Source organism: Peromyscus californicus, unplaced genomic scaffold (genome assembly GCF_007827085.1).
Source record: "Peromyscus californicus insignis strain IS unplaced genomic scaffold, ASM782708v3 Scaffold_22__1_contigs__length_63687245, whole genome shotgun sequence".
NCBI lineage: Eukaryota > Metazoa > Chordata > Mammalia > Rodentia > Cricetidae > Peromyscus > Peromyscus californicus.
Window position 1 is genome coordinate 9,303,586 of NW_026294525.1, and position 117,936 is coordinate 9,421,521.

General features: G+C 43.7%; 2 protein-coding genes and 1 long non-coding RNA gene across 8 annotated transcripts; 2 read left to right on the plus strand and 1 right to left on the minus strand.

Moving 5' to 3' along the window:
• The first annotated feature begins 10,146 nt into the window (after positions 1-10,146).
• Positions 10,147-22,439, plus strand: Tagap (T cell activation RhoGTPase activating protein). Of its 2 annotated transcripts, XM_052750870.1 has the most exons (10): positions 10,147-13,553; positions 14,266-14,343; positions 14,433-14,486; positions 14,759-14,825; positions 16,093-16,259; positions 16,750-16,911; positions 17,468-17,577; positions 18,916-19,111; positions 19,683-19,797; positions 20,499-22,439. In XM_052750870.1, exons 2-10 carry the CDS (start codon positions 14,320-14,322, stop codon positions 21,716-21,718), a joined length of 2,115 nt encoding a protein of 704 aa, XP_052606830.1. In that variant the 5' UTR covers positions 10,147-13,553; positions 14,266-14,319; the 3' UTR covers positions 21,719-22,439. The 2 variants fall into 2 exon arrangements, with proteins under 2 accessions (XP_052606830.1, XP_052606829.1); XM_052750869.1 differs by having other exon boundaries at positions 10,147-14,343.
• On the minus strand, positions 19,809-27,733 carry LOC128118334 (uncharacterized). Of its 2 annotated transcripts, XR_008221156.1 has the most exons (4): positions 25,351-27,733; positions 24,813-24,997; positions 24,246-24,464; positions 19,809-19,923 (listed from the first exon to the last, which is right to left on the minus strand). It is a non-coding gene; the product is annotated as an uncharacterized LOC128118334 (long non-coding RNA). The 2 variants fall into 2 exon arrangements; XR_008221155.1 differs by having other exon boundaries at positions 24,813-27,733.
• A 53-nt stretch (positions 27,734-27,786) lies between these two features.
• On the plus strand, positions 27,787-89,771 carry Rsph3 (radial spoke head 3). Of its 4 annotated transcripts, XR_008221153.1 has the most exons (10): positions 27,787-36,243; positions 49,346-49,433; positions 55,168-55,309; positions 57,418-57,563; positions 58,501-58,704; positions 60,375-60,537; positions 63,587-63,673; positions 64,026-64,144; positions 87,707-87,815; positions 88,976-89,072. XR_008221153.1 is itself a non-coding variant. In XM_052750871.1 (9 exons), the coding sequence occupies exons 1-9, from the start codon at positions 35,714-35,716 to the stop codon at positions 89,083-89,085; spliced, it is 1,803 nt and encodes a 600-aa protein (XP_052606831.1). In that variant the 5' UTR covers positions 27,787-35,713; the 3' UTR covers positions 89,086-89,771. The 4 variants fall into 4 exon arrangements, 3 of the variants coding, with proteins under 3 accessions (XP_052606831.1, XP_052606833.1, XP_052606832.1); XM_052750871.1 differs by lacking the exon at positions 87,707-87,815 and having other exon boundaries at positions 64,026-64,358; positions 88,976-89,771; XM_052750873.1 differs by lacking the exon at positions 87,707-87,815 and having other exon boundaries at positions 88,976-89,771.
• Positions 89,772-117,936: the final 28,165 nt, after the last annotated feature.

A 117,936-nucleotide genomic window follows, 5' to 3' on the forward strand; every position in this document is an offset into this window, starting at 1 on the left:
CACTGCAGAGGCACCAGCAAGGTCTAGGGGTTTTCCTTGTTGGTTCTTTTCCAACCTCTCCACAGCCAACCAAAGCCAAAGAAGGTGAGCTAACAGGAAGTTAAACCTGAGGGAGGAAGGTCTCCCACGGGGCACTCTTAAGGGGACTCGAGCAATATTTAATATTTAACTCACCTCCTGTGCTGGCTTCTACCGCGGCAGCGGTGGAGGGTTAGGAATGGGGCAGGGGGGTGGGGCTCAAGGTTGACAGGATTTGCTTTTCCGCCTGGTGGTTTCTTTTGACAGGTTCCACCTCAGGACTGTGATGTTAGCACTGTTTCTTCCTGGGCGGATTTTTCACTTTTTTTTTTTTTAACCCACTTTTTTCCCCCCTCCGAAGGGCATTGTCTTTTACTCCAGGAGCCCCAGCCCCTTTCTTGGGGAAGCTGTGGGAAGTCCCCCTCTGCCTGGCCTCTGATGCCTCTTCCACTGTGGAAGCTGAGCAGAGCCAGTGTTGGCAACAGCTGTCTCCGACTCCAGTCCGGAATCGACTGCGCCGCTCTTGGTTGAGTCTGTAAACAAACACGTCTTATTGGACTTGGGCAAATGTCCTGAACTTCTGCTCTTAAATATCCAAGTTATCTGCAGAATCCCCCTTCAGTTTAGGAAGTGGGTTGTTTTGGTTTGGTCTGACTGATCGCTTGGCTGTTTATTTGAAACGCTTCCAATGAGAGAAAAGAGGAACCAAGGAACTTTCATTTCAGGAAGGAGAAGTCCTGTCGGCCTATCACGTTGGGGAGAAATTTTTAAAAGGAGAAGAAAAGAGCCGCCAAAAAAATGTAATTTCCCTTTTGACAAGCGTTTCCGAATATGGACCTGAGCAGTTATTCTCAAGAACGTGGGGATTCCATCCCAGCTATTTCCTCAGAAAAGCTGAACTCAGTGCCCCTCCTGAGGGTCCCAGACTGGCCCACCACTTGGCTTAAACACCTTCAGTTTACCCCCCCCCCATGCCCTGTGCACCCCCCCACCCCAGTTCCCAGCAGCTTTCCCGGCCTCTGCCTTCAAGGACTAGGTTCAAACGCTGTTGCCTCTTCATCTTCCTCTGTTAAAACAGAGGATAGCAGAGCGCAGACACGGGATATGCTCTGGGTCAGCTAAAGACACACATTTGTACACTTAGGGGCTGAACGGTGCTCTCCTCAAGAAGTCCAATCCTTCAGCTCCTCAGAAAGCGGCAATGGGAGGCAGAACCTTTAGGAAGGTTAGTTAAGCTAATACTCTTATCAAAGGACATTTGGAAAAAAAGACACACTGGGAATATGGGCACACAGAGAGGTCACATCTCCAAGTCAAGGACAGAGGTCTTTAAAAAAATCAAATTCGCGAACATCTTGATCATGTCTATTGTCTAGAATTACAGGGTCAAATTTCTGTTGTTTTAACCATTTGTTTCCATTGATTTTTTTTTGTGACTGTTATGATGAGTCCTAGCAAATTCTACCCCTGACACTCACTGTGTGTGTGTGTGTGTGTGTGTGTGTGTGTGTGTGTGTGTGTGTGTGTGTGTGAGAGAGAGAGAGAGAGAGAGAGAGAGAGAGAGAGAGAGAGAGAGAGAGAGAGAGAGAGAGAGAGAGAGTGTGTGTTAAATTGGAGTAAGTGGTCACAAGGCAAAGCCTTCCCTCCAAATCTATCCTAGCACTGTTCAATGGGTGGCTCTGGAGCCCAGTGCAAGCCCCTCGTCTATAATGTGAGGAGTCTCGCCCTTCTCTCTTCCACCCTCAGGGGTGTGGTGATAACGCCGCGAGGCTCTTCTTCACTCCATAGAGCCCATGGGAACGCAGGCCATTCTCCCTACGGTGAAGAAAGTCGAACATTTCAGAAGGTGAACTGAAGTCACCTGGTTAAGATGGAGAGGTGCCTGTCAACAGCAGCCAGCAACTTGAAAAACTAGACGGGACACGGCCCCCATTCCTGGTGCGGGAGCCATGGTCTCCGGTTTCCTCAGGCACGTCGCACACGGTGGAGACGATAGAAGTCTTTACTGATCCACTACGAGCAATATGAACAGTAATTTCCAGGTATCCCAGATCAGCCCTTGGAGCCACCACAGAAAGTCATTCTTTCCTGGAGTTTGCGAAGTCCTGCTCAGAACTCTGTGACTCCGCTGGGACTCTGTACCCCCGAAAACTCTCTTCTGTGTTGCTTGTACCCATCAACTCCTTTCCCATCCATCAACGGTTGAGTTTTATTTAACATCTCTACCATCTACTTTAAAGTTTGCTACCCTCCCCTTAATGCACAGGAGTTGGGGGGGGGGGGGCAGTAGTAGCTCAGGCTGGCCTCAAATTTACAACCCAACTGCCTCAGCTTTGAAAGTGCTGAGCTACAGTCTCGCGCCAGCATGCCCAGAGTTCATCGTCTCGGAAAACCCTGAAGAATGCATAAGGGCGGGAGGCTGGAAAGATGACTGGGTAGGGAAAGGTGTCTGCTACCAACCCTGACAACCTGAGCTGGATCCTGGGAAGCCGTACGGCAGAAGGAGGGGATCAATTCCTGCAAGTTGTCCCCTGACGTCTACATGGGTTCTTAGCACGAGCGCGCACGAGTTAATAATAAATAAATCGCCATGTACACACGCTGAGAAAGACCACCCGTGACTCAATAAGCAGTTTCAAAATAAAGCTGTACGGCCGAGGCCGGGGAGAAAGCGGTGTTTGCGACTTGTTTGCGGTGTTTTTCCGTGCTAGGTTGTCGGCCCGTGTGCAAGCGGGACAATGGTTTAGGGCCCGTTTTCGTTCCAGGCCTCTGCCTAACAGCCACCTGGAGACCCGGTCTGTGAAGACGCCGCCGCCAAGTGTCTGTTTTGTCTGGACTCCGGAGTCTTCCTCACAGCCGGGGCTCTGTGGGGTTCATGTGGCCTTTACTCAGATGGGTCTTTGAGAGGAGGAAGCTCCAGGATGGCCTGACAAGCATCTAAGAGCTGCCGTAGGTTCATGCAGGGGTCCCTGACTTCTCACCCCTCAGAAGGGGGGACTGGGGTCCTCACGTGTTGTCTCAGGGCTGCCTCGAAGATAACAAAGTAGAAGCTGTGGGTTCCCCTGGAAGCCCGGGCTGCGGGGGCCTGCACGACATTGGTTCTGCTACATTCTACGGAGTCACGAGACCAAGTGGCCTCAAGGGTTAGGGAAGTAGACCCTGTCTTTGAGAGAAGCAGCTGTAAAGAGGAATGGCCACAGTCAGCCACAGGATTGCAGCAGTCGGCGGCTCTATGGTCTCATTTTATGAGCCAAAAAAAAAAAAAAAAAGGTGGGGGGGGAGTGAGCTGGGGAAGTGGTGCCTCCTTGGTGGAGAGAAACTGAGACCTTAATCTCTTCCAGTAAGAAATGACCTCCTCTTCATCATTACGTTGCCCAGGGCCCATGGTTGCAGCTAGAAAGAATCCAGGCACAAAACTGCCAAGTCAGTTTACCCAGAAATCCCAAAGAATCCAGGCACAAAACTGCCAAGTCAGTTTACCCAGAAATCCCCAAGCCACTGACTGTCAAGCCTGGCTGCCTAGCAGAGTTCTTTGTAGAGTTCGGGCTGCGGCGGCGGCGGAGCCCAGTGGCAGATCAATTAATTGCCTAACCTAAATAAGACCGTGTTCCATCCCTGACACCACAAGAAGTCCTGATGTCTGGAGCCATCTTTATAAAATCTGACCTTGTTCCTGTAAGATGTAGCAAGGACACTGGGTTTTGTTTTGTTTTCCCAAAGCCTCTAAAACCCAGTAAGGAAGCCTGAGAATGAAGGATGTCTAAATGGCCTTTGCTCGTTCGGCAAGAGAGAGTCGACTAACGACCACCGATGTCTTATCTGCCACGCCATCGGTCATTTGTCTGTACTCAATACCTGTGGTGAAAACCTAATGTGACATGCACAGTGTCCTTGTGGGTGATATTAAGGAAGCTTGCCTTCCGGTGTCCAGAGAACGCTGAGTGGCACTTGTGTAGAGCTGAGTGCTGAATGAGGGGTAGGTAACCACCTTGAACATAGGTGACTCAGGCTCAGAACACACGGGCACAACTTGAAGTTCACTTGGTTTCCTTAACCCAGGGCAACTGGGAGTGAGTCACCAGTAGGGGAATACCGTATTTATTTAAGGAAGAAAAGGTGAAGTGAACAAAATCTGTTTAGGTAGATCTTAGACTCTAAGTGAGCCAAGCAGAGGATATCTCTGTTCGGTTACCTAGCAAATGTCCTGGTGATTGCTCCTAACAGAGAAGCTTGAAGGGTCCCTGTGGAACAAGCCCCATGTGTTTACCTGGGAAAACAGAGTTGAGCGTGACCCTGAGGAGCAAAAATAAGTCCAAATGAATAATAAAAGCAGAAGTCTGTCTTCTGCCGGGGAACCTGTCTCTTCGCTCATTCTCAAAACCGAGCATTTGTGAGCCATGGCCAGGACCCCTGAGACTCGAGTCCCAGGGTCAGAACGAGTTCCTCCATCTTGAGGGCCTGTGGTCTAATTTGGGAAACAAGACGTAAGTGTGAAACCAGCCACGAAAGGGGGAATAACCAAGCAAACGGACTACTTAACTCCCCCAAACACTAGCAAAACACACCAGAGTCGTCCTTCAAGGCTGGCTCTGAAGAGCTAGCTGCAGCAGCCTCCCCAGACATGCACATCCCCAGGCCCACCCCAAGTCTGCCGAAACAGAAGCTATGGAGTAAGGCCTCTGCCGGTGTTTCGTGGACCTCCTCACCCAGGAGGTTGCCATACACACACACACCACCACCCCCATCCCCCCCCCACCCCTCACTCACCCCCACCCCCACCCCCGTGAACAGCACTGCACAACAGATTTAAAAAATGGCTGCTGTCTGAGATTTCCTGAAGCCCTCACACAGGACACAGCTTAGAGAAATGGTATCTCCAGGGCTGGAGAGATGGCTCAGTCGGTAAAGACTGAGGACTTGAATTTGGACCCCTAGCATTCACATAAAAAGCTATGCAAACGGCGGGGGGGGGGGGGGGGGAGGAAAAAGAAAAAAGAAAACCAAAGGGAAAAAAAGAAAAAAAATTTTCTTAACCTTAAAAAAAATTCTTGACCATAAATAAATAAGTAAATAAATAACGAATGAATGGATGAATAAATAAATAAATCAAAAGCTAAGCCGAGTAGCATGCACATATACTCCAGCACTGAGGACCCCAGGGGCTTGTTGACCAGTCCTTCTAGACAAATTGATACACACCAGATTCAGAGAGACAGAGAGAGAGAGAGAGAGAAAGAGAGAGAGAGAGAGAGAGAGAGAGAGAGAGAGAGAGAGAGAGAGAGAGAGAGAGAGCATGTCTCAAAAATTAAGGTGGGGAACAAGTGAAGACAGACAATGTCAATCTCTGGCCTCCATGGGCCTGCAGGAGCGCGCACGTGCACACACACACACACACACACACACACACACACACACACACATACACACACACAAGCAAGCAAACACGCACAATTTTTAAAAAAGAAAAGGCATCTGCTTGTTGTAGGGTATTTGTACACTGTATGAAGATGTATTGCTGTGATTGGTGTAACAGAAAGCTGAACAGCCAATAGCTAGGCAGGAGAGAACAGGTGGGACTTCCAAGCAGAGAGAGAGAAACTGGATGGAGGACTAGTCCTCATGGATTTTTGCTAGCAAGTCGGATGTGCTGTACTAAAAGAGGTAACTGAGCCATTGTGATAGAACATAGATTAAAGAAAATCTGAGTTAATTAAGTTATAAGAGTTAGTTGGGAAAAAGCCTAAGCTAAGGCCACACTTCCGTAATTGACAATAAGTCTCCAGGTCATTATCTGTGGGCTGGTGATCCAACAAGAAAGCTTGTGACATTGCAGAATATTTGTGTACACTGAAGATGTGTCTTTGCCAAGGCACCTTCTGATTGGCTTAATAAGGAGCTGAATGGCCAATAGTTAGGCAGGAGGAAGTTAGGCGGGACTTCTGGGGACAGAGAGGACTCTGGGAAGAAGAAAGGCAGGGCTGCCAATCATACACAGAGAAAGCAGGACTGGCAGTATGAGGATGCCAGGGAGAGCCTGAAGAGGTAGGGCACACAGTACAGAGTAGAGGTGACGGAGCCACAGGACAGAACATAGATTGATAAAAACAGGTTAATTTAAATTATAAGAGCTAGGTGGGGAAAGCCTAAGCTAAGGCCAAGCTTTCATAATTAATAAGTCTCTGGGGCTGGCAGCAGAAAAGGAAGTCCGGCTACATTTGCTCACGGTTTTCCAGTCACCATCTGAAAACCAAGGAGAGATATATAAGTTTACATAGCTATGCCTAGCAATTTCAAGAGCTTCCTGTGCAATTTTATGGCCCAAAGGCAGGAGGAGTCATCCTCGGATTCTTGTTTCTGTGGGAAGAGCCCAGGAGTAGCGGGCCCCTGTCTGCCATTCCAGGAGGACCCTGGCAGGAGAGAGCTGAGCACTTAAGTGTGTGGGTGACTCCCACAGACAGTCTCCATGTGCCCTCGCTCTGGGATTATCCATCTGCTTCCCTCAGGGGCCATCGCATCAGGCTTCTTGCCAGGCTTTCTGCTTGTGGGAGACACTCACCAGCCCCGACTCCCTGCACAGTAACCAACTTAGTTACACCTATGCCACCCAAACCCAGAGTCCATTGTTCTGGGCTTTCTAAGGAAGGCTCAGATCTTAAGAAAGGAAGCATACATTCAAAATAAAACACTTTTTAAAATATTAAGTAGGGGGCAGGGCATGGTGATGGCCCTCTTTAATCCCAGCACTCCGAAGGCAGAAGCGGTTGGAGCTCGGTGAATTCCTGGTCAGCCTGAACTACATAATGAGTTGCAGGACAGCTAGGACTATGTATTGAGACTCTGTCTCTAAATAAATAAATAATAAGTAAATAAGTAAATAAGCAAACCTTTAAACAGTGAGATAAAACCTCTAGGTGAGCCCTTCCCTACCCCATCCCCGGTCTGCCCTCCCTCCCCACCCCTGCCCCAGGACAAAAGAATTAAGTACTAAGAATAAAAAAACAAAACCCTGCAAACTAGACTACAGTAAGCATCTTCAAAAGATAGGGACTAACCAAACTTGTTTCCACATTTTTTCATTCAGATCTTTACAAATGCCACCTGTGAAGTTTGTAAGCAACTAACAAAAAAGGTCACTTGTCAATTTCGCTGGCGTTTCTTGTTTTGTTTTTCTTCAAAAAGTTACCCGATGACACTGTAAGGATGGGTATTCAGGGTTGCTGTCGTAACCTTTCTGCCACTGTGGTTTCTTTGCTCAATTTTTCAGGTCAAATGGGCTCAGAATTTTTTTTTTTTTAAAGGGGGGATTCTTTGGCTCTTCAAGGGACACGCTGTGAACTGAAGCTCTGGCAGGGGCAGGGTGGAAGTTGAGGCATCAACCACTCAGATCCTAATCACCCCCTTGCAGGGTGTTTTATTTCTAATTCTTCATTTGGATCCCAATAACCAAGAAAGGCAATTTGAAAGGATCATTTTGTCCTGGCCCTTCTTGGATTTCAAGCCAGCTTTCTGAATACAAAGAGTTCTTCAAATATTATTTTATAGTGAGGCCATTTTATATTCTGACAGGAAGATAAATTAATTATCGCACAATCTGAGGTGGAAGTTTAAACCATGGGCACCGGCACTGCAGAAGCGCGGGCGTCTGTGGGCGTGGGGACGATTCCGCAAGGCGCAGCGATGATGTGCTGTGCGCTGTTGAAGGAACTCTGGGGTCCTGCAAACCTCGGAAAAGCTTAAGTAACCCTTGTTTGGTAACAGGGGTTAAAATCTGGCTGGAGGACAGCCTTTTTCCTACCAAGGATGAAAGAGAGAGAGGAGAGAGAGAGGTGAACTTCATTTATTATGGCCCAGATCGGACTATTGAAAACCTTCATGTTGTACGCTGCCTGCTCATCAATTGTCCTAGAAGATTCTTAGGAGACATGCAGATAAGAATTCACCATATAAGGAAACTCTGAGAGGCTAGATAGTACAGCCTCCTGAATCTCAAGGTCTCACTTAAAGCTGAGAACCAAGACCGAGCCTGGCTACAGGACCCGTAAGAATGACCAGGCTGTGTTGCTTCCGAACCACCTGAGACCTTATTCTCAGTCTTGATTCCTAGGGCCTCCTCTGTCTCATCTAATGAGGACACCTCTGGGACAGTGGAGAGTCTGAACTTGGTACTAAGGAGTCCAGATAAGCCCCATAAGAGTTTTTCTCCCTGTGACAGAATATTACGGAGACCAACATCTATAATTCCTGCCACTGACTCTGGTGTCTAAAACTCACATGTGACAAGCCCCCCTTGCTCACTACTTAAAAGTCAAGGATCAGATCTATAACATGGCTATTCACAGATGTTAACTGTTAATGGTAAGGACAAGGGGCAAAGGCTGGCCTTCATCTTGACCAGATACCACTCCATCAGCCTTTGCTACAACATGCAAATAGCTTTCACCATGAAACAAAAGCAGTGAGGGAAGGCTACATCGGAATTGTCTTTGTGTGTGTGTGTGCATGTGTGTGTGTGTATATGTGTTCATGTTCATTGGTGTGGACATAACGGCACATGCAATGTGGAGGCCAGGGGTCAACCTGGAGGTCATTCCTCAACTTATACCCCACCTTGCTTTTGAGACAAGTTCTGTCACTGACTTGGAACGTGATGATTCGGCTAAGCCAGCTGATGGTGGGCCCCAAGAATTGGCCCGTCTCCACCTTCCTGGCTCTGGGATTATAAGTACACGCCATCTCACCTGATTTTTCATATGGGTTTTGGGGTGTTCATGCTTACACCATAAGCACTTTACCAACTGAGCCATCATTTCCCCCAGGAATTTGTAATCTTGGGAAATTCACAGCGAGCTCACAATGCTCTCATTTTTTCAAAGTCTTAGTAGGAAAACAGTGAAGCGCACTGTGACTCCTGGGTGCGAAACACTATTCTGGACGAGTATAAGGATAAGGTGGCCACCGTTCCCTGCTTTCCAGAGACTGTCCAAGGGGGAAGAGCTGGGAAGAGTCCCTTTGCAGAGGGGATGGAACTTCAGGTTCTGGGCCAAGGTGGGGGTTTCCGCCAGGCAGATGCTGGGGTGAACCTCATATATCAGTGTATCGGATGCAGGGGACTGGAAGATGAGTTTGGTAAACAATAGTAGGCAGCAAGAGGAGGCGGGAGAGTTTATAGGGAGGCCGGCTTCCCCTGTAAAATCATCCATAACTTGAACTTTCTAGAAGATGAACCTACCAGTCAGTTTGTAGGGAGCCAGGCAGGGGGGTGGTGCTGAAGTCTTGAAGGAGACTGTGAACTCTTTGGGAAAGCAGGGATGTGTGCAGAGAGCTGTTGATGAGATTATGGAAAAGGAGTGCAGGGCCCTGAGCCCCTAGGTAAGTGGATCTCAACCTTCCTAATGCTGAGACCCTAGTGTTTTGGTGATCCCCCAACCATAAAATTCTTTTCATTGCCACTTCATAATTTTGCTACTATTATGAACCGTAATATAAATATCTGATATTCAGGATATTTCATATGAAACCCCTGTGAAAGGGTCGTTCTAGTCCCACCCACCCCCCACCCCAAAGGGGTCACACAACCCACAGGTTGAGAAGCACAACCCGAGGTGGTCCTAAGAGGAGAAAAGGGTCTCTGCTCAGAGCAAGAAGACTAGGCAGTAAGCTGGTGCTTCCCAGGAAGGAGGGCAAACGGTTCGTGATAAATGATTCACAAAGTCTGGGCAGAAGTGGTCACTGAGACTGGAAGTTGGAAAAGGAACGAAAGTACTTCCCCACAAAACACACACACACACACACACACACACACACACACACACACACACACACACACCGCAGTGTGTGAGGCACGGGCCCCACAGCAGAGCCTCCAGTCCTCGCAGACTGGCCACAGTGAGGACAGAGACGCTTGGAACCCGGAAGCAAGTGAGGAGAGTTCTGGAATCAGAAGCATGATTACAAGTGTGGTTCTCATTGAGGTTTTCTTCTCCCACCTGACCCTGCAGAAGCCATCTGGGTTCCTTCCCATCAACTGAAGACAAAATTCTGTCATACAGGAGGGCGCAGGTGTGTTCTTCAAAGAAATGGCTGGAGAAAGGAGAGGTATTAAATAACAATAATAATTAAAAAAAAACAGATCATTAAATCTTTGAAAAATGTGATAGGAGCTGGAGAGATGGCTCAGTGGTTAAGAGCCTTGGCTGCTCTTGTAGAGGATCTGGGTTCAATTTCCCCACATCTACATGGAGGGTTACAATAATCTGTGACTCAAGTTCAAGGGACCCTGACACCCTGTCTGTGGGCACCAAGCACACACATACATGGTGCACATGCATACACGAAAGCAAAACACCCACACACATAAAATAAAAACAAACCTTTTTATCTTAAAAAAAAAATAAAGACAAGGGTACTTCCAAATTTCACACTCTCTTTACAAATATTTCTACTGCTAAGAAAACTGCCATCAATGTTCTTGTGAGCTTTGCAGAATCAGGGGACAGGCCTGTCTTCCACAGACAGCCCTATTTCCAGCTCTGCTCCACTGCATGGCATTTGGATAGTGTCCCGTCAACGACAGAATGGTTCTTCAGTGCCACAGCAGGACCATCTGCCAATGGTGGTTCTCTCACAGTCACACGAATGTATCTATTAATTAGACGTTGACTGTTAGAGTTTCCAGGGACACCAGTGTTGATGAACGCCTTACCTCTGGGTTCCATTATCAACAACTGGGTCCTACAAAGCCAACATGTTTCTGCTTGAGAAATATGAGGTCCCAACTTAATCTTTCTATTGCCATGCTTACTGCTATATTTTGGTCCTAGTAACTCAACACCTCCCTTCATTACTAAAAGTTGGACACTGTTGGTCCATGGAAAGTTATAGATATATGCACAAATTTGCCAGTGTAGAGGTCTGGAAAACGGTTCAGTGGGTACTGGCCTACACAGGCGTGAATAACTAAGTTGAGATCCCCAACACCCATGAGAAAGCCAGAATGGCAGCATGCTCCTGTAACCCTAGTGATGGGCAGAGGATGCACAAGGGGTTCACTGGCTAACCAATCTAGATATATTGGCCAACACTCTAAGAGACTCTGACCCCAAAGTAAGATAAAATAGAGGAAGAAACCTGACTGTGGCCTCCATAATCCCACCTGAGCACACATACACATCACACACACAACATGTACATACCCACCCAAATTGATAGTTGTGGCTGTTTCTGCAGTTCAACAAACCCCTGATGGTGTGGATTGTATTTTATTTACTTACTATTAGTGAAAGTGACAAGTGGGGGTGCTGAAGTTTCAGAATGGTGTCCTAAATCTGACTCCCTGCTAGATGACTGTTCCTCATGAGGACCCCTGACTTGTCTGTAGGAATTGACAAGCTGGGTACAGACGACTTGCCTTCTTTGCTCACAAATGAACTGCTTGAAGAGTTACCCCGAGAGGAAGCATGGGCACACTTGGGACTCAGGATCAGAAGGCACATTTCAGCACAGTGTGCTGATAACTCTGCGCAATGAGGTACTTGAAAGTAGCCCACAGAGTATGTGGCACACACAAAGGTGTTAAGTATGACTTAGCAAAGTCACATTTTAACCTCAGAACTGTGCACAGAGTTCATGACAATGCCAAGAATGAGAGCTGGTGTCCCCAAGGACGGTGCTTACACAAACGTAACACGAATATAAAAGGTCTTATTAATAAAAACAAACCTGGAGCCACGTATTGGGGTGAACGCTGAAAGATCAGAGATACTGAACAAGGCCCATTCAACCTCACCTCACCAATTCCTCAGTTGATCTTGTTTCCTCAGACTGAAAGCCTCTGAATCCTCATCCTAATGGATCTCAGCTGAACTGCTGCTAAAAGCTAAAAGCTTAACAAGCCTCTAGTTCCTGGTCCTCACGCCTTATATACCTTTCTGCTTCCTGCCATCACTTCCTGGGATTAAAGGCATGTGTCTTTCCCAAACAAGACATAAGATCTCAAGTGCTGGGATTAAAGGTGTGTGTCACCTGGTCTGGCTGTTTCCAGTGTGGTTTTGAACTCACAGAGATCCGGATGGATCTCTGCCTCCCAAGTGATAGGATTAAAGGCGTGTGCTACCACTGCCTAAACGTATGTTTAATATAGTGGCTGTTCTGTTCTCTGACCCCCAGATAAGTTTATTGGGGTGCACAATATACCAACCACACACAAAGGCACTGAAGTCTTCCATCTCAAGAAGAGCTGAGCTGTGTCTCTTTGGGTGATAACGCAGATGATGGAATTAAGGTGAAAACCCTTGGAAAGTGGGTTCCATTTTCACATCACCAAGAGCCTTCTACCTGGTGAGGAGAGAAGGCTTTCTCCAGAGCAGCAGTGCCCTTGACACTAGGGAACCCCAAGAGTAATCCTGGCTAGGGGTGCAGCTTGGAAACAGAGTGTGTTCTGAGGGGCAGGTGTCAATCTCCAGCACCAAAACCTGACAACCAACTTAGACAATCGGGTGGAATGCTGCAGAGCCGCACATCAAATTATCGGTAAAACATTCAAAGCCAGAGTCCTGAGGTGTGATGCCAGTTGACGCCCACATGGGACGTGATTTAGTCTCAAAGAAAGAAGAGGAGGCAGGAGATGTAACAGAGGATGACAGAGTGCAGGGCACTTTTACGTGCAATATAATTTACAGCATTTGCATTTCAACCATTTCTTTCTGTTAAACTTCCCAAAGACGCCATGATACTGACAGACATGTAACCCTTTACTCCACTTTTCAAAGTCATTGATCCTAAAATGAACGCAGCTGTGTGAGTATGACTGCCTCTTACTGTACTTCCCAATAAACTTAGAGGAAGAAATCTAATTCTCGGTGGGCAGTTCCCCTGACTCCGAAGAAACTGATGTAGCTTTTGAGAGTGATCATTTTTTCAAAGAGGGGAAGCCATTCCTTGGCCTCTGCTCTGGTTTTATAGCAACATCCAGCACTTAGATGTACCATCCATATCTAGTCCTGGGGGACAGGGAGGTTGGTGGGTGAAAGGGATACAGCACCCTAACAGGATAGACAAACCAGAGAGGGGGCGAGATGACCGCTTTCCAAAATAAAATGATGTTTACACAGAGAATAACACACTTTCTCATTGGCACGCACCACCTTGACATTCATTAAAACCTTCTCCTTTGCTCACTATGTCACGTTTTCCACCCCTAGTAGTTTATAGAAATTTTTACTTTGAAATGGGGTGGGAACGGGGGGTGGGGGGGTGGAAAGAACCATCGCCGCCCTAAAAGGAATGAGGAAGTGAGAGCTGTGTAGTGTCTGGCTGGTTCTCTGTGTGACAGCCCATGATGTTCCTTCCGGCCCCGGTAATATTCTGAGTTTCCACCTGCCCGCCCCCGCCACTTATAACGCACAGCACATGAGTCTGAGGGCTCCAGTGTCGCGTCTGTGGGTGGATTCCCAGGGCCAGGGTATCTATCATGCTGGGTCTCCTGTTTTCCACAGCTCATTGGAGGTAAAAGAACTTTGGCTGAAGACCCTCCCGGGGTAAGTACTGTAGATGAACAGGACAGAACACAAACTGCCTTGAAGGTTGTGGGTCTTGGATCCCTGAGATTATATGTCACTGAAGGAAAGCTCTGCCGAGAAACATGTGTCTGTCTTAGAAGGACTCTGAACGCAGAATGCTCGCCTGCCATGTGACAGCTGCAATTTGGGGGCCCAGGAATTCTGTAAATGTTGGATTTGGTTTCTGTATGCCGTAACTAGTATCCTAGAAATAAATTTCTTTCTAACTTGGGTTTAGATGAGAGTGCAGAGCATTTAATATACGACGTATGAGCTCTCAAAAAAAAAAAGTGCTAGTTGCTATAATTGTACTCAGATTCTCCTGATGAGAATGTAATTACGGACAACAAAGTAAGTTTCTGAGTGGTAAAGGCATCTGGCTTAAGGAATTTAGGAATAACTTTCTCAGATGCTGTTCTTAATCATTTAGTAAGAAAGAGTGATTTCTATCTTATTTCATGGAAACCTAGGAATATTTATTTCATTTGGATAAAATAAATGCAAATGAAAAGTTGGATGAGATTCTCCTGCTGCTCTCAGTGGGAGGCTGGCTTTAAATTAAAACTTTTCTATCCAGTAGCTCTACGCTCAGGGCGCTGTTGTTGTTGTTGTTGTTTTGGCAATCTGACTCTGACATTTGACTGGCTATTCTATTTTATAACTCTTTTCCTTTATGATGTATTGTGGACAGAATCGAAGCCGCCTGCTAGTGAAACGCCCCCTTGGACTGTCAGCCCCAACCCCAATGAAGTTGACAAGCAGTCTGGAGGTATGTGAGTCCTTCACACTTACTTATTCATCTTGTCCACAGACGAGAGCCCAAGAGACCTTCACTGATGTTATTTTTCTCTCTTTTAGTCAAAAACACTTAATGCCAATAACATGGAGACATTGATTGAATGTCAGTCAGAGGTAAGAAAGTAATGTTTTTACCTTGATTTACACTGTAAGAAGATGGAAAATGTTCTTTTTGTTGAATGTTTGGGTTGTTTATCAGTGTAAAGTGAACATCAGATTATAAATTAGACACATTGATTAAGCTCTTCCACAATAATGTTGACCTGAGAAGAATGCAGAGTCAATGCAATTGCCTTAATTTTTAAGATGAATAAAGGCTATCAGTGCATTTTGTGGAGGGAGACTGCATGTCTTAGGTCACTATTTTAACTTAAATATGTTTCCAGGGTGATATCAAGGCCCTTCCGCTGTTGACATCATGTGAGAGTGAAGACAGCATCTGCCAGCTAATTGGTGAGTTTTGAAAACATACTGCTCTCTTCCGTGAGCCTAACGAGCGATCTCGGTTTGCAAAACCACAGGGCTTTTACTTTACTAGGAATTTGTTTTCTAAGTATTCTGAGAGACCGCAGAACATTAACCCTTGACTAGAACAGCAGGTTCTGTAGGAGGGAAGACGGTCTGCAGCCTATGCCCCCAGCTCCACAGGGGGTTTCCAACCAGGCCGGCAAGTTTCGGGCCTTGTGAACCCTGAGGATGGAAGCATGCACACACTGGAGAAACACACACTGTTCTTCCCACCACTTGCTTCCTTCTTTAGTGGAGACTGCAATCACTAAGAGTTCATGGGCAATTGTTGCTGATCTCAGTAAGATCAGGATCCACTCTTATTCTCTTTCATAACATGTTTTATTACAGTGTGCATCAGATCTGATCACCCCTCCCAAAGTATCAGGATGAGCCTCACTGTTCTTGTCTGTCTTCCACTTTTCGATACAAAATATGTAAAAACATAAACCAGTTATTTAGGAAAGCACAGCCTTTAAAATTAGAAGGGAAAAAAAGAAAAGGGGGAACTTTTGAGTTCTGATACCATTGCACACAAGTTTTATGGTTACCAGAAGGGTCGGATACTTGGCAAAGCGCCAAGCCCGGGTGGCCACCTTCCTGGAGAACCATGTATTAGCTTCTGAAACTCCCAGACTGGGTGGCTACAAGATTCCCTGGGTGATGTAGCCCCCTCTAGTGGTGGCTAAGTGCTAAAACGGAGGTGACCAGTCAGCCCTGCTCAGAACCTTTCAAAGATCTTGAGCAAGACACTTCCTCTCTTTGTAACTTTCACATTCAAAGAAATAAGTTAAAATAATATCCATTAAGCAGAAACATTCTCTGTAGTTATTAGGAACAATGCGTTAAAACATTACAATGAGTGGGTTTTGACCCACACAATTAAATTCTGCTAGTTTTCTGTAGCTAATAGCTGTGAGGGTAAAAACAGGAAAGGTGGAGCCTCTGAGGAACCCTGGTGTTGATGTTTAGGGACTGGCTGCCCTGGAAACAGTGTGGTTGTTTGGGGGTTGACTTTTCTAGACTAAGGGTTATGCCCTTGGCCTTCTCAAGTTTTCAACATTGTTTTGGGTTTTTTTTGTTTTTTTTTTTTTTTCAACATGGCATGCTATAGATAGGATGACGTGGCCAAGACCATCGATGTTCTAGTCTGGATCTTGCCTTATTACTAACGTTGTCTTTTCTCTTTATCTCCTTGTTTCCTTGGCTGTAGAAGTTAAGAAGAGAAAGAAAGTGCTGTCCTGGCCCTCTCTCATGAGAAAGCTCTCTCCTTCGTCTGACTTCCCTGGTTCATTGGAACCAGAGTTGAAGGTGTCACTGTTCGATCAACCCTTGTCAATCATCTGTGGGGAAAACGACACACTCCCCAGGCCCATCCAGGTAGGTGTGTGTTGACTCATAAACCTTCTTCCCTTTTCTATGGGACCTGAAAGCCTTTGGGAACTCTGAACACGATGGAGCTCATCGTTTGAAGCCTCGCCCTGACTTTCCAGTGCAGCGGGGAAGCCATCTGCCCGCTGCTATCCACCGACATGCTCAGAGTAACAGTCCCTCCCTCAGTCCTCTGACTTGTGGATCGAAGATGGTGGAATGTTTTTAACTTCTGAAGCTCTGCCAAGAGGGAGCAGAGGGTGTTTGTGGGAAATGTATGTTCCTATGAGAACATGGGGGCGGGGGGGGGGGGGGGGGCAAAATAATTTTCAAACGTGCAAAACTAGTGCTTTCACAATTTACCTCCTCTGAGAAAAAAAATGAGGGGCATCTTTGGTAGCACCGGCCTCAGTAGCTTGTGAAGGAAGGCTCTCCTGTAACAAGAACCTATAGATAGGTTTCCACGCATTAACCGCAGCAACGCTTTCTGCTCCCGCAGGACATCCTCACCATCCTCTGCCTTAAAGGCCCTTCAACCGAAGGAATATTCAGGAAAGCTGCCAGCGAGAAGGCCCGCAAGGAGCTGAAGGAAGAACTGAACTGTGGGTGCCCAGTGAACCTGAACCAGCTGCCGGTGCACCTGCTGGCTGTGGTCTTCAAGGTGAGTCTGCTGCATTTGTGCCAGACGGCCTGTTGGGGGCGCGCTGACAGACTCATCAGGAAACCAGCCCCCGGCACTGCTCCCTGCCGGGCAAAGCCTGCTGATCTGGGAGTTTAGTCTTTTCTTAGTTACATTTTTTAATTATTCGTATAAGCACCTCTGTTTCAGTGGCCCCGGGCTTCAACAGAAAGGGTGGCAGGAAATTCTTTCAAAATATTCGAGGCCAGCCTGGGCTACCAAGTGAGTTCCAGGAAAGGCGCAAAGCTACACAGAGAAACCCTGTCTCGAAAAACCAAAAAAAAAATATATATATATATTACTTGATCGCCCCCCTGGCCAAGTCCATTCATAAATCTGGTCTCCCCAGAGTCCACCTACCTATGGACAGTGCATCTTATTGTGCTGGTTACTGGGAGGTTCCAGAGCACAGTGTGGGTTTGGAGGAGGCTCCCTAAAGGAAGCAAACACGGGGGTGGGACTGGGTGAACCGGGGTGCAAGGAGGCGAAAGACTCACTGCCCCGCACCAACAGCAAACACACCCCTTTCTCCCTCCAGGACTTCCTCCGAGGAATCCCCCTGAAGCTCCTCTCCTGTGACCTCTTCCAGGAGTGGATGGACGCCCTGGAGAAGCCCAACGAGGAGGACAGAATCGAGGCCCTAAAACAGTAAGTCCTTAGTCACTGCAGGACGCGAGACCGCCATCCTTCCTCCTTCGCAAACCTGGGCACGGCCTTGGGGATCCCTGTCTCACGGAAACTGGGGGGTCCAGGGAGTCCGAGTGGAATTGCTCATCTGCTCCCATCACAGAAGCCAGAAGAAGCCCTGGGTATTTAAAAAAAGAAAGAAAAAAAAAATACTTCTACCCAAATGAGAGAAAGAACTTCTTAAAAAGCAGAAAGTAAACTTGAGTTCTCACAGATCCAAGATAGGAGAGAACCCAAACACGGTAGCTTTAAAAGGCACAGAATAAACTCAGACTGTGAACACTTTACCACAGGCTAGACAACAGGGTTGGAGCTACCTTAACTTCATCAACTGTCCTTGGTACCAGCCACTCTTCTCTCATAAACACTGCACAGCAGAGCAACTTGGAAGGGATTGCTTTGTTTCTAAAACTCCACAGTGAACTCTAAATTCTATGGTTAACACAAACAAATTCCAATAGTTAGCAGAAATGACATTAAAAAATGAAAGTGTGACCTCTGCGTAACCAGAGTGGCAAATGTCTTCCGTTAACATGTCAGAACCTTTGCCACATCCTCAGAAAGTCCACCGACATGCAATAGTTGTCCCCAGCAGCCAAATAGGTCCATGAAATATTTTCTGAAAGAAGGATAGCTCTGTCCACCCTCACGCCCAGAATTCTAAGATTATCACAATGAGTTTCTACTTGGGCATAAAACTCTTTTAGGAAAACAACACTAAGAAATTGAAAGGATCCATGTGTTGGATTCATTTCATTTTTTGAAATACCAAAATGTAAAGACACAATCTAATCTGTTACCACAAGGACAATGTTTGCATTTAAGTCCTGCCTGCCTCTAGTTATAAACATGCTTTTATAGACTGATGGATTCTATCTAAAGATTTCTCAGCATGATATGAAAATGGGTAGTCTTGCTCTAAAATTTACAGTTCAAAGAAGTGTGAGATAATCAGTCTCACAGGGCTCAAAACAGCATTCTGATGCAGTAATTTGATGGTGTGACAAAATTGTTTTCAACTGTGAAGTGGATTGTGGTGGTTACACAGGCGTTGCTTCACAGTCAGCGTCCGTGTGTATAATAAAGAGAGGCACTATTGGAGTCCCAGTTGCTACAACCTTGTGGTTTACTGGCCCCGACCCAGGTCAGCTGCTGCTGCAAGAGTCTGAATGAATGTTTCACAACATTTCTTTTGGAAATGCACCTTCCTCGTTTTAAAGGAAGTCCGGTTTGGGGAGAACCTCTTGAGAAGCCAGGCTAAGGGCTACATGAAAGCCCCCATCTGTCAATTTCTTCCAGGGTTGCGGATCGCCTCCCCAGGCCCAACCTTCTACTGCTCAGGCACTTGGTCTCCGTGCTGCACCTGATCAGCAAGAATGCTGAGGTCAACAAGATGGACTCCAGCAACCTAGCCATCTGCATCGGGCCCAACATGCTTGCTCTGAAGAATGACCAGAGCCTGTCCTTCCAGGCCCAGAAGGACCTGAACAATAAGGTACATCCTGCCTCTGTCTGAGAAACTTTCTGGTCATGAGCCCACCCTCTGTAAAAGCCAAGCATCTAAAATGCTTCTGATTTGAGTTTCTTAAAGTGACTCCGGGCCCACAGAGAAAATCTCAACTGCAGGATGTGTTTCTCATGGTCCCACTCTCTTACATACACATATTTGCTGCAGAGTGAAATATTTGCATCCTCTGTTGTCCTGGGAGATGGGCCAGGGTAGCAGACATTTACAGCACTAACTCCCTGGCTAGAAAAACCACTTTGTTCTTTTCCTTCTGTGTATCACATTCTGCCTGTAGAAATCTGGACAGCTACTTCCTTAAATGAAAATTTCAGTTACTTCAAAGTAATTTTTTTTAATCCTGAAAATTTGAAAAAAAATGCATGCCTCATAAAATAATAAAGTGTATTATTGCCACTAATCCCAATGTGCTTTTTAGGCACATAAAAGTATCTATTTCTGCCGCTTCCCCAGTAGTTGACCCCGATATGTTCTCATTCTTTTTTACTTTCTTTTTTATGAATGTACTTAAGCTGAAAAACTGCTTACATTTTCCTCACAGGTTAAGACATTGGTGGAATTCCTCATTGACAACTGCTTTGAAATATTTGGGGAGAACATGCCGACACATTCCCGCATCACTTCTGATGACTCCCTGGAACACACTGACAGTTCAGGTACGGAACGTTCTGTCATTTGCTTGTGGTTCTGGGGAGAAGCCCATGCCAGTCCCCGATGCTCCAGGAAGTGATGTAAGGCATCCCTGGTACTGGAAGCAGGATTCGCCTTCACAAGTCAGAAGTCTGTAAGGAAGTCGTTAACCATGAGGCCTTGTGATTAGATTTACCCGCAACACCTCCTCCCGCTACGTTCTTTCTCATCAATCTGGAATTTTCTCCTTCCTATTCTAAGCCACAATGACTCTTAATTCTACTTAGTAAACTTTAGTTATGGGGTTGGAATAAGGAAGTTCCAGCTCTGCAGTAGAATGTGAGTCCATTAAAATGGAAATTGGTCCAATACAAGAGCTACCCAAAGGATCAATCCTATGAATTCAGATCAATAAACCTTAAAGAATATTGCCATTGCCATCTTCCTTCCTCGTATGTCTCTCTTTCCCTTCCTCCTCCCTCCATTTCATTTTCCCATTTTCTCGCCATTTAAAGATCATTTTAGACAGAAGCAAAGTTTTAATGTAATCAATTTATTGTCGGATCAAGCCCCAGTGCACTTCCACCAAATCACCATAGGTCTACACTTGATCTTAGCCAAAAGGCCGAGAAGCGATCACCATAGGTCTAAACAGGGCAGCCTGCAGTAAACACTGTTGCTGAAAGAGCCTAGATAAAATGTTCACCTCTGCCTTAACTCTTCCCAGATGTGTCAACTCTGCAGAATGACTCAGCTTACGACAGCAATGACCCAGACGTGGAGCCCATGAGTGCCACCACTTCTCCCAGCAGGCAGCTGGAGGGGCCCGCTGGCCTGGATAACCGGGGCCCACAGGACACCTGTGAGTCAAGCTCAGAACCCATTGCTGGCATGGTAGCCAGGCTGAAAAGCTCCATTGGCCAGCAAGATAGGCGGTTCTCTGAACCCAACATGTCACCCTCACAAGAGTGCCTCATGGGCCAAATGAGAAAACAAAAGCTAACCAAGAGTGAGGATAACTTCACCATGCCCCAGGAAGCCTCTTGTTTGGAGGGTGATGAGGCTGAAGATCCGTTTACAGAGGAAGTCTTCCCGGCAGCTGAAGGCAAGCCCAAGAGACCAGTGGATTTAAAGATAAAGAACTTGACCCAAGGTGTAGCAACATCACAGGGACTGGTACCCAAAGCATTTTCCAGAGTCTCCCCAGGTAAATCTTTGGACAGCTCACCTCTGCCTTCTCCGTCCTGTCCCAAAAGAAACTTCTTCACCAGACACCAGAGCTTCACCACAAAGACAGACAAGATCAAACCCCAGAGAGAAATTAGAAAGCATTCCATGTCATTTTCCTTTACGTCTCACAAAAAAGTGCTGCCCGGGACCTCCAGCATGGGGTCTGAGAAATCCAAAGACTTTTCTAGAGACCAAATCAGGAAGGGTTTCAGAAAAGAAAGCCAGCTTGCTGGCAGAATCATCCAGGAAAATGAGTCAGAAATCCAAAGCCAAACAACTCTGGGCTTTAGCTTGTCTAGAACCTGGGCCCTCTCAGTTGATAACGTGTTCCAAATAGTGGATGTGAGGAAGCCAGGAAGTCCACCATCGTACGAAGAGGCCATTCATTACCAGGCACCTGGACTCACAGCCTACGGTGGCCAGACGGTTGCCAGTATGAGAGCGAGAATGCTCAAATGGAACACAGCTCTGCCTTCTCACCTTGGAGTTGACCACAGTGAAGGGACACCTGGTGGACACAGATTGTCTCCCATGACTGAGCACTGGAAACAGAGTCAGACTGTCTGTGTCTCTGTGGAAACTCGGGGGAGATCTGAGCTGCACCAACTGAGGACCGTGTCTGAATCCATGCAGGAGGCTAAGTTGGACTGTCTCAGGCAACAACACATGGTCTTTGAGGTTGACCAACTCCAGTGTGCTAAAGAATCCTACATTTAGGAAAGGAGACCTTGTACCATGGCTAACTTGTGGTGTATGTGAATATATTTCTGCACAGAGAACTATCAATTCTACTCTCCAAAAAGTCATGAATAAGCTCATTCAGAATGTTGTGTAGAGCTCTCCTCTGTGAGGATGGCTTACACAGCGACACGTCAGATTGTGTGTATATCTGGGTTTGTGCAATATGTGGTAAATGTCTAAAATGTACTATAGACAAGGTGTTAGATGAAAGGGGTGTCGTCTACATACACCCGTGCATGCATGCATTTATGTATTCTCTATATATTGCTGGTTTTCATCCCCAGGTGCATGTTTCTACTATCTTTACTTTTCTTAGTTACCTCAAATGTCTTGCCAGTGTTCACATTTTCCAAGAGCTGTGTGTAGGTAGAAATGTCGGAACCTCTCATGTAAGTCGGTTTTCCTAAGCAGGCTTCTGACAACTAACTAGCATAGTGGAAGGAAGTACACGGAAAGACACTATGCACCACGTGGGAGCTGTCAGAGGCTGGGGGGAGGTCTTTCAATATCTAACGGAATGTGGGCGGAGCGGTGGAAATGAGTTGTGTCAGTATTAACTCGAGCAGAGCACTTTGAGCCTCTGCAGTTCAGTGGTGTCTTGTGCAACAGTGTGGAGTAAAGTGATGTTGTGTTCATTGAGGGGTCATGTATAAAACTTCAGTGCAGTTTCACTACAATAAACTGCCTTCCTCCTTTAGAGTGTCCACTCTTTGCTGGTGTTATCCCTTTTTCCTCAGTCAATAAGAATCCATCAAGAACATTATCCACATCTGGTTCATTCAGCTAGCATCTGTTCACTATATTCTCATTGTTTCAGGCTGTCACACACCTTGGGGAGCTTGTGTCCAGGAGATGTAGTCTCTGTTCTCTGGGGATTTGAGACACTTTTTTCAGCAAGCAGTCATTCGGGGGACAGAAAAAACTATAAGACACAAGATGATCTGGCAGATGTAATGCTTCCCATTTGTAATAGATTAGACTGCCCAGTGCCTTTACGTCTCTCACTTTCATGATGTTCAATTTCCTTTGTCATTAGCAATCATAAGGATAAATATTTATGATCTTAGAATTTTATTACTCAATGACCAAGTTATTTATCCAAATTTTTTATAGTACCGGGCTCCAATCTTCCTAATTATGTTCATTTTTATGACACTGTACACACTCCTGATTTTGGTCTAGCTAATGAGTAAAAAAGATCTGATTCTTCCTCAGAGGTGATTTACTGAGAATTTGGTTAGCCATGTTGTAAACTGGGTTGTTGATCAAAATTAACATTTAAAATGCTCTATTATGCTGGGCAGTGGTGGCACACACCTTTAATCCCAGAACTTGAGAGGCAGAGGCAGGTGGATCTCTGAGTTGGAGACCAAACTGGTCCACAAAAAAAAAAAAAAGGGAGTTCTATTAAGGACTTGGAAAGATGGGTCAGCAGCCAGCACTTAATGCTCTTGCAGAAGACTGGGTTCAGTTTCCAGCACCCGTATAACTCCTCACAACCACCTATAATTCCAGTTCCAGGAGATTTGATGCCCTCTTCTGGCCTCCAGGCATGCACATGGTGAACATATAGATAGACAAAACATAATACATAAATAAAATCTTTTTTAATGTTCTGTTAAGCACCAATAATAAATCAATATCAAAGGGCAGGCCATCCACCTCTGACTGTTAAGAGAATAAAGGTAACCCCTTCTCAGAGCTGAAAGCTAAGGGAGGTATGACTTTAGTACCTACCACATTCCAGGCACTTTGCTGAGTCTCAGTGTTAGGATAAAATGATCTTCCACCAGGCTCAGATACATAGGTAGGTAGGTAAGTAGATAGATAGATAGATAGATAGATAGATAGATAGATAGATAGATAGATAGATAGATGGTGAATGACAGAGTTTATATATATATATATATATATATATATATATATATACACACACATATGTGTGTATATGTTGTGTAATTTATTTGAGACAGGATTTCCCTGTGGCCCAGGCAGTACCAGAAAGTGAAACTTTACTGCCTTAGCCTGCTAGGCACTGGGATTACAAGCAATGCGGTGCCGCATGGCTCTTAGTGACTTGCTCATGAGAATCAGATCATCACCTCCCGTGGCTAACCAGGATGACAAATCAGGAAGTTTTAAACATAGTCCCGCTGTACTAATGACTCGACCTCCATGTGACCCTTCCTCAGGTCCTGAAAACCCTCCTCAAATATCCGTCTACATATATACTTAAGACACCGTTTCTCTAGCCTGGAACTCACTGTGTACACCAAGCTGACCTCATAGAGAGCCCTGCTTCTGCTTCCCAAGTGCTGGGATTAAAGACACACACTATCACGCCGGGCTAGCTGCCCATATTTTAAGAAGTAACAGTGAGACTGGAAGCCCTGTAGTGCAGTTCACTGTCAGATTCCTACGGCTCCTGCTGGGAAAGCGTTTGTCATTCTTGTTGGTGTCTCTGACTAAGAAGAAGGCACAGTGACCGGTTCAAATGTCATACCTCAGGGGACCCACTTTTTTCCATAGGGTCCACTGGTGCTCTCCAATTGGATTTCCTAATTCATTTGTGGAGGAAGGCGGTGCTTAAACAGCAGAAATGCATTGTCTGTGGTCCTGGAGACTGGAATTTGGAGACCACGGTGTTAGCAAGGTCCATTCCATGCTCCTCTTTGACACAGATGGCCAGCCTTGTGTTTCTCCTGAGAAATTTTCTCTCCTCCTATAAAGAGGGAAGGTGACACACGATATACTGTAACTATTTCCAAAGACACATTCTGTCCCCATCCCAGGACTTAAATAAATTGAATCTTTCCTAGCTATGTTGGATTAGGGAAATTTATTAAATTTGGGCATTTTTGCTAGAGGCGAACACAATTGCTTAAAACTTAAACCCAATAACCACACAGCACAATGGCAGGTCCCACAGCAGTTGAATCAGCAGCTAGGCTTTACAACACTAATATACCAAGCAATGGCTAATGGCCACAGTGCTTCCCAGTGCTGGGGATGGGAATGTCCAATACTGTCTATATTAATGCACACTTAAAAAGAATAATTAGATAAATACCTGATTGTGATCTCACTGGGAGAGCTGCCAATGTATGCTTTCTTCCTGAATGGTCAACCATGCAGGAAGCCACATCAGATAGGATCTCAAATAGTTGAAGATTCTTCACTAGTTGAATTATGTGGTTTTAAACTCTTCATTTGCAAGAGGAGAAATAGTGAGGAGGCCAAAGTGTGCACGGTTTGCTGGAGATGAAAATGATTCACTTTCAGCAATAACTTGAATGGAAACGGAGACACTTTATGTTGTTCGCTACAGAATACAGTTTAATATGGGGACCAGAGAGATGGCCCAGTGGGCAAAAGTGATTGTTGCACAAACATGAGAACTTGAGTTCAGATCTGCACTCACATGAAAATCTGGGTGTGGCTACCTGTGACCCTAGATCTGCAGGGAACAGAGCCAGGAGGACACGGGATGTTTCTGTTTGTTTTCTGGGGTTTTGTTCCTCACTAGAACGGATCTAAATATCATCTTTTAAATGTCAATCAGCACCAATCAAGAGAACTTAAGAAAAGGCAAATGAAAGCAAAGTGACCTTGACTTCTTTTAAGCCGTGTCCAAGGAAACAGGAGGGATGGCAGCTCAAACAGACCCCAACCAACAGACTAGAGCAGAGGCAAGGCGGGCGGGCAGCCTGGTGCTGACAGTCCAAATAGCGGGAAACACAAAGGCATTCATAAACGGCTGGAGAGGAAAACGATCAAAACTCTGGAACAGTATCTCAGGTGCCTGCCAGGTTGAATTCTAGAAGGGCAGAAGACCTAAGCATGGGAAGTGAGAAAGTCAGAGTTCTAGAATAAATAAGGAAAAACTTCTTAGCCTCAGAATAGAACAGGCCTTTACAACATGATTTAAAATCTAAAGACACAAGTTAAAACTGAAAAATCAAAACTATCAGTAAAATACCGTAAACCAAATAAAAACTGATGGAGGGTGTGTGCCTTAACAGCAAAAGGAAATGTCTATAATATACAGTTCCTATTAAATGACAAGGGAAATGATAGGCTAATATCTGCTCTAGCACTGAGCCATACCTCCACCCCTTAAACTCATTCTTACCTTAAAAGTAGAATTAGGGGAAGATGATCATTCTTCCATTAATTAATAAGTACAAATCTAAAAATTTCAGTGTTCTGTGCTGCTGATGATGTGGGGAAATTTGGTCTCATTCACTTCTGTTGGAAACTGATGCCGGGATAGGATTGAGCACAGGCATGGCGTGTGTGCATAAAACAGTAAAGATCCAGAGTCCAGGGACAGGGGCAGGCCCGAGACAGGCTGCCTGAGATCACATCTGAAATCTACCACTTGCTGTATGACCTTGGCAACACTACTAATCACTCTGCCTGCATCCTCATCTGCAGGGCTACTCTGATGCTGAATGAGATGATGCACACCCAGAACCCCACAGATCTTCAACACATGTCAGCTTTCTGTGTGAACATAAAATCAGGAATATTTACCATAATCTTGTTACATTATTTTCATAAAGTCAAGTCAACTATACAAATTCAGATTCATAGAGGAAAGTAATTTTAATTCCTCAAACAATGTAGCTTTTTGCTATTTTAACCTGAAAAGTTCCAGAAATGTACTTTATACAACTCAGGCTCTTCATTCAGCACCACAAAGTGTGAAAGGTGGAATTATTTAACTTTGTTTAGACAGCAGAGTGATGAGCCACACAATTACAAACTCTTCCCTTGAGTTCGCTTTTATTCTTTTCTTACAGGGTGACCTCAATACAAATATCAAAGAGAGCCTAGTGTAGTAGTGCACACTTCTCATTCCAGCTCTGAAAAAGTAGACAGGCAGATCTCTGTGGGTTCAAGGCCATCTTGATCTACACAGTGTATTCCAGGCCAGCAAGGCTTGCATAGAAATACGCTGTCTCAAAAGAAAACAAAACCAAAACAAATATCAAATATAATACTATAACAATTTAGCGTGTAAATAATTTCAAAATGATAAAACTATCCTTTGGAGAAAAACATCAAAATTCCTTTTATAAGATTTTTTTAAATTAAATAATAATCATTAAAAGATCTGCTGTTAATGCTCTTTATGTATATGTGTGTGTGAATGTATGCCTCCCATGGAGGTCAGACAAGCACATCTGATCCCTTGTGAGCCTCCCAACATGGAAGTGCTGGGAACTGAACTCAGCTCTTCTGGAAAAGCAGCAAGTGCTCTTAACTGCTGAACCATCTCTCCAAACCCCAAAATATCAAATTTCAATTAATCTAGTTTTTAAACACCCAAAGAACTAGGCAAACTCAATGCAAAATATATAGGAAACAAAAATGTTAAAAGTAATTAGTTAAGAGCCGGGCGGTGGTGGTGCATGCCTGTAATCCCAACACTGGGGAGGCAGAGGCAATTGGATCACTGTGAGATCAAGGTCAGCCTGGTCTACAGAGTGAGTTCCAGGACAACCAGAGCTGTTACACAGAGAAACCTTGTCTCGAGAAAAAAGTAATTAGTTAAAAGAAATGTTGACAGATCCATATGCTAATTCTAAAAAAAAAAATTAACTCCATGCATTCTGTGCATTGTTAGATTCACCTGATTCTTAATTTTAGTCTAGTTATATAATTTTAAAAACTCCAAAATTAAACAAACAAAAATTTTGCTGTTTTTGCAAAAGTTGTTAGGAAGTGATACATTCAAAGAGCTTGGTTCCCATTCCAAATTGATATATACCATTCGACCTTTCTCTTTTAATACATAACTCCTGTATATAACTCGAATTGATGGTCTTCTATTAGGAAAGAAGAAGGGAAATGAAGAAGTTATTTTAAAATGTTGAAATCGTTCATAAAGACCCGTCTTAAGCATTCTGAGGTGGTATTTTGACGACAGTGTTCGGGGAGAGCCTGGGGACTTGGAGAGCAAAAGATCGGTTCTCAGGACATTTACTTCCCTCCTCCTCTTCCTCCTCCTCCTCCTCCTCCTCCTCCTCCTCCTCCTCCTCCTCCTCGATACTTGCTCTCCTTTGTTTCAACCTTCTGTGCACACCACCGTGGTCTGATTTGAAGGAAAACAACTTGGGGTGAGACATAAGTCTACTAGCTGTTTACTATGGAGACAGCATTTTTTTTCTTTAATTTTCTTTTTTTCAGAGCTGAGGACCGAACCCAGGGCCTCTACCACTGAGCTAAATCCCCAAGCCCTGGAGACAGCATTTTAATAACTGCTTAGGCACCTGTACATCCTTGGTCCTTCATCGAGACAGTAAATGATTTTATTCTTCCACTGGCTTATTATTTTTGGTCAACTTTACTGAAGTATAACCACACAATAAACCTCATCTATTCAGAATGCATGGTGTGGTTAATTTACGTCCAGTAGATGCCTATGAGAATGCTGCCACAATCAAATCATGGAGCACAGTGTTATCAATGAATTATTGGCGCTGTCTGCTTGGCTTAGTTTGGTTTGGTTGGCTAGTTTACTCTAGCTAGCCACTGTAGTGGGGGTGTACTAGCATCTCATTGTGGTTCATTTGAATTTTCCATTGACTGGACGATGATGAGCACCTCCTCGTGTGTTTATTGTCTATTTAGGAATTATCCAAACCTTTGCCCATTTTCCTTAAAATCTATTTTTATTACTTAAATCTATGAGTAATAAACTGCAGTAGGTACTTTAGGTATTCTGGAACTTTATGTATTCTACAAATTCTTTGGTTCATAAGGTTTTGTCCCAATATGTAGTTGATTTACTTATCATGTCACTGGGGGGGCGGGGCTTTGAGGTTTCAAAAGCCCACACCATTCCCAATTAGTGGATCAGATGTAAGCTCTCAGCTACTGCTCCAGCGCCATGACTGCTGCCTGCTGCCCGCTGCTGTGCTTCCTGCCATGTTCAGCATGGACTCTAATCCTCCGGAACTGTGAGTCCCAGATTAAGTATTTCTAAGTTGCCTTGACCATGGTGTCTTATCACAGCAATAAAAAAGGAAACAAGGTGTTCCCTGTATCTTGCTTCAGTGCCTTTGCCAAAAACTGAGGGCTGAGGATGTATTCAGTGACGAACATTTGCCTACCATGAGCAAGGCCCTAGGGTTCAGTCCCAGCCGCCCTTACACCAAAAGTCAACAATTGGCTTTATAGATACAGATCTCCTTAGGGACTGTATTCTCTTTCTTTGATCCCTGTAACAATCCTGCTTATATTACACTGTGTTAACACTGGAACTTTATAGGAATTCCTGAAACTGGCACAGCTTTTTCTTTCCCTTGACTATTCTAAGTCCTTTTATCCTTATGCATTTTCAGTTGTTTGTCAATATCTAGGAAGGTTCTCTTGTTTTGTTTGAGACAAGGCACCCTGTAGCCCAGGCTAGTTCAGAAGTCACGATATAGCCAAGGATGACTTTGAACGTCTGGTCCTCCTGTCTTTATTCCCAAAGTACAGGGATCACAGCCTTGTGCCACCACACCCAGTGTATGCTGTGCTGGGATCAACCCCAGGGTTGTGTGTACACTAGGCAAGCACTCTGCCAACTGAGCTACATTCTCAGTATACTGTCTAGAAACTCTGACTGGAGTTTCATTGAATTTATATATCACTTGGGAGAGTTGGTGCCCTAAAATGGCTGAGTCTTCCATTCCACGAAAACAATGTATCTTTCCGCTCATTTAGGTCCTTTAAAAACATGGTTTTGGGAACTGAACCTAAGGTCTCATGCATGTGGGGCAGTTGATCTAATGATGGACCATCCCGAATTCCTCATTTAGCCATTTCAGGACTTTTCCCAGCAGTTTTCTATGTCCGGCAAACATTGACTCACAATCTCTCTAATCTCCAAGAGCGACAAGACATTTAGACAGTGTTCTCTCTTCTGTGGGTATGAACAGTCAGACATCGCAGTTTTCTATGTCCGGCAAACATTGACTCACAATCTCTCTAATCTCCAAGAGCGACAAGACATTTAGACAGTGTTCTCTCTTCTGTGGGTATGAACAGTCAGACATCAGTCCCCACAAACCAGACCTGAAACCATTCTAGAAACGGCCTGTCTAAAAATCCAAGTAACAGAAGGAATCCCGTCAATGCAAATCAACACCTGTGACAAGGCTTTGGAAGGACAGCTAGATTTAGAAACAGCAGCCCAGAAGCTTGAGAGGGGATCTCTCTAGGACAAGATGCACAATTTTACAACTTACGATTCTTTTTGCTACTAGGATCTGCTACAAGTTTTGTTGACCAGACAAATGGTCCCTATCTTTAAAAGAGTTTTTGGGCAATCTTTCTCAGTACGAGTCCCCGAAGGAACATATTTCAGCTGTATACATCTCAGTGTGTTCTGAGGCCTGTGGATGTTAACTGTCAAAGATGTAAGCACCTGAGTTATAATATGAAGTTATTCTTAGGAACAATATAATTCGAGTGCAATACCATACTATTTATCGTTTCCAACCACGATGAAAATCCTATAGCATTTTGCTACGAATACTCTGATAAAAACAACTGGAATCATTGGTGAAACACCTAACAACACAGCCCTCACTGCACGTGCTCCTGAAGAGAAGGGGGCAATATTCCAGGCTGGATTCTGATTCTATATGCCTTTTGTAATAAGCCTGTTCTATTTTACAAGCCTGAAATGTTTTTAAAATCACAGAACAATCCCATCAATGAAGCTTACATTTGATCAGGTATTAAGACAAAGAAACCCACAGCCTTAAATTAAAATTTCACAACTCTTAAAGTATTTTCATTCCTCATGCCCACACTTCCTGTGTTTTTTAAACTGTGGCACACAGTTTGGGGCTGTATCGAGGTGGCATATAGGGGAAGGAAGGTACCAGTGAATGAAATCATAGAATTACAGGCACTATCATAACCTACAATTTTTTTTTAAATGCGTTCAGATTTAAAGATTCAAAGGTCTCAGATCCTTTGACAAAAATAACTCTCATTTTCAAGAATAGAAAGTGTCAGGGGGTTTTATGTCTTCTTATAAGAAATTTCCATCCACTGGATATAAATTTTACTTTTCATTTAAAAACACAACATGTTTTGATACTGAAAACTTCCCAAGAAGGGAGCTATTCTGTACACTCTGAGTCACGGTTTTGCTCTGACTGGTGAATCTGTGCTCCCTCTGGCTCTTACTAGAGAGAATTTCTGAAATGGTTAGATCAAAAGGAAATGATCGGAACATCATCTCTGCTTCTCAGGTCTGGAGGAAACTGAAAAGCTGCATGTCTACAGTTCTGGGTATTACCACCAGATTCAAGGAACCACACCATACAGAACACCATGGACCTGAAAGCCGGGCTCCTTCAGGCCAGGATGAGGTTCTGAGGCCCGAATGTTTACATGATTCTGGAGTTTCTCTATAGGAAAAAGAAATGCTTGCAAATACAAATTAAATCACAAACACAGATGCTTATCTAGGATGAAAACCCAAGTTATGAACTATAAACTTCAGAAAACTGACAAATGCCCCAAAATTTCCTCCTGCATAGAATACATTTTTATCAACTGCCAGATACATTTCTCTAATGTTCCTTTTTCTGTATGTTTTAACTAAAGACTGTTTTAAGTCACTTCTTCCTAAAACAGTTTTGTTTTGTTTTTAATGTCTCCTATATAAAAGAAGGTAGTTTTCTTTCAGCTTGGGACTAACTCAGGGTTCCTTCAAGCCAAAAATGTAGTGACCATCCTAAATCCATCTACTCCTCATTCCCACATCTAATCCTTTACTAAGTGTTCTAATTTCATTCTGGTGCAGTGACAGATACAATGGCCAAGAGCGACTTAGGGAGGAAAGGGCTTATGTCATCTTACAGGTTAGTCCATCATTGAGGGAAGTTGGAGCAGGAAACCAACCAGGAACTTGGAGCAGAAACCATGGGAGAATGATGTTGGCTGGCTTGGTTACAGACTCACGCTTAGATAGCTTACCTTTCTCCTCTGACTATGGAAGAGCTATCCACCCTGCGTGTGCTAAAGGGCCCATCTCTTACCGCCATCTTTCCACCAATTCCTCCCTTCCTGTCCACATCCTCCATACCCCCATTGAGTCATCCCTATACACATATACAAAACCAATTTTCCCATTAAAAATAGAGACTTTTCTCTTGGTCCAATTCATCTCTGTCTCCTGGACCATTTCTCTTCCTTCACAGTCAGCCTGCCTTGTTACAGCTTCCTGCCTCCCACTCCCTTCTGAACCCACTGTAACTGAGCTTCCTCATCCTTCACTGCACGGATAGACTCTTTCCCTCTTGCTGGTGTCCTCACTTTGCTTGACCTGTGGATGTTAGAAATTGTGGTCCTTCTCCCTCTCCTTCACTTTCCTCCCGACTCCTAGGTAACCAGACTTTGTGTCCTTCCATCTCTTCGGCCACTCCTTTTCAGTCTGCTTTGCCTCCTGACTTGTATTGGAAGAGCTCAGGGCCCTGTTCTTTCTCTACACTCCTTCAGTAATCTTACCAAGGTTTACAACTCTAAATACCATCTATATGCCATTGTGTCAAGCATCTTTCTCTCTGCCCTGGCCCAATCCCTACCCACCATCTGCTTAGTCATCCCCACTTGGATGAAGATGCACAACTCTATCTTGATGACCTGACTGAGTTTCCAGTGACCACCCCTAAACCTGCTCTGATCCAGAGTTTCCTGTAAATGACAACTCACTCTTCCAGTCACTCTGGTCCATAACCTGAGTGGTCTCTACCTATGACTCCCAATCAGAATAATCATTCTTTAGGAATAATTGTAAAAGTTCAAAAGAAAACAGAGTATTTTTTAATCCAACCTCACAAAAACCATACAAGTTTTTTAAAGGTTCTGGAGAGTTGGTGGTGGTCAGGATGCAAAGGACCAGAGTCCCAGGTAGGATGGAAATACAGAAAGTAGTATACAATTTTCTGTTCTTTTCCCTCCTCGGCATTTTCTTAGTTTCTGTGCAGAGCACATAAGTCAAGCACAAAGCCATGACCTGGAGGCTTCAGGAGCCTTTCCAATGTAGGGAGAGAAAAACTACAGTTGAGACCAACAGACAAGACTTGAAGGGACAAGGCCCAGAGATGTGGAGAGTGTAGTGAGGAGAGCCTGACCATTTGCTTGGCTTTTAATGGAGTTATCTGGTGAATTCTATGCTAGAGAGGCACTAGCAAACAAGAAACAAAGAAGCCACTCAATGGCTAGAGACCTTCCAACAATCTCACAAGGCTGGAAAAAAATGCATATAGTTCAAGCTCATCCAAAGACAAAGACCTGCTGAATGAACATCCTTAGCTTTCTTGAGGAAGGACAGAAAGACCTATGCTTTAGAGTAACCGCAACTAGGAAAAACACAACAACAAAATTCAGACTCACAATGTCTGAATCCTTCCTTTAAGGCGATCTTCTCCTCCTCTGTCAGCTACAGTAAAATCAAAGGCTTAAGCTGGGAAAGTACTTCAGTTCCGAGAGCTCTTGCCTAGCTAGCATACTTGAGGACCTGAGTTTGATCCTCAGCATCAAAATAAGTAATTCATTTATTACTCCGGAGAAAGATCATGTCAGCCGAGGCATTTGGGCAAGTTTTCCTGCACATTGTGCAATATTTACCCATACCCCCTTAAGAGTCATCTTTGGGGTGTGGGTAAATCTCTGGATGTGTGGGGATCTCTTGTCAGGTCTGCCTGCCAGTACTTTACAGCAGTCTATTCCCAATGAATAAACTGGGGTAGTGTGGTTCTTTTTAACCAAATTGTCAGATTTCTACTCAAAACTCTGCAGGGCTTTTAAGCCTGGAGTAAATGTCCAAACTTTCACACTGACTTTCGTGGGACACACAAGCTGGTTACTGATGTCATCTCTCTTCTCTCCCGCTCCACCCACTCATACTCCTCAGCCTTGTCTGCAAACACGCCTGATGTGAGAACCCTGTTCTTGCTGCTTCCTTGATCTGGAATGTTCTGCTAGCCTTAAGTTTCACTACTTCACCCCCTTTTCATCTTTGCTGGAATGCCTCTGTCTCTGTCACTTCCAGGGCCTTCTCTAACCAGCCTAAAGTCCCTGTCTCCTTAGACCTAGCCTTCCACGATTCTTTTTCTGCTTAGTTCTTAAACAAATTTTACTCCCTTGCCTTATTTTTATGATTCATCTCCTAAAATATAGATTACACAAAGGCAAGAATGTTAAATTTTTGTTGTTGTTGTTTTTCACTTCTATACCTCTAGTTTCCAATGACCAGTGCTTGGCATATAGTAGTTACTCAAAACCCTTCAACCAAATCATTGCATTTCAGACCATCCAAGACAATCATATAGAACACAGATATCTGGGCTTGTCAACTGAGAGAGACTCTACACAAAAGATTTTATTATCACAAATATGTAAATGCTACTATCACCAAAAAAGTGAGACTGCCCTGGGAGTCATATAAAGAGAACCAGACTGAGGATACAAACTTACAGAACTTTGAGTAGCTATCATATTATTGATAAATCCCAGCTATGCCTGGGATGACACTATTGATTACCCACTTAGTACCCAGTCTTCCCTATGTAAGCAACCAGTCTGTACGTCCTTCCTCCTGGAAGACAGAGTACTGAAACCCCAGGTTATCACTCTACCTCTGAACTTAAGTGAAACTATTCCTTATTGTTTCGGCTGTTTGCTGTTTGGTTTTCTGCTCCAGAGGGGTGAAAACATTCTGATATGCTGGTCCACCATTTGTATGAAACAATGCCAACTATTCTTTAGTAGTTCTACAACTCTACACAAACCCTTCTGGATTTCTACAGCTCGGACTTTTGAACCTTTGATCACAGCCACTTTTTCATTGATTAGTGTGTGAGTACATAAGGTGTATGTGTAGAGCTCAGACAACTTTCAGGAATTGGGTCAATCCTACTGTGGGTTCTGGTGCTCCAACCCAGAGCAACAAGCTTGCTTTAGCTTCTAAGCTATGACCCATCAGAGCCATTCTAAAGGTACTTTTTACCAGACGCTACCCTCAGCATTACATCCACTTACTTCAATGTCACTTTCTCAAAAGTTTCCTCAAAATTAGTCAGATCGAAAGTCTTAAGCAGTCTCTGTCTATAGCATTTACTATAACCTTTTTTAACCGTACTACTTATACAATGGTGACCATCTACTTTAAACTGTAAATTACATTTACAAGGTACAGTTCTAAGTATTGAAGCTTCATTAACACTTTTAATCCCCACAAATCCAAAAGGATAAATTCTACTACTCCCATTTTGCAGGTTAGAAAAAAAAAAAAAAACAGCATGCATGCACAAAAAGTACAACTTGCCCACGTGTTGCCGGGTTGGTACCCTGCAGAAGCTCGATTAACGCCTAGACAGCGATTAGCTGCCTTGAAGGTGTAACTGCAAACCCAAGGAATCCACCACAAGGGATGCATACACTTCACAAACAAGATTTTGAACATCTCTAGTTCTAAACTAATTCTAAAACGCTCCGCTCGTGGGCACCTGGAGCCTGAAGGATGAAAAGCCTAAGGGAACCCTGTTTAATCAACAACTTGCCCAGCCCTTTCCCCAGGTGTCTAAAGGGTGGCCCAAGTCGCTCTGTGGGGGCCCGAAGGTCCTCTACCACGCTGGCACAGAGCGGTGAGTGCAGAAGGCAGGTACGACTTCACACCAGGGAGCGGAGGAGGAGCTGGGAAACCGGAGACAGCCCGCCCCTGCCCCAGCGCGTAACAGAGCTGGGAGCCCGACCGCCAGGAGCGCGTCACCGCCCGGACAGCGGGAAGCGCTGCGGCCGCGGCGTGGCAAGAGAAGAAACAACCGAGGAGGCCCCTGGAAGAGCAAGAGCACGTGGGCCTGCGAGAATGGCGCTGACAGCAGCCCCGCCAGGCGGCGCCCCGCAGCCGGGCCAGACGGCGTTACCTCCGCCCCAGTGGCCGCCGCCAACACGACCATGGCGGCCCTGCCGGCCAAGAAGCAGCCAGTGCGCCGGCGCACCCGAGGACCAGCAGGTGGGCGGGGTCGAGAGCCGGAAGTGCCTTTTACTACGGGCCCTTCCGGAAACGCGGCGGGCCGGAACTGCCTGGAGTTCCTGCCTCCGGACGGAACCTCGCGTTGCTCGGCAACCGGTGCGTGCCCGGCGGACTCGCTCCACGCTACCCGGAGCAAGCCTGGAGTAGCGGCTCCCTGCTGCGCAGGCCCCCTCGCGTCGCGCCCGCTTCCCCGAGAGCCGCGTCCTCGCGCGTCGCGGCATCCCTGCCCTTGGCACTATTTACACGTCTCCGGCTCCCACGACTCCTTAAACCCCACCTGCCTCAGAGCCCGCCTCCACCGAAGGGGTGGTGGTTCGACACCCGACATGACGTCGGCGATGACAGACCGCAATCCTCGGGCGACCGAGGCCTCTGGCACTTACACCTACACCAGCAGGCCCCGGGCCGTGCCTTGCCAGCGCCGCCGCTACCGGGACAGCCTGTTGCAGTCGTGAGTGACCAAAGTTAATTCCTGTCCGGTCTCCGCTTTGCATCCCATCTGCTTTCCCTTGTCTACACGCAGTCAAAACCCCTGCCCCCAAACAACACAACTATGTGGTTACACAGACGCACAGCTGGCCTGAGCCGTGACGTGTACACAAATGGTTATACACAGCCACCCCCAAACACCACAGGGTGAGGGGGCATTCTCATACACATTAATCCACAGTTCTGCCAAGTTGGTTTCATCATGCAGACAGGTGAAGTACAGAGAAGTGGTACACGGATCGCGTGTGCCAAATGAAAGAGCCAGCCCACATAAAGCCCTTTTCACACCAGTCTGGGTGGAATTAGGTTACCTTTCCATGCAGGACCACAAAACATATTGTTACTCTAGTGAATATTTACAGTATTCAGCCCTGTATATGTAAAAAAAACCACAGAGTTTATAGTGCTCTTAAAAGTTCTTTCTATGAGCTTCAAATTTAGGAATAGCCGGGCATAAGAGTGAGCGCTTCATGGAAGCAGGGATCTCTGCACCTTTTGTTCACTTTGGACCTTGCCCGCCACACAGGAAGCTCTCAATGTAAATTGAAGTGGTGATTGAACACTTGTAACTCTTGGCCAGGCCTGGCACAAACCTGTTATCCTAGCTCATCAGAGGTAGAAACAGTAGGATAGGTGAATTTTTCTTATCGTTAGTTCATTTTTTATGTTGAAATAATGTGTTGACTAATAGATCAGTGTACCAGAAACCGTAGTAAAACATTTCATGAACGTAGCTACTTACAACCCAGAGTACATGAGACCCTTACCATAAGTATGGTTACCTGCCATGATACCCTTATAAATGAGCATATCTTGGGGAATGCCATTAGCCAAACTTGCTGGTAAGTGACTATGTAACCGTGTCCAAAGAGTGAATGTCTTTAGGCCAGTCTGCCTCTGTACTACAAAGTCCTTAGTCTAATCTCGTTCAGAAGTTTCTGTATTGACCGTAGTAAATAACCTCTCCAGATAACACTTGGCTAGACTGGATAACAATGTGTCTAAAGCGAGTCAAGATTATAAATTATCTTAGTGAGGTATATGACTGGGCTGAATCCCAGTTTTATATTTAGGTAGGAGAAGCCAATTTCATCAACACATAAATAGGACTATCTCATTTTTTTCTCTCAGAGTAACTTAAAATTTTAAGATTAATACAAGCCTGATGGGGTTCAAAGGTGTCTCCCTTTTTGTAGCACCATAAATTGTAAAACTGAAAAAAAAACATTAGACTACAAGTTTTCTCATTCACAAACAAGAAGTTTTAACAGTTTGCGTATCCCTAATCTGGAAACCTGAAGCTTTTTTTAATGTATATGTGAGTGTCTTCTGTGTGTATGTGCACAGGAGCACAGGTGTTAGTGGAGCCCGGAAGAGGGCATCAGATCCCCCGGAGTTGGAGTTGCAGAGGGTTGTAAGCTGTCTAACATGGGTGCTGGGAATCAAACTCTGGTCCTCTGCAAGAGCAGTATGAACATTTAACCCTTGCCATCTCTCTTGTCCCCAAACCTAAAGCCTTTTGAGTGCCATGGTGCCACAATAGAAAATTCCACATAGGACATTATGTGACTGGTCATAGTCAGAATACAGTTACACTAAAAAATACTGTATATAATTACCTCTAGGCTATGTATGTAAGGCATATATGGAACATGTTTACATTTGAATCATATATGAGCAAATAGTCCAAACTGTGAGAGAAAAATCTAAAATACTTGTAGTCCCAAGTATTTCAAATAAGAGTATCAGTGTGTACATATTTTATATATTTGATAGTTAAGCGATCACAAGTACATAAACAGAGTAACACCTACCTATAGGCTTGTGCCCAAACCAAAATATGACATCCTCCTCTTACAAATCTGTTAGTAAAAAGCATCGAAACCTTCTAATAAGTATTTTTAATACAAAGAAATGAAATGATTGACTGATCAAATGAAGCTTAACATCATCATGGTAGGCAGAATGTTGTTGGTTCCCAGAGATGTCTCACCATAATCCCCAGAACCTGTGAATGCATTGCCTTGTGTAGTCAGATGCACTTATCAGTATAATTAAATTTCAAATGTTCAAATGGGGAGGTTATCCTGAATGTCTGGGTGGGCCGGTGTCATCTCAGTGAGCCCGTACAAGTGAAAGGAGCAGGCAGACGCCGCCGAGGCCAGAGGAGGGCTGTTAGTCGCTCCACTCTGGTGGCTGTGCTCAAATGCCTGACAGAAGCAGCCTAATGTAGGAAAGGTTCGTTTTGGCTTCCGGTTTAAGGGGATGCAGATCACAGCAGGGAAAGTGGTGTGGTGGTGACATGGCACGTGCAGTCACGAGGCAGAGAAAGAGCTTGCCTTCTCCTTTTTATTCAGTGTGGGGCCCTAGACGGTGGAATGATGCCATCCACGGGGTCTTCTCACCTCAGTTAATCCATGGGTTTGTATAACTTTTTAATTCAGATTTAAAGAGAACCCTGCAATAGGAATTGTTGCCGTTTATTAAACATTGCTGTGGTCCAGGTACTGTAACCCTCACAATAGGTGGCATTACGTTCATTTCCCAAGGTCAGGCAGCTAATATGGTACAGCCCCAGTCTACACGCAGATTGATTTGACAGTCTGTCCCATGATTCTTCTTCCTTCTAGACTACTGTGGGCCAGTTAGCTGTGCATGGAAGCAGTTCACTTCTTAAGTCCGTCTATGTGCAGTGCTTACTGTGTGTGTCTGCATGCTAGAATCCAGAGAGACGTTAATGAAAACAGACTGTGGTGTTACCCTTGAAGTCTACCAAATACTGAGAAAGGCAGACACTAACCATGTCACTGTGACACCAAGAGAGAAGCAAGGCATGCTGGGAGGGCACAGAAGAAGGCCACCAGCCCTGTGGGGACATAGGAAGTGTAGTAGGACCTGAGGAAATAGCCAGGTGAGTTTGGAGATTAGGCCAAGGCATAGGGGAGGGAAATGTTTCAAAAAGAAGAAATCACATGTTCAAAACGCCCATAAAAAAAGAAATCAAGTCTCTTTGAAGAAAACAGGAATACCCAGGAGGCGACCGACCCAAGTAGGCATGGGAAAGTGGCAGGAACAGGCTGTGAAGCCAGAGGGCTATATTCATCCTACCTTTTTATGTTAGTGGTGATGGAAGCAGAAGGGCAGAGGAAGAGGAAGGGTGAGAGCAAAGAGGGGAGCTTAAAAACTATCCTTATTGTTGGTTTTCAGCTTATAAAATAAAGTAAAATATCCTTATAGAAACAACAGAAAAAAAATAGGTGAATAAAGACAGTTAATCATCTCCTGCCCACTCTGCTTCTTCACTGTTAAAATCAGATCTAACCATTTTCTATTGTTCTTGTTTGTATTCATATAAATGACCATATATATAGGAGAGATTTCTTTCCAAAATAAAATGAACTAGTAAATACTTTGTACAGTTAGCTCTCTCCCCCTTTAAATAAACTTTAAATCTATTTTCCTCCTATTTTCTTATTTGTACATGCACATAAATATTCATAAAAAGCATTCAAAAGAACCCATTCATGCCTAGGTCATTCGTAGGACTTTTATCTCAACCCGACACACCTTTCTTGCCTGTTGGCCCACTCCTGTCCTTAAGGCAAACCATGTTACAGTTTTGTTTGCATTTTTCTGTATTTTTCCAGGCTCATATATTTATATTTGAATTCATGGCTTCTTATTTATGAATACACAACAACAGCTCTCTTGCTCTCTCATGTGTGTGTGTGTGTGTGTGTGTGTGTGTGTGTGTTAATGAACTTTACATCACTGAACAGGGAACAAGAAGACTAGCAGAGGAGGGAGAGGACTTATTTTAGCTCACACTTTCGGAGGTTTCGATACATGGTCATTTGACCCCATGTTTCTGGAGGTGAGGCAGAGAATCATAGTGGAAAGGGTGTGGGGAAACAAATGCTCACTTCATGGCAGCCAGAAAGCAGAGGAGAAAGTAACAGGAAAGATCCAGAGCCAAGATATACCCCTTAGTGTCATACTCCTAGTGACTTCACTTCATCCAATGAAACCCAGCTTTCTATAATTCTACTTCTCCATAATCTGAGCAAATTTTGAATCTACTAGTGGTCTAAATTATTGATTAAGTCAGACAGCTCCTGACCTAATCATCTCTGGGACATCCTCACAGACGCTTAGAAGTTTGCTTTACTGATCTCCTAGGTATCTTTCAAGCCAGTCAATCAAGATGAACCATTACAGTTTATTTCATAGCAACAGTAACACACACAGCTCTGAACCTCTTCTGCCCTCTTAATAATTGGAGTGCTCAGCTGTCTTCCGTGGTATTATGATAATGGGTGTAACCATCACTGTTAAAACTTTGCACTTTTGATAGTCAGTTTGCTTCCAGCTTTGGCTACAAAGAATGAGGTTTGACAAACAACTGTGTGTGCTAGGCCTTTTACTTCTATGAAGTAGGTTCTTAGGAATGTGATTGTTAAGGTATATATATATATATGTATATATATATATATACATATATATATATGTATATATATATATATACATATATATATATATATGAACAAATACAATACACCTGTCCTCCAAGAATATTTAAACATATACATTACATCCTTATCAACAGTAGGTGTCATGGAATTCGTTGTTTTGATATGTCAACCCAATATTTTCTCTTATTATTTTAATTAACAGTAGGAGGCATTAACCACGTCAGTACTACTGCTCTTCTAAAATGTCACTGGCCTCAATGGATGTAGAGTACACTAAGGAAGAAATATTGTTCTGGTCAGTCTTTAAGAGAAGTTTTTGGGCAGTCCAGGTAAAAGATAGTGATGGCAGGTGAGCACTGGATGGGTGTGAAGAAGGCCAGGGCGTGCAGTCAGAAGTTCTTGCTAGCTGTAGGGACAGGGAAGAGAGTGTGGTCATGCATGACTCCCAGCATCCTCAAATAAGTCACAACTGTGGTCATTGACACCATTTAGTAAAATAGAAAACACTTGAAGTAATAAGTTGGAATGAGAGAAGGATAGTTCAATGTTGAAATTGCCTTCTAGACATCTTAGTAAGATGTCTCTGGGCAGCTGGATATACCTGGAGTTGAGAGTATTGAACTGAAAATAAAATAAAATTGGCATGTGGGTTATAAGTGAGGCTCTGCTCGTGAATTAGAAAACTGAACCCTCAGGAAGTACAGATAAGTGCAGCATAAATTCTAATTGGTTTTAATAATTAAAAACCTAGAGTCAGATATAGGGGTAAATACTGAAAGATCAGAGAGGTAAAGAAGCAACCAAAGTCACCCCTTACCTCCATGACTCCTCAGACCGAAAAGGGGGCAAGCTCCTGTCTCTGCTCACCTAACATTCCTCTCTCTGCCCAGCAATATTGCTTTCTGTCTGTACAGACCTCCAGACCTCTGTGATTAAGTAATGACTAGCTCCACCCTCTGATCTTCAGGCAAGCTTTATTTGTTAGAACACAGAGAAAATATCATCACATTTCTACCTTTTTGTCTAAAATAAAAAAGATTATAACTACTATAAGAAAAACTATGTACAATAAGTAAAATAACTATGTATAATATATACAGGCAATAAACACATCAACAATGTCTAGTTCATAAACATTTGACAAATTCAGAGAAAATACTCCATTATCTATCCTAGCTTGGTGAGTCCAAAAGGTTGTATCTAATTCACTTTCTATTCTAACTTGCATTACCAAAACTATCTTTTAATGTCTCTCAACCCTATACACTTTACACCTCTTTAGTGAATTTCTTTCTGTTTTTTGTTTTGTTTTTTTTTTTGGTTTTTCGAGACAGGGTTTCTCTGTGTAGCTTTGCGCCTTTCCTGGAACTCACTTGGTAGTCCAGGCTGGCCTTGAACTCACAGAGATCCGCCTGGCTCTGCCTCCTGAGTGCTGGGATTAAAGGCGTGCGCCACCACCGCCCGGCTGTGAATTTCTTTCTGAACCTGGTAACTAGGAAAACTATAACTATAAAGTCTTCAACTCCATCAGAGACCTGAGAAGGAAATAATGTTACCTGAGTAAGCAGGAAGTGCAAGTGACTTCCAAAAAATGTGAGAAATGACAGAAACAGCTGGTAACGTGGACAGTTATCCAAGGTTCCTCTGCAACATTGGGGCATCTATATCCATCTTTGGCCTAGAATATCTGATAGACTTTCCTGTAAATTGATTTTTGAAGGAGTGCTCCACCTTGTCTTGGCAAAGTTCAGCAGTCACTTTCTTTTCTGTCCTGCTTGTCCAATTTGGACAGCATACTGTCAGCAGTCGAGGCAAGGGCACTTTCTAGCCCAGTGACTAACTTTTGCCACAGAGAAAGTAAACTCCATATGGAGTTTCTTCGATGCCCATCATCTTCTCTAAAGTAGATTGGTGATGCCAGGAGCAGACATGTCTCATTGTCATTAAAAAAAAAAAAAAAAAGAACCCATGTTATTAAGACATCTTAAATGCCATATTCTGCAGATCTCCAAACTGTTTGAAGACCAAAGTGTTTGTCTACCTAAAATATATCTGTTTGACCTTGAAAACATACCTAATATGACTACAAGTTTGATTGTAATAGGTGACTAAGTACTAGTTTGTAATAATAACTTTCAAGGACTAGAAATTTGCATTACATTTTAAATGAGCTGTATAGGTACAATAACTTGAACAAGAATATAAATGTATGTATACAGTATATTCTAACAAAAATAATCTCAAATTTGTATCAATATATAAAGATCCATATCAATGTAAGAGATTTAAAACAAGTAGTTACTTTTTAAAAATATGTTCAATAATCTACCTTTTTATCCTGTCTATATCCCCCTTTTTTCTTTTCAGAGTAGATTCAATAATCTACCCTTTTATCCCATCATTTCTATATCCCCCCTTTTTTCTCCAAAACAAGAACCCTGAATCTAATCTCCTTTGTTCAGCTTTTTTAAACTTTTACCAATAACAACTTATAACCAACCATCCTAAACAATGACAAATATAGCCCACTGAAGGCCAAAAAACACCCTCCCCACCTCTGGGGAATGTGGGTACTGTGGCCTTAAAATTACTTCCTGCTGTCTGGGGGTGATGCCGTCTTTAGGGGATCCTGAAAAGAAAAATTTGGGTTAATTGTCAAGTCCTGGGAAAGGTAGCTGTATCATTTATTGTCCAGTCGCTACATAATGGGAAAGTGCAGGGCTTGTTTCAAGCCCTGGCTAAAGTAGTCTATGAGACTGGATCATCTCAGCTAGCCATCTTGAAATTGTCCTGAGCAGTTTGTAGTCCAAAGCAGATCTTTAGGTGGTTGTTTGTCAGCTTAGTGGTGTTATCATAGTCCTGGTGGGAATCATCATTGTGGGGCCCCATCCTCTTTCGGTCACTGTTAGGCATGGTCATTGTTCACTGCAGAAAACTTAAACATTTTAAATGTCATATGCAGCAGATCTCAAAGAGGTTAAAGGATCAATATTTGTTATGTACATCCAGAGTACAAAAACTTAATTGCTAGTTACCTGATAAAGACTCAAACCTGAAACATGTACAGGAAGCTAAATGAAGCCTCTTTCTAGAATTAGTTAGTACTCTATATGACCATTAATGTCATGAAAAAAAGTTTAAAATGTATGTTAATCTTATAAATTTTGAGGTAATATTTATACTTTAAGAAAGGCTTTAAAGGGCCGGGCGGTGGTGGCGCACGCCTTTAATCCCAGCACTCGGGAGGCAGAGCCAGGCGGATCTCTGTGAGTTCGAGGCCAGCCTGGGCTACCAAGTGAGTCCCAGGAAAGGCGCAAAGCTACACAGAGAAACCCTGTCTCGAAAAAACCAAAAAAAAAAAAAAAAGAAAGAAAGGCTTTAAAGGGACTGGAGAGATGGCACTGGCTGCTCTTCCATAGGTCCTGAGTTCAATTCCCAGCAACCACATGATGGCTCACAACCATCTGTAATGAGATCTGGTGCCCTCTCTTGGCATGCAGGCATACATGCAGGGAGAATGCTGTTGACATAATAAATAAATAAATAAATCTTTTTTAAAAAAGAAAAGAAAAGCTTTAAAGAGTTAAAACCAAAGAATTATGAGATTAGTGACAATCGAATAGTCCCTAATTTTGGTTTTTCTTATGTCCCATATCAGGTGGCTCTTCTGACATGAGACAGAGATTTTGGGTTTTCCTTTAAGAAGCTTGCAGCTCCAAAGCCAGCTTTAATTTTCAGTTGAACTGGGACTACAAAAAGACTATTTGCTTCATATGTCTGTAGAGAACAGCAGAAACAAACATTTGGGAAGATTTGTGAAATTTTGTCCTGTTGGAGATGTGATATACCAGTAGGCCAATTTACTCCTTTTCTTGGAACATTTTTTTTGGGGGGGATGATTTGTCCTTTTTCTTTATGTCTCATTTGTCCAGTGGTCTTCAGATTCCTTCACTGGATGCCTTCATTCTCCTGAAAGACAAAAATAAAACCCTGCCCCAACCCTAACTTCAGGGAGTTTCCCTTTTGGCAAGTTGTATCTGATCAAATAAAAAGCATTTGTTAGTTTTATAAGTTAGTTTAGATTGAGCGGTCACACTGTTTAATGAATTATCATCTCTTCTAATCAAGAGGTCTCTCTTGTTCAAATCTAATCTTTATCAATTTTGATTTATGGTTTCTCCTGAAATTTTTGTTTTATTTTCTAAAGCTATTCTATCATCTAGAGCAGTATGGTATTTTACAATAGGCATTAGGTTCTTTAATTGCTCTGGAAAGGAGTTTCCTCCACAATGACAGGAAATAACTGAACTGAATTTGACATGGGGGCCTGAGAGAGGCCCCTCAAGGCATTTCCCAATGGCAACGGATTACCTTGTCTGTCCCTTGTTGATCTATATTCGCTAGTCCAATATCTGCCTTTGCCATACCTCTGCATACTCCAGAAGGGAGAAGCATTCTGTTGGGATTATTCTTAGGAAAAATATTGTTTCTAGGAACACCCTGTTTACAATCCCTTTTTAGGTTGACCTTGTTTACCACAACTGAAGCACTTGACATTTTGATTTTTCTTCAAACCTCTGGAAATCACCTCTCCTATCCAAGCATCATCATGGTTATGAGATTCAATATTGGCTATATCTCAGATTCATTCTCCAAGGGTGCTGATCTTGCCTTTAATGGCCTAATTACCCTTTTGGTTGTGCATTACCATTTTCAAAAGCCAGAGATTCAATTATTATTTGTCTAGCTTCTGAATTTGGTATCATTTTATTTACTACTATAGTCAATCTTTGTAAGATTTAGTGAAGGTTTCTTTTGGGCCTTGTATAACTTTAGTACATGACTCAGTTTTCTTTCCTACTTCTTCAGTTCTATCCCAAGCACTTAAGGCTGCTTTGTGGCATAAAGCCAGGATGTAGTCATCATATAGAGATTGCCTTTGTACATTAGCATAAAAGCCAGAGATTCAATTATTATTTGTCTAGCTTCTGAATTTGGTATCATTTTATTTACTACTATAGTCAATCTTTGTAAGATTTAGTGAAGGTTTCTTTTGGGCCTTGTATAACTTTAGTACATGACTCAGTTTTCTTTCCTACTTCTTCAGTTCTATCCCAAGCACTTAAGGCTGCTTTGTGGCATAAAGCCAGGATGTAGTCATCATATAGAGATTGCCTTTGTACATTAGCATAATCTCCCTCTCCAAGAAGTTGGACTTGGGATATTTTCATACCTCTAGCCCTACTTCATTGTTCAATGGTCTTAGCCTCATCTCCCCAGTGTAATTGAGGACCAGTCTCCAAGACTGCTGTAATCAAATCTCTCCAGTCTTAAGGAATAATTCTATTACAAGTTGATCATGAGTTTAACATCTGCTTCACAAAAAGTGAATGCATGCCATATGAGACTATTGTTTCCTTGAATCTCCTTAAATCTAACATTTGCACAGGAGTCCGTTCAGCTCTTACACACCTTGGGGATATCTATCATTTGGCGATTCCTGTAAGGTTACTAGATAAATTAAAGTTGGCTGTTTGAAAACCATGGGCTATTCCTCTCTAACCTTATAACGAAACACTGAGATTGGTTCTCCTTTAAATTCCTCTGACTGGGTCTGAATATCTCTATGATCTATTTTAATAACTTTTTCTAAAACTTGTATCTTAGCACTCAAATTAACCACTTTTTTAGTGATAAAACAAAAATAATAAAACCAATAATGTTTATAATTGACATTACATAAATCCCATTAATTATCCTCTCATTTAGTTGTTCAATTTTCAAACCGTCCAGCATATTATCATACAGAGACCTAACTTCCTCCATTGTAATAGCATTTCCCATTTTTTAATGTGGGGAAAAAACTCTCTTTTAACTAATTTCTCCCTTTAAGAATTCCCAGTTGTCTCACCAAATCTGCCCATGATGACGATTCAGATGATGGTGAAATGTGAGGCTGACTGCTGCTGCTGCGTAGAAGAGTAGAAGCCGGAGAGAGTGTCAAGGCAGTTCCTAATGTGGCAACAGCCTGAGGAGGGGGTCCAGTGAAAACCCACAATCCACTGGGAGAGGGACTCCACTGTCTGAAAAACGCACACGGGGTTGTGGAGAAGAAACATGTGTGGCGGGAAATGCCTAAAAGCAGAGCTGGCTGGTGGTGAGGGGCTAACTCCAGCCATATATTGAGTCCACATGCCTGTGGAGTTTGTTGCAGAGAGGTTGCAACAACAAAAAAAATCCCAAACTTGCTCAGAGGTTTAGCAAAAAGAAAGGAAACCTAGCTGGCAAGGGTATGACTTTGGAGGGAGCTCCTGCGTGTGCTGGTGGCTGTAAAGCCACAGGCAAGCGGCTTTTTCGTGAATTCATGCACCGAAGTTGGATACCAGATGTAGTGTGAATTCTAATTGATCTTAATAATAAAAACCCAGAGTCAGATATCGGGGTAAATGCTGAAAGATCAGAGAAGTAAAGGAGCAACCAATCTCACCTCTTAACTCCACAACTCCTCAGACCCAAAGAGGGTGAACTGCTGTCTCCACCCACCTCACATTCCTCTCTCCACCCAGCCATATCACTTCCTGTCTGTACAGACCTCCAGACCTCTATGGTTAACTAATGAAGGTCAGCTCCACCCTCTGATCTTCAGGCAAGCTTTATTTGTTAGAGCACAAACAAAATATCACCACAGATAAGTAGCCGGGAAACAACTCTGAAAGTAGCACACGGGGCTAGAAAAGAGAGTGCTCCCACACAGGAGCTGGTTGTAGTGATATATTGTGTACCCCAGTAAAGCTTGCCTGGGGATCAGAGGACAAAACCAGCCACTATATTAAAAACAGAGGTCAGGCAGTGGTAGCACACACCTTTAATCCTAGCATTTGGGAGGCAGAGATCCATCCGGATCTCTGTGAGTTCAAGGCCACACTGGGAACAGAGCCAGAAGTGGTGGCACACACCTTTAATTCCAGCACTAGGAAGGAAGGAAGATGGCAGGGCACAGAAAGGTATATAAGGCGTGAGTAAACAGGAAGTCTCTCTCTTGAGGCTGAGTATTTCGTAGAGGTAAGAACGCGGCTGCCTTGTTCTGTTTCTCTGGTCTTTCAGCTTTCACCCCAATATCTGGCTCTGGTTTTTTTTTTTTTTATTATTAATAAGACCATTTAGCAATTGGTGTTAGATCTGGCACAAGCTGAGACCAAGTAACGTGGACAGAAACCATGCCTGTGTGTTCAGGAGACTTCAGTCTGTGTCAGCGGCTCCGCCTACTCGCTCACTTCTAAGAGCCTGTCATGGATGTAGGCTGAGGGTGGTCCTCACCGCTATAAACAGAAATGCACTGAAGGACTCCACAGGGGTCACCTTTATGTTTGAACTCTTGTCATTATAATTCCTGACATTCAAAATTTGTTAACATTTTGACAGTTCCTTTAGGTTTAAAGAACAATGCGAAGTTTGACTTTCTTTTAAAACTTTATTCTTTTATTAAATGTATGTTTTCAATCCCTGAATGGGGCTTATTTTAGTCTCTTAGGACAGACTCTGATTCATGGGCCCTTTTCATATTTGCTGAACAGTCTTAAGTTTTTATGCCTGAGCCCAGCTCTGTGTCTTACTAAGAGGGGAATCTGGGCAGATTCCTTTCCGTTTTTCTTCTATTCAGTAGGATTAATAGTTCCCAACATGAAACTATAAAATAAATATATATATAAATATATATAAAATTTTATATAAATAAAAATTTTTAGTAATAAATAAAATTTTTAAGGTCCAGCCATATAGTAACTATTAAATGATAACTATCTGTCTCCATATTTTATGGACTATACTACACTTTCTTTTATACCATTTCAGATATTTTTATTTTATATGTATGAGTGTTTATGTGTATGTGTGTGTGTTACCAGAGACAAAGGGTCCCATGAAACTGGAATTATAGGTGATTGTCAGATACCATATGGGTGCTGGGAACCAAACCCAGGTCCTCTGGAAAGGCAAGTGCTCTTAACTGCCAAGCCATCTCTCCAGCCCTTGTAAAACATCTTTAATCTAAATTCTGTTGAAATAGGTTCACTTAATTATGGTGATATTTTATTTGTACTGAAATGTGATTTTATTTGTATGTTAATAAATAAAGTTGCCTGGGGGTCAAAGCTATTAGCAAGCCATAGCGAAAGCTGGGCGGTGGTGGTGCACGCCTTTAATCCCAGAACTTGGTAGACAGAGCTAGGAAGATCTCTGTGTGGTCAAGGATACAGCCAGCATGGAGACACACGCCTTTAATCTCAATACCAACCATAGAAGACCTGGAGGTCTGTACAGACAGGCAGTGACAAGGCAGTCATGTGGTTGGGTTTACAACCAATGAGAAGGCAGAACAGAAAGTCAATATAAAGACAGACACACAGGAAGTAGGTCTCTTTCGGAGAGGTAGGAACACCGCAAGAGGAAGGGTAAGGTTTTTAGCTCTTAGCTCTGACCTCTTGGCTTTCTTCTTTGCATTGGTTTTGTGTTTCTTATTGAATAAGACGGTTACTTCTATACTTAATGGATTCAAATACTATACTATTCACTTAGGATTTTCTGTTTTTTCAGACCTGACGAACCTTTGAGTTACGGAAACATAATGTATGACAGAAGGGTCATCCGAGGCAACACCTATGCCCTGCCCACAGGCCAGGTGGTAAGCAGTCTGTGTAGTTATCCTGGTTTAATTCCATTGCCGTCGCAAACACCACAACCAAAAGTGTTGGAGCAGGAAAGGTTTACATGGCTTACACTTCCAGGTCACAACCCATCATTGAAGGAAGTCAGGCAGAGGAGCTCAGGCTTCCACAGCCTAGGGATGGACTAACCAGGATAGTTGTATAACACAGCTTTCACGTTATTTGTGGTGAAGGATCAGTTGTCTGTCTCCTAAACACTTAGAAAATGAAATAAAAGGTGACTTGAAGAGTGAATTTTTTAAATACATAGAAGCTGGAGGTGTGGGCCACGATAGAGTAGTTGTCTAGCATGTGCAAGGCCCTCAGTTCAACCCCCAACATTGCCCCCAAAGTATGTATGTATGTGTGTATATAAGTGTGTATATATGTATGTATATGTACATGTCTGTGTGTATATATAAGTGTGTATGTATGTATGGATATGCATATGTATGTGTATATGTATGTATGTATAAGTGTATGTATGTGTGTATATGTATTTGCATATGTATGTGGGCCCAGTGGTACTTACAGGAGCTAGAGGAGAAAGCAGTTATTGTTTGGTAGGCCCAGAGTTTGAGTTACAGAAGAGTAAGCAGTTCTGAGGGTGAGTAGTGGTGATGGTCACAGCAGTGTGGCTGTGCTCAGTACCATAGAGTTGTATACTTAAGGACAGTGGATGTGGTGGGCAGCTCATTGTTTCTGCCCCGTCTGCTGCTCTCTTTGCAGTACTAAATAAACCTGTTTCCTTTGGTCTGCTCTAAAGGGTGAATCCTTTCACCAACCAATATATTCCCTACCATAAAAAAAGAAAAAGTCATAACTTTTACATTTTATGTATTTTCTACAATTATAAATAATTACTAAAATAAGTCCTAATTTTTTATTCAACAGGATCCTAGTGGACCCTTTAAAAGTTTCTAAACTTTGACTTTGGATTTTTGTACTCAATTGTTGCAGATCAATTTAAGCAGTCCACAGACACCCCTAGTGTGAGGCTGTGCTCTGGCTGGCATCTGACACATTTAGTTTTCTTTAGATTGTCTTATCCTCTACTGCTGATATTATTTCACTGAAAAGTCTGAATTGCGTATCCTTTCTTTACCTAATCAGAAATAGTTACTGAATAGCTAGGATACAGAGATGAGTGAGACATGCCATAGTAGTAAGTGGATTTCTTGGTATAGACGTCACATATAGTAACTGTAAGCCCTGCAAATGGCCATCTGTGGAGTGTTACAGTCTAAGCAATAGATCCCATGCCTGGGTCTGCATCAGCATCACCTGGAAAACTGATTAAAAAGATGGGTCTGAACCTTGCCCTTTGCCCCAGTCTCCTGCATCAGGACCTCTAGGGCTTGGACACCAGACTATGCTGTTTCCCCCAGAGACAGAGACTCACTATCAGGACTGCATTTTTCAAGAAGCTTCTCTAGACACTTTTGGTACAGCCAGTGCCAGAAGATCCACACATGGGATCCACACATAGTGCATCACTTTCTTTAGCAGTACGACGAGCACAATATACCTAAACAAAAGTAGAAAAGAAAATGATCCTCTTTTTAAAACTTCTTTAGTCAAATAATCAGCACCTTACTATAAAAACCTGCCCTAACCCTTCCTGTTCCTCCTTGTTAGGACTAAAATCCCCTAAGACACATTCTCAGAAACCCTAAAAGACTGGAGGATGGAAGGCTACAGCCTGGTCAGAGACTCTGAGACTCAGTTGAGAAGCAGCACAGCCATGTGTTCCCAGATTGCCTTTCTTCCTCTCCTACATCATCCTCGGGATGCTGGAGAAGTCCATACCACCCACAGTATGCACAACCCCAAGGGGAAAGGACAGCTTTACAGACCCATACCTCAGCTAGACACTAAAGGAAAAGCTGCTGGTCCCTCCCCACATCGCCAGTGAGGCTGGGCTGAGTAGGGAGCACTCTCACCCCACATACAGAGCGAGAGAGCAAATCTGTACGCTGTTCCCATGTTGAGGCACTGTCCACAAAAGTGGAGCAGGAAGCGGACTTTCCACCCTCACACAGCCCCAGTGAGGTAGGTAAGTAGGAGACGACACAGGTTGGTGCCCTACTTTTTCTGAGTGCTGGTAACAAAACCAATGTGGAGCTAAGTTAATTCTATCTAATAGTAACAAGGAGAAACAATCTGGTAAGAGTGGATGCTGCAGCCCCTCCTGCCCCTCCACACCCAAACACCAGAGTCAGCAGACCTACACCCCCACGGTACCGAAAACTAAAATAACCAGAATAAAAACTCACTGACAGTCTGTAGTGCATTGGAGACAACACCAGAAGGGATTAGTGAATCAGAAGAAAGCAAATCACATGGAGAAGAAACTGTTTGAATAAATAGTGCTTGAAAATTCTACAAACTTAGTGCTAGACTAAGAGTCAAGAGCCTCAGGACACTGTAAGTAAACCCCAAGGAGAAGTCAAATCCACACCAAGCCACATCCAAATCTAACTTGGAAAATTAAAGTCTTGAAAGGAGCTGGAGAGAAAGGACATGTTAAGTGAAAAAGTCTCTAGTGTTATGCTAGCAGGTTTCCCATGGGGAGCTTTACTTGACTCTTATTCTGGTTATTTTAGTTTTCAGTTCTGTGGTTTCCATTTGGTTCATTTTTATATTCTCTATTTCTCTGCTGAGTTGCTTATTTATTTGCATAAAGAATTCATAATTTTTTACTTCTGGTTAAAATAAATTTGACTCCTTTATAATTCCTCCATCTGAGTCATCATGTATTGTCATCTTGCAGAAAGAACTAACAGATTACATTCTTAACAGAAATAGAAAAACAAATCTAAAATTCCTGTGGAATCACCACAAACCCCAAAATGCCAAAGCAATCCTACGTACAAAGAGCAGGGCGCTTGGGGAAGCTGAAGCAGAAGGATCATGAGGTTGAGGCTAGCCTGAGCTACATAGGGAGGCCTTGTCAGTGGATCATGGATTTAAATGTGAAAAACGAAACTTATAGGAGATAACCTCTATAACCTTGGGAAGAGTGAAGAGTTTGTATGACCGTGAGGATAGCAGGCACAGAAACCAAGCTGGACTGATGAAAAGCCTTAGAAGGCAGTGAATGGAAGAGCAAGCTACCGAACAGTACAGCTCATACTTCAGCAGGCAAGCCACACTCTGATCAGCCTCACGTCTGACCGAGGTCTTTTACTAAAAATATATAGTCCTCAAAGCTTGAAAGCTAAACAGTGTGCACACCAACTACAACATGTCAAAAGCTGAGAGCAGATCTTTCAGCAGCGAGAAGATGCCGATGGCAAGCCCATCCCGCGATGTTCAGCATTAGCCATTGGGGAAAGAGAAGTTTAGCCATGCTGATATACCTACTATTGCACTCACATTTAGAAACTGGCAATAGGGGCTTCAAGGGCACATACCAAAGGGAAGATATATTCAAACCTGCAGTTGCATCTATGTGTGTCCAGTAGAAGTGGAAGCTTACCTTTACATGTAAGCCTGCTTATGAGCATTCATAGCAACACTTGTAGTGTACAGGAACAGAAAGCATGTTCTAATGTTTTTTTTTCCCCTGTGAGGTAAATATTGAAAACAAACTGGTTTGTCCATCCAGCCAACTTGTACTATTCAGTGAAGGCAGAATTGGGGGTGGGGATACTGGAGAGATGGCTCAGCTGTTCAGGGGACCTGAGCTTGGCTCCCAGTGCCAGTGTTGGGTGGCTCATAACTACTTATAACTCCAGCCCCAGGGGATCCAGTACCCTCTTCCCAGCACCTAGACTCATACATGCACATTCCCACACACATATGTACATAATTAAAATAACTTTAATAAGGGGCAAGCAGGTGGGTTATTGGGACATGGTACAACCTAGATGTCTCTCAGGGAAGTGCTTAGTAAAAGCAAGTCTCTTTCAAGGAGTTATATGTTATAGAATTCCTTATGTGCAACATCTTTTAAAACATTTTTCATAGCTAATAGGATTTCAAGTGTTCCCAACTCAAAGAAATGGCACAGATGCCCATTGTTATAATCTGATCACTATTCATGGTATGTATGTGTTGAAATGTCACACTGTGACCCGTAAATAAACACAATTTCTTTATGTTGATTAAAAATAAAAACATGGGGGCTGGGAGCTGTTCGGTCATGTGTGTGCCTTGCAAGCATGGGGACCTGAGTTTGAACTCCAGGCCCTACCTGAAAAACCTGGGTATAGTGGTACACACTTGAATCCCAGCACTGGGGAGGGAGAGACAGGAGGGTCCCTGAGGCCTGCTGGCCATCAGTCTACCCTAATTGGTGACTCCAGGCCAGGGAGAAACCTTGTCGCAAGGTGGTAGATGGCGTTTCTGAAGATGACACCCGGGGTTGTATTCCTGCCTCCATATATGTGCTGTGGCACACATACTACATGCCCACACTCACAGACATGTGCTGCGGTACACAGACTACATGCTCACACTCACAGACATGTGCTGTGGCACACACACTACATGCCCACACTCACAGACATGTGCTGTGGCACACATACTACATCCCACACTCACAGACATGTGCTGTGGCACACACACTACATCCCACACTCACAGACATGTGCTGTGGCACACACACTACATGCCCACTCTCACAGACATGTGCTGTGGCACACATACTACATCCCACACTCACAAACATGTGCTGTGGCATACACACTACATCCCACACTCACAGACATGTGCTGTGGCACACACACTACATCCCACACTCACAGACATGTGCTGCAGTACCACACTACATTGCCCACACTCACAGACATGTGCTGTGGCACACATACTACATCCCACACTCACAAACATGTGCTGTGGCATACACACTACATGCCCACACTCACAGATATGTGCTTTGGCACACACACTACATCCCACACTCACAGACATGTGCTGTGGCACACACACTACATACCCACACTCACAGACATGTGCTGTGGCACACATACTACATCCCACACCCACAGACATGTCCTGTGGAACACACACTACATGCCCACACTCACAGACATGTGCTGTGGCACACATACTACATCCCACACTCACAGACATGTGCTGCAGTACCACACTACATGCCCACACTCACAGACATGTGCTGTGGTACTCATACTACATGCCTGCACTCACATACATGAACATGCTCATACACTAAACATGAGATTTTAAATTTCAAATTTTAAATATTGAAATATTTCATACAAAATACTTTCAATTTTTCTTTTCATAATTACCTTCACTTAAAACAGGCAGTGTTTTCAGCCTTCTGATCAACTTATTTTGTGTACTAGAAGAAGCTTTCTTTGGACTCAGGGTGCTTTCTCTTTGAACTGATAAAAATTTTAAGAGAAATATATTCAATTGAATTCAGATTTTTTTTAAAAACCCTAGTGGTTTTCAGTTTACTGTGACAAACTTAGTTCATTATACCAGGCTCCAGAGGAACTGACGGTAAACATGCTGATTGAGGGAAAACGGGTAATTAGCTAGGACCCTACACCCATGTGTCCCGTGTGGACTTGTTGTTAGCTTGCCGTGGCCTGACCACACTCCAGCACCATGGCCCTGCCCCACCATCGGTCTTCAGGAGGCGCTGGCCACCACCCGCGCTGGTGCTAGCCAGGAATGCATGGTCGGTGGCAGCGGCTGCCTGCTGTGAGAGCTGACGGCCTTGTCTGTCCCTCTCAGCCCGGTCAGCCTGACCCTCTAGAGCTTCAGCGACAGCAGCAGGCCAGGAGGAGGGCTCTTGCCAGAAAACGAGCCCAAGAGCAGCTCCGACCACGAACGCCTGAGCCCGTGGAGGGCAGAAAGCATGTGGACGTCCAGACAGGTACGTGGCCATGCCGCTGGCATCATGTCGGCCCGCTGGGACTTAGGTTTTCTTTCCTTCATGTTACTTAGGGATCGTCTGTGCTTGTCGGTCCCTCCCTAGTTACATGGTAGGAAGTCTGTTCAATAAACAGACACACAGAACACATGTTATTATAATGTTGGGAGTGCTAGAAGTAGGGATTTGATGTGATAAAAGAGTTTCCTGACTACTTCATTTTCTCCTAGCCTTTTCCCCGTATTAGATGACTGTCTTAGTTACGGTTGCTGTTGCTACCATGAAACACCATGATCAAAAGCAAGTTAGGAGGAAAGGGTTTATTTGGCCTACGCTTCCACTGTAAGCAGTCCGTCACTGAAGGAAGTCTGGACAGAACTCAGACAGGACAGGGGCCTGGAGGCAGGAGCTGATGCAGAGGCCATGAAGGGTGCTGCTTACTTGCTTATGCCTCATGGCTTCTCTCTACTTGGTTTATCTAGACCAGAAAAAAAAAGTGACAGGAAAGTTCCTCTCTTTGTCTAATTCTTCTACTTTCTGTCCCGGGCAGACTTTCATTATGGGGAGCTAGGAGGCCCTGACTGAATGTGTAAACAGCAAAGGAAGTCCTGAGTGAATGTGTAAATAGAGGAAGCCCTCAGGGAATTTGTAAACAGCAGAGGAAGCCTTGAGTGAATGTGTAAACAGCAGATGAAGTTCTGAGTAAATGTGTATTGTTGACATGGGCACAACCGTGTCAAGGACTAATGCTTCAGACCCACAGGAAATTGGCAAAGCCTTCTACTGGTCTGAGTGTGAATGTTGACAGTGTGCAAGTATGAGTGTTTACAGGTGATTGACCAGTGTGTGCAAATCTAGCAGCTGCAGATTTCTCCTCCCAGATGCTTACCACCTGCGACTGCTTGCCTACAGACGCCTTCTACAGAGATGAGCGACCCACTTCCCACCCCCACCCATGCATCCATAATAAATGTTCTGAGATTCTGGGTTGCTGTGATAGCAGCTGCCACTCCATCAGAGTGGGCACAGCCCACCGGACCCCAGCTTTTCTGTATATGTGTCTGTGTGTCTGTCCTTTCTTCATTCCCTCAATGCCCCTAGCCAAGTTTCTAGGACCAAGCCATGCTGGGCAAGGCATTTCCTGTTGGCAGAGTCTTGGTAAGCTGACAGTACTTGGTGTTTTCCATAGACTGATGTGACTTGAGATTCTCCTATCCAGTGAAGACCATGAGCAGATTCATCATGAAATATCTGAAGAAAAAGCAAAAAGAATAAAGTATACTGCTTCCCCCGCCCTTGAGCCAAGCCTAGAATGAGTCAATGTCAATGTGATTCAGACAACTAAAGGCTTAGTCTTGTCCTAGGTGTGTCAAAAAGCTCTAAACGTGGCCAACACAAAACTGTAAACTCAAAACGTGAGAGGTTTTACTAGTATTTTTTTTTTTTTGTATCTTGATTGTGCAGATCTCAAGCATTAACTTTGTAGATGCCACATGATGTCATAACCACAGAAGACTGGCCACAGAGCTTCATACCAAATGAAATATTAAATGATACAGCCCCTACTTTTTATTTACTGCTGCCTCTGGCCCTTTACCTGTGACTCTCATGTTAAAAAGAGTCTGTGTGACAAGTAACTTTGATCCTTTTTGCACATGAGAAACTGAGGGTGGAGAGCTGTGTCTTGGCTGGATCCTGTGTTCAGCATTCGACACCAGTGTTCAAGTTCTTCATGTGCTGCCACATTGCCCCACCTCATCACGTTATTAATGTGACATTTATTTGTGTCTGTTTCTAAACTATGCATAGAGGGAACACCAAAGAGCAAGTTGGTTTGGTGCATGATTCTTAAAATTCCCAGGCTCTTAGCCCACTTATTAGAGCAAATCCTGTATTTACTAGAGGTGCAACCTCTGACTCACTGTGGGTCCTAGGTAGGCCTTAAATCGAGATTCCCCACCTCAGCCTCCTAAGTGCTGGGGTTGCAGGTGTGCGTCACCATGCCTGGTAACTTAATTCTATTTGTGGTGAGCTGACATTTCAAATATGTGTGTATGCCTAAAATAAACCATAATTAATTGTAAGCCCACTGTACATAATGTTCTTCCTAGAATTATACCTTGAAGAAATTGCTGACCGTATAGTGGAAGTCGACATGGAATGCCAGACAGATGCATTTCTGGACAGACCACCGACTCCACTCTTCATTCCTGCCAAAACTGGCAAAGATGTGGCCACTCAAATACTAGAAGGAGAGGTACGGTACATCCCTCTGGCTTCCCTCTTCCTTCAAAGATGGCATACAGTTAGACTCAGGTAAAGCTTCCCAGATACAAGAGCCATTTCACAATCAAATTCACTCTTTGGATTTCTTTCGAGTTATTACCTATAGTGGTTTTATCCTGTAGTGCCAAGAAATGGTTTTAAGTACACAGTTTTTATTGTTCCTACTTGCAGATTAAAAAATAAAATCATTACAAACATTTTTACACATTCCATTTTGCTTACGGACTTACTTAGTATGTACCTAAGATTTGTACCAAATAGGGAAGACTACTACCCTTTACATAAGAGTCCACTCTTGGTGACTCCACAAGTCACTGTGGAGTATCTACCTTTTATGAAGGTGCTATACGTTTAAAATTCTGGATGACCTTCTCATCTACATGTGGAATGCGTGAGTATGTCTGTTTATGGAACAAGAGGTAATGATGACATGAACAATGACGTAGAGAAGTGAGAATAAAGGAACTTGAAAAACTGTCATTAAGACTGGGAGACAAAGTTCTCGTGTTCAGGCACTGCATAGACAGTTTTGACTGTTAGACAAGAATCACTGCAGAGGGGGACTATTCTTCTTGGTCCTTAGTCAATAAATGTTTAGCAGAAAAAAGACAATATGAAAGTCAAGGGCATTTCCCTTTAGTTTCAGAATTCTATCTTAAAATCAATGAGAATTGGAGTTCATATTGATGAACATAGATTTCTTTCATTATTTTGACTTAGTAGATGTTTGCCTGTAATCAGGACGCTCTTCTGTGTGCCTGGGGGGGTGGTGTTCTGAGAGTGAACACACAGAGTGGTAGTGCAGAGCCTGGCACGGACGACACAGCCACCTCCTCTTGTCACTCACCTCCACTCCTGTACACATTGGGCCCAAGTTCAAATCCTGTTTGCTCTCTCTTGTGTTTCAGCTCTTTGACTTTGACCTTGAAGTCAAACCCATGTTACAAGTTCTGGTGGGGAAGACGATTGAACAGGCCCTTCTGGAAGTGATGGAGGAGGAGGAGCTGGCCAACCTGCGGGCCAGTCAGTATGCATATGAGGAGATCCGGAATATTGAGCTGGCTGAAGTACAGCGGCTGGAAGAGCAGGAGAGACGGCACCGAGAAGAAAAGGTGGAGCTGTCTGTCTGTCTGTCTGTCTTGCTCTTTTCCTCCTCTCTTATTTCTTCGGGAATGAACCCAGGGCCTTCTACCCTTTATGTGTGATATCCAAAGCTGTTCTGTAGCCTTTTGGCTACTTAATACATCACATTCAAGCTTACATATATCATGTATATTGTGATATCATGCAGCTAGTGACCCTTTGAAATACCTGTGAAGAAGACCTATAGTGTTTGTTGCTCAGGTCTCTCCTGTAGATCATAAATTTCTCATGGTTGACTTACATTTTGTAAATTCCACCTTCTGTTAATGTAACTAAGTCAACTTCCAAAAGCTCCCAGTGAAATTTAGGTTCCTATATTACATGTGTCCAAACTGTATGGTGCTCTTAAATACCAAGAGTTTGGAAGGAGCACTGGAGGAAGAAATGCCTTGATTTGCCATCATCTGGTAGCAGAAAGATGAAAGGAAAGAAAGGGGTAGGGTGCTGGGGCTAATGGGGGTAATCAGTTGAGAATGCTCAGTCCTTTTCTTGGTGGTCAGGCTCTGGTTTCCAAATTATGTTTTATGACTCTTCAATAAGAAAGGTTTTATAACTCATTTAATAAAGTGTATCAACCTACATCTAGACAAACCTCTAGTTAATCATACTTAAGGGTCTTTCTGGTATTGACAATGGCTGTCACTCTTTCTTATCCACTGAATAAACAAGAAGTAGTGCCAGAATCCTTAAATCAATGAGAATGGTCTCCCAAAGGGACCAAAGTACTGTGAAGGAAAGTACGTTTTTAGAAAATTCTACTCAATACTTAATCAACTATATTTTATATTTTCTTCCAAAATTACTAATCTTTTACATAAACATAGGACTCATAGTGAGAAATGTTCCTGTGCAGACCTTTGCTTGCATATATTAAATAGACACTGACTGTAGAAGCTATATTAAAATAATAATTTACCAAAAAATATGTCATGAGAAAAACTCTATAAGTCATCTAGATTTGTATATGTTTTTACACCTTGAAAATAGATTACTTGAAATATATATTAAAGCCCCCACTTCTATATAAGCACATAGAAAATCATTCATTAGCTTGATAGATGTTATGTGACCTACAGGAGACAACCACACAAAACAAGCTTTCATGATCTTCAAAGCCATTTCAGCTTTGTCAATCAAAGAGATACTAAACACAAGTCAGACCATTGGCCTGTGTTGTTTGATGGAAGATACCTAAGGATAAAAATCTCATGTTAGTACTACTTTATGATGTTACTAATAAAAATGCATGTCATTTTCTATCATAGTTGTTTTAGACAAAGTCTTCCTGTGTAACCCAGGATAGCATTGAACTCGCCATTCTCCTGCTTCAGTCTCCCAAGTACAGGGATTAAAGGTATATGCCAATACATACAGCTGTCATTATCTTTTTAATAGCATGCATACAGTTAAGCATAGAAATTAGGAAAATGGGTCAGGAGATGAGTTTTACCTTAGGTCCCTTTATTTCTTCATAAACTCAATGCCCACTAATTGCTCATCGCGGTGAGTCCTTGACAGACACCTTCTGACCACTTTCTGCAGCTGTAGACTCCTCCACATACTTAGCCTCACTAGTTCCAGTGCTTGAGAGGACAGAATACTCAGATATCCTCGTGCAATGACATCTTTCTCTTGGCAGGAACGCCGTAAGAAGCAGCAGTGGGAAATTGTACATAAGCACAATGAGACGTCACAGAAGATCTCGGCTCGTGCGTTTGCGCAGCGGTATCTGGCTGACCTTCTCCCGTCTGTCTTTGACAGTCTCAGGAACAGTGGCTACTTTTATGATCCAGTTGAAAGAGGTTTGTGGGGACTCTTGTTAGATTCACTGTTACACTGAGAATATTCTCACTTTCTCAAATGTATTTCAGGTGTACAAGCACTGCCAGAACGTTTTTTTTTTTTTTTGTAGTCCAGGCCAGCCTCAAACTCATGATCCTCCTACTTCCTCCTCTTCCTCCTCCTCCTCAGGGGTGCTGGAAATACAGGTATGTGCCACCATGCATTGCCTCATGACCATTTTTATTTTAAATTAGAATGTTTATATTTCTGAAACAAAAGTCAGTTATAGTTGTTTAAATATTGTTCATTTATTATGATGAAAATTTACTATTATGAAACTTATTGTATCACACCCTCTAAATATGTACTATCATTAGGTAGATATCAAAAGAAAATTTTAAATATTTAAAGTAGTGTATTATAAAGGTGTTGATTTAGGATAGTAGCATCTCTTTATTGAGAAGCAGGATTATATATTAGAAAGAACAATGGACTTGATGTCAGAAACATGAGTTTAGGTCCCAGTTTCATTAGCTTTATGACCTCCAGTTTCCTGTTTGAAATAATGAATTTTTTTAGGAATTAAATCATAAAGTACATGAAATTTTATATATATAGATTGGTTTTATAAGTTCTGTTTCTCTAGAGAGCCTTGACTACCACATATTTTGGCACTAAATGTGGTTCTAGAGCAACTAAAGTATAAGGATGAATTTTTCTAAAAGTATCTGGAACATTCCAGGCAGTTGTGGCGCACATGCCTTTAATCCCAGCATTCAGGAGGAAGAGGCAGGTGGATCTCTGAGTTCCAGGACAGTCAGAGCTACACAGGGAAACCCTGTCTTGAAAAAAGAAGAAGAAGAAAGAGGAGGGGGAGGGGGAGGAGGAAGGAGGGAGTAGGAAGGAGGAAGAAGAAAGTATCTGGAACAAATTTTTCTGGTTGCCAACACATACAGTTACTAAAGCCTCTCTTAGAAGTGTGGAGAGCAGTAGAAACCTGTGATGTGAACTATTTAACAAACTTATCTAGACAAATGCATTTGATTGACCTATTGTAAGAAGCAAGAAATTTAGTGACACTGTATGTGAAACTTTGATAATTTGTGGAAAAATAAGAAAAATGATTGCTAGTTGGTTGCTCCTAGCATCTCTGGATAAATTGGCAAAGCAATGAGTTCCATGATAAAATTAACCAGCTGCTAGCATCTCGGGTGGCGAAGGATAACAGTGAACTCAGTGATAAAATTGGCTGGCTGAAGATGCGTATAAAAGTCTAGAGGTTTCTAAGTATGTGCAGAAGAGAATCTTTCTCCAGCAGCCACGGAGCTCAAGTTGCAGAAAATCAAACTGAAGCCCTCATTAGAACATTGGCCGAATTCAACAAAAAATTTGAGTGCCAGCTTCAGGGTGACAGTGGCTGAAACCCGGGCATTAATTGGTAAAGAACGACATCCTGTACCTTGGGATGGAGATGTGTGGGAGAACCCCACCGAGGCTGAGAACTGAATCTCCTCCAAGGAAGTCTCTGCACCCTTAGCAGAAGATGTAGAAGATGTAGCCTCACTCCTGGTACCAAAATATGTATTAGTCAGGGTTCTCTAGAGAAACAGAACTGATCCATAGACTGAATCTATGTATATAAAAATGGTATTTGTCAGAGTGGCTTATCCAATAAGTAATTTGGTCCATGAGGCTAGATGTCTCAGCTGGTCTTCAGTATACACTGGAATCCTGAAGAAGGCTCTAATACCAGGGATGGGATGAACTTGCCAGTGAGCGTGAGGGCGAGCAGACAAAAAGCCAAAGCTTCCTCCTTCCATGTCCTTTGTATAGGTTGCCACCAGGAAGTGTGACTAGGTTTTAGGTGAGTCTTTCACCTCAAATAATCCAATCAAGGAAAGAGCCCTCACAAATGTTCCCAGCTGCTTCTGCTTTAATTAATCCCAGATGTAATCCAGTTGACAACTGAGAATAGCCAGTTCAGGTGTATTTAGGTCTCAGGTTAACATGGAACTACAGCTCCATTGTTCTGCTCCCATCCTGCCTTTCATTCTAGGTAGTGTGTCAGTCATCTGTCACTGTGACAAGACACCTGGGGTGATCCCCTTAAAGGGATGAAAGATTGATTTCATCCAGGGTTCAGGAATTTCAATACAGATCCATACATAGACATTTGACTCCATTGTTTCTGGGCCTTTGTGGGAAATCAAAGCTGTTACAGTAAAGAAAAGGGACATGGTCCTAATATGCCCTTCAAGAGCACACACTTCCCGAAGATGTACTTCCTCAACTAGGCCCCACCTCCCAACATACCATCACCTGGGAACCATGAACTTTGGGGAAATAGTTAAGATTCAAACCGTAAGAGTTGACCTCTTGCTATTAGTCACAGAGAAAAGTAATATTTGTTTTGGTTTTTTGTCTGTTACATAGTTTAAAGCTTGAAAATAAAAATCTTACCTGAGATATGTTATGTATAATAGCAAGTACTGTATTCTCTCACTCTCTATTATCATCCTATTAAATAGATGCCCTAAAAACCTCCTTGAAACTTTGAGTGTAGATTTAACGGGCAGTCTTGTTGAAGTCTCGCACAGTGGATCGCCCACTGAAGTTGGAGCGAGTGTCTGCTAACAGAAGCGCCTAGTCTCCACCTCATCCGCAGCGCTTTCTAGATGCCCCTTCTCATTTACCCTCTCAGCTGGTCCATTTCCATTGGATTTGGCCTCAAGGGAATTCTCTTTCCCAACAATGCTCATGCCCAGGCTTGTGTCCCACTTGAGTAAGGTTTTCCCAGATCAGCGTCTTCTCTCTGCCCATCTCAGATTATGCCTATGGGTACAGCTGTATTTTGACTCTGTGGAAACCTCATGATTTGCTAACACCGCTTCTGCAGTAGAGGGAAGCTGAGCTGAGCATGTATAGCGAATACAGCCAAAGTTATGCTGTGTGAGGAGTCTGTGTACTGTTTTATGTTGAGAAGCCAGTGCTGCTGAGCAGCACTACATTGGGGAAGCACATACTGTCTAGTGATCTGCAGAAATTGCTTAATGAAATTCTTTATTGCAGATATTGAGGTAGGATTCCTTCCATGGCTGATGAATGAAGTTGAAAAAACCATGGAACACAGCATGGTGGGAAGAACCATGCTTGACAGTAAGTTATTTGATATAAAAGCTGTTTCTAAACTTGTTGGTGGGGAAGAGGAAGTGAGGAAGGAACATTCGTGGTGGTGGTGGTTCTTACACTTGGCTTATCAGTTGTCTTAACAAGGGTGCAGGCTCCACCTCTGTTGTCCTGGGTTTCCTATCACTTCCTCATGTAATACCTTCTGTTGTTGCTTTGTACTTGCTATCCAAAGAAGCAAAGGACGTAACCTGTTCATGCATTGATTGAGAGTTGTTGTGCTAAATTTATGAAGGTTAATGGGAAGTGGCAAAGGCCTAAGCAAGGCTTTCTAGTTGTCTATAAGGAAAGTATGGAAACTGATGACCTCTGAACTTTTCAGTGTTGATCCGTGAAGTGGTGGAAAGAAGGCTAAACAATTACGAGCGTAAGGAAGGCATACAGCCCTCTGCGAGGTCGAATGATGTGTTTGGTGGTGCTGACTCAGCGACAGATCCCTCGGTGAGTTTAGAATTACAGGAGCCAACCATGTCCCAGGTCCAGAAGCCATTTTCAGAGAGAGACTCCACACAGAGAACATCATCCCAAGAGAAGAAGCCCATGGAAGAGGCGGAGCCTTCTTGGCAGACTGACCAAGAGGAATTGAAGGAGTCTGTAGGAGAGGAGCGGTCACAATCAGAAGAGTTCTGGGAGGCAAGAAGCAGCTCGGCAGCTGGTCAGTAATATATAGTCAGGTACTGGTGCGTGTGACCCCAGACATTAGAAATTATGTGATATTTATCCATCAAATCAATTATGATACAAAATAAAACTGATAAAAAAGACACTTCTTCATTTATTTAACAGACTATTCAAAGACCATATGTCATAAGAGTCTTGTCTAATTACTAGTTCCCCATCACTGTCATTTGTAACTAGGAAGTGTATCTTTTCTCACTCGTTCTAATTTCGTGAGTAGTTCCTTTTTGGTAAGTCTCTTATCTCCTGGCAGATAATAGTGCTTTAGGCATGTCTTCTCGGTCAGAAACTACCCCACTCACTTTGTAAAGAATACCTGTGTGCTCCTGAAGGCTGAGCAAAGACCGAGCTCTTGTTTGTGTAAAACTAAGCTCCATCCTCCACCTTCAGTATTTAAGGAAGGCTTACTGGCTGCTCTCGACTGGTTACATTCTTGCTTCTGTCTTTTTCCGCATTTCATCCATAGGAAATGTTTTTTTTGTTGTTGTTGTTTTTTGAGACAGGGTTTCTCTGTGTAGCTTTGCGCCTTTCCTGGAACTTGCTTTGGAGACCAGGCTGGCCTCGAACTCACAGAGATCCGCCTGCCTCTGCCTCCCGAGTGCTGGGATTAAAGGCGTGCGCCACCACCGCCCGGCCATCCATAGGAAATGTTTAGGCAACACCAGTAAAAGCCAACGCCATCTCTCTCCCTCCACGCACATGCCTCCATTGTCAGCCGGCTCAAAGTGCCCAGGCCTTTCATGAGTTATTTAGGAATATTCGTGTTCCAACATTTAGAAAGTATAGGCTTTGACTTTGTAGCTAATAAATGTATTGTTTACATAGTTTATCCTTTACCAAACAGTATGTCTTCTTTCCATACTAGTTTACATAAATTGCTTGTCTCTTTAAAATGTGGCAGGGTGTTGGGTCCTGTAAACTGCTGCTGTGTACACCGGAGTACACTCAGTTCATTCACAATGTTTCCTGCAGTAGTGAAAAGCACAGATGACTTCATCAGTCTTAACTACTACTAGCAATGACTGAAGTCTTGTGAGTCATCAGGCAGGCAGGCGTTTGGTCTAGCCTTAGAATGCTGGAGGAGATAGACTCTGTAGTCATTTGAAATAGTCTGACTTACTTACATATCCACTGTAATTTCTGAAGACCAGTACAAGAATGTGTATGTGATTATAAATATAAATGAGTGTACTCAGTTCCCTGTGTATTAGATCACAACACTGTCTGAACCTCATGGAAACTTCCTGAGTCATGTGATCATGTTTCTATTCCATCTTCCTGTAGTTTACTCAGCCACAGACACAATGGAGTGCCTGCTGTGTTAGGTCTCAAGCAGGAGTACAGATTATTGGTGAAATTATTAAGGCCACTCCACGTAGTTAAAAGGAAGACTTATTTAATGGGTAACTTACAAATGAAGGGATAGGTAGGTCGTGGGGTCTGGGGAAGGTGTATCACAGTCTAGCAGTGTTCTCTGGAGCTCTGCTCGGTCAACCTCCACCTTCCAGGGTCCAGGACCAGAGAGCGAGCTGGCCCATCCCGATCTCGGGTCTCCAGGGTCCTCCTTTGGCCCTGCCTTGTAGGCGTGACAGTTGCTGAAGCCTCAATGGGGGGTGGAACTTCCAGATTAAGGCTGGAATGGCTACCCACTACATCTCCCCCTTTTTGTCTAAATAAGAAGGTTCTAACCTAATACAAGACTATATACAAAGGAATGGTTATCAAATATTGTCCAGGAATAATGAGGAATAATGACCTAGATAAGATGGAACTACAACTAATGCGAACAATATCAAGCAAGAAACACATACTAAAATCCAGAGAAGTATAGAGCATAGGTAAATGGCATGTTACAAAGATCATTCCAAAAGGTGTCCTATCCTAAAGAACCTAAATCTAATACTTAATATGTTCTATCTAAGATAATGTGTGTGTGTATATATATACTGACCTGAGAAGGAATATAATGGTACCTGAGAAATGGTAGATGGATGCAAGCAACTTCTGGGAATCTTGCAAGAGTAGACCAAGACAGCTGGCAGCCTGGACAGTCACCTAATGTTTCTCAGCATTGTTGGTGCATTCAAATTGGCTACAGGCCTAGAGTATCTGACAGACCATTTTCAGAAGCAGGAATTCTGAAAGACCATCTTACCCTGTCTTGGCAGAGTACAGTGGTCGCTTTCCTTGTGTCCCGCTTGTCCAGAAAGGACAGCATTGCATTCGTACTGTCAGCAGTCGAGGCAAGGGCAGTTCTTTGCCCAGTAGGCCATTTTGTGCCAAGAAGACCAACTTCCAAATGGAAATGTCTTAGAAGCCCAACATTCTCTCGGGATCAAATTGATGCTTCCAGGAGCAATTGTGTCTCATGTCAACAGAATTCTAAGTTATTTAAATGCCATATTCTCTAGGTCTATGAAGTGTTTGAAGATTACCTGTCCATCTGACCTATGTATCTGTAAGTCTGGATAACCTAACTAACGTAACTATAGAGATGACAAGCATAGGTGACTATAAATCTATAAGTCTTATCTACCGAAATAACCTAAGGACTAAGGCTTCATGTAAACAAGGTAAACAGTCTATAAGCAAATGTATGGTAAAGAACGATGACTTCAAAATTGTGACAATATACAAGATATTTATAACAGAGGTAGGAATATATAGTGCGATATGCAATATGACAATAATCTTAAATATATATCAATATACCGAATATCCTAGAACATGAAGTATGACAGATATAAATCTACATTTGCATCAATATACAAATATTTCAAATAAGAGTAGAAATACATGTACATTATAACAAATATAATTCTCTATTTGTATCAATATACAAATTATCTTAAACAGGAATATAAAAATAGTTTACATTTGTATCAACGTATAAGAATCCATAACAGTGCAAATTATCTAAGGCTGCTATTTTACTAAATTTGTTTACTAGTATATACAGTAATCTACCATAATATCTTATACCTATCCATTCCATTTCTTCTTTTCTCCCTTTTTTTTTTAGGAGAATACTGAGTCTAATATTTTCTTCCACCCCCCAACCCTATAACCATCATCCATAACCCTGAGAATTATGAAACCTAAGGGAGAAGGGGTGTCGTTTTCTTAGAATTGCTTCCTGCTGTTTAGGATGTGATGGTATCTCTGTTGGGTACTGTGTGAAAACTCAGATAGTTAAATCTCAGTTAGACTAACTGTAGGTTCTGCAGCAAGTCTTAGAGTAATGGGTAAGATTGTCTGAAATTCTGGCAAGAAATGTAGTATGATGATGATTACCATGGTATCATTCTGGATTGGGTAGAGTTGTTGTTGTTGGGGCCCCATCTTCCTTCTGGAGACTTTAGAGATTGCTATTGGAAAAATTTATTTGTTATCAAAATGGAAATTTTGGATTTAAAGAGGACATAACATGTAAGAAAGGATTCTGAGAAATCAAGAGTAAGCATGGAGAGAATTAGAATCTTGAAGACAATGGTCCCTTTTTATTGGTTTCCTTCTGTCCCACACCAGAGGGCTCTTCTGATATGGGACTGAAGAATCTCTCAACCTTTTCTTTTAGCAATATGCTTGGGTTTAGAGAAGGAGTGAGCCAATTCCATCTCCAAAGCCAGCTTGGCTTATAGTTGAATTGGAATCACAACTTTTTTAGATTGATAGGGATATAGATGTTAGACAGTGAGATTTTACCCTGTGTAGATTGGTACCAATAGATTCTTTCTTTCTGCTGTAAACATCCGGATATCCAAGGCCTTATAATTTCTGGAAGATGGGTATTTCCATTATCCTGGAAAGACAAAAACAGAACCCTACCCCAACCTTTGATTATTAAATTTTTCTTACAACTTGTAGAGATGTCACATTGGTGGATGATCTTTTACTTCTCCTCATCAAGGGGTTTTTCCTGTTCAAATCGAATTTTTATTAATTTTGTTGGTATCCATAGCTTTTCTTCTCCTGCAGAAACAAAAGCAAAACCCCTTCCCCAACGTAGAACATATCCAGGTTTCCATTCTGAGGTCAGAACATCCTTGAAATAAACCAGTTGGTTTAACTCAGGAGTTTTGTCTGTCGTCCAATGTCTCTCCACAGCTGTTGTTCCTTTCTCATCAGCATTGAGAAAATTCAAGGTTAATAAAGCACTATGCAATCTATTTCTAGGAGTCATTGTTACCTGTTGCTGTTTATTTAGCATATTCTTTAAAGTTCAGTTGGATCTTTCTATGACTGCTTGGCCTGTGGGATTGTGTGGTATACCTGTAACATGCTTTATATTGTAATAAGCAAAGAAATGTCTCATTTTATTGGAGACATATGCTAGGGCATTGTCTGCCTTAATTTGTACAGGTATTCCCATGATGGCCATAACTTCTAATAGATGTGTAATCACAGAATCAACCTTTTCAGAACTCATAGGAGTTGCCCATTGAAATCCTAAATAGGTGTCAATGGTATGATGTACATACTTTAATCTTCCAAATTCTGCAAAATGAAACACATCAATCTGCCAAATTTCATTTCTTTGTATACCTTTTGGATTGCTCCCTGCAGGTAATGGAGTTTGGTTATAGATGGAACAAGTAGGACATTTTTTCACAATATCCTTAACCTGTTGCCAAGTGATGGAGAAATCCTTCTTCAAACCTTTGCTATTTACATGGTATTTCTTATGAAATTCTAAAGCTTCTAGCACATTACCTATTAGTAACTGATCAATCTCATCATTACCTTGTGCTAGAGGTCCTGGCAGACCTGTATGGGATTTGATATGTGTTATATATATAGGATGTTCCCTCTTTCTGATGATTTCCTGCAATTGTATGAATAATGAAGTTAATTCTGTATTATCAGGAATAAATTCAGCAGTTTCAATATGTAAAACAACTCTCTCTGTATATTGAGAGTCAGTGACTATATTGAGGGGTTCTGTGAAGTCCATCAGTACCATAAGAATGGCATACAGTTCTGCCTTTGACTTTGTACCACTTTACTTAAGTCTCCTGATTTATATCCTGCTTTCCCTGATTTATTTGCATCAGTATAGAATGTGAGGACTCCAGAAATTGGCTTTTGTCGTACAATGTGAGGAAGGACCCATTCAGTCTTCTTTATGAATTCTATTCTCTTGCTTTTGGGATAGTGTTTGTTAATCTCTCCCAAAAAATTACTGCAGGCTCTTTGCCAGTATTCATTTTCTTTCCATAATGATGAAATTTCCTCATTAGTTAAAGGTACTACAATTTCTGCTGGGTCCATTCCTGTCAACTGGCAAAGTCTTAATTTACCTTTTTGAATCAAATCAGAGATCTTTTCTATATAAGTCTTTAATTTCTTATTTGGTTTACATGGTAGGAATATCCATTCCAATATAATATCTTCCCTCTGCATCAAAATACCTGTGGGGGAATGTCTGGAGGGGAATATGACAAGAATGCATTTAAGTTCTGGATCCACATGATCCACATGTGCTTCTTGAATTGTCTTTTCTACTAGAGCCAATTCCTTCTCAGCTTCGGCTGATAATTCTCTTGGACTATTTAATTCTTTGTCCCCTTCTAGAGTATTAGCCAAATTTTGTAGTCCATCTTTGGGTATTCCCATGATACCCAGTAAGTTGGAAATGCTTCCTAATAACTTTTGAAAATCATTAAGAGTCTTCAATCGATCTCTCCTTAGTTGTACCTTTTGGGGTTTAATTTTTTGTAGCTCTATCTTATATCCTAAGTAATTAATAGAATCTCCTCTTTGTATTTTTTCAGGAGCAATTTGCAGTCCCCAGCGAGGCAAACTTTTTTTTACTTCTTCAAACATGCTTTCTAAAGTATCTAACTTTGGATCAGCTAATAGGATATCATCCATATAGTGATAAATTATGGATTGTGGAAACTTTACACGAATTATCTCCAATGGTTTCTGCACAAAGTATTGGCACAAAGTAGGGCTGTTTAACATTCCCTGTGGGAGGACCTTTCATTGATATCTCTTGACTGGCTGAGAATTGTTATAATTAGGTACTGTGAAGGCAAATTTTTCTCTATCATTTTCTTGTAAGGGTATGCTAAAGAAACAGTCTTTTAAGTCAATAACTATTATAGGCCATTCTTTGGGTAGCAGAGAGGGCAAGGGCATCCCAGTCTGTAGGGAGCCCATTGGCTGAATTACTTTATTAATAGCTCTCAGATCTGTCAGCACTCTCCAATTACCAGACTTTTTTTTAATAACAAATACAGGAGAATTCCAAGGGCTGGTAGATTCTTCAATGTGTTGAGCATTTAACTGCTCTTGAACCAGCTGTTCTAAAGCTTGTAGCTTCTCTTTTGTCAAAGGCCATTGTCCAACCCAGACAGGTTTATTAGTTAGCCATTTTAAAGGTAAGGCAGTTGGTACTTCTGGGAGTTCAGCAGTAGTTGTGCTCTGTTTGTATACAGCCTGAATGGTTGGTGACTGTTTTTTATAGCATGTTATGATATTATTCCTAGAAACATGCAATGGTCTGTATTCCTTTTCTGAAAGTGTAGGAATTTTAGTCTGGGTATTCCACTGTTGTAACAGATCTCGGCCCCAAAGATTTACTGCTACATTTGCTACATATAGCTTCAGCCTTCCTCTCTGTCCTTCTGGCCCTATGCATTCAACCCATCTTGAACTCTGTTTTATCTGAGATAGGGTGCCAATCCCTAAAAGTTGGACATCTACCTCTTGAAAAGGCCAATTCGGATGCCATGATTTTGGTGTAATTATAGTCACATCTGCACCTGTGTCTACCAGGCCCTCCAGAACCTGACCATTAATTTGAATTCTAAGCTTTGGTCTTTGTTCATTTATGGAAGTCTGCCAAAATATTTGTTTTGTACTGTTCTTTGTAAACTGTGATCCATCTATCAGAGCTGTTTTAACATCCATTGCAGTATCGGTTTTTACATTAGGCATTGGTTTATTTAGTTGTCCTGGAGAGGAATTTCTTCCACAGTGGCTGGGAATGTTCGTACTACGTTTGATTTGGGAGCCTGCAAGAGGCCCCCTGAGGCATTTCCCGCCAGTAAAGGGTTGCCTCAGATATCTATTTTTGATCTGCACTCACTGGTCCAATGTTGGCCTTTGCCACACCTTCTACATAATCCAGGAGGTGGTTGGGGTCTCATGTTTAGGCTATTCCTAAAAGGAGTATTACTTCTAGGAGTACCCCACGTACAGTTTATATGACCTGGTGTACCACATTTAAAACATTTGGTACCATGGGGCCTTCTTTCACCTTTGGGATTTGTCTCTCCTATCCAAGCCTCATTACTGTAGTTAAGAGACTCAACACCATTAGTATACTGAATCCATTCTTCCAAAGGAGCTGATCTGATCTTTAATGGTGTAAGTATTCTTCTGCATTCTGCATTAGCATTGTCGAAAGCCAAGGACTCAGTTAATACTTTTCTTAATTCTTTATCTGATACAGCTTTTGTTGTAGCTGTGTTCAGCCTTTGTAAAAAATCGGTGAAGGGTTCGTGTGGTCCCTGAAATATCTTTGTGTATACCTCAGTTGGTTTTCCATGTTCTGGAATTTTTTCCCAAGCATTTAGAGCTGCTGTACAGCATAGGGATATTGTATGCTCATCATAAGTGGCTTGTACATTCCTGTCAGTGAAACATCCCTCACCAAGTATTTGATCTTGGGAGATCACAAAACCTCTGAGTTTACCTTGTTCTAAATTTTTTGCCTCTTCTTTCAACCAGCTTTTCCACTGTAACTGCTGGCTATATTCTAGAACAGCTGAAATTAACTGATGCCAGTCATCTGGAATGATTCTATGTGAGGTAGACCACAAATTTAACAGCTGTTTTACGTATGTGGAGTGTATCCCATATGTAACTACTGCTTCCTTTATATTTTTAAAGTCCCTTGTTGAAATTGGTTGTAATGTATATGTTTTATATGGTTCGGGGTGTGTGTCATCTGCTGGCTTCTCATGGATGATAACAGGATAAGCCATTGTATGAGAGCCATTTGGAGATGTTACAACCTCTATGGTCTTGCCCTTCTGCTTATTAGGTCCCTTGTCATATTTACTGAGAGTTTCTTCTAGGGCTTGCAAACGAGCACCTAGGGTCTGTTCTAGGGAGTGAACCTCCTCTCTTGCAAGGGACTCCAGATTTCTCATGGAATCATAGTTTTTATGTTCCTCAGAAACACGTGATTCCATGGACCTTATCTTATCAATTAATGATAATCTTTCTTCCTTATATAGTGTCTGGAGAGTTAGTGGTCTGTCCATTAAATATTCACACTTATTATCAATAAGATCAATTTTCGGTACAAGCCTGTTTTGTAAATCCTGATCAGCAGATTCCAAAGAAAGAATCTTTTTCTGTAAGTCTTCATTGCTATTTTTTAAAGCAGATTCCAGAAAGAGAATCTTTTTCTGTAAGCGTTCATTGCTATTTTTTAAAGCCTTATCAGTCCCAATAATGACTCATCTTTGTTCTTGTTATTAAGCCAGTGTCTGAACACTGTGTGAATTATTACGATGAATGCCAAAATGGTACAGGCCAGATATGCCTTAGGAAGGTCGCATATTTCCAGGAAGATGTCATTCATCATACAGGCAAAAAGCTTTTTAAATTCTTGTGAGGTAATGTTGTCGGCCATATTACAAGAATTACTCAAAATTTGTTAGTCAATTTTAAGGTGTAAAATTATCAAGTACTTTTACTTGAAACAATGCGCTTGTTTGCCTCGCTTACCTTTCGTGGTTTTGGGGGGTGTAGTAGCACTTTTCAACCAGCAGGTGGCGTTGGTACAGCTCCAAAGCAGGGCCTGCTGGCGACCTTGGCTGACCGCAGCTGAAGGCAGGAGTCAAGATGGCAGGAGCCGGAGCCGGCACTCAGGGAGCAGGGGAATGCCTCACTCACAGCAGTTTTTCGCTGGTCTCGGGGCTAAGCTAGGGAACTGAGACCGGACTAGCTGCTCCCTTTTTTGGGAATGGAACCGTGTAGGTGTTCCATGGTTATATGGGATTTTGCAGGCTGGTTTCGGTACCAGTCAGCCAGGGAGGAGGCTGAGAGTGGGAGCCACCCAGGCCTTTGGAATTTGCCCCACGTGAGCGCCAGATATTGGTGAATTAAGGCCACTCCACGTAGTTAAGGAGATTTATTTAATGGCGTAACTTACAAATGAAGGGATAGGTAGGTCGCGGGGTCTGGGGAAGGTGTATCACAGTCTAGCGGTGTTCTCTGGAGCTCTGCTTAGTCAACCTCCACCTTCCAGGGTCCAGGACCAGAGAGCGAGCTGGCCCATCCCGATCTCGGGTCTCCAGGGTCCTCCCTTGGCCCCACCTTGTAGGCGTGACAGTTGCCGAAGCCTCAATGGGGGTTGGAACTTCCAGATTAAGGTTGGAATGGCTACCCACTACAACAGACCATAGAGGCCAACAGTCCTGAGTAAGATGTGCTCCCTTTCTCATAGTCTGTAATGGAGCTGACTCGAGTACATGATAAAAGATCCCCGTCAAAGTTTAGAGTGATTGGCCACAGGCGACAGTGAGTTACAGGACTGCCGCCAGACCCCTAGCCAGGACTCTAACCGAATGTGCTTCCTCCTCTGCCCTCTGCCCTGGGGAGGCACTGACGGCAAATTTGAGGTACTGCGCTGCAGAACTCTAAACATTCACGTCACCCTCGTTATCCACTGCTGGGCTACTTCAGCCATATTAAACAGTCATTGTTGTCATCCTAAAATTTGCAACATACTGATATTAACAAAAAGACCAAAAAACTTGATTAGGGTTGCTGCTAGTTATTTTAATTAAATTTAATAAATTTAATTGTAAAAAGTAAAATTTTATTTTTTTAAATGAAATAATTTAAAATTATTACTGAATTTGAAGCTGACTACTTTCTGCAACTGTTACTATCCTTTATAAAATCTAGTCCATTCAACATTTTACAACAATTTGTTCTTTGACAACTTCCTACTTGTATATAATTCATTAGAATTACTTATACTCCCCACTCTCTTTTATTCTCCCCCCCCCCACCTGCCGTCCCTCTCCTCCTCCCTACAAAACCCTTTCCCAAATCTTTGTCTGTTTTGTTTGTGACCCACTGAGTTTAACCAGGGTCATCTGTGTGTCCGTGGGTTTAGAACTGCCCACTGGAGCCTGCTGGGCTCACCAGTGAGTACAGCAGAACCAAAGACTCCCCTTCTCTCAGATCTCTCAGTAGCCAGTAGTTAGGGGCCCATGACTCCTCTCTTCATGACTGTTGACAGGGCCTGTCTCGTGCAGCCTCGGGACAGATCATCGCAGCCACTATGAGTTCAGGATTGCCATAGCTGTGTTGTAGTCAGAAGATGGCGTTTCATAGCCCTGTCTGTCTTCCGGCTCCCACAGTCTTTCTGCTCCCCTTCTAGAGTGGCTCTTCAGGTGGGGTATGAAATATCTTGTTTAGGACTGACCTCTCAACCATCAGTTATTCTCAGCACCTTGAACAGCCATGGGATTCTTTATTCCCTGCAAAGAGAGACTTCTCTGATAAGGCTTAGAATACCCTTTGTCTTGTCTGTGGATATGGACAAAGGTATTTAGAAGACAGCTTGAGCTGTTAAACAGTAGTCAGTCACTGCTAGGGCTTATGACCACCCCAGCCATGTGCTCTGACCACTTTACAGATGTTTTGCTAGACATACAATGTATGCTGTGTAATTCCATGATTTATTGAAATACATGTGAATCCAAAGACCCCGCATTGAGACAGGCTTAGCCTTGTCCCCAACCTGCTCCATCCTAGAGAGATGATTTATTGAAATACATGTGAATCCAAAGACCCCACATTGAGACAGGCTTAGCCTTGTCCCCAACCTGCTCCATCCTAGAGAAAGAAATAAGTGAGAGTTCAAGGTATTTCACCCAAGAAAAAAAGAACCCAGTTATAATATCTGGAAACAAGACTTAAGGGAAAAGTTTGAGTTTTCATCAAGTTTATGAAGAGTTACTTCAGGCACGTTCAGAGTCTTGTAAAAATGTTATCTGGAAGACTTGCCATAACCATAAGAAGCTGCACAAATGGGGGAGTGTGTAGACATCTTCATTTCCATTATTTAACAACATTTGCTATGCTCCTTCCATGAATCCGTCCTTCCTCCTCTTTCAGCTAGCACTGAGATGACAGAGTGTAAGTGACGCATATGTGCTCAGCATACAGAGATTGCAATCTCGGCAGTAATCCCCACAGTACTAAACAGAGCAAAGCTAGAATGCCATTTTCTTACTTAATCACTAGGTTTGAGCCATGTGAGGGGGACTAACATGGCCTGGGAGTCCCTCCATGAACTTGCAGGGTGCAAACTGACTCAAGCCAGACCCTCTGGGCTGCAATCTGCACCTGCAAGGAGCTAAGCCTCACCTCTGAAGAAAGACTTTTCCTTCCTCAAAGCTTTCCTTTGTAAAACTGGGAAGAGAACTCATTTATTGGTCTTTCAGTAAAAATTGTAAATTATATAGAAGAAAAAACATTGGAAGCATATGATTCCTTTTAAAGTCACAATGAGGGGTCACAATTGGGAAAGGGCTACCTTTTGCACTCTATCAAAATGTTAATGGCACCTGTTTCTTTAACCCCAGCAAAGTTTCATTTTCTTAGGTTGGCAAAATCATCAAACACATCAGCCAATTGTATCTAATTCTGATCCTGTATGTTCTGCCTACCATAGAAAGTTGACATGGTCTCCCTCACTCTTTTGTTCATATTATTTTATAGCTAAGTAGCCTAAGTAGCCATTTTCCTCACTAGCTCTATCATGAAGGCACTCTGCAGAGGCCTAAGCTTGGGCTTGATTTCCCCATTGATGGAACCAACAACTGACACTGTTCTTTCTCAATGGGACTGTCCAGATCTAACCAGAGTCTGGCAATTTTAACTCATTTTTGAAAGAAGAGTTCAAGTTTTTGTCAGTATATTGATCGTGGTTTTTAGAAAATAAACTTTGGAGTATATTAATATTCGTATTTACCAGTAGGGGTCAGTAAAGCTCCATGTCAAAGTTAACTTGAACTCCACTTCATACGTAATTTAACAGCCATAAGAAAGCTTGATATGCAGATACAATTTCATTAGGTACCTGTGCCACATTATTCAGCCGTAGAGAGAAATGGAATCATCGCAGCGGTAGGAAAGGGCTGCAGCTGGCTGTTACCATGTTAAGCAAAATCAGACAGACTCAGACAGGTGCCAGATGTTTTCTCTTACATGTGGACTTCAGCTTCAAATCTGTGTGTGTTCACCTGTGTACGTCTGTGTTTGTGTGGCTGTGTGTACCTGTGTGTGTGAAGTAGAAAAGGAATTGAGAGGCAGGGAAGTGATTCTAGGGGAGGTGAGGGAGTGAGGAAAGAGTTGTGAGGGGTGAAAGCAGAAGAGGCGAACAGTGTTGGGGAGAAGGGGACAGGAAGAAGGGACGAGGGAGGAGAGTGTGGCCAAGGATGAGTAAGAACAGTGTATAATGACATAGATGTGGAAATGTCATAATGAGCCTCATTGTTCTGTACACTAGGGAAAGTGTTTCAAAATGCATTGCAGTCCTTGGAGATCCAGCCCCCCCATAGAGTAGTTACCTTGTTCTAATGCTGTCTGCCAGCTTTGTTGGGGTGCCAGACCCTTAAAATGATTATTTTAGGTTAGGCTTCTGCTGTACTCACGAACTTCAATCTTTATCCAATTATGGATCCTTAAGAGATGGCCATTCTAATCAGCTACCCTTTTTATTACCACATCCGTGGAGACATGCCATGGGCACCCTGTGAGATCAAGACAGCTTGCCCGAGTCAGTTCTCTCCTTTCCTCATGACTTGGTAGCCAGCACCTTCACATACTAAGTGACCTCACAGCCCTGGGCTTTCTTTATTTGCTCTAACAATGAGGGAGTTTTTGCTTCATGAGCTAGGAAACCACTCTCTCGTATTCAGTTCTGTCTCCCTGCCCAGGCAGTGGTAAATGCTTCGTCAATTACTTGCTCTTGACACTGATCATTAGGAGTCTTTGTACACCAAGTGAAAAGCTATCCAGAGCCCAGGTAAAGGGAACTGTTGTCAAGCCTGACACTCTTGAGTTCAAACTCTGGGACCCACACAGTAGGAGAGAGGGGACTTCTGCAAGTTGTCCTCTGACCTCCATGTAGGTTCTGTGATGTGAACTTGTACACACATACATACACATGTACACTAAATATAAAAATATTTAAAGCCTCCCATTTCTAACGTTGGTTGTGATCCTGCCTCCATGATCATATCAGCACAGTTACATACCCCAGTAAGTTTCTCTTTCTTCCTTAAGTGTTCTCTCAGTGAACTACCACTCTCCTAGTTTTTCCTCATATGGCATAGCTTTCCAACCTCCCGCCGCCTACTCTGACGACTGCCATGGAGCTTCTGTTTTCTCAGGTTCCTCTTGTGTGTCTTTGTCCATATGCTGTTGTAGCTGTAACCTAACTCACTAAGGAGTGCTATAAGACTTTTCTCCCCCAGGATTTAGATAGACATCTAAATGAACATCCTCTATCTCCAATATATGCAAACACAGCGTCTACAACAGTGGTTCTCAACCTGTGGGTCATGACCCCCTTTGAGAGATTGAACCAGCCTTTCAGAGAGCTCTCCTAAGACCATTGGAAAGCACAGATGTTTATATTACAATTCATAACAGAAGCAAAATTACAATTATGAGGTGGCAAAGAAAATAATCTTATGGTTGGGATCATCACAACATATATTAGGAAGGTTGACAACCACTGTTCTAGAACACAGGGAGAAGGTCAAAGTAATTTTGAGTAAGTACAGCACCATAGAGTCCACACACAAACACACACACACACACACACACACACACACACACACACACACACACACACACACACACAGTGCCTTGAACCCCCATGGCCTACTCTACATATTACTAACCATTTGACTCTTGGTAAATAACTCCACAGCAAGTTAAAGGTGACATATACAGTCACCTTTTGCTATGAGCATAATGGAGCTAACAGTCACAAGAGAAAAGGCATAGAAAGAGATCTCCTAAAGTATAACAGTCTAGGCTAAAGCAAAACGTTCTGCAGTTCATCCTAAACATACCGTTATATTAAGGGACAGAAGAGGAACTAGCATACACAGAAGGGAACACACCAGCACCTCAAATGGTGGAAGAAGGACTTCTCAAAGTCTGCTCCTCCACAAAAGCGATGGAGGGAAGCAGGCGGGCAAAAATTACCCAAGTCAGCGTGTTTGAGAGTCTGCACTGCAAAGACTTGCAGCAGTGAGTGGGGCCTGCTTGTTGTTGGAGACAGCGTCTCCCAGAGCAGCGAACTCGATGGCATTTGCCCTGTCACAGGCTGGTTTCGGCCCCATGGCCATGGAGACCAGCAGACTCAGGCCATACCAGCTGACATAACGAGTAGCCTAGCAGCCACTGAAGGGAGCAGAAGAGGCTCAGTATCCCTCCAAGCCACATTCCAAAGACACTTGTCACTGTTTGACTTCATGTCAGCTCCCTGGAAAAGCCCAGTTTTAGGGCCTGACTCTATTTGATTTGACTCAGAGTTTGCTCATTAACAAAGGCCCTAACACCAGGGCATTGTGAGTAACTAGTTTACACCAGCAGTGAGTGTAACATGACATTTACCTAGGATGGAGCCGGTGGCAGGAGCGGTGAGAGCAGGAGCAGGAGCAGGTGGATGGGATGGTCATGGGGAGCTTTGAACAATGTTGACATATTCCCGGGAACTGTATGTAGTTGACTATGTGCAGCCCAGGGAAGACTTGAGACAGCACGGATCACTCACCTCTGACTGACCTTGAGGGTCATACAGGTAGGAAATGAAGGCATACCCCACCCCATCTGGAGCCTCTCAGCAAAGGATGGCAGACTTAATGATCCACTTCAGTCTGTAGGGGTCAGCCAGATAGCTTGGTGGATAAAGCCACTTGTACTGAGCATAATGACCTGAGTTCAATTCCCCAAGACCCATATAGGAGAGGGAGAGTATTGACTCATGAATGTTATCTTCTGACCTTTAGGCACAGTGGCATTCGTGCGCGCGCACACACACCCCATACACACAGAAGATTGTTTTCTTAAAGAAGCATTTTTAATATGTATTCTAATTGCTGACCCACTAACTTTACTAAACAGACCCCAGTGGTCCCAGACATCAGAGAAGAGACTTTGACAGCATTTTTATAGGAGGGTTATTATAAAGAATAATATAAAAACTGCAACCAAAACTCAAAAGTAGCAGTGGGACAAGTCTGTCTTCCAAAATACTATGTTAGACTTACTCAGAATGTCCCATACTTACCAAAAAAAATTACAAAAGCCGGGCGGTGGTGGCACACGCCTTTAATCCCAGCACTCGGGAGGCAGAGCCAGACGGATCTCTGTGAGTTCGAGGCCAGCCTGGGCTACCAAGTGAGTTCCAGGACAGGCACAAAGCTACACAGAGAAACCCTGTCTCGAAAAACCAAAAAAAAAAAAAAAAATTACAAAACGTACAAAATCAGAACGTATATCCATGCAAAAGAACAAAGGGCAGTCTGCAGAAGCTATGTGAGGAAGTCCAGATTTTCAGCTTACCAGAAAAAAATATTTGAATTATCTACATGTTCCAAGAGTTGAAAGAAACAAAAAAATGTCCAGAGGACTAAAGTATGAGGATGCGGTCTCATCAAATAGCACAATCAGTGAAAAGTCAGAACCAGTGGGGCTAGAGAGATGGCTCCGAGGTTAAGAGCACTCGCTGCTCTTCAGAGGACTCCAGTTCCACATTGTGGCTCACAATAGTCTGCAACACCAGTCTCAGGGGATCTGACGCCGCCTTTTGGCCTCTTTAGACACCAGGCACACACATGGAGAACAGACATATATACAGCAAAACACCCATATACAGAAAGTAAAAATGAAATCTTAAAAAAAAAAAAATAAATAGGAGTTGGAACCAAGAAGAACCAAGTGGGAATTGTGATGTTCAAAAGTCCAGTTACTGAAATGAAAACTTCTTTCTAGGACTTCCATAGCAGGTTTGATCTAGCGAAGAAGGAATCCCTGAAACTGAAGTTAAGCCAAATAAAATAAATCCACTCTGAGGAACAGGAAGAAAGATGAGTGAAGGAAAATGAAAAGAGCTTCAGAGACCTGTGCAGAGCCGTCAGGAATACCAGGATGTGCACAGAGCCCCGGAGACCTGTGCAGAGCTGTCAGGAATACCAGGATGTGCACAGAGCCCCAGAGACCTGTACAAATCTGTCAGACATATCAAGATGTGCATAGAGAATACCAGATGGAAAGACAAGAGTCCAGAAGAGGATCTGAAGACACATGACTAAAAACTTACAGATGGTGGAAAATACTGGGTTTCCATATCCAAGAGGCTCTGTGAACTCTCCATAGAATAAAGACATCTACTTGGGGATGTGCCATAGACTTCCAAGAGACCAAGGAAATATGGAGGGTAACAAGACAAACACGACTCATGTGCATGGGCTCCTCCGATTATCAACTGACTTTACAACGTACAGACATCATGGGGGTCAGAAGGTAGTGGAGATGTAAGTGTATTCAGAGAGAGAAAGACTGCTAGTCAAGAATTCTGTCTAAAGGACAGTGAAACTGCACTTCAAAATGAACGAAAAATAAGGCATTGCCAGATAGTAAAAAAACTAATCAGTCCCAACAGACCTCATGGACACACTGTACACATGTACCCAAAAGAGCTGTGACTAGTAGGTCTATCCTACGAGAAATATTAAATACTGAATGAAAAGATAGTAACTCAGATTCACACAAATAAAAGGTATCAATAAAAGCCATATGTATGCATATAAAAGACTAACTTTTCTTTGTAACTTTTTCTCTTGCCACTTAGAGAACTGTATCATAAAGCAGTCATTATAAAATTACCAGCTGGCTCCCAATATATCAAGATGTAATTTTCAGATTAGCAGTAAAGGTAGGGAAACAGGATGGTACTAGAGGGAAATGTCCATGTGCTATTAAAATTAAGCCTGTATTAATCGGAAGTAGATTATAGCCAACTAAAAAGTGAACTGGAACCCCCAGAGCAGCCACTAAGAAAATAACTTTGAAAGAGAATAGTAAAAAGGAACAAAAGTCTTATCTTGTGTAGTTGAATTCATGTATTTAGTGCAAAGGGGCCGATCATGGAGGGCTAGAAGCACAAGATCCAGAAGACCTGTGAGAAAGGCGGAGAAAGGCAGAGGAAGTTTCATAAGCAATTGCATGAAATGGTTTAAACACCCAGCTCTCAGAAGGCAACAGCTAGCAGAGTATAAATAAAATGGTCCAGCCGGGCGGTGGTGGCGCACGCCTTTAATCCAGCACTTGGGAGGCAGAGGCAGGCGGATCTCTGTGAGTTCGAGGCCAGCCTGGGCTACCAAGTGAGTTACAGGAAAGGCGCAAAGCTACACAGAGAAACCCTGTCTCGAAAAAACCAAAAATAAAAATAAATAAATAAAAATAAAAAAATAAAATGGTCCAACCATACTGTCTGCAAGAGACACAATTTGACACACGCAGGGAATCTCTGTTGAAGGTGCATGCCTAGGGAAGACCTGTGATTCAAGGACACAGAGAAATTGAAAGGAAAAGTATGGAAGACAACAACACACACTGAAGCTGAGCCGGAGCTGGAGGGCCTCTACTGACAGACCATAGGCAGCAGTTGGCCTCCATCGCTGTGACAGACACCTGCAGTGCTTTCCACGGAGCATGTGCTTACTTGGGGTCACAGTTGTAGAGGTCTTCATCTGCAGTCACTTGACTCCATTGTTTGGACCTGAAATGAGACGTGGTGACCAGCAGGTAGCACAGGCTGTTCACCTCATGGCAGCCAGGACAACCATAGAGAAGAAGAGGAAGGATCTTAGAATACACCCCTCCAAAGCATGCTCTTCCATGATGTACTTCTTCCAATGAGGGCCCCTCCAAAAGTTCCCAGCACCTCCTTAAAGGGCTCTCCCAGCTGGAGAGCAGGTCTTCCACATGGGCTTGTGGAGAACCTATATAGGCAGCCGCAGCACCAACTTTAAAAGAATAACCAGAAATAAACCATCTTAGAATGCTAATTTTTCCATGAGGAAAGCACAATACTTAAAATGCATTTGCACCTGCGAGTGTGTGAGAATTAATCTCTCAAATACAAGAATGAGAACTGTCAAACACCTTTCTTTTTGTTGTTGAAGTTTTTTTAAATCTTTTGCTGTCTTCAGATGTTTATTTTTAAATCAAACTCCTACTTTGAACAATGGATAGTATGACTTAGGAGAAGATCAAGAAGTGAACTCCTTTATAGACTAATAACCTTAGGTATCGTAGAGCACTCCCTCAACCACAGAACACGTGCAGCATTCTCCAGGGTCATGTTTGGCCAACATGTTTATTTTTTTTTTAAATGCTCAGCATCACTAATCAGCAGGGAAATGCAGTTCCAAACCACAGTAAGATAGCACTTTACTCCAGTAAGGTGGCCATTACCAAAAGACAAAGATAAGTGCTGGCTAAGGAGAGGAAGGGAAGCCCGGGCACACTGTTGCTGAGCAGGTAAACTATGACAGACATTATAAGAAGAGTGTGGTGGATCCTTAGAGAAAACAGAACTACCGACTGGCCAGCAATCTGATACGCTGTTCACTCAGAGGAAGCCAAGGGAGTCAGAGAACGCCACCTGCACTCCCACTGCAGCACAGCACACAGTGGACAAGATGCCAGAGCAGCCTGGGGGCCGCTGACGGAGGGAGGGGTCTTTTTAATGGGGGTGTATGTATACTGTTATGGTGGTTGGCCACATAAAGAATGAAACCCTGTCATTGGCAGCAACATGGATAGTACTGGAGACACCATGTTACATGAAACCAGGCACAGAAAGATACACACACGTCCTCATGATCTAGAAGCTGAGACTTTAATCTTGTAAATGTAGAGACCCTGCAGTGGGTCTTGAAGGGTGGGAAGGATAAAGGGGCAGAAAAGAGAAAATTTGGCTGCTGGGTACCAAACTGCAGTTGTAGGAATATTAGTGTTCCAAGCATAGCACAGTTGGGAGATTATAGATTGTAACAGCTTATTAGACATTTGTAAATAAAAGGAGTATGTGTGCAAAGAATAAAATATTTTTTAAAAAATAAGTGAAAAGAAGTTAAAGGCTTCCAACACAAATGTGATAAATGTTTGATATAGAAATACTAATTAATTTGATCATTATAGATCATGTGCATATATCAAGTTATCACACCACTTCTCATAAATATGTAATTTAATATGTCAATAAAAATAAACTTACCTGTCATAGATAGAAAAAGAACATGTTCTAAAGAAAAAAACTGCATCCTATGCCAAGATGTGCCAGCTCCTGGGACTGGCAATGGCGGCTTTTAAACAGCTCTTAGAAATGTCTTTGATGAAGTAAAACAAAAATGACAAAGAATAAGAAATCTCAGCATTAAATAAACAAACAATTGGTATTCTAGAACTGAAAAGCCATTCCAGCCTCCCATTTGTCCACTAAACAAACTCGGCCCAAGGACAGTCACTCTGTGAGGCCTTCCTAGGGCCCCAGCATCCGGCAGCCCACACATTGCTTATGGAAGGAGGGGAACTCAGGAAGAAAAAAGTGGATTCCAGGACAGTCTCCTCACTGTTCACAGTCGGTGACTGATGGTGACGAAGCAGAGCTGGCCTTTTTAATTCCAGGAGAGGGACATTGGTCCTGCACCCTTCAGTGGACATGGCCTACTGCAGATAGAAGTACTGTGCCTTCTTTGGCACAGTCAGTTCTTGGGACAACAAGCCTTATTGCTATAGCTGTATAACATGGGTGGGTCAGTGACTTCCAATGAATTCTGCCAGGGCTTACGTCACTGTCTTAGCCCTTGGCTACAGCCAGCATCTGTGGTGCAGAGGCTATATCCTAATGATCACATGCCACCAGGCCAGTTGCGTCTCTGGAAGGCCGACCTGCAGGAGATGAGTACTGGATAAGTTGACTCTGACCTCATCATTCACCCCAAATCCAAAGTGTTCCCCATTCCTAGATGCCCCATCATCTAGGCCGTTCATAGCTCTGAAACAGTATTACAGGGCAGACCATGGGTCACACGTCCTGTTACATCAGTCAACTGTTACCTGTGGGTCCAGCTCCATGACTTGCAGCTGTCCAGGCCTTTATCACATGTCCTGTTTCATATTTTGTTTCCTATTAATGGTTGTCCACAATGGCCACTTAGTTTAGTTTATTCCCTCACAGCTCAGAGAGCTAACCTCCTAGGTATGTGACTTTCCGAACCACACAGAACCCAGTCCTCATAAGGGTTCCCAACAAGACTTGATATTTTGTGTCATGGTCTTAAAATTCTTAATCTTTAAATAAGAGCTCTATGTTTTCATTTGGCACTGAACTCCTCAAATGGTGTAGTCAGGCCTGTCCAGGATGTTGTAGGGCAGCATCCAGCCTTCTTCCTTCTTTCTGGATTTTTCTTCACCGCCACTGATATTGACCCTATCCAACACAGCAGGGCAGACACACCCATGACTGGCCCTGAGTCCAAAGTGGCCTTGTCATTTAGAACCACCATGATCAGTCCAACCCACTCGACATCAGTGACTTAGAAAGTCTTACAAGCCATTGGTTAAGCCCAGCTGAGAATGGTATCATTATGGTCAACTCAGTTAGACAGAACTAAGAATGAAACCACTTGTAGAATGGAGGGGTCTTCTATATTCCACCAGAATATTCTGCCATTACAAAGGAGGTTGCTTGGTCACACTGGGCCCAAGGGATGACCGTGTAGAATCATAAGAAACAATGGCCATTCTCCACTTAGTGGACACTATCCTGTGCCCCCTGAAGCTGAATACAGCTGGCATCTCAGAGACCCTGAGAATGGGCCGCCACAGAGCACTCTTGGATGGCATCTTGACAGGATGAGTGTGGCCTGCTCCGTTTCAGGGCCTGCAGTGCCCTCCCAAGCAGGGAGGCAGTCTCAGCTATGTTCCACAGTTACCAGCATTTATCTGCCAGTTTTTTACTAGTTTCACTAACCTGTGAGGCCCTTGAGGACCAAGATACACTGTGTTTACATTCTCAGTATCCACCTAACAGGGATCTACAGTATTTGTTGAATGAATAAATGAGAGGGGGATTAGCCAATCAGTGTCGTCCTTAGTGCGGTCAGACTTGGATCCTATCAAACTCTATCATTTGTTTTCTGTGCTGTTCTAGCCACTTGACTGCAGATAACATGGGCTTCTGGCTTACTTCATTTCCCAAGCCCCATTCTTAGCTTGCAGATGACGGCTGCTCAAAGGACCGTTCATTCACTTTTTTGTTTCATAGAACTTACAATTCTTAGAATTCTGTTGTGTCAGCCTGGTTTTCAAGTCTTTCCCATGACTCTGATTCTCCCCGAATCTGTTCTCCACTTGTTTTTGAGACAAGTCACTAACACATTGTTTCAGGGGCTGGGGATGTGGCTCAGTTAGCTGAGTGCTTGCCTAGCAGGCCTTAGGTCCTGGGTTTCATTCCCCACACTGGATAAAGTGGATGCAGTGGAGGATCAGAAGTTCAAGGTCATCCTCATTGATTTAGTGAGTTCAAGGCTAGCCCTGGGCTACATGAGACCTTGACTCAACACTAAAACTATTACTACTAACAATTTATTTTAGAGATTACCCACATCTTAAAATTCTTCAAAGATAATTTTCCATTAAGTCATGCCTCCCTTGAGTCCCCTGGCTGGAATGAACCAAGTTGCTCAGTGCTATAAGGGTGTTTGCATACCGCTACTGGGTTCTCCACCCTATGATAGTCATGTCTCCAGGTGTTTAGATGGGACTCCTTCCCAAGGGAAGCAGGGCTCCAGAGGCCAAGCATCATGTGGCTGTGTGCCTTGTGCTGCCTGTCCTATAAGAAAGTACTGGCTTCCCGCGGCAGCAGGAGAGGAGAAGAGCAGGGTGTGGCCTGTGTAGAAGGCACTGTGTGTTGTACCGTGTCCAGGCAGGAGAGGCTTCGAGGGCGCTGCTCAGGAGTCAGACCTGATCTCCCACAGTTGGAGTTCACTGCCCTTGAACAGGTTTATTGCAAAGCTAAAAGTTATGCCCAACAATAAGTAATGCATTTATATACTAGGTAAGAAGTGACTAGCCACACTCAGGGTATCCCACAGCAGGACCTCCGCTGCTTCGCCCCACAAGGCTACCTCCTGTTTCCCATGGTCCCTGCTGGCTTTGGCCGTCTCTCATGGGCACTGTGGCAGAGCTGGCAGAGCACCAAGTGGCCAGCAGTGGTAGCCAAAGGGGCGAGGTTCCCAACCACTAGTGTCAGCCGAGTTCTTTCTATCAGTGTACGGCTTCAAAAGAACCTCAGCCAGCTGCCACCAGAACACTGGCAACTGCCAAGCAAGCCTTACCCTGTCCTGCCTTCTCTGTGGCTCCAGGCTGACAGTGCCTTCCCACAGGAGGGGGCAGTACAAGGCAGGAGCTTCCAAATGTTCTCTTTGAGAGGAAGCAGCAAGGCTGTACACCCATCACCTCACCTAGAGGCCCTTGATGGCAGATTCTCCCTGCCTCTGCCCACTAGCTTCTGAGAGATCAGAAACAACAGGCATCTACAGCAAGGTGGGAAGAGAAGCAGACAGCATCCTGCCTGCAGCTAGCTGATGGAGAAGCAGGGAGTTTCCAGCCAGACTGGGGGAGGGTATGTATGTATGTATGTATGTATGCATACATGCATGCATGTATGCATGATGTGTTTTACCATTATTTTTAAATACCCAGACTCTGTCCAGCACTTCATCTAAGAGGAAAGAGGAAGCAGCTCTCCAGACACTTGCTGCCAGCCCCCTTCTCAAGTCCAGTCTGTCCGATAATATGATTGTACTATAGAGCGCAAAGTGTACTGTTAGCCAGCGATGAAAGTGAAGTTCTTACTGACATCTGTTGTTTTGTTCTGTGTTTCACAATCATTTATCTTCTCTAAATGGAACATGAAAGGACAAACAGCCACAGACAGCGCCACCAGGCTGCCACCTTACCAAGCCAATTTTAACACTTGGCATCAGACAGGTCCTTTAGTTTTATAACAGAAGCCATTGTAATCCATGGGAGAAACAAAGTGTGGCTTCTTATCCTTTACACTGACGCCTTCAGGAAGGTTCCATAGATGTTTAGACACTTCCCTGTGTGATGGGAACTCAGAGCATTTTGTACAATGCTGAATTGAGTTCATTTATGATATTTATGAGATTTTATTATTTGTCTTTGTAGAACTACATCTGGTTATGCTGTTTTTGAAGCTTGAATGGAACATTCATTTACACTGGTTTTGAAAACTGAATGAAACATTCATAGCCTGAGGTTTCAGACAGAAATGAAGGTAACTGAGGCTCTACAAGAACAAACAGTACTTTAAGATTTAAGATCTGACAGATGAGCACATGAGAACTACATTAAAAGCATTTATGAGCCCAGAGATGCAGGACAGGCAACCTCCATGCTGCGATGGGCAGTTACATCATAAGAATCCAACACCAGAGTGCAAACATGGCGTCCACCAGTGTCACAGCGCTGGCCTACATTATCCAGACAATGAAGTCATAAAACACTACAGCTTCATCTGCACAAAGTCTAGGAATATGGCAATATTATCTCTGATAGGTTGTGCAGACCATTCTAGTACATTGTGCATGGCTAGAAAATGCTAATTCTTATCATAAGAACTGCTGCCTAGGTAGACCCCCTAGGCCTAAGTCCTCACATTGGCACAACGGGCACTTGATTCACTGAGCTATCCCCGCCCCTCATTGCACACCTCCTTAAGTCTCAGATATCTATTTTTAATTAATAAAGGAAGGCAACAAGATTTACCTGAATTGGCTTACCTACTCACCTACTTCAGATAGGCAGGCAGGCCGGCCGGCAGGCAGAGAAACCAACTTTATTTCCTCTACGGAAAAAACTCAAAATTTGCAAATTATATAAAGGACTCATCAATACATAAAATTTTTATTTCTAACACTTTTTCACTTCTTGTGTGTACCTGCTGTAATTATTCCCAACAAAGCCACAATGCATAGAACGTTAGTATGAACTATCTTAAAGTATAGAATAATTTTAGAAGATCCATTCATTACCTCGTCAGAATTGCTTCATTATTAGTCATCCATAAAATATAAGTCATTACCTTTTGGTTTCCAGATTTAGATTTTCAAGAAGGGACTTGTTACATAGCCCCAGTCCACCTAGACCTCATGAGGCTCATGCCTCAGTCTCCCAGCCCCTGGGTGTACAGGCACACGTCACCACAGCAGTTTAGTCTACTGTGCTAACGTTCATTTAATATTTGGACAAAGAAGGATTGTGTGCTCCTTTCTGCTGAGTGTATCCCCTGGTCTCCTTTCACTAAACTCTTGGCTGGACGCCAGTTTCTGGGAAGTGGAACTCAGGGGAAATCACATGACCTGCCTACTCTTTTAGCTTTCTTCCACAAATGGCCATCCTTCATTAATCCGTATGTTGTTTATCTGTGTCTTACAGGGCTCCGTCTTTTTCCAAGACCAAGCTTCACACTTGTCACCAGGAAGACTTTAACGGCAGTCTTAGAAACCATTGGCTCATTTTTTTTTTTTTTAAATATAAAAACATAATTTTATTTACATCAACTTTATATATTAATCATATTGCATTTCCACTAACTTGTTTGTAATAACATTCATGAAACACCCTTTGAATATCAAAGAGCAGCAGAGTGTTGGTCACAGCAATCTGAAGTCTGAAATACATCTACTGCAGTTTTTTCAAAAACAACCAATGACTTTAACAAACAAAAATGCCTAAAAACCTCAAAAAAATGTACTACCAACAATTTTGTAGCCATATCAGACCTCATAAATGGCATTATTTGAACATGGAACACTTCACACAACCTCTATTACATTGGTAGTTTGTTTTCTTTACAATAAAACACAAAATGGATACTCATATATCCAATTCAATTATACAGTTTTGAACTGAATGTATTTCGTCAAGATGTCATATTTCTGAAGACAGACACTCACTTTTTCCACCATTCACCTCATAATAAAGGTCTTAATTTCCTCGTTATTTGAATTGTCAACTATTTGGAAAATCATTTTTTTTTTAATTTATTTTAATTTATTTTGCAATACAATTCAGTTCTACATATCGGTCACGGATTCCCTTGTTCTCCCCCCTCCGATACAAATTGGCTCATTTTTAATGGGGGGAGGGAGAAATGAAAATAGGGGTTTTTTTCTTTTGTGGTTTTATTTACCTATTGTAGATTATTCATTAAAAATCTTTTTTAAAAACATCATTGTTTTCAGTTGCTTTAAAAAAGCCATAAAGCACCATCTACTCTTTTCAAAATGAAGGAACATCTATACAAAAACCTAGCCTGTGAACTGTGCCGATCTCCCACTGTGTGCTGGAGGAAGCTGCACACTAGAGAGTAGGGTGTGTCTGCATCACGCGGAGAGCACAGCTGAAGTGTATGCTCTGCCACTGAGTTAGTCAACAGATACTTGTGTAGTGTGTGCTGCGTGTTGGACCCGTTGTGGTGACCTAGAACACAGCAGTGAGCAAGCAGCTGAGGTTGCCGCCCTCGCCAACAGCTCCTGAACATTTGTTAACAGTCCTGCTTCCCGGCTGAGGTGAGATACTCCGAAAGGAGCTCTTGTTGGTTGGTTGACTCGGGTGCTGAAAATAACATACCCCAGAGCACCCCAAAAGTACCTTATTTATTTTTATGTGTATATCTGTGCACTGTGTATATGCCTGTGCCTTTGGAGGCCAAGAATAGGGATTTGGATTCCCCAGGACTGAAGTTACAGATGATTATAAACTAGCATGTAGGTGCTGGGAATTGAACCTGAGTCCTCTGGAAGAGTAGCCAGTACTCTTAACCACTGAGCCATTTCTCCAGCCCCACTGAAAGTACTTTTTAAAGCAGTCCTTTTTTTTTTTTCCCCAGTGAATACAAGTTATGAGTCAGCCAGTCTGGGGCAGGGTCTGAACGTTTTTGAAATCTTCCTTTAGTGGGATGTGCAGTCAGACAAACAGGTGAAGACCTCTGCACACCGTCTCCTCTCTACACACCATCTCCTGTTTCCATTTTACCTAGACTATAATTCTGAATGTTAGAGAAAAGTGGAGGTGGAACTAATGAATTATGTGATGAGACCAGACTCCAGCCATCTCTGCCTGCTCCATCCATAACCCTCAAAGATCAGAGATGGGAGCTAATAAAGTAATTATGCAGGGCCCTCAAGGGGCGTGGCTTAGCTGACTCCACCCCTTCCTGAGACGATTATTGCATAAGAGGCCCAGTTAAAAGAGTACCTGAGAGTTCAAGCTCCTTGGGGGCAAATGCCAGAAATGTGTCTCCCTTATGATTATCTGGGTTACTTTTCCTGTTGTGATAAAACACTCTGACAAAGGAACAAGAATGTAAAGGGTTTGTTCTGGCGTGCAGTCATGGTACAGTCCATCAGGGACGATGGGTGGAGATCAAGTACCACACAAAATAGAGAAAGCTAGCGGCCAGTAACATGACACTCATCTCCCTGCATCCTGACTGGCCGTGCAATGTGACCAGCTGCCGCCTCACACTCCGGCCTCCTTGACCGCCCCGTCTGAGATTCTGGGAAAGCAGCCACCAACAGTTGATTCAGTTAAACTCCCTGTCATCTGTGGAGAAAAGTTAACAACAAAAAAATCATATATAGTGACCTGTTTCAACACAGAAAACAGACACAGGACTTAGAATGGCATTTCTGGAGAGAACTGATGCCAGGCTGACACCCATAGTCTACTCTAGCAGGCAGGAAGCTAAATCTGAGTACCAAAGAGAGAGAGGACCCTCAGGCTGAGGGGACCACCACCTACATGGAGAGAAGTGCAGGGTAGGGAAGAGAGTGAGGTCCTGACAGGGATGCAGGAAGCCTACTGTGGAGGCTGGAGCGAGGCCCTGGGAAGGGGGGAGGGAGACCCTGACAGTGGTGGCAGGAAGGACATGAGGAGGCTGAAGTGAGAACTCAGGAACCAGAGCAGAGCATTCGTGAGGAAAGTTGAGGCAACATGCTCCATGGATCTCACAACAGGGGAAGGAATGAACTTTTGAGCCCAAGGGTGATGGGAATCATGAGCAGTCACTAACTCAACTGGGGATGAAGAACTCGGGAGGGATGACTGCATTGGGCATGGATGGGCACAGAAGAAGTCCTGCTCCTAGTGAACACAAGCAAAACCTGAAGGTAAGCAGAGCTGGGTATGTGGCCAGACCCAGCCTGAGAGAGGACCCCAGTGGTTCAGACAGGACATCAGTAAGACAGAGGTAGGAAAGAGCACTTCCGGGTGGGAAGAACAGAGATGCAACTAGATGCCACAGGTGGGACCTGTCGTAAGGCTGCAGAAGAACATGTATTGTGATCCTGGAATAAAGCACTTAGGGGGTGGGATGCATAATCATGCATTAGGTGCAGTCACACTGTCAGGGAAGAGGTTGCAGAGTGAGACAACAGCAGTTGACTGCAGTATCTAAGTGTGACATTGAATGACTTAGCCGGGTTCCTTTGCACTCAGACTTGCTACAGTGATTGCAAGTTCTGTCTAGAGAGAGAGAATGTCTAAAATCAGCTTGGCCTAATGCATCTGTGTACCTGTAGCCTCAGTTACTTGGGAAGGTGAGGCGGGAGGATCACTTGAGTCCAGAAAGTCAAGGCCAGGCCTGGACAACAGAGAAAGAGCCCATCTCAGATAAAGAAGTAAATGAATAATAACAGTATTCTGGGTATTCTCGGAGGAGCCCGAGTCAGAAAGGTGAGAGTGTGAAAAGAAGCCACTCTCAGGACAGACACCATGCACAGGGAAACGCTGTTTTGTTTCCAGTACAGACTGGGCAAGGGGAGCCAGAGACTCCAACCTCTGCCTGCAGCTGGGCCTCATGGTCCCTCCCACTTTTCACCCACTGAGTTTTAGGGGAGCCCTGTTACCCAGGAAGACAGAGAAACCCCTGGAACCTGGAGCTCAGCCCCCATAACAACCTCTGCTTACTCCACAGAGCTGACCTACTAGCTGCCTGCACCCCCCCTACCTGTGCCTCTGAGTGGCTTAGCTACCCAGGAGGCCTTCCCTCCTATCCTTCCTCGGGTCCAAAACAAAGGCTCCAGCCAGAACCAGGACCTCTTCCCCTAGACTTGGCAGTTCCCTGAGTAGTGGGCATTTGACCTCACTGTGTATCCTCAGTCACACTAAAGGAGATGCGCTCTGTGGCCAACGCAGGGAGCAAGGAAGGAAAAGCTGGCCCTGTAAAGTGGGTGTCTACAGGTATAGGAAGCGGGTACCCAAGGCGGGGGGCGGGGCATTCAAAGCCAGAAGGACAGGTGATTTGAGAGTTGGCTAAAAAAAAAGGAGAGCCAAATCTCATGCGCATGCGCACGACTGGTGTTCCCGAGAAAGAGTAAAGTAGAACACTCAAGGACTCCTCCATCCTCCCAACCATGGTGTCCCCTGCCATGACCGCCAGCACACGGCACACAAGTAACTCAAGAATGCACAGGAAACTGTCCTTCTGAAGAGAGACAGAAATAAATGCCCTGGCAAACCCAAGTGACACTAAGAACATCCTGCTGAAGAAAAGACCCACGATTGTCAACAGGCCCTGCCTGGCAGGGCCTCCTTCCAGTAAATTCCCTTTTCATTCAAAACCATTACAGATTTAGTTTCTGGAACTTGAAACCACACCATCTTAGCAAATCACAAGTGGATTACCCAAAGCTAGAATGGACGAGGGAGGGGAAGAAATGCAATGAATGAAGACATCTACTGAGGGGAGTGACGTCATGCTTGATGCTAACAGGCAATTAATGACCCCTGCTCCCTCCCACCAGCATCTTCCCAGGCAGAAACAGTTGAGCGATCCTCTTTGACTGTTCTTGCCCAGCTCAAATGGACTCTCCCAGGCTGGTTGTGTTATCACGGCTTATGTACTAACACAGTCTGACCCTATGTTCAAAGGAATTGATTCTTAGTAATGAGTCTAGTCTGGAGATGGAGCTCAGCTGGTAGAGTGCATGCCTAGAAGGAAGGAAGCCCTGGGCTCAATCCCCAGCGGTGCATAAACCAAACATGGTGGCACATGCATTCCCAGCACTTGGGAGGTCGAGTCTGGGGGACTGGGAGTTCCAGGTCATCCTCAGCTATGGTAATAATACTCTGGTTTCTGCAGTCATGTACACAGACACGGGAGGATTTATCCTTTGGTGTGTTGTACAGATGCTCTGGGCCTTTTCCCCATTTCAGGTAAAGGGGGGATGACCTCCCACTATTGAAATGCCTGCTCATATTTACTGGCTAAAATGCGTGAATTACAACATTCCATCCAAAATATATTGATTTTAGCTGGAATACATAGTGGAATACATCTTTAATTTCAGTATTACAAAGGTTGTTGAGGCAGGAGCCATCTCCATGAGTTCAAGGCTAACCTGGACAACATAGTAAAAGTCTTGTTTAAAACAAAGTGTTGATTTTTTAGTATCCTGGGTTTTCACAAATTATGGCCCAATGATTATCCCTTCATAGTTCTCCACACCCGCTAAATCAAGTTTGTAGAAGGTAGGCTGGGGAGCTGGTGAGGTGGCTCAGCGGTGAAGGGCATCGGCAGCTCTTCCAGAGGTCCTGAGTTCAATTCCCAGCAGCCACATGGAGGCTCACAGCCATCTGTAATGGGATCTGAGGCCCTCTTCTGGCGTGCAGATCAATATGCAGATAGAACGCCATAAACTATACATAAAATAAATAAAGAAAAATAAAAGAATGTGAACGTTTAAAAAAAAAAAAAAAAAGGTGGGATGGAGATGGGTCAGTGGTTAAGAGCATTTGTTGCTCTTCCAGAGGACCCAAGTTCAGTTCCCAGAACTCAAGTTAGGACACATCATTAAAACTTTTAAATGTTTAAGTAAATGCCATTTTAAATTTTAAATTTTAATTTAGCATATAGCATTAGGTTCCATGGCGGGATTTAAAGCATACTTTCTTTCTGTCGACCTTTCTGCTTTTTCTTCTCAACCTCCTGCCACCCCTTGTTCTTTCCTACCCCTCACGTCCTCATGTTCATTTTAATGTCACATATGCTTTATGACCAGCCTCTGGTTATATGACCTACACACACTCACACACACATACACACACGTACATACACACATGCATACACACACATGTATACACACACACTCACATATACACATACACACACATACATACACACACACTCACATACATACACACACACTCACATACATACACACACACTCACATACATACACACACTCACATACATACACACACACTCACATACATACACACACACTCACATACATACACACACTCACATACATACACACACTCACATACATACACACACACTCACATACACACACACGTATATACACATACACACACACTCACATACGCACATACATACACATATACACACATATACATACACACACTCACATGCATACACACATATACACACACACGTACATACACACACTCACATGTATACTCACATACATACACACACACTCACATACACACCCACATACATACAGTCACATGCATACACATACATATATACACACACACCCACATACATACACATACCCACATACATATACACACTCACACATACACTCACACACTCTTAAAGCTAAGATATGTATTTGAGAGAGTACATGTAACTTGTCTTTTTTAATCTGGGTCGCCTCACTTAAAATAATTTTCCATCCACTTACTTATAAATTTCATAAATTCATTTTTCTTTATGGCAAATAAATTCACATTGTATAGATTGTATAGACCACAATTTAATTATCCATTCATCTACTGATGAACATCTAGGCTGGTTCCATTTTTTTATTACCATGACCAAAGAAGTGATAAACATGAATGAGTGGGCATCCCTAGGGATACCGAGGGCACAGAGCCTGTGGGTGTGTTCACACGAGTGGAAAAGCTGGATCATGTGGTGCTAATTTCTGGAGAAACCTCTTTACTCATTACAGAATACCTGAGAACATGAGAGAGGGAGGGTTGATTTTGCCTTACAATCTGAATGAGAGTTCATCACAGCAAGGAGATTGGGGCAGCATCTGCAGTCAGAAAGAGATGAATGTTGGTGCTCAGCTCACTTCCTGGGACTAAGACAAGTGCTGTCCCCCACATTCAGAGTGGGTCTCCCCACCTCAGTTCAGCGTCTCTGGAGATGCTCTCACAGACATGTCCAGATGTTTACCTCCCAGGTTATCCTAACTCCCATGAGGCTGACAATAAAGATTAGCCATCACACCAAAACATAAGTTTCAGCTAGCCTCTTCTACTCAGAAAAGTTATTTTGAGTTTCACTCATAGTTTCCCATGCACAATAACTCATTCCGTTTGGTGGAAGCTCCACCTTAGCCCCTGGCACCCTGGCACCCATATACCCAAAGAGTCTGGAATGTTCTGGTGGAAGCCCCACCTCTCTGTCCAGACCCTGCCCCTCAGAAAGTCCTGCCAAACATGGCTCCTCCCCCAGAGATGCTCAAGACCACTCCCATGGGGTATTTAAACTACTCTCCAGAAAACGGACACGTGGTTTTCTGGTCTCTCCTCCCTGTCTCCTCTCTGGGGGACTGGAAAGTCACCAGGCACTGAATTTCTCTCAGGTGCCTGCCCTGAGGAGATTTCTCCCAGAGTCCTGGGGAGGATGCTAGGAGCAGTGGGGGTTACTAATCTGAGAGATATCAAATGAATATCAAACTTACATGCAACTCTTAGGTCCATTCACTTTATTCTTCTGAGACAAAACTCTATCTACACAGCTTCAGTTCTGTTCTCACACTTAGCTCCTCTTGGTCCCTTCTCCTCCTGTCCTCTCATAGCTCTAAGTCCTTTTCATCCTGTTCTCATCTTTGTCTTTGTTCCTATCTCCATCCTCGTTCCTTCCTCTCCTCTTCCTGTGACCTGTGTCCACACACCTACCATCAGCAATACTCTGGCCCTGCCACTTTCTGGTCTCACAGGGTAAGTCTGGTTGGTAGCTAGGAAACCTGCCTCATAGCTCGATGCACTTGGTATATAAAAACCTTTTTGTTCTAAAAAAGTTGCTCAAGGGTGCCACTTGGGCTGTGAGAGAAAAGGGGTCTGAGCTTAATTTGCACAAGAAGCAAGGCTATGTACCTAACATCCACCTGGCCTAGGTGGTGTCTCCGTATGGATTTTACCTAGCAGGTGGCCTGTGGAGCTTATTCTGTCGGCCATTTGCCCTTAGATGCTTTTGTCCAGAGCTAGCCCTGGCTTTGTGTGCTTGCCAAAGGAGATAATTGTAGAGGGTAGACATCTGAATTCTAATGCTAACAAGAAGCAGAAAGCCTGGAAGCAGGAAGCCTTGCCTGTGTGATTGTATACAAATACTTTAGTTATATATGCCCAATGAACGATCAATCCACACTGTTTAGAAGTTCTCAGGAAAAGAATCAATTGGGAAAGCTGCCATAGTGCACAAGAACATCATTGCAGGAACTGGCATACATATATATACTAATATCACCAAGACTCCATAAGGCTTGGCTTTTTCCTCTGGAAGAGCCCTGCTTCTTCCAGGCATTAGCCTTTGCTATAGTCAGCTGAATTCCTGCTTCATATTTCTGTGGCCTGCAGCGACCCAGAACTACTTTACCCATTAAACCGGAGCTTTTTCTATTTCAATCTGATTCGGTCTGATTTGGATTGCTGCATCGGTGGAGAGGCTTATTGGGGTGCAAAAACTGTTTAGGAACCTAGTACTCAGTATGATAGCAGGAAGAGAGAGGAATCTGTGGAAAAGGACTAAGTCACGAGGGCTCACGCACTCATGAATGATATTTGTGCCTTTATATATATATATTTAAAAAAAAAAAAAGCTTCAACAAGCTCCCTGTCCCCTTCTGTCACGTTAGGGAGAAGCGATAAATTGTCACTTGTGGAGCAAAGAGCAATCCCTTACCAGCTAGCCAGACAGCAAAACCATCTTGGATTCCTCAGCCTCAAGCAATATGAGTGATGCATACCTGTCCCCTATAAACTATTCAGTCTAAGGTATGTTGCTATAGCTACCTGAACAGACTAAGGCCATCTGGTCTTATGACCCAGCCCTTACTAGATATATGAACTTCTTATTCCTATTAACCGAGTTAGTCAAACAGGAATAATGACTCATTTTCTCTCACATCTGAACTGTGGGCTGGTATCAAGGGTGGCATGACACTGTGCTTCACACCAGAACATTGGTAGGAGGCTCCCACAACAGGAAGAAGTTCCCAGGAGGAAACATACCATCCTGTGGGTCACCAAGCCTCACCTAGCTGTGGTGTGAATTCCTGTGAACTATTATTTCTTTTAAAATATCATAGTTTCTAAAGGGAAAAGCAAATGGTAACTGATAGATGACAGACAGATAGGTAGGTAGGTAGGCAGGCAGGCAGGCAGGCAGGCAGACAGACAGACAGACAGACAGACAATGTCTTAGGATTTCCATGACCAAAACAACTTGGGAAAGAAAGGGCTTATTTCACTCACAGTTTCATGTAACAGTTCATCATCAGAAGCAGTGAGGGCAGGAACTCAAGCAGGGCAGGAACCTGGAGGCAGGAGCTGATGCAGAGGCCATGGAGGGGTGCTGCTTACTGGCTTGTTCTCATAACTTGCTCAGCCCACTTTCTTATAGAACCCAGGACCACCAGCCCAGGGATGGCACTACCCACAGTGGCTGGGCCCTCTACTCTCAAACACTAATTAAGAACGTGCTCTACAGGCTTACCCACAGCCCGATCTTATAGTGGCATTTTCTCAATTGAGGTTCCCTTCTTTCAGATAACTCTAGCTTGTCTGTCAAGTTGACATAAGACTAGCCAGCACAGATAGGTAGGTAGGTAGATAGGTAGGTAGGTAGATAGGTAGGTAGGTAGGTAGGTAGGTAGGTAGGTATAGAGCTGGGCATTGTATTCATGCCTCTAACCCAGTCCTTGGGTGGTATAGACAGAGGATCAGGAGTTCAAGGTCATCTTTGACTACACAGCAACTTTGAAAACCATATGAACTATAAGAGGCCCTGCTTAAAATAAAAGATACATACATGCAGATGTATATGAATACATATATACATAAAGATTACACAAACATCTCTTGGTGTCCTTGAAGAACTGGTTCCAAGACCCTATGCAAATATTAAAACCCATCACATTCAGATCCTTAAATAATATGGTGTAGTGTTTTCATACGACCTACTTACATCCTGCTGTATATGCTAAATCAACTCTAGACAACTATAAAGCCAAACCATTTCCAAATGGTAAATCAACAGTTGCACTCCATCATTTAGGGAATAATGAAAGAAACAAAATCTGTGTATGTTCAGTGCAGATGCAAGTCTTTTTTAATAATTTATTTATTTTTATTTTATGTACATTGGTATTTTGACTGCATATATGTCTGTATAAGGGTATCAGATCCCCTGGAACTAGAGTTACAGACAGTTGTGAGCTGCCAGGTGAGTACTGGGAATTGAACCCGGGTCCTCTAGAAGAACAGCTAGTGCTCTTAACTGCTGAGCCATCTCTCCAGTCCCTAGGTGCAAGTCTTAAAAAATATTTTCTGGCCAGATGGTGATGGCACACACTTTTAATCCCAGCACTCGGGAGGCAGAGCAAGGAGGATTTCTGTGAGTTTGAGGCCAGCCTAGTCTACAGAGTGAGATCCAGGACAGACTCCAAAACTACACAAAGAAACCCTGTCTCAAAATAAACCAAAAACAAAAATATATATTTTCTGCCTGCCAGTGGTGGCACACACCTTTAATCCCAGAACTCAGAAGGCAGAGGCAAGCAGATCTCTGAGTTCAAGGCCAGCCTGGCCTACAGAGTGAGTTCCAGGACAGCCAGGACTCTTACACAGAGAAACCCCTTCTTGGGAAAAAAAAACAAACCTTTTTTTCTATTCTTGCCTGGTGGAATCTGCCAATAGAGAAGCCACACCAAGAGAAGGCCGAGTCTATGTGGATGTGTGCATGGGGTGGGGCAATGGGGAGGTCTTGCTTTATGAGATTCTTATCGAGAAACTGCTGACAAAGTTCACATGAAATGCCCTTGGCAATTCTGCATGATTGTCCTGCAATAACCACTCAGCCCACATAACTAACCCAGGGTCAGGCTCCATAGTGCAGTCCACAGGGCAATGGTAATTTGATGCCCCTTCCAGTGGTCTTCCATAATAAAAGAATCATCGTAAACTATTTCTGTTTCTAGGACTGACCCATATGCTAGCAGTCACAGTCAGCCACACCCACATGGTCCTCAAGCAAAGGCTGGCAAACTCCCCATTTACTTCTGAGTTAGGACCTACCCCAACCTCAAGACTGCTTGGCTTGTAGGTTGTACTGAAGGATGGGAGTTCCTGGGAGGGCAGGTCTAGTATCTCATTAAAGGAAGAATTGCTCCACCTATCTCTCTAGCATGCCTTAAGGTGAACCTGCCTTTCTGGGGTGGTCCTGCCTTCCTGAGGTGTGGTCCTCAGCCAAGTCATTGGCCCCATCCAACTGGAACGTTAAGTCTCCATTTGGACAGAGATTCTATTCTTTGAACAGGCCCTTATTGCTACTCTAACATCACCCCCCTAAAGAGGTAACCCCAAAATCATTTAGGGATCAGATTAAGAATCAGAACCCAGCCGGGCGGTGGTGGCGCACGCCTTTAATCCCAGCACTCGGGAGGCAGAGGCAGGAGGATCTCTGTGAGTTCGAGGCCAGCCTGGTCTACAAAGTGAGTTCCAGGAAAGGCGCAAAACTACAGAGAAACCCTGTCTTGAAAAACCAACAACAACAAAAAAAAAAAGAATCAGAACCCTCAAACACTTTTGGTATTTCTAGCCTCTGGCAAGGACAAGGCTGCCAAGAGGCCCAAGGATATCTCTGACTTTTAGCTGAGAAATAAACTAGTTAATTTTCTTTGCGGTCTTTTTACCCTAGACTGCCTTATCTGTTTCTACCTCTATTCTCATCATTCCCCATTCTGAAGAGGTAACTGCCATTATGGAATCAGGGCAATGACTGACCTAGCTTCTTCCTGCTGAATGGGGGCATAAGGTGTAGCAGGTGGGGTAACCCTGCACTGGGTCTACCTAAAAGTCCCCAAGTACATCACTAGTTCCCTTTGTATAACAGCCAGAGCCATCAGAGGGAAAGGAACCTCAGTTGAAGAAATGCTTCCATGAGATCCAGCTGTAAGGCTTTTTCTCAATTAGTGATAAATGGGGGAGGGCCCTGCCCATGGTGGGTGGTTGGTACCATTCCTGGGCTGGTGGTCCTATGGTTCTATAAGAAAGCAGGCTGAGCAAGCCGGAGAAGCAAGCCAGTAAGCAGCACCCCTTCATGGCCTCTGCACCAGGTCCTAACAGGATCTGACACTAACACCTCTGGAGAGGAGCTCAGAGGGCATGCACCAGCCTTAGCTAATAACTAACCATCTCATATCAGAAAAACCTCTCCTCCTGTGGAATTTTCCATCAGACTGGCTAACAATATCTGATGCCAGTGAGCTATAATAAAGTTGAAAAATCAAAACTATGAGAGTATAAGAAAGGAAGGCTAAGGGGAAGGGGCAGAGGGCACACAGTGTAACACAATATTAACATCCTGATGTCACAGATCACTAAAAGGCATCAGTCAATACCTTTGATGCCCAAAATTCATGAAAAGCAGGGTGTTCTCAGCCTTGATTGAACTACTCCATGAGAGAAGAATAGCACTGACCACTAAGAGGAACTGCCCTCAAACTCACTTCCAAGAAACCTTTCCAAGGCCTTGAATGTAAACAGCTGTTATCATTCAAAGCCCATTCACTCAGCCCTCTGGAAATGAGGCTCCTCAGGAGAAATGTGCCTCCATTCCTCGAACAGAATGCGGTGTTCTGGACCTCCTTTATTTTCTATATAAACAGCCCTTATTGAGAATTGTGTGCTTAGCATATGCTACTGACACAGGTCACAGTGGATTTGTTTCCATCCTAGAAGGTTCTAACAGTGCAGAGGAGGTTCAGAATAAAAAGCTCATAATAGAGGCTGGAGTGATGGCTCGGTGATTAAGACTGCTCTTGCAGAAGACCTGGGTTTGGTTCCCACCGCCCACACGGCAGCTCATAAACCACCTGTAATTCCAGTTTCAGGAGGATTCTGAAGCCCCTTTCTAGACTCTGCAGGAACTGCATACACATGGAACATATGCATACATGCAAGCAAACACTAATACACACAAAACAAAATAAAATAAAAAACCCTCATAATAAAATGTCCTCTGCTTCCAAGTTCTAAATGCGGGCAATGAAAAGGCTGCTATGAAAACATCATTAAATTCTATTTTAAGGACCTGGAGTCAAGGGAAGAGGACATGTTAAACTAAATGAGAACAATAAAACCCCAGTAGGTTGGACAGCAGAAGCTGGCAAAGTATTTGTACAAAGAAACCTGACTGTATGGTTTCCTAAATTCTGCCTCAGTGGGAGAAAGCAACATGGTGTCCGCAAGCCTAGAATGCATACCAGTGGCCAAGGGGCAAAGCAATCTTTGCATGGTGACTTTGACTCTGTCTTCAGAATCCTCAGGCTTGCAGACCACGTCCCACCTGGAGATACTAAGCCCACACATGTACTGACAAATAGAGATGCCCAGGACAGTTTCTGCCTCTCTCTCCTGCTGTGGGATGTTCTGTATGCTGTGAATGTGTTGCTCTGATTGGCTGATAAATAAAATGCTGATTGGCCAGTATCCAGTCAGGAAGTATGGGCAGAATAAGCAGACAAGGAGAATTCTGGGAAGGAAAAACAGAACTGTGGAGGAGATGCCAGTCAGCCATCCAGGGAGCAGCATGTAAAGGCACACAGCGTATAGATGAACAGAAATGGGCTGAGTTTAAATGTATTAGTTAGTCAGTGGTAGGCCTGAGCTAATGGCCGAGCAGCTTTAATTAATATAAGCTTCTGAGTGATTATTTTATAAGTAGCTGCAGGGTCCGTGGAGCTGGGCAAGACAGGAAAACCTTTTGCTACACTCCCCCCCACCCTTCTACTCTCCTTCTCCCTTTCTATATTTATTAAATATGATTTAGTCCAAGCTGTGTTTTAGGTATGGATTAGTGAGCCTTTTGTCGCTGTAAAAAAACATCAAGACCAAAATCAACTTGAGGAGGGAAGGGTCTCTTTTAGCTTACAGGTCATAGTCGTCAACCAGGAAGTAGGGCAGGAGCTCAAAGCAAGAAGCTGGAGGCAGGAACTTAAACAGAATCATGGAGGAACACTGTTGACTGGCTTGCTCCCCACAGCTTCTTTAGGCTGCTTTCTTATAGAACCCAGGACCACCTACTCAAGGAGTAGCACCACCCACAGTGGTCTGGAACTTCTCACATCAATTATTACTCAAGAAAATGCCCACAGACACACCCACAGGTCAATGTGATGGAGACAGTTCCTCAAATGAGGGTCCCTCTTCCCAGGTGACTCTAGCTCCTATCAAATTAACTGAAACTGCCCAGCACAGGGGTTTCCTCTAGATACACCCTTCTGGACTCAAAGCAGGTACTCCTGGGCCTGTGTAATTCAGAGACCTTGAGGAAGGGCCTACAGCACCTACTCATAACCTAAGTGGCCCTTGGTTTTGTTGGTTTGTTTTTCCGAGACAGGGTTTCTCTGTGTAGCTTTGGAGCCTATCCGAGAACTTGCTTTGTAGACCAGGATGGCCTCAAACTCACAGAGATCCGCCTGCCTCTGCCTCCCGAGTGCTGGGATTAAAGGCGTGCGCCACCACCGCTCTCGGCTCTGAGTGGCCCTTGTAAAGGTGACTCGTACCATCTTCTCCTGACTAGGCCACTGCCAAGGTCAGAGCCAGGCAGTCTAGGGTTTCAGATATCAGATAGGGCTGGTGACTCTACGGGACCAACAGCTGATGGGTCTGAATGTAAAATAGAAAAGGAAAGGAAAGGACATGACTGTCTTAGATAAGGTGGAAAAGAAAGTTTATTGTAGATAAAAGGGAAAGTATGGGTAGAGGCAGAGACATCTGGGAGAGTCCACAGTGGACATGACCAGGCTGAGCTGGGCCATGCGGGGAGAAGAGAGAGAGGGGACCAGGTGCAGCAGCCAGGAGGCAAAAGGTACAAAAGGGGTTGGTAACCAAAATGGCTGGACTATATAGGGAAGAGCCTCTGGGGAAAGGGCAGCCCAGTCACTGGGCTGGAAAGTTCAGGGTAGAAGGCTGGGTATATTAGCCATACTCTGTAACAGGTAGGGACTGAGCTATGCTGGGAGAACCTGAAGGCCAGGTCCACTTTGATATATGAAATAGGCAGCTCAGCCATTTGTCCTGGGTTTGAAAGTCTGAAAGTTAACACTATCTGAGACAGTGCAGCACACAGCACATATTCACACACACACACACACACACACACACACACACACACACACACACACACTAAATAAAATAAAATAACAGTAATTTTTTTAATCCAATATTCCAGCCATCCCAGGTCCACATTCCCAAAGGCCCATGAGTAAGTGGAGCTGGCTAATGTTGCTCTACAGAAGATGTGTTCCCAAGTCCTCGTTGCTGCCTACTGGACACCAGAGACACTTCGCGAATCTCCATTACCAACCAATTCCTATAGAGGTGAACTTGGCAGTCCCTAATGTAAGCCTTAAGGGCTTGACTGCCTTCTGGGATTGTGAGAAGGAATGACTATCCTTTCCCTTATGGTAAATCCAAGTGTTCTAGTACTGTCTCTCTTCACCCACACATGTGCTCATGATGCCAGATGATGCACACTGGCAACTACCACCTTCCCTGGCAGGCTGCAACTGGTGTGTCCATGTACAAAAAACAATAAATGATCTTCAGAGTTCTCAGGACTTTGGAGGTTGCTTTAGGACTTCTGCAACGTTGGGAAGGACACTGGTCTCAAGTCCAACTACAAGGGACAATGGAGAATTATGCCTAGGTCTGCCATCCATCCTGGCTGCACTGATCCAGCAGAACTCTAGCTGCCAGCATTTACTCAGAATGATTATCAAGTGGCAGCTGATTCTGGCTAAACTGACCTAACAAGATTCTTGCTAAAACTAGGCTCTTGGAGAGATGTCCAAAGAAGGGGTACCTAGTTGGAGGAGCCTGGCTAGTGTTTGGCCACATCTCTGTCACACACCGCCCTCTGAAGGACCACAGCAGCAAACCCAATCTTTCTCTCATGGTTCTTCTGGCTGAGATGGGAAGGGGAGAGGGTGATAAGGGAAGGGAGGGGGAGGGAGAGGGGGCACCCTGAAAGTCAGGGCAGATCCCAGAGCAGCAGGGCAGGTACACAAAAGGCTGTGCTGAATGAGCAGAGAGATGTTTCCTCTGTTGGCTCACGCCAACAATAGGAAGCAGGGGGTTACCCCAAAGGCCAGCCCACAGTGCTTCAGTCCATTGATTCTCTACTAAGGTGGGGAACTCACACAGCTCAGCTGGCTGGAAGCATGGCAGCTCCAGAGTCCAATACCAGAAATACCAGGCTACATGGCTTTGTGATTTGACCACAATAAAAAAAAAAAAAAAAAAAAAAAAACTACCAGAATGCCTAAAATGAAAAGGCTGGTGGGTAACTTCCTAAAGCACATCCCATTCACTTCGTCAGATGGCACAGCCCTGGAAGACAATGGAGAGGGACTTCCCACCGTATATCTTTCAGAGAAGACTCAAACAGAAGCAGGTTTCCAGGTCACCAGATGCACACAGAGCCAACAACTTTCCCCGGAGAGATGGATAGAGCAGAAAGCAGCATCATTTCTCTTGGTAATCATCCTGGACTCTACACTCAGTTAACACAAGCAAGATTCCTCCTCACCCACTCTGCAGCACTTACAGCTCTCTGGGACTGTGGGGGCTCAGAACACAGGAGGGACTAGATGGGCAGCCAGTAGAATGAGAAGAGATTGATAGTAACACAAGCCAGCATGCATCAAGCATATTCTCTGTGAAATGCTCCATGTGAATCACTTTGTAAATATTGATCTGTCTAATCTTCCCCCAGTGGAGCAGGTTCTGGGGTTCGAGCATTTCCCTCACTCCAGGCCTCCCTGACACGACCAGGATTTGAACCTGTCTCTGTGAATGCTAGAACACAAGGAAAGAGTAACAGAGAAAGAGAATCAGAAGCCAGAGGGAGAACAGGAAAAACCCAAGTGACTGTAGTACCCAAGGATCAGTCCAGGAGAAGCAGTGCTGAGCTGTCTCTAGGACAGAGACTGAGCCTCAGAGGGGCTGGGAAGATGACAGCAAAGGTGACATCTCGCTGCAGCCCGATGGCCCACGTTAAACTGTGTGACTATGAGAAATGTAGGTCAACGGAGAAAGAGGAGGAGGGACACCTCCACCAGGAAGCCAGGCTGCACAACAGGAGCCAAGCGAAACAAACGCTTTGATGTGGAATTTTACTGTAGGGCCAAATAGAAAGAGGAAAGCCACCCGGAGCCCAGACTGGGAGTCCCCTTCCCACAAGATGTGGCAGACATTGCCTGGCATGAACCATGCTTTCCAAATCTGCCTCTTCTCCGGGGCCCCTCCCTGCAGTATCATTAGAACAAAGGCCACACTGTTGGTGCTCTTGATGTCCCCTTACTGCTGCCAACATGCTGGAGCAAATTTGCAAGTATAATCTGACCAGCCATGTGCAGCAACTCTCTACAGAGACAAAGCATGTCCTGTGACCATCACTTTGGGTTTCCTGGGCCCCCACGAACTGCAGTCATGACACTGCATTGCCCCCGAGGCTTCCCAATGCTGCCGACAACATGATGTATATATACCACACTGTGAGGAGAGAGACCGCAGGGAGACAGCTTTCGGTCACGCTCCAGTCCCCCAGATCTTTGACCTCCATCCCGTCAGCGTGCTATTCTGACGAAACCTGTACATACAAAGATCAACTACTGTCTCCCTTGTAGGGCTCAGCAAGAGGGAGGCTCTCCTCTCCCAGGCTCCTAACTTCTAAAACTACAACTTTAGGAGCAGCATGATGAGACCTTCGTACCCAAACAGGTCTGAAAGAGAAGAAATGAAGGAACGATCCTTTTCTTTCCTCCCTCCTTCATTTTTACCAACAGAACAGTGGTCAGATTTCCCTGAGATAATCCTGAAGTATAAGAAAGGCCAGGAACTAAATTCAAGATAACGATAGATTACTAGAGAATACCCTCAGCTCCTCCACCCCACCTCTTACCCTAGCCTTAGCACAATCATCTCCTCCAGGAAGTTCACAGGGCTGGAAAGATAGAATGAAAGAAGAAAGCCTCAACTTGAGTGGCAAACTGAAGCCTGGTTAATCAGACTCATTGACTATGACCCCCAAATTATCCTTGCTCCATTAAAGAAAACCGCTGTCTGGTATTTCACAAAATGAAAATGAATAGCAACTGTACATTCAAATATAGTTTACACTGAACTAAAGTGACTGAACATTTAAGAATGAAAACAATAAAACTGACTTCCCTGTTCTGGGCTTTTTTCTCCTTCAGCATTGGGAGGAAGACGCCAGCACTAAATTGAGCTAGAGAAAGTGTGAAATGTAAAGGAGGGGAGGCCTTTAATCCCCCGTCTGTGAGAACTACTCAGCAAAGGAGAGACCATGAAAGGAGGAGGAGGAGGAGGAGGAGGAGGAAAGAAAAGAAAAGAGGGAGGGCAGTTTCAGGCTCTGGCCCAGGTCACTACGACCTGGCCCGGTTGCTCCCTGTCTCTCAGGGGCACCATTTTCCCACCTGCAAAGCCCCTTCCTCTTGCAAACCGACCTCAGGAAGGTCAGGAGGTGCTAAGGTGGCAGGCACACTGGCCAGGTCTCCAGGGTTCTGGCTGCTATGTCTTTTTAGATGTTAATTCTATGGTCTACTGAAAGGCTTGGAAAAGAAGCGCTTGAGTAATGAAAGAATCCAGTGGGGTTTAAAGTCCTGGCAAGCTGCTGCCGCTCAGTCCCAGGAAGGGACAAAAGCACGCTGCAGAACGGGTTTGGCCTGGAATTGAAACCACTCGGAGGAGAAAACGTTTGCAGCGGAGGCAGGTGTCACTTCCAGAGGGAACTTAGCAAGGGGCCAGTTTCCCAGTATAGTTTATTTAACTCGAGAGCTTTCGCTCAGGCCTAGGTCTCCTGACCGCATCTCATTATCCCAGACAGCAGAAAGAACCGCCAGGAGAGAAGGCAATATTTCAATATTTAAGATTCCTGTTCAAGCAACAGAAGTTTTCTAGGATTGCATTAAATACATCAAATTCCGCTGTAGAACTATGTTTAACCAAGCTCGTCCACGTTGGAGTCTAATCATGGAATTTCCTTTTCATCTGTGAGATTACAAGTATTTGCTGGTCAAGGATCAAGGAAAATAAATCCCAGCAGGATCTGTTCACACAGTGAATGACTGAGATCGGAGGGCACACCAAGAGGGATCCTCTCAGGGGCTCAGCCCAGGCTCAGATGCACCAGCCATGGAGGACGTGTTGGCAGCCCCAGGCACCCCAGGCACCCCAACCACCTAGCCAAGCCCCTCAAAGGCACGAGGGGTTCAAATGACTTCTCCCCACCCTCTCCGCTGCATCCCTTTGATACAGTTCCTCATGTGGTGGTGACCCCCAACCATATTATTTTGTTGCTATGTCATAACTGTAATTTTGCTACTGCTATGAATCGTGATGTAAATATCTGACACATGACCCCCAAGGGAGCTGTGACACACTGGATATGAACCACTGGGGCAGAAGGACTCACTTAGAAGAACACAAAGCAGGAGCCAGACTCCCTTCAGGTGTTCCTGCCTCCCGCAACAATGTTCCTAGAACTACTGCTTTGAGGTGAGAAGTCGCTGCCCTTCCTATTCTCATCATTATCCGAGCTGAAGGCCAGAGATCAGAGTCCCCTAACATGACACTTCTGGCCTTCATTATCCTAGCTGAAGGCCAGAGATCGAGTCCCCGAACATGACACTTCTGGCCTTCATTATCCTAGCTGAAGGCCAGAGATCGAGTCCCCGAACATGACCCTTCTGGCCTTCAGCCAGAAATGGTCAAGGGCATTTTCAGCCTATGGCTGAGGACATGAACCAAGGCCATCTCTGAACTAGTTGTTCCATTTCAATCTTCTGCACTTACTCCTTTTTGAAGAAGTCACCCTAACTGCCATTAGAGAATGAGGACAATGATCTTTCTGGCTTCTTCAGGCTGAGTGGAGTGTCGGATACGGCAGTTAAGTGTCCCAATCTGTGTTTGCCAGCCTAGCTCTGGCTCATTCCTGCCGCCGCCGCCGCCTGTCGCTCTTCCTGTCAACAGACAGCTCATCCACCTTCCCAACGACCAGAAGTCCATCTGCTTCTTCCCGCTGAGTTACGGTGCATAAATTACTTAGATTTAAACCACTCCTGTCGCTTTTACTTATGCTCTGCTTCAATTCGCTTTTGGTTGACTTTAAAATTTACCACCTTTAGAAGTCACATAGTTAAGCAAGATACTATCAGACCATAGTAAGTGTTGCCATATGTAAATCCTCTGGCACGCCACTCCTGATCATAATGTCTCCCGGATTGCCTCTCTGCCAACCCCCGACCCAGGTCTGTGCAGTGGGCCACGTGTGGCTTTCATGTCAAAGGGCCAAAAATTCCACCTTCCAAGTTGGGTGGGTAAGGAGGTGGGGAGGGTATCTGGGAGGAGTTGGGGGAGGAGGAAAAAAATAATCAAAATGTTGTATTAAAAAAGTTAATACCAGGAAAGGCGCAAAGCTACACAGAGAGACCCTGTCTCGAAAAACCAAAAAAAAAAAAAAAAGTTAATAAAAAAATTCCGCCGGGCGGTGGTGGCTCACGCCTTTAATCCCAGCACTCGGGAGGCAGAGCCAGGCGGATCTCTGTGAGTTCGAGGCCAGCCTGGTCTACAGAGCGAGATTCAGGAAAGGCGCAAAGCTACACAGAGAAACCCTGTCTCGAAAAACCAAAAAAAAAAAAAAAAAAAAAATTCCACCCACTAATCATGCTAGTGCCACCATTTTCTGACCATGTGTCCTGTGATGAGCTGTGGAGTTTCACTATGCATGTGAGGACACCCATCACTTCACTTTTCCTTACCTCCAATCACCTTGCCCCACACGTTAAGCTCATAAGTAACCTAAACCCTATCCTTGGAGAAGAGCATTTGAGACTGGCTGTCCTATCTCCTCAGGTTTGACTCATTCATAAAGAAATTGGGTTTGGAGCTAGAGAGGTGGCTCAGCTACGGTGTTCTGTCATAGCGCCCCAACTCGACTAAGACCACAATGCAATCAGTGTATGCACAAACATAAATCACTATTAAGAACAGTGCTGTTTCTGTACTTCACCATGTGACTCCTGTCGAGTCTCAATAAAATGGTGAAAACATCTCACTTCTACACAAGCCTCCCACCACCACACTGAACACTGAAACGGACGGTTACTGAGGGCTGTCTGGCTGTCTGGAGGGATGGGAAAGTGGCCCATACACAGTGAACTCCAGGGAGTCTCCGTCTTCTTCCACACTCCTCCTTCAGCTTAGCCCAGGGCCATGCCAATTCCTCTGCCCTCACAAGTCCAGTGAAGACTTCCCCAAGGCCATCAGCAATGTCCATCCCTGAGGTTTACCTTGGTCTCTGTTTACCCTACTCATATGGGTAAATTCCATCTTAAATTATCCTGGGCAGTGAGAATAGCAGAGAGGATGACAATGCTTAGCAAGGGAGGGAGGAACGAAAAGAAGGGAAGCAGAGAGGCAGGGAGGGACGGAGGGAGGGAGGGAGGGACGGAGGGAGGATGGGAGTAGATACATAGAAGATGTACATTAGAATACCATGGGATTATGGATGATTTTTTTGTTTTCTGATTTTTAAATTTCTAAACATGCATTGCTTTTTCAATAAAAAGGGTGGTATTTTGTGTTTTATGGCACTTAAACCGCATGCTATAGCAGGAAGTGCACGCAGTACCCACCAGCTCTCAACACATCCTGTTTGGTTCTGATCTTGGGTCACCCTGCCCTGGTCTTGGGTGATTTACATGGTTTCAGCTTTCATATTTGTCCAGGTAGGCGGAATAGTTTAAGCTCTGGTACCCACACCAGCAGAGGATGTGGGCTCTGCAGCACTGTGCGCAGCTGGGCAAAGCGACGGTGACACCCAGGCCGCCGGGGAACTGCCTCTGCATACTCCTCATACTGCATTTGGAAGCTCTTAGAGAGGGATGAGGAGGCCCTGCAGAGGCTGAGAGTCTAAGGAAAGTCTTTCCTGTGACTGCTTCAAGGTGGAGTGATGACAGCATGGGCAAAGACCCATTTGATGCAATAAAATGACTCCACACAAGTTTCCGCCGACTTTGTCACTCTAGGAACCCCTGCAGCCTTGACTTAATTCATGTCCCACCCTAGTTACTGCTCCTGCTTCCCTGTCTGCTGTGAATGTCTTTCTGTATGCTGTGAATATATGTTGCTCTGATTGGTTAACAAATAAAGCATTTGACCTATGGCAAGGCAGCTTAGAGGCAGACAGGAAATCCAAACAGATAGACAGGAAGAGAAAGGAGAGGCAAGGCAGACGCCGCAAGCCATGGCCAGGAGAAGCAAGATGTAAAGATACCGGTAAGCCACGAGCCACGTGGCAAAGTATAGATTTTTCCAGCTACACCTGTCTCTGCTTGAGATGGCCCAGAGTTGTTGCTATAATTTTAAGTCACATCAACATTGATTGACTCCCATTCTGTACTCAGCTTGGTACCCAACATTGCCATGACCAAATGCTACCAAGGAGATTTATTTTTGAGATGGGTCTCTTCAGTAGTCCTGGCTGGCCTAGAATTCCATAATATAGCTCAGACTGGCCTTGAACTCATGACAGTTCTCCCCCTTCAGCCTTAAAAATGCTAGGATCACAGATGTGAGCGGTGCCTTGTCCCTTATGCCAAAGAGAAAATTGGATGTGGCTTAGGAGACTCCAAGAGGTTTCCCTGAGATGCCAGGGGACAAGGTCATGGGAAGATGCAAGCCATTGGGACAGGCAAGACAAGGGTTTGCCTAAGGTTCAGAGGCAGGTGTAAGTTAAAAAACATCTGTCAGAGCAGAAAAATTTACAAGGAACCTCCTCTCAGAAGCTTGAGTAGATGCTTAAGACGTACTTTTGAGAGAATAGACAGGAACTGAGACTTCTGGGGTACGATAGCAGACTGGGAGCCACCTCTGTGTGATCCAATAAAACAAAAGCATCCCGTTAAGTAAAAATAGGCTCCATCCCAAAGAAAGAGAAAAAGCCTCAGAAATTCAGAGTCAGCACACAGCTGGAACAACATGCAGAGACAGGCCAGGGCATCAACAGAAGAAAGCCAGAAGGAATCCGATCCTGAAGCACCCAGAGAGGGAGACCAAGGGGAAGCCTCACCCAAAAGGTAAGCCAGGCAGGCCTGGTGAAAAGAAACCTGCAGTCCCACCTACAAGCCTCCAATCCAGCTGTGGTTTTTGACAAGACAATGGCTTCAAGTGAGATGGTCAGCAGTGGAGGGCTGAGGCCAGGCACTTCCTCTTTTTGTCTAAATATTTATGTAATGCGCATGTGTGTCTGTCTTCATGAGTTTGTGTACATCACATGTGGGCAGGAGCCTGTGGAGGCCAGACAAGGTGTTTGATGCCCTGGAACTGGAGTTACAGGCAGTTGTGAGCCACTATGTAGGTGCTGAGAACTGAACCTGAGTCCTCTGCCAAAGCAGTAAGAGATCTTAAATGCTGAGCCATTTCACCAGGCCCACAGGTTCCTGAGAGAAAAGCTATTGGTCAAAACTGAGCTATCCTGGAGGCGTGGGAATAAGCCAATCCCAAGTATTGACACTGTTCCGGGATGAGAGACAGCCTTAGGAGGAAGCTGTGGAGAGTAGGGGGGTGTTGTGTGATATTTTGATTGCATTTTGACGCTCCCAAAACTGCCAATAAAGTTTGTTTTGAATCAGAGGGTGGAACTAACTACCATCTAATCAAATAGAGGTTTTGGAGGGCTGAAGACTGATAGAGAAATAGGAAGTAGTAGGGAGGGGCTTAGAGAGAATCTCTGTCCTTTCAGATAGAGGAACAGAATAGGAGGTCGTTGGTCACTTTTCCCCCACTTCTCTGATCATAATATCTGACTCCCGATTTTTTATCGTTACAGAATAATTAGATAAACAGATCAGGAGGGCCTGATGCTGACAAACAGAACAGTATGTGCATCAGGAGACTTCACCTAGGCACTGAAGTAGATAAAGGAAGATGGCTTCCCTCTTGTCTGGGATCAAACCTCAACAGTTGAGAATACCTATGTAGTCTGACTGTTCTAAGGCTGAGGTCAGTGAATGTATATGTCCTCTCTATTTACCATGAGGTTCACTGCTGCATAGCCTGAGACCTCTGAAGTCCCAAGACCACTGGCCATTCACAGCCACATCACTCTAGCAGGCTGATCAACTCTATCTAGAAGGATTTGACAGTACAGAAATAGTCACCCGTGCAGACCTCAGTGCTGTGGTTGTTTCCAACACTCCCAATGCACTTGGGAGACACCCCCAATGCTGGAACATTAGCTATCTCAAGAGGTTAAAACTAGTGAGTCTCGGAGAGTGGAAGAGCCTGCCCAGCCCACAGATTTGCAAACTGAGGTGTGGTTAGCAGTGACCTCTGTTATGCAAAGAAGGGAAGCTACTAAAGTGAAGACAGCTCTGGCAGGCACTAGACACTTGTCTACTACAGGCCCTATACCAGTGAAAACTCACAGGAACAAGGGTCCACAAGCTCAAATGTCCCTCCTGCCCGCTTACAGGTGGAAATCCCATTTTCAAAGGTTCAGAAAGAATCCTCCCCAATATTTCATCTTTTTTTTCCTTTTGCCCCTTAACTTTCTTTTTATACTTTAACTATACTTTCAGTGATAATTTTACTTTATCATAGTTTTTTTTTAATTTCTATTTCTTATTCCCTCTCATACATTTACCTAATTTGGTTTATAACTTTTTTCAATGTTTGTTAGGCAATCTGTTTTTCCTCTCATATCATAAACAAACACTAGTGGTCACAGAAGGTCATCTAGGTCCTGACACACTCATAGTGAAGACTTCAGGACCTCACTTTCACCTTTAGATGGAGCATCCAAACTAAAACTCCATGAAGAAACTGAAGAATCATTGAGTCATTGAAAGAAACAGACAGGATATTTTAAATTTTTCTAGAATCATATCAAAATCAAAGCACTAAAACCAGAATGTGTGAGATATGGCTAAGGAATTCTAAGAGGAAAATTTGTAATTATGAGAACTTACATTAGTATATCAGAGAGATCTAAAATAACCTAATGATGTAACTCAAAATCTCAGGAAAGAAACAAAACAAAAATAGGAACAAGCCAAATTGGAAGATGTTAGGTAGCAAGAAATTTTAAAAGATCAAGGCAGAAATTAATGAAATGGAAACTAATAGAACAATACATAGACTATAAAAAAGGTGGTTCTTTGGGGCAAAAAAAAAAAAAAGCAGAGATTGGCAAATCCCTTGCCAATCAAACCAAAAGAGAAAGTAGGTCAGAATTAATGAAATTAGCAATGAAAAGGGGATATTATAATTCATTCATTCCAATGAAATCCAGAGGACTATTGAGACTACTTTGAAAAGTTAAGTTCCAAAACTACTAAAAACTCTAAAGAAAATGATAAACACCTAGAAACATATGACCTACTAAAATTAAACCCAAAATTACAAACAGCTTAAGCAGATCCACAATAAACAAGACTGAAGTAGTATTAAGAGTCTCTCAATAAAGAAAAGCTTAGGGCAAATGGAGTCACTGGTGAATTGTATCAAACCTTTAAAAAAAGAACAAAAATAATGTTCCTTGAGCTGGTCCATAAAACAGAGGGAAGGAACACTACCAAATGCATTCTACAAATCCAGCATCACTCTGACATTAAATCCAAGCAAGAACTGTGATGGCTAAAGTTTTGTTTTAAGTTTAAATTATCGTGCTTAAGAGATCTATAAACGAATTGATAGGTAGGTAGATAAGTAGGTAGGTAGATAGATAGATAGATAGATAGATAGATAGATAAAATTAGTTTCCATTTCATTAATTTCTGCCTTGAAAACTTGTAAGCTCCACTTGCCTAAGGACAGATAACCTCCTGGAATCCTGGGGCTGTTGTTCAAGTAAGATAACAAGTCATGTGTTTTTACTTCTGTAAACAAGATTGATTGTCCTAACTGGACAGGATATGCTTGACCACATGTAAAGAGGAGGTACAAAGGCAGGAAGTACATCAGAATGTATGCTTTCCCATGATTGGATGAAGGGGAGTGTTAATCCTAAAGATGGGAGGAGAAAGGCCACTGACCCAAATCATCAAGGCCAAATTAATTAAAGTAAGTCATTAATTAAAGCAAGTTTTTTTGTTTGTTTTTTGTTGTTTTTTATTAGTGTACATGGGCTGCCTCTTGCTAAGGTAGAGTTTGAGAGGTCAGCATTGCATGTGAGGAAGACAAGGTTTTTACAGTTCAGGGGTAGAGGGTTTCCAAATAGGGAATTTGGTGGGCAAAATAGGTGGGGCTGAAAGAGCAGAACATCATAACAAGTTAATCCTAAGAACCTCCTGAAACAAAGACAGGATTGCAAGCTGAGCATAACAAGGTAGTCACAACAAGGTAGTCGGAGGGGTCATCTAACCTTCTGAAACAAAGGTAGGGTTGCAAGATGATTAAAAACAACTTTTGAAACAAAGACATGGTTGCCATTCCTGGAACAGGCAGTATAGAACCATTTGTAGTTAAGGTTACAGGTGGGGCACACCTCAATCCTTGAGAAACAGAAGTTTAATCATAAACAGGAATGAACCTAGTTTGTCTTTACTGTAAGTTGATTTTTAAACCTAAGATGGAGGCAGGCTGGTTCTTCATGGGAAGAATGTAGCCTTGTGGGTTTCACCTTTATAAGCCCCTGTCTAATATAATTCAGGGCCACATTCTGGGAATCCCAGGTATGGACCTAGCCAATGTCCATCATCCTGGCCAGTATTTAATAACTTGCTCAGAAATTGTGGTAGTGTTCTTATTCTCACCTGGCAGGATTAACAGAACACAGCAAAGAAACTGTACATCAACATCTATTGTTGGTTTTGCTCTTTCAGGGTCCCACCACTCAGCTTCTAAATAAATCACACACACGGAGACTTATTCTTAATTATGATTGCCTGGCCTTAGCTTGGCTTGTTTCTTGCCAGCTTTTCTTTACTTTAATTACCTGTCTACCTTTTGTCTCGGGGCTTTTCCCCTTCTCTTACTTCTGTAAATCTTACTCTTACTCTCACTCTGTGGCTGCTGTGTAGCTGGGTGGCTGGCCCCTGGAGTTCTCCTCCTTCTCTGACTACTTCTTTTTTCCTCCCAGATTTCTCCTCCTATTTATTCTCTCTGCCCTCCAGCCCCACCTATTTCTCTCTCCTGCCTCACTATTGGCCGTTCAGTCTTTATTAGACCATCAGGTATTTTAGACAAGCACAGTAACACAGCTTCACAGAGTTAAACAAATGCAACAAAACAAAAGTAACACGCCTTAAGATAATATTCTACAACAAATACCCCTGATGAATATTAGTGCAAAAAATTTCAAGAAAATTCTTGCAAGCTGAGTTCAAAACATATTAAGGAGCATTTGCCATACAGCATTGCCAAGGTTGGTTTGGGACAGAGATACTGGAAGATCTTATAGTGAGGGAACTAGACTCTATGCAGGAGAGAAAGCACCTGGGGGGGTGGGCAGCTTTAAAGACAGTCACTGTGAAATCAGAACCGCTGAATTGTGGTATTTAACTAGACGTGAGTGGTCCACAGTAAGGGAAGAATCAAAGAGAGTGGGACTATAGATCCGAGAAATTCGATCCACCTTCCTATCCCTTTCACATCTATTCATCAACCAGATATTGTGTTGAGCACTTACTATGTGGCAGGCCATATGCAAAAGAGTTAGAGGGAGGAAGTAGGTATGGTGGCACACACCTTTAATCTCAACATTCAAGAGGAGGGGGCAAGAAGACTAGGCGTTCCATAAACCACCTCCCAACCAAGAGAGAGGAGAGGAGAGGGAGGGAGGGAGGAAGAGAGGGAGGAAGAGAGAGAGCGAGAGCTAGAGCTAGAGCGAGAGCTAGAGCTAGAGCTAAAACAAACAATATCTGCCTGGAGACTGAAAGTCTAAAGCGAGAGAGCAGACACAGGCAGCTGTACTGCTGACCTGCAGGCAAAGGCCCGCTCTGAACACACCAAGTTGTGTGGCATAAAGGCAGGCCTCTAATCCCCCTTGATGAGTATTACCATCTACACCCACACCCCTGGCTTCACCAGTGCCCTCTGGCAAGGCTTCAGAGAGATCAAAGACTGGAAATATACAAGGAGCCCGGATCAATGAGGAGAGGCCTCTAGGTAGAAGGAGCTCCAAGAAGCCTGTGACTCCCTCCCTCACTGGAGCTGTGGTGGAGGATCCAGACCGCCCCAGGCACCACTAGTGTGATTACATCTCTGCTTCTCACCTCCCTCCTCCCCCAGTGCTGCAGGTGTTGCTGAGAATCCCAGCTGTGGGAGCTGGGAATGATGATTTAGTGAACACTCCTTATTTTGCAGATTATGAGACTCCCTTGGCACAGCTGCTTGTCTTCATACCTCCCCACCTGCTCTGCCAACAATCTATGCTGGGTCATTAGAAAGCTACCTGATAAATACATAATAGTGTGCTAATGAAGGCAGAGGCTGCTGCTGAAACTGGTCATGAATTCATGTGTTTTTTCTTCTAGGTCATTTACATTTCATAACAGAAACTTTTTACAGTCCTTGATGACAACAAAAATAATGGACCAACACAATAGAAAACCAGGGAAGAATAAATGCCCCCAGGTGGAGAGCTTAGGTATGGAAGAGCTGCCTGTACTAGGGAGTGAATGCTTCTCAACTTTCCCCTCCCAATCCAGGCTATGTTCCCTTGACCTCTAAATCCAGCTGACCCTGGGCTCAAATCCTTTGCTAGAGACCAGACACACACATGCTGAAAGAGGCATGTGAGGGGTCACAGAGAAGAATGCAAAAAGACACCAGAGACTGGAAGGTGACAGTGACCCTCTATCTTCCTAATACTGGGGTTTGAATGATTTTCTAAGTAACTTGAGGAAAGTAGTATCTGTGTGCATCAGAGGTCGACATCCGTTGATCAGGGTCAAAAGACCTGGCCTCTGTTTTACAGAACTGGAAGCAGTAGGTCCTAGCCCTCAAGGAAGGAAGGTATCATGTGTTCCTGGTCAATGTGTTCAGCACAGGTCCTGCAAAAGGAACAGAGGGAGGGAGCCAGTTCACACTCAACCTACTGT

Coding starts and splice junctions, on each gene's coding strand:
- Tagap (XM_052750869.1), top strand. CDS start 14,248: ATGATGTATTGTGGACAGAATCGAAGCCGCCTGCTAGTGAAACGCCCC. Junction 14,487..14,758: donor TGATTGAATGTCAGTCAGAG/GTAAGAAAGTAA, acceptor ATATGTTTCCAG/GGTGATATCAAGGCCCTTCC. Junction 19,112..19,682: donor AGAAGGACCTGAACAATAAG/GTACATCCTGCC, acceptor TTTTCCTCACAG/GTTAAGACATTGGTGGAATT.
- Rsph3 (XM_052750871.1), top strand. CDS start 35,714: ATGGCGGCCCTGCCGGCCAAGAAGCAGCCAGTGCGCCGGCGCACCCGA. Junction 58,705..60,374: donor GACGGCACCGAGAAGAAAAG/GTGGAGCTGTCT, acceptor TTCTCTTGGCAG/GAACGCCGTAAGAAGCAGCA. Junction 63,674..64,025: donor GGGAAGAACCATGCTTGACA/GTAAGTTATTTG, acceptor TGAACTTTTCAG/TGTTGATCCGTGAAGTGGTG.